A 144179-nucleotide genomic window follows, 5' to 3' on the forward strand; every position below is an offset into this window, starting at 1 on the left:
TATCTTGTTTTACCTTTCTCTTCTTTCTTTTCTGGCTTCCTGAAGCATAATTCCGCTCGGCCCTTCATGACTACCGAGGAGGTTTTGTATTTTGCCGGCAGCAGAGATCACGTGGTTAGCTGGCTGCTGTCAGCACTACTGAGGGGGGCCCCCTTGAGGAGGATCCCGATAACAGTGTCATTGCACTTTACTGCATTGACTATCAAAGGGGCGCTCACACAGTTTGTCGTTGCATTTTATTTTTAAGCAGTCGTTGTCTTGGGGCCCCAGGCCAGCTCGGGGCCCCAAGCAATTGCTTGGTTTGCTTGCCTTGTCGTGACCATAGACTGTAAAAAAATATGGACGTAGTGTCCGTGACTTTACCCGTAGGTTTCTGAAGAGCATTTTTGAAGCCTAAAGTGGGCGGAGCCGGCAGTCGCCATCTTGGCCTTGCGTCACTCCCGGATAACAGTAAATGCGCAAAGAGGCGGGGCGTGAGTAGAGCTGAGGAGCCTGGCTATCTGAAATCACGCCCACCTAGCTCGACGTGATCGAGTTAGCTCAGGCTGGGGAGGTAATGCTATAACGTTATGCTACTTACAGTACCAAGTCTGCGACTGCACAGGGCCTTTCGCTAAAGTGACAGTTGATGATGTAAAGCCAATTTAAATTTCCTATTTTTGCCCTTCGAAATATTATAATAGTTAAAAGACATGGCTACAAGTGAGACTGTGTATTGTGATTCTGTACTATTCTGCTAGTCGAAAATGTATTATGCAGTAATTTACTATTACTCAGAGAGTGTGTGTGACAGTGATTTATGTGCATAACGTTACATGTCAGTAGTGTAGTCTGCAGTAGTGTTTTTAGTGTATGGTCCGTCAGCGCGGCATCGCTCGTCAAGTTCGTAGAGAGCTTATTCAGTCCATTTTAAATTCTGATTTTGGCCGTCTCTCAAATGGGTTAAACCATAGATATATTGCCTATGAAGTTCAAGTTAATGCGCTAGAAAATCCACTCTCATTCATGGATCATGTGCATTTATTGCATGGACGGAGAAAGCGCCGACAGCTTCAGGATTTCACCTGACGGTACATAAGCATATTATAATCTGTTTCGTGAGAGCAGAATGAACAAGCCTTTATTGACGGTTTTAAATCGGAGAACTCCAAAAAGCAAGAAATTGTCAGACATCTATTAGTGCATTTTCACAGAGGAAAACAACTGAAATACAGCGCTGGTTGTTCTCTCGAACGATACTCGACGACAACGACGGAATCCTAAGCCGTGGCCGAAGTAATGGGTGTATTACAATTTATCTAACATTTGCTGAGGTGAAGTGACGGCTAGTAACAGCAGACAAACGGCTAGCATTGACATCAGCGGCAATCCATCTGTCACTCAAGTGGCTACACCCTTAATAATGCAGAACTTTAAATATTAATCAACTAAACGGTTGAGTTATAAATAAAAATTGCCGCTTGGTCGCGAAGGGCCTGGGTTAGTGTGTCCTATACAGAGCCATAACAGTATCTTCTCTTCCAAATACTGTTAGGAATTAAAATTGTCCCACACGAAGTGCCTTTTCTTTCCGTCCTTTATTTAGGTAGTGAATGAATAAAACAAAAGAAAGAAACCAGCGCTGGGAAGCTCAGGAAGACAGCTTAGGCTTTCCAAGAGTCTGGACAAATATATACTGAAAATGTATAGGGAGTATCACAATCTCAACCAATAAAATCATCCATGATATCATAGGTATCATATATGCTTATATAACAATCCTATAAATGGTAAATATCCGGTAAAGTTTTCCTTCTGAGCCTTGGTCCAAAAGGCTTCTGTAACACACAATGCATAGAAAACACACATCTCTCTCCCCCCTTCTATATTTGGGGGTGCTTCTCAATATGAAACAGATGTGGCATTACATACATACAAAGGAATTTGCAAGCAAGGCTTTCTTACTGTACAGGGCCTTTTGTTCTCTGGACAAAACTTATGCTCTGGACAAGACATAGTTATGAATAAAGCTATTGCATGGACAAAGCTGAGATAAAGGAAATACATTTCTGACAAATACCCTTCTTTCAATCCTCACATTAGGTTGAACGCTGAATAGGTGTCTCCCTTTCGACTTATTCATTCTTTGTTCTTGCTCTTTTTAACTCAAAAGAATTAAAATCTTCATCCATATTGCTATCTACTCCTTGTTTTTTCATACGGACATTCTTATTTCTTGCCTTCTTTTAAAAAATGTATCATCCAAGTTTTCAACGCTATGGATTTTAGCAAAGGTTGAAGCTAAGACTTCTGCATTTTCCTTATTTCTAATGGGCATTTTCCCGTTCTCTTCTCTTACAGGAATCTGCTCATAGTTATTAATACCTTTCATTTTCCTAATCATTCTCCACACCAAATTTTGCGTTCCCTCACAAAGATATTTGTCCTCCCTTGCAAAAATATTTTTGCGTTCCCTTGTAAAACTTCTTGTGAGCTCGGACAGGCACTCCCTGTTTAATGTCCCCCTGTCCGTGTTTCAGAGCTCCGTTCGATACGGAGCGGTTTATAGTGTTTGAACTTGAACTCAAATATAGGCCTAAATAAATGCAGTCAGTGAGTGCACTGAGTCCAATTTAAGTCCAATTTCAAACATTATGAAATGCTCCATTGTTAACGTACGTGTCTGAAACACAGCCAGTGGGACATTAAAGGAGAACTCCGGTCAATTTTAACATTGAGCTAATTTTTTTGTAAATTTGGAGTGCTGTCAATACAGAGAACAACGACAAAAATCGGTGTTGCCTACACCGTGTTATCCTCTTTTTAAAATTTGCACCCTGTTGACTTCAATGGGGCAAGTTTTAAACCTGCTTTTAGCCTCTTAACATCCTTGATGTGTCATTACAAGTGCACAGCCAATGTGAGTGATTACATCCTGTTTTCGGTCAAACTCCACAGTAATCGATTGTCGAGTTCATGTGCGTGATCATAGGTAACTAAACCTATGCGCATGAACTCGACAATCGACTACTGTGGACTTCGAACGAAAACAGGATGTAAATACAGGTATGAGCGCTGGCTGAAATAACATCACTTTTATTCATATCTTTCACATCTACTGCAGTCAGATTCACCTGTGTTCACTCTGAAGGAATCACTCACATTGGCTGTGCACTTGTAATGACACATCAAGGATGTTAAGAGGCTAAAAGCAGGTTTAAAACTTGCCCCATTGAAGTCAACAGGGTGCAAATTTTAAAAAGAGGATAACACAGTGTAGGCAACACTGATTTTTGTCGTTGTTCTCTGTATTGACAGCACTCCAAATTTACAAAAAAATGAGCTCAATGTTAAAAATGAAGTTCTCCTTTAAAGTTCTCCTTTAAAGGGGTGGTATAATGCCTTCTTCACAAGATGTAAAATAAGTCTCTGATGTCCCCAGAGTGTGTATGTGAAGTTTTAGCTCAAAATACCTCACAGATATTTTTATAGCATGTTAAAATTGTCACGGTTTGAGGGTGAGCAAAAAACACACTTTTTTTTTTGTGTGTCTGTCCTTTAAAAAGCTGTTTGCAGGACATGAAGAAACTTTTCACCTACAAGCTAAACACACCTGCTCTGAATACACACTCTCACCTACAAGATGTTTGTCCACCCAACAGATCAAACCACATCTCTGAAAACCGACCACAGCTACTTTCAGTTTGACTTGGAAGATGAACGTCAGTGCAGCCGGTACTGTGATATGCCAGTATGTTTTTAACTCTGTATTAACTCTGTATTTTTACAGGATTCACACAGACTGAGTGTTTTGGTGAACAGTGTTATTAGATCAAGCACTGAACAGTTAAAGTTAAAGATGTTTCACACGCTTGTTTTGTTCTGTTTCTGCTGCTGGAGTCTAACTGGTAAGTTATAAAAACATTTTAATGGTTTCATTTCTTTCCATTTCGAAGCAAAAAAGTTGCTGCTACTGTTCAGATTAGATTATTTTCATCTGCTGCTATCTTTACCAGATGAATAATTATGGTGAGATACTAACTTTGAAATCAGGTTCCTTAATTTATTTGTTTAATACTAATGCAGTTTTCATTTTTCTGTTTACTGGTCTAACCGTCTTATTTATTTAAAAATAATTTTTGAAAATATCCAGCATAATTAGACTTGTAGCTTCATGCTGAAGTTATCATGTATTTGTTTTCGGGACATTATGTAATTTTAAGTAATGATTTTGCTCAACTGTAGATAACTTTAAAACAGAGACCAAATTATTGGTTCATCTATAACAACATCTGTCTGTTCATATATCTCACATTACTGCTGTTGTGAATGTATTTCAGTTCATATGTAAATGACACAAACTACAGATGATTTCAGGCTTTGTAAACCAATGAGAGTCTTAATCTGTTTTAAACATGTTCATGTTCTTCAGGTGTGTTTGGTGCTGAGAAAATTAAAATACATTCAGTGTCAGTGATGGAGGGAGATTCTGTCCTTCTACACACTGATACTAAAATACATGAAGACGATGAAATACAGTGGAAATTTATAGATAAAAAGTCTCTTATAGCTAAACTCAGCGTTGAGAAGCAAATAATCTCCACATATGATGGTCCTGATGGGAGATTCAGAGACAGACTGAAGCTGGACAATCAAACTGGATCTCTGACCATCACAAACACCACAACTGAACATGCTGGAGTTTATTAACTAGAGATAACTGGAGTGAAACTGACAACAAAAATATTCAATGTTTCTGTCTATGGTGAGTAAGAGCATTTGTTCTGTCCTATTATTATTTTATAAACAGTACCTTGACCTTTAAACTATTTGCATATTGATTTAATTACTTTATAGTTTAATAATAATAATAATAATAATAAATTGTACTATATAGCACCTTTCCAACACCCAAGGTCACTTCACAAAGATAGGTTAAGGAACAGAACAAAATAAATATCAATATCAAAGCACAATATGCAAACCAAGAGATACAAACAAAGAGAGATTCAAACAAATAACATGAATAACAAGGTTCAATTTACAGACTGAGAGCTGAAGAGTGATATTCGGCGAAAGATTTTTTTTTTTAAATTCTCTGAATATTATTCAGTCTGTAAATCTCCCTCCATCACTGACACTGACTGCATTTCAAGAGTATAAGAAACAGGAACATAAGGCTGAAGTCAGATAAGTAAGGTTATGGAGAGCTTTATAAGAGAGGATTAGTGCCTTGAAGTTTAAATGCAAGGAAACCGGAAGCCAATGAAGGAGGCAATTGAAGTAATGTGCTCATTCTTTCTTGTGAGTGATCAAGTGGGCTGCAGAGTTTTGAACATATTGTAATTGTTTTATATTTTTAGCTGAAAGGTATTTCATTCATTGTAAATCACTAGTGATACTTCGAGGATAGTTTCATGTTGTGTCGAGCCACCTTAGTGTTTTAAAAATAGTGATTTTTGATGCTATCATAGTAGTGCCCCATGTACTCCCATTCAAAAGGCAATTTGACCGAAAACGAAAATACGGTCAAACTTAAAAGTGGCGTTTCCATTCTAATTATGCTTTTAAACGAGAGTTTGCCTCGGGTAGATTAACAAAAAGACCCTAGGTTGCATTTTGGCGAGAGTTACCCTTTAATGTAAGCGGAGGAAACACTGAGGCGGAAGGTGTGCTAAAAATAAATCTGAATGTCATCAGCATAACAGTTGAAGTTAAACCCATAGCATTTGAGAATTTATCCAGTTGGTAACATTTAAATAGTGAAAAGAAGAGGGCCAAAGACAGAACCCTGATGGACACCCGAACTGATGGATTTGTTGAATGGTTTGTGCTTCTGATAAATAACAAATCTTTGCCTCGCTGTCAGATAGGAGTCAAAGGCTGTGTCAGTAATTCCAATCTCATGACTAACAGTGTCAAAAGTCTAACAGAAGGAGAGTGCCAGAATCAGAAGCTTCGAGGAGATCATTAAGAACATTAACCAGGGCGGTTTCAGTAATGTGTAAAGGACGAAAGCCAGACTGGAAAGGCCCATAGAGGTTATGTGCTGTTAAATAGGCCTGTAACTGGGAGGCATTTAATTTTTTTCAATATTTCTCTTTATTGTCATGTTTTCCAGCTCGTCTGCCTGTTCCTGTCATCATCAGAGATTGCTCTTCATCATCATCCTCATCATCATGTTCATTGGTGTGTTCATCAGTGTTGAATGTGAGTGATGCGACTCTCTCCTGGTATGCAGGAATCAGTGTATTGTCCAGCATCAGTGTGTGTGATCTCAGCATCAGTCTCTCTCTACCTCTGGAGGTGGAATATCAGGATAAAAACACCTACAGCTGTGTGCTGAACAATCCCATCAGCAACCAGACCACACATCTGGACATCAACACACTCTGTCACACATGTGCAGGTACCACAGCACTGATGATATTACTGTTTAAGCACACATTCATTTAATGACTGTCTCTCTTAAAGGGGTCTTCGGATGCCCATTTTCCACAAGTTGGTATGATTCTTTAGGGTGTTCATGTAAAGTTTGTAACATACTTTGGTTAAAATTCCTCAGTGGTTGTGTAACAACACCCTTTTCACCTCCTCAAAAACAGCCTTGCTCACAGCGACCCATTTCGGTGCATGTCTCTTTAAATAATAATGAGCAACTGCTCACCCCACCCCTCTCTTCGGGTTGTCCACACTAGACACATAAAGTGCTGCCATAGGGGACAGTATACAAATGTCTGAGGGCGAAAATATGCTAACATGGGACAGTCCGTCAGTGGTCATGGGCAGAGCATGAGCCATATGACATCATATTGATCAGAAAATCCAAACAGCTTCATTATTGAGAGGTTTTAGACTTTTTGAGCATTAAAAAAATTTGTGAATGTTTTTTTTTCCATTGTATTGTGGTTGTGTCCACACACTGCAAAGACACATTTATATGCAAACACCATATAAAAGTGAATTTTGCATCCGATAACCTCTTTAACCACTAATCACACTCTCCTTCACTTCGTCCATCCTCCAGTGTCTCTGATAGTGTTGATCTCTGCTGCTGCTGCTGGATCTCTGATGATTGTCTCTACAGTCGTGATCTTCAGCATCTGCAGGAGACGCAGAAAAACTGATCAAGAAGGCAAGACTTACATACTGCTTTTCAGATTTTTATAAAGAATAACAATAAGTTTTATGTATAAATTATTATAATTATTATACAAACAAATAAGTTTTATAACAAATACTAATACATACTGTATTTTTTGTATTATTATTGTATTACAAATTATTCTTTGATATATATATATATATATGTACCTATATTATATATATATATATACCTATATTATATATATATATATATAAAACTAAATGTTACGTTTTTTTTGCAGTTTCGGTAGATTACATTATACATCTCTATATCTATATAATGACACTGAACTCAGCTCTTTACAAATCACACTGGAAATATGAACATAGATGCAAAACTACATTATTTCAATGATAAAACAACTTTTATGTAAAGATGCAACATTCTGCTTGTGTACAAATGAACATCGATATGAATAACGCTGTTTCACTTTGAGTTTTATGATGATTTAATTTCACCATACAAAGAATTCAGATGCTTTTAACTTTCTGTCTGCATTTGATTTATATTGTTGTTGTTGCTAAAACAGTTCAGATTCGTAAAGAAGAGATGACATACGCTGTTCCCACATTCCACAAAAGAAAAGCACATAAATTGGTAAGAGAATATATTCCTAATTTATGTTCTGTGTCTCTGTATACATTTAGCAGTTGGTCAGAATTAGATGTGTGACTGTGTTTTTGTATAATGATCCATCACACACAACAGCAGTTTAACAATATTTATAAAAGCCATAAGATCACCATTCAATGCCAGAAACACTCCAAACATGTGCTTTGAGTAAAAAATGACATAAAAAAAAACATTTTTAAAGCAACTCAGAAGCAAAGAGTGCATGATATTACAAACAAATGTATTTTTAGCAGAAATTTACTAGCCCCTGAGGTCGGCTATCGCGCCGGCGCGATAGGCACGTTTTTTTCCCTATCAGTGAAAAAAAATAATAAAATAAAAATATAACTTTTTATCTTATATGCTTGTGTTATACATCAATCGATCCTGTTAAGTGTGTATTATTTTTGTGTATACTCACAATAAAAACAAAGTGTTGTGCTTTTCGCCAAATAAAGAAAAATAAACACGAAGCGAGTTCTGCCTTCTCTCTCTCCGTGTAGTCCATTCTGAAACGCGTCCGAAAATGAACCATAACTCAGCGAATACTTCTCACACAGACACGTGAGATATGTCTTTATGAAGCTTGAAATCTCTTCTTGTAAATGAAGTAATTTATATAAAAAACAAATGTTTTCAACTCATGTAATCTGTCTGAAAGCAAGGAGAGGTACCGTTTTCCCTTCTGCCTCATTATCTTTATAATCAGCTGCTGCCGCCCCGCCCCCGGCGCGATTCACATGTAAATAGTTTACCTGATCTAGTATGCATCGCATACGCCCCCCCATCAATGCCATAAAAACACAGTTTCTTCATGAGACTTACTGATAGTTCATCGCGTTTTGAGTATGGCTCGTTTCTCCGGTGAAGACGCCCTTCAGATTATTCTGGACAGCGAGGAAGAATGCACGATACCGGGTTGTTTCCTCAGAGGAAGATTATAACAGACGACGAACGGCAGCATTTTGAAGAGCGAATTCCGCCGAGGACACAATTTCGGAGTAAGTTTTACTTAAAAGTCTTTGGTCTTTTATTTTTCGTGTTCGCATTTATGAGGAAAAAAACAATATTGTGACAGTTCTCCATGATGGACGCGAGCGCTCTAAGCACTAAAAGACTTTCAAACATTCACAGAGACCTCAAAACAGAAAGTACAAATCCTTTCTTTAAAACGAATTTCGTTTTGTATCAATTGTATCTTAATTTTAATAATTTTTTCATTAACAAATTTCCTGGATTTAAAGTAAATATAGGCAATCACAACATAAGGTCTGAACTGGAGATCATCATGAACCCGTAGCCTACTCGCCTCACATGTCTAAAAAAAATCGAAATATATTTACAGAAAGCTGGTTCTAAACAAAACCATCCAAAACAAAATATGTAGCCTAATAAATGTGCATTTCTCCGGTGCGTTCACTGCGAAGATCGCGAGTCAAAAGCCTATCATTAACTTCATCTTTGCCAGAAGTTAAATTTATATCGAGTTTGTGAATGAATGATGTTGTTTTAGCAAACTGTATTGCTAGACTGAGATGAGTAAAAATCGACTGAAATATGTTGAAATAAAATGTAGGCTATTTGTATAAGCAACGTATTAAACGGCAAATTAACAATATGCACTAATATTTCATGAAAACAACGTTACAGTCAGGCGAAATATGAAAGACAACATTTTGTTTAGTAGATTTGGGTACAGTTTTTACTGTAGAATATACTGCCTCGTCAAATAAGCTTTTGTTTAGCAATTTATATATATAAAATAGCCTACTATTTTTGTCAAAAATAAAGTCATCAACTAAGATGTTAGCCATTCCAATGTTGGCTATATTCAAAGTAATGAATACATAGATAAAATGTAGGCCTATAATCTTTTTTTTTTTACAAAGAAAGAGTACACTTGAAATATTGTTGAAATTGTAATTATTGTTGTAATTGTAACCTTTTTAATAAAATAGCAAAACATATTTACAAAATTGATGTAAGCAAAATCTTAAATGGTCAATATAAGTCTTCTTCTAAATATATCTTTTGTCCTTTCATTGTGGCTCAGTCAGTTTCACACCTGAATGAATGGCTCATTATGCAGAGTCATTATGCAGAGTGGGTGGGACAATGTAATCTAAGGTGAAAACCACTCCTCGTTCACGCCCCCCTCGCATATTGGCTTTCCAAGCAAAACCTGTTTTACATCAATTTAAATCAATGTATGGTTTTATGTGAACGATAAAGCAAGACTATTTTCACATAATTTTGAAGAAAAAACTATAGGCGACCACATCCATTAGTCAAAAGTCTTATTGCCACATATTTAGTATGTGTTTTATGGCCTTATTTCTGCAACTTTCATTTTATTTTTTTCCAATAAGCACGCATAAACATTATTTTCTTAAAAATTCAAACATATACATGCATGTTGATCAGATATTTTGGTAGCCCTGTTTGTGCTATATAGAGTGAATTTACACCTTTGCCATTAACATGTTTATAAATAACTGAAAAAAGCACAAATGTCAGAGCATGTCAGAACACCTCCAGGGCCCAGAAAACAGCTCAGACTCCAGAGGGTTAACCCCTTCACGCGCAAATTTAACTTTATACACCAAGTAGGCTACCACCTCAGAAAATATTTGGCTCTCCAAGTTCCAGCATAATGACCAATATTAAAATACAGTAGAGTAGTAGGCTCAAAACTGTGCTTCTGACGTTCCAGAACTTTGCGATGCTGTTTGAGAATGTTCGTTGTGCGTTTCCCAAAAGCATCGTTGTGATAGGCTATATGACAAAGCGCTGAGCACGTCCATCTCTTTTATTTATTTTTTCCATACTTCTGGGAGATTGAATATTGGTACAGCAAAATCTCATATCAGATATTTTTTTGTGTCCAATTTGGATTTACTTCCATACATTTGCGAATCATTGAGGTCAGAAAGTAAAATGCAACATCACAACAAAAATAATCTATCTATCTAAGATGTCTCTCTGTCTGCTATAAGGGTCACACTTCTGATGTTTGTTTTTTAGCATTATCACCTCTTGTGTGATGAAGAGGAAACTCATGTTGTGTATACGCCTATTGCCATAAGATGATGATCAAACTTCAATGATGAAGATGACAATGTTTCATCAGGAAATCACAGCGGACAGGATCATTCTTGGTACTAAAAGATGGATTCATGAAATGGTCTTCTAAAAACTTGGAAGCTTCTTTGACTTTAACTAAAAAATGATCTAAATCATATGGCACAGTGCAGCATTTTCATGTTTGACTCTTAAAGTTTTAGAGAGATCATGTGTGTAAATCTTTCCTTTTTTTAAGTAAAAAATGTAGATGCAAAATAATCACCATGAGGAGTGGAGACTGCTGTGGTCTCATGTATTCACATCTGTACAGAAATGTGGTTTGATCTGTTGGACAAACAGGTGTGAGCTTGTAACTGCTGTGTGTTTGTGTTAATGTCGGTGTGAGAGTGTGTATGAGGTGTCAATAGCGTGTGGTTGAAGGTTTTTTTCCATTCCTGCTCACATGAAACTGTTTGACTTGCTTTAGACAAAACCGCTTTACTACAAATCCAATCTAAATTCAACATAAAAAAATCTCAATCTCAAACCAAAGAGAGATGTTACTGTGTGAATGTGAATATGAAATATGGAAAATGCTCTTTGTATTTTAATTAATTAATTAATATTTAAATTTTATTTCTGATTATTCGCTTGTAGCATGACATCGAAGTAATAACTGATCACTCCTAAAACTCCTTCCAACAGATACTAACACCCAATGATAAACACTTTGATGACAAATCGAGGACGCCATGTCAATCTGTAGAGGTGTTTGTTGAAGTGAAATGTCTCACATCTCATGCTGCAGCAAAAATGGTTTTATACAAGGTGTGCATATAGTATGGGACCTCCCCTGTTTTGGCCGTTAATTTTTTTTAGGTATCTGTTGGCAGCTGGAGTGAAAAAATGCAGTGTGCGCAGTGCACAGAGCGTGGGAGATCCTTAACATGAAACAATGATCTTGTATCCTCAAACTCGTAGAATAATGCATTCACTTTCAGCACAGATGTTAAACCTCATCATATAACAATGCATGCAAGACTTACAACAATTCCAGTACAGTAAAACAAATGAGCAATGGAGATATTTAGAATGATTAATATATAATTTATTTGTTCTGCCCATGAAAATAATCCTTCTGTTAACACATTTACATTTACATTTATTCATTTAGCTGACGCTTTTATCCAAAGCGACTTACAATTGCTATACATGTCAGAGGTCGCACGCCTCTGGAGCAACTAGGGGTTAAGTGTCTTGCTCAGGGACACATTGGTGTCTCACAGTGGATTCGAACCCGGGTCTCTCACACCAAAGGCTTGTGTCTTATCCACTGCGCCATCACCACCAACACATCTACAAAGAATTAACAGTGATCTTAAAAAAAAAAAATCGAAGAAATACAACTATCAATTTAGGATTAAGTAAGATGTTATTATTTGTTTTTAAGGGCTTAAATGGGATGGCACCAAGTTACATTAGTGAACTTCTTAAGCAACATACATCCTCTTCAGCGAACCATTCCTAAGTCTCGACTAAAATCAAAAGGAGACAGGGCCTTCTCTGTTGCAGCTCCTTGTTTATGGAACAGTTTACCCCTCCATGTTAGATCTTGTGCCAACCTTAATGCATTTGAATCTCATTTAAAGACTCATCTCTTTGCATTTGATTTTTGATTTGATTTGATTTGTTTTTAAATGTGCAATATAAATAAATGTGATTAATTGATTCATTGATTGATTGATTGATCAAAGACACTGCGCCTATAGATAATAATTATAACAAAGTAGAAGAAAAAAAAAAACAGCAATCTAAAAACATTACTTTTTTTTCTCACAATTCGCTTTTCCTGAAACTACCTTAATCATAGTAATGCACACTCTCGTGTGTGTGTGTTTAATATTATATAATCTCAACTGGTTTGACCGTAATCTAAAACTAAATCTTCCACAAGCTTTTATTTTCACTCTGGGAATTTTGAATATTTTACCAGAACAGTCGGGGAAACCCTCATACTGAGTTCAGAATCACATACTAGTATTCAACTCAAACTACTTACACCATCGTTCTATGACAGAAAGTAAGAGTAGTATGTGGTTATGAATTTCTTTATGAGGCTTCAATTCCCCACCCCTACCTTACCTTATCACTAGAGCAGAGGTCTTCAGTCCTGCTCCTGGAGGTTTACTGTCCTTCTGAGTTCCAACCCTAATCAAACACTCCTGATTCTGCTGTTTATGATCACTTGAAAATACAAAGGCAGGAGTGCTGAAGCAGGTTAGAACTGAACTCTGCAGGACAGTGGTCCTCCAGGAGCAGGATTGAAGACCTCAGCATAGAGAATTCACTTCACTTTTAGTACTGCCCTCTACTGGACCAGATAAACATCCAGCTCATTCAGGTTCTCACTACATGATAACAAAACCTATTAATAAATGTGCATAGTGAGTCACACATGATGTTAATAACCATAGTACACTTTGTTGATAACCATAGCCTACTGAATGTATTTAATATCCCCACATCATTATGTGTGTTTATACCCGATGCTTCTGTATTGTTAACATATAAAGAATGGATTGCTCATCGTGTCACAAAAAAGTCAACTGATTTTAATGAGAAAACATTACCTATTGACTCATCGTGTTATGTCCACATTCTTACAATGCAATTTCCCATAAGGGCAGTGCTGAATGTAGCTATACAAGGAACCTTACATACTCCCAGAATAGACGTTTTCTGGAAAGAAACAGAATCCATTCAACATAGTGGAAATCATGGTACACTCATATTTCAATGTAAAAAATATACATAGCTGCTTTAATATGGTATCATCTTCAAAATGTAAAAGATATCAAATTATGTATACTTTATTAGAGCACCATCTAGTGTCCTAACCAGGATTTCACCTTCCCAAGATTAGCCTTACCCCCAATTTCCACCAGATGCGTAACGGCTGCGGAACGGCTCCGCTGCGTGACAGCTCCGTGTTCCGTCATCCGTCAATACCCACCAGGTCCGGATTTGTTGCGGAACGGCTGCGTCCATGACTGACAGCTGAAGTCACGAGGACCCACGAGATCTCGCTAATTCACGTATGATCGCGCGATATATAGTTTCTATAAACAGAACGTCATGAGGAATGGCATATTATGACTTTTTCAAGGTGTAGTGTAGGGAAATATGATCCGCCATGATCACGGTGTATTTTATTTAGAAAATTAACCGGATCTTTTATTTTGTTTTGGTTTGTTCTGTTTTTTTGCTCGACTTCCTGTCCTGCGCATTCTGCCCTGTAGTGCTGCGGAGCTCTCCGGCATCCGGCAAAAATAGAAGCTCTGCGTATCTGCTCCGGAGGGCTGCGGATCGCCGGAGTCGGAACGCAGCTGTACCGCATTCAGTGGAAACACACTCATTGACTTTAATGGAAACCTATTGCCTCCGCCGCCGTGCCGGAGCTGCAACGCAGCCGTAACGCAGCCGGTGGAAATTGGTTAAAAAATTAACCCTCATCCATTATTAATACATGAAGTAAAAGCTAAGTCGATTTGACTCATTTGTTTAAATGGCTAAGGATTCATTTGAACAGCTTGTGTGAATGTTAAAGGTTCAATGCTTAAATGTTAAAGATAAAAGTTCAGTCTATGTTGTGTTAAAGTCACAATGACACACAGTGATCACTCTATAAATGATTCACTGTTTGCATAGTTCAGTTATTTCTGATAACAAACTCAAAAATACTTGCAAACAAACATCCTTCCAGTTTATTTCCATTGTAAGAAAATAGATTTTATAAAAGCTCAAGTATACAGTTTTTTTTTTTTTTACAGGTACAGCTTTCTGAATACGTGATCCACATCGAACAGGATAAACCTGAGAAAGAAAGACAGATTTGAAAAATGAGAAGTCTTTTCCCATTGTTCTGTCACAATGGGTTGCAGAAAACTCATGACGATAGAGTAGCAAACAAAAACAGTCTTTAAAAATTAATCCAAACAATGCATCACTGGAGATCAGATCACTAGAATAGGTTTAGCAAAAAAAACTTGTAAAAAGTAAACAACACTGAACAAAGAACTGAGAGAAAAATACACGACTGTGTAAAGCTTAAATACTCCGGGAGTAATCAATGAAACAGTGAACAGGGGTGGAACTCAAATCAGATACCAATATAACTAACAATGACATGGAACATGGGAAAACAGGTACACAAATGAACTAACAGAACTAAACATAATCCTGACATGTTCAGACAAGCAGATTGTTTAAAACTGGGGTCAAACATACTTTTTATTTGATCATTTCCTGTTCTTTTTCCTGTCCAGTGGATGTGGATTGAGCATGCAGAAAACTCAAGTGAAGGTGCTCATTTCCATCACACAGTGACAATTTTCTAGAATGCAAACACATAAAAAACACAATAATTATGATATTACAAGCACTTTGAACAAATACAACACAGCCGAACATGCTTCATGAACAGAACTGAAAGGAATGGAGGTAAACAAACATCTATAATCGACAGATAATATAAAGTAGTGTATCTTTACCTTGAACGCTCCACAGGTCTCCATCTCCCTCACATGAAATGCAAGAACTTGGCAGTAAAGAAACAAATATACCATACAGAAAAAAAAAAATATTGAAATATATTTTAAATTGTCAAAAATATATGTGGCATATATTCCAAATACATTGAAATATATTTGCATTGTTGTTCACTTATTTATCATTTTGAAATATATTCTGAAATATAACAAAAATATATGATGTTAAGTGTGAAATATATTTACATTTATAACATGTAATGTAAAATATATGACAAAATATATGGTCATAAAATGTTTAGCTTGCTAAAGAAGCGTTGAAAATGTATTTTGATCATAGTAATTCCTCTACCTTTTCCCCCATACACAACAGTAGGCTACCATATTTCACTACTGTATTATGACACACAAGCTCACAAGCAGGGATCAATGGAACCAATTTCTAATAAAAGAATTGAGACTTCCACACCATTCCTCTGTAAGAAAACACACATTTACAGAAGGTTAAAACAAATGTTTGTTTTTTTTCCTCTGATGTTTGCTGAATGCTCTTTATTCTAAAGTAAAACATCACAAGAGAGAAGCACTCTCTTAAGTCAAGATAAATTATTTGTGTTTCTATGCAATGATTTCTGAATGCAAGAACACCACCCAAATATAAATATTCTGTCATCATTTACTCACCCTCAAGTTGTTCCAAACTGGTATGAATTTCTTTCTTCTGTTGAACAAAAGATATTTGAAGAGTGTTGGTAACCAGACAGCAGACACTGACTTCCATAGTAGGAAAAAAATACAATGTAAGTCAATGGCTGCAGACAATTGTGTGGTTACCAACATTCTTTAATATATTCTTTAGTTCAAAAGAAGAAAATCACACATGTTTGGTAACACTTGAGGGTGAGTAATTTTCATTTGGTTTAACTATCCCTTAAAGCCTCGTTCAGACTGTCAGATTTTTGTGCATATCCGATTGAAATCTGATCATATTTATTAAGTGTGAAAGGCAAAAATGTGATTTTTACAAATCCGTTATGAGCTACATGGGCAACGTTCACACTGTGGTTTGCAATAGAGACGTTGTCGTATTTACAACATGACAATGTGTATCCACTGCGCTGGACTACTGTGCCTTCTGAGGCAGCGGCAGAAAGTTTCCTAAAACAACGTCTGATGTTTACATTTTACGTGGTGTGGTAAAGTCATATAAACCATGAGGAATCGGATTTCCAGAAATTAGATTTTTTTTGTATTTCATTCAAACCACACATAAATGTAGCTCAAAACAGATTTAAAAAAAAAAAAAAAAAAAAAAAAAGAATCAGATTTGGACTGACAGTCTGAAATCCTATTCAAACCACATTTCTGGAAATCCGTTTCAGTCTGACCGCTCTGATCAGATTTCACACGGTTTATGTCACCTTTGCACGCCACATACTGTAAAACGTGAACGTCACACGTTGTTTTAGAAAACATGCTGAAAGTCGCTGCAGAAACAAAGTTGTGTTGTTGCAAAATGCCGTACAAGCAGAAAAAGACAAATCCAATACTTCTCTACTATATAATATGCGAAAAACAGTACGTCCGTATGTCCGTATTCATAGTAAAAATACTGTCAAAAAACAGTCGGCGTAAAGTACCCGGATGAACTACTACTTCCGGTGAGATTCTGAAGCGCGCATATCCCACTTTACTATGAGGCCACAGGAGCGGGTTTGGGATTTGGGGTGAAGGGACATAAAAGACACTGGTCACATGACAAATGACAACATGGCAGTACATCCGGAATGGTCGCAAAGTAAGTTTAAATTCAAATGAGGTACCTACTTAGTACGTGATTTTACACACAGTTATGCTCTAAAACCGACGGAGACGACAGCACGGAATAAATTCTGCGGAATAAATTCTGCGGAAATAAATAAAACAATTCTGCCACTGCCTTAGAAGATGCTGTTGCCCTGCCCGGCAGATACACATATAGACAGCATTTACCACTGACATTATGTAGCCACTGCACTGGACTACTGCGTCTATCTGTATTGCAATTTGCAACCCCTTCCATGTCGCGGTTGTTGTTTTTGGCGCATGCCTACCAATGCAATGTCATTGCAACAGAAACCAGTGCATATATTCTGGAACAAACAAAAAAACCGACACAGGACACACAAATCGGATCTGAACAGTTGCAATACTGGACAGTCAATAATTCATATTCCAATCGGATTTGAACTGACAGTGTTAACATACACTTGTGAGAATTGGAGATCTCACAAATCAGAATCGGTTGTAAATTCTGGGGTTTTTTTTCAGACAGACGGGGTGCACATCTTACCTTAACAGGATTGTTCTGACTTGTGACGCCTGTATAAACAACAACAACAAACTCGATTAACTCAGATTACTTGGTTAATTTGAATTAAAAAAAAAAAGATTTTTTTACTCAGTAAATATCATACCTCCCATCCTGTCAAATCAGCTGTATAAAATACTTGCCATATTGTGGTGTATGGTTGTGTAGATTTCCTGTGGCGAGAGTAAATCACAGCAGCAGTTACAGCTGCAGCCACAACCAGCAGAACAACAGCACATATTCCTCCTTTAGCAGCTGAAGACACACCTGAATCTGGAACAGATAAACACACAGTCATTATTATGACCGCTGCTAGCGTAGCTAGCGAAAGCGGTCATATAGGGATTGTCAAAGTTTTTTTTTTTTTTTTTTTTCGTCACCTTACTGAATTTTTCGTCAACGATACCAGGGACACCGAAGCACCGGGGAACATGAAATTTGGTGGGCATGTAGCCCCACTAGACTTCTAAGGAAAAATTTCGTTTGGTCCCCGGGGGCCACTCCCCCCCCCCCCCGCTGGGCCCCCCCAAACCCCAAAAAATGCTGTTTTTCCTAAATAACTACCTGAACCGTGGCACCGAGGATGAAGACATTTTTTATGGTATGTTGGTCTACTAGACTTTTACGGAAAAATTTTGTTTGGTCCCCAGGGGCCACTCCCCCCCCCCCCCCCGCGCTGGGACCCCCGTAAATTTTTCGTCAACGATACCAGGGACACCGAAGCACCGGGGAACATGAAATTTGGTGGGCATGTAGCCCCACTACACTTCTACGGAAAAATTTCGTTTGGTCCCCGGGGGCCACTCCCTCGCACGTGCTGGGCCCCCCCAATCCCCAAAAAATGCAGTTTTTCCTGAATAACTACCTGAGACGTGGCACCGAGGATGAAGACATTTTTATGGTATGTTGCTCTTAAGGGCCCACATCAACCTAGCCCATAATCACTCATTTGTGATTTGCGCCCCTCCCATAAAAAATGAAAATGCAATATTATTCTGCTTTAATCGCCCCTATCTTCAGTGGAGATGTTCAGAACTGCACCATATTTCATGTGTATGATTAACTTGACATCCTCTGGGGGTATAAAATGGGGGGGGGGGGGGGGGTATAAAATAAATTCATTTATGTGCACATTTAGTGACTGTACACTCATCGGCCTGTAGATGGTGCTGTTGAGCGAAGGGTTGCTGGTTTAGGATGATACTGTCACACACACACATGCAGGAATACAAACAAACGCAAGCATGCACACACACTGACATCCACACACACAGACACACACCCATACACACACATACAAATCCACATGCACAGACACACAAACACACACGCGCACACATGTACGCACACATACATACACGCACAGACACACACACAGACACACACATACACAAACACACACACATACACACACACACACACACACACACACACACAGACAGGCATGCACATACTATTACTTTTTTTAGGTATATACATAAACACGCAATACAGCCAAATTACTCCACGTCATTTATTTTTGTAGAAAGCCAGTGCAGGCCTGAGCGGCGGTCATATTTTGTACCGCGATGCGGTACATCTAGTTACCAGAGCTTGACTACAAATCAACTTTACCAACATACTTTTGACTGATATTTATACCCGTCTAATTTGGTCATCAGTGCCATCTAGTGATTCTTTTTTTTTTTTTTTTTCAAGAAACAGCGTTTTTACAGGAAAATTGACTTTCTTATTAACATTATTTAACAAATGCAAAATTCATAATGTAAACAAAACTCAATGTAACGAGAAGATAATAGAAATGGTCTCAGTTATATTTTAATATTGAGTCAAATCTCACTTTTTCTAACAGCCACCAATTAACATGTACAGGGTTGATTTACAGTATATATTTCAATCGGTTTCCTAAAACTCCAAAAGAAAATGCACTAAATAGCTACATTATACTCACCAGTGACATTAACACTGAAACTCTTAATGTTGACAGTCACATTGAAGCTCCTTCTGATGCTGATCCTGCTGCTGTTGATCTGTAGTTTATAAACTCCAGAGTCTGTGTTTGTGATGTTTGTGATGGTCAGAGATCCAGTCTGATGATCCAGCTTCAGTCTGGCTCTGAATCTCTCTTCACACTGAACATCTGCACAGGTTTTATTGGGATCTCTAGTGATTTCAGCGATGAGAGTGTCATTAAAATACCACGTTATCAAATCATTTGGGCTTTTTATTACATGTGTATCTAAAGTAACAGATTCTCCCTCCTTCACTGACTTTCTCTTTATTTCATCTACTTCAACAACAGGAAAATCTGAAACACAAACCAAACACAAACCACCTTTTTTAGGGGGAAACTACATATCATGAGAAAACTGTGGACTTTCTGTTACTTTTAGTCTAAAAAGCAACATTTATCCACATGTTGAGCTAATAAGCATACTTTTTATCAAATCAGAACTAAACTAACTGATACAACAAAAGTGTTAAATTATACAATACTGTATATTTAAATCTACAAATTCCACAGGAAATGTGTTTGTGTAGAAATTATCGAGGTGGATTAATATGCAGGTATAGATATTAAATACCTTTAAATGTCATAGAAAAAAAAAAATCACTAAGCTTAACTGTACACGACTTGCTCTTTAACATAATGACTCACCATATACAGCAAGAATGAAACCCTTTGTATTGATGTTGCTGCTGGTGATGATCCGTAGTTGATATTCTCCAGAGTCTGTGTTTGTGATGTTTGTGATGGTCAGAGATCCAGTCTGATGATCCAGCTTCAGTCTGTCTCTGAATCTCTCAGTGCCTTCATTACACTGAACATCTGTACAGATATTACTGAGATCTCCACTGATTTCAGCGATGCGAATGCCATTACAATACCATCTAATCTTTTCTTGTTGGCTTGATTCAGCATCAGTGTGAAGAATGACTGAATCTCCCTCCATCACAAAAGCTGACTCTTCATTTGTGTCAACGCTAAAAAAACCTGGATAAGAAATGAACGGATAAATATAAGCCAAACAAAATTAAACTACAGGAAAATACTGTGAAAATGCAGAGTGCTTCATCTTGAAAGTTGTGTAGCTGTTTATGGGTGATCATTTCTGCGCATATTATTCTCATCTCAAACAAGCCTATCGCTTCAATAGATAAACAGACCTGAATCTGTAACCGCTAAAAAGTCATTATTACTGATAATCGATTTTACCAATATCTTTGATTTACACCAGAACACAATTGAAACTTTTTATGAACCAAAACTAACTGCTGATACTAAATTAGTTCAGTATGATTTAAAGCTGATTTGTTTTAAAGCAAGAAGCCTGTTAGGCAGTGGTTTAAAACAAGCACACAGCAAAACGAATGTAATAAATTAATGATGAATTTATAGCAATAACAAATAATTTCTTTGCCAAGGGACTTAGTTCTTCAAGAACCAACAAATACGCAGCAACATTTTTTTTTATTATCTTTATACTGAATGTGAATTAGAATGCAAAGGGAAAAACACATCTGAATGTGTTCAAAAACATCACTAACATTAAAGATGTGACATGATGTACTTGCTTTTAAACATAATGACTCACTATGAACAGTAACTATGAAGATCTTTGTACTGCTTCTGCCGCTGTTGAGCTTTAGTTTATAAACTCCAGAGTCTGTTGGTCTGGGGTCTTTGATGGTCAGAGATCCAGTCTGAGGATCCAGCCTCAGTCTGTCTCTGAATCTCCTTTTACACTGAACATCTGAACAGATCTTACTCTGATCTCTATTGACTTCGGCGAGGAGAGTGTCATTCACCAATGTGAAATACCACCTAATATCTTCTTGTTGGTTTCTTTCAACATCAGTGTTTAGAGTGATTGATTCTCCCTCCATATCTGACAATCTCTCTGTACCAACACCAGACACACCTGGAAAATAAATGAACAGTTATTTTAAACAAAACAAAATGGCCACCAGATGACTTGAATAGCTGTATTTGGAAAGTGTGTGTATATATATATATATATATATATATATTTTTTTTTTTTTTTTTTTTTTTTTTTTTTATTATTATTATTATTATTATTTATTTTATGATCAGCCATATAATTTTATAATATGCCGTGATCAGACTGGCACTGGACACTCAATCCAGTCAGGCACTCCCTCTGTAAGGAAATACATTGTTTTCTTATTACGTATATAATCTCATGCATGTATTATTTAGTATGATTGATGTTTTGGGGCCAGTTATCCCAGTTAAAGGATTGAGCATACAGCAAAGCATCAGTAAGCAACCAGTCTGATAACAACATAATCATGCATAATAAATGAGCTAGAGAGGAAGGAACACAAAACACAAAAACTGCCAAAAATCAATGGTTTCTGAAACTTGCCAAAGGCAGACTGCCAGACAACTAGCCAGCCACTGACAGGGCACGTGATATGCCAGTGGCAGCTCCTGCCAGCCTGCTGAAGAATGAACTCCTACTGTTTACCTTTCAGAAGCTATGTAAGATATTTAGTTTTATATTTTCTAGAATCTGTATTTTTCCAACAACCATAAACATTTTTCTTTTTGGGAATAGTCAAAAGAATATGATTAGATTATCTTGTTGTGTACGTTCTGTCATTATTGCACTGAGCTTCGTGACACACTTTCGTTTTGAAATAGTACAAGCTTAGCCATCCATGGAACAATCAAAGCAAGCCCTGACAAGATTAGATGATTAGTTAATTACATTTGATAGATTTTACTTTCAAGAAAATATTTGCATTGGTTTTTGCAATTTGCAATTTTTTTTAAAGGTGTTTATAAATGCATGTTATGCATTTACACTGTAGGACCAGCAGAGCTCAACAGCGTGTTGCGTTTCGAACGCTTCAAAACAGTGAATCATTTTGCGAACTTCGTTTCTTCCATCATGTAGCTACATAAAAGTTCATCACAGTTCCGTGTTGATATGGGAACTGCCAGTGTTTTTCACTACTAGGCTATTTGAAGCTTCCTCATTTCGAACGCTTGTGAGATAAATGCCAAAATAATAGTTTTGTATTGGTTTGTAAACAGAACACCGTGGATTGACTTGATGGTCCGAAATGCGTGATCAGATCACGGTGATCGCATGTTCGCCAAGTGTAAAACCAGCCACATCATAAACAACAACAAAACACAACACTTTCGCTTTATCATGAGAGCTGTAAAAGAAACAGAAAGGTCGAAATGTCTTACCACGGTCACGTAAACACCAAAGCAATGAGGGCAACATAAGGAGAAGCATTTTGTCACTGGTGTTCCTTGTGTAGATTTTAATCCATTTAATTGTTCCGTTCATCTGCATTAACACTAGCGTCAAAGGACATTTAAAGTGTAGGCAGAGCAAGTCTACGGAGAGCCTGGCCAGTGGCCACACCTTTAGTATCGAATTTTTGTTGTAGTTCCACCAGAGTTCCACTGGGGGCGATCGCCCATGAGTGCAAAATGACTGGGAGTCTATGGGGATATACCCTTCTTATACTGTCTATGGGATAGACGGTTAAATGTGTCTCTTTCACCCGATTGCCGTTGAGAAATCTCAGATTCGATTGTAGGTTTTGCAAGTTCAACTGTAGCCTGATTGGTCCACATTACTTGTTAGTAACTAACAGTGTGTATTATATTATTTAAAAAAAAAATAAAAAAAAAAAAATTAAAGGCTACTGTTAAGATCCAGATGAATTTAAACCTTATTAAGCTTTCACATAATAACAAGACACAATCGCTTCTAGCACCTGCTTGTAGAATCAGAATTAGAATTAACTTTATTGCCAGGTATAGGCCTATATGTTGACCCTATGTTAGTCCACTAATACAGTTCACTTGAAGGAGTGAATGAAAACAAGTGAATTCGGACAGCCGAGCATACCCATACACAAAATAAATATATTTGAAATATATTTTGGAATATATACAAATTTTTGAAATTGGCCCAATAAATATATTTCTCACTTATCATCATATATTTTTGTTATATTTCAGAATATATTTCAATGTATTTGGAATATATGCCATATATATTTTTGACACTTTTGGGGACCCATACAGAAAAAAATACATTGAAATATATTCTGTATTCAGGCTTGGAGTTTTACCCTGCCCAGCTGGACTGAAAGTAAAACGTGCTCCATAGCCTACCATTTTGCTGACAGTTCAAGGTGTTAAATAGATCAGGATCAGGGGGGCAGGGTTTCATGTTATTTTGAAGCTTCCCCAGGTGCCGCCATTGATTAGCCGACCCCCACCTGCTGTTAGCATTCTATTGACTCCCATTCATTTTGGCGTCACTTTGACAGCGAATAACTTTACATGTGAGGCGTTTAAAGACTCCATTTGTCCATTATTTATTTCTAAAGAAACTTGACAATGTATAAAAGGCTCCATTACCTTGTATCTTATGTTATGGCCCCGCAGAAGCAGTTTTTGTAAAAATAGGCTAACGATTGTGTTATAACCACGCGACTCTGTCGCACAGTAGAGAGATTACCGTATGGACAGGAGGAGAAGCTTGCAGACAATCGGGGGGACGTGGAGGCAAAAAAATGACAAAATAATTAATCAGAATAAAAGTTTCTCCTGCTCATAGCTCATGGACACCTACTACTCATAATTTACTTGCTTTACTTACTTTACTTTATCTTTATTGTGCCCAGGGGGAAATTCTTTTCCACAGCACTGTACTTGTTTAACACACACAACAATATAATACATATACAGCTCAGTTTGAGTCTGCGCAGTATGCTCAGCCATCAGGAAGTGAGAGCTTGTCTCTGTTGAATCCAATGGGGTCGCTGTGTCCATACTCCATATAAGTCCATACTTATATACTGTCTATGATCAGGATCAACGATTTCACAACGTAGCTTAATCTTCAAAAGCATTAAATGCCTGTACTATAGCAAAGTTTAATATTGTCAATTAACATAATTATTCTCAAAACATCCTGTTTTCAGTTGAAGTCCAAAGTAGTCGATTGCCGAGTTCACGCGCATAGGTTAGTTACCTATGATCACGCACGTGAACTCGGCAATCGACTACTTTGGACTTCAACCGAAAACAGGATGTAAACACAGGTATTTGCGCTGGCTTAAATAACATCATTTTTATACATTTCTTTCACATCTACTGCAGTCAGATTCACTCGTGTTCACTCTGAAGGAATCACTCACATGACCTGTGCACTTGTAATGACACATGAAGGATGTTAAGAGGCTAAAAGCAGGTTTAAAACTTGCCCCACTGAAGTCAACAGGGTGCAAATTTTAAAAATAGAATAACACGGTGTAGGCAACACCGATTTTTGTCATTGTTCTCTGTATTGACAGCACTCCAAATGTACAAAAAAATTAGCTCAATGTTAAAATTGACCGGAGTTCTCCTTTAATAAACCATAATGCAATTCAGCATGGTAATATCCGTTGCCAAAATATCTACTATAGATATTCCTATAGGAATATTGACTGTAGGAATTTGACAGTATACTGTAAAATTGATCAGATCTTACAAGAGTGTAAAATTGGTTACACTAACAATAACAGTGGTGGCTGATACCACATTATTACAGTTTTTGTATGAACAGCTTCACTCAGTTTGCCCTTATTATATTATATTGCCCATTATTTCATTTAAACATTAAGTGTGTGCACTAATAGCAGTAACTATATATGCATGTACTACTGGAGCACAATCTAGTCTACCAACCAATAATTGCATTCACCTTTATCCGATTATGTCTGCATAAATCCTGTTCCTGGAGGGCCACTGTCCTGCAGAGTTTAACTCCAACCCCAATTAAACACACCTGAACCAGATATATTTAAGCTCTTACAGACATACCAGAAACTTCCAGGTGTGATGGACCTAAACTCTGCAGGACAGTGACCCTCCAGGACCCAGTTTGGACACTGGTATTTAAAAGTTACATTTTATTAGACATTATGCTCATATTGTTAATGATTGTGTTGAACAGCCAGTTAGCTTGAGTAAAGGTCAAAGGTTGAATCCTAAAACGTTGACATTTTTGAAAGTACAGAGACGCACAATGATCACTCTACACATGATTAGTATTTCTGTTAACAAACTCATTAACAAACATAACAGTCAAGTTAACGGATGAGTTAATCAGACCTGTTTTAATGGCACCTGTTACATGAACATTCAGATCTTTCAAGTTAATTTCCATTGTATGAAAATAGTGTTTGCCTCAATTTTTGCATTGGCTGATGCAATGTTAAAGACAAAGAAACAGTCTAAAGAGCTTCAGCTCAGAACACAAGGCACACAATTGTAGTCTCTTACTGAGGTTGTTTCACAGGATTTTGAGGAGTTTAGCCAGTTAAAGCACAATTAGGTCTGATACGAAAAATGTAATTAAAAAAAAAAAAAAAAAAAAATACAATAATTACAAAAATACAAAAAATAAAAATGACAAAAGTAGGCACCATGATGACATTTCTAAATCCCGTAGTTAAGGATTCAGAGATCAATGATAGGCAAATAATGACTGGCTTGGTAATCCACATCAGACATAAGAAACCTGGAAAGAGACAGATTTAAGACAATTAATTTTTCCATTGTTCAGATATTTAAAACTAGTATCAAATACAGGCTACTAATGAACAACTTCTGCAGCTCTCCAGGACTGACGTCACAGAAAATAAGTCTCAATCACACAGTGGCGGCTCATCAGGGGAGGCACAGCGTACCCAAAAATGTTTGAGGTGAAAATGGGAGAAGGACGAGGTTAATAAAATTCCCATGCTGAATCTGACAATGTAATGACAACCGTCCTGAAAACTGTGCAAATTTGAATCTGAGGAGATCGAGAAGGGGAGGGAGGCAAAATCTGTAGCCGGAGATCAAATTTGCCAATTGCCATTGAGTATTTCACTTTGAGCAGTTAGTGTTGAGAAAAAAAGTCCCCATGCCTAAGTGTGATGCAGGCTTCAGCAGTCAGCTTCACTAAACACTCTTTTAACAAGGACATTTAGAAGGACAGATTTTTGCTTCAAGTGATAGACTAAGGTGAGTGAAATATTTTTTATAATGTCTTGCTGTATATGTGTCATTTTCTTTCAATTTTCTGACTGAAAAAAGCAATTTTAAAGTAGTTAAGTAAATAAATAAATAAATAAATATTTTAATATCTTATGCAGAGGATGCCTAATTTAGTGCTACAATTAGTGTGCCTCCTCTATTTTAAACCCCACCAACCACCACATCATTCACACAATGATATTCTAGAATACACATCAAGAAAACACAGTAATGACAATATACATGATATAAAACCCCCAATATAAACACACAATAAGTACATGATTTAAAACCACACAGGAGAAATACAGCACAACTGCATGCTTCATGAACAGAACTGAGAGACACAAGATGAAGAACACCTAAAACAAAAAGATGATGTAAAGGATAAATGTTCACCTGTAATAACCCAGAAGGCTGCTTCTGTCTCCTTGCATGAAATGACTGCAAAAGATAAACTAAATTGCACACCTTGTTACTTAAAACTGTTGCGTTAAGTTTTTGCATACTATACATCCAGTAACAGGCACACTAAGGAATAAAAATACATACATTTCGTCAAGGTGAAACAATACCAGCAATGACACCTTCAGTATCAATAGTGCAGAGTACACTCAATTCAGTGCATGAATGTTGTTTGATTGACAGCTGCCTTCAAACACTCATTATTTGTGCATATGAGTGCTTATGTTTCAATGTATGTGAGCGGTAGAATATGCTCATCTTGGCAAGTTGTTTCTGTAAACGCAGGCAGTTCTATAGTTATAATATTATAAAGCAGCCGAATTAAACCATTATACTGCATAATGTAGAGCACTTATTGTTCTATTGCTGGTAATATATTGCTTCGTTCCTCATTTTAGATGAACCCCTCACACTCAACTCAAGCGCACTCAACTCTAACAGCAACAACTCAAACATATATATTGTGCAATGTGCATATATTGTATTGTGCCATCACAGGTATCCCTTTAGACTACTAAAAATGTAATGAAAGAATTCGTTTTTGTTGCTGTAATATTGAAACTGAAGTGAAATTTGACTGGTATTCAGTGTCAACTACTGAAATCTGGTTGTCATGATAAATACTGTGTAAGCAATGGTAGCTAACTTCAGATCATGACTTTTCTTCACTCTCTCTTTTAAAATAAATGATCAAAATAAAAATAAAAAACATTATTATAAAGTCTCTTTGGCCGGATCAGGAGTTTCCCCATTGGTCTTCATTAGAGGGTCAGTCGAATCAGGAGATGATCCATTCTGCTGTAAGAAAATACAGATTCACAGAAGATAAAAAAATAACAAGATTAATGATTCAGTTACACACACACACACACACACACACAAAAAAAAAAAAAATACAAGAGACTCTTTTTACTTATATTTTTGCTATTTTGGTTATCAATTTATGTAATCTTATTGCTTTGGCACTGTCTGTTCTGTGTCCATGGTGATAAAAATGAGAACAAAAAAGGGACAAATATTCACCTATTACAACTATTCATACATTTGTTACAGCCTGTTAATAGCACCCCATTTTTAATAAATAATGTAATAATAAAAAACTAAAATATATATATATTATATATGTATATATCTGAATCTTTTTGCAGGCTGACAGATTCAGTGCTCAAAGTATCTAACCTCTTTATGATTCTGCTGCATCCTGCTGTCTGTTTGAACAACGAGAAGATCAATTAAACACACATTACTCTGGTTAATTAGAATAAAAATACATATTTTTATATTCTTTTTACACAATAAACCTCATATTTCCATCTTGTTAAATCAGCTGTTTGTAATACTCACTTTTCCATCTTCCTTGATGCTTGCGATAGTAAATCACAGCTCCAGCAGCAGCAGCAACAAGCAGGAGAACAGCAGCACTTATTCCTGCAGCAGCAGCTGGAGACAGACCTGAACCTGGATCAGCTGAAGACAGACATCATTATTACTAGAGAGAGTATGATAATCTATCCAGTATTTTCCAATGTCTCTTAAGAACGTTCCACATTGGGCATCAGTTGTATGATATTGATAAATAGTGTCCTCTGGTGATTTTTTTAATGACCACAAGTTATAACAGCATTACAGCACTGGACTCAACTGGAAACATCAGTGTTTACTAGGAAAAATGTCTAATTTTATGTATTTTTCATGTAAATAACATTAGACTTGGAGGTGTTGGAGACCTAATATATATTTTATTATTCAAAGCTGCACTTTTTAAAACAGGCCACAATGAAAACAATAATACTGAACTGTATTTTAAAATTAGAGGGAAAAGGCATTGAATAACTAAATTATACTCACCGATGACAGTTAATACAGGCAATTTTCTGCTAATACTGAATCTGCTGCTGATAATCTCTAGTTGATATTCTCCAGAGTCAGTGTTTCTGGTGTTTGTGATGGTCAGAGATCCAGTCTGATGATCCAGCTTCAGTCTGTCTCTGAATCTCTCAGTATCATTATTACACTGAACATCTGTACAGGTTTTATTTGGATCTCCAGTGATTTCAGCGATGCGAGTGTCATTAAAATACCACGTCATCAAATCATTTGGGTGTTTTATTACACCAGGATCTAAAGTGACAGATTCTCCCTCCTTCACTGACTTTCTCTTCACTTCATCTCGTTCAGCAGCAGAAACACCTGAAACACAAACCAACAGCTGCTGGAGGATCTTTTGCTGAGAAAACTCAACAACAAGATAACTGATCATCATAATACAACAAAGACATGATGAAAAATTACTTCATGTTTTCTTGACTTTCAGTCAAAACACATACTACTGTACAACTAAAGCCCAATAATTATGATGATTAGATGCATTTAAACAGATCATATGAAAAGATGATCAGGGATTAAATGATGAGAAATTGTCTTCTTCACCAGAATAAAAGTAACAGATAACACTAATGGATCACCAACTAAAAGATATTAGTTTTAAATCATTCTGTTGTGTTTAATGATGCAGGTAAATGGAAAAATCAATAGGGTATATGTCGAACGTCGCATGACCGGAAACCTGGTCTCATCGCATCCGCTTGTCATAGAAAGTGTTAACAGCCGTATGAACTGATGCCGATATCTATGGAATTTTAAGGTAATCAGCTAACCTACCTATCTCACTTTGTTATTGGCTTTTTATTCTATTTAAATATCTAAACGTTAGTGTGAAGATTTTTTTTTTTTTTTTTACTTTTAAATATCGATCTTCACATGCGAGGGACATTGGTTATGATCATCTTTGCTCGCTCCTTTTAAGTTATCTTGAGTAAAACAGTAAAAAAATGCATGAAGCACATACAAAAGACCTGAACCGGAAGCGATGCGTTCTGTTTTCCGTTTTCGTAATGCGGCGTTCGACATATACACTATTCTGAATGTCACTGTTATAAGAAACACAGTGATGTGATTTAAACACATATAACCTGCTTTTAAACATTTATTATTGACTCACCACGGACAGAAACAATGAAGGACTTTTCAATGATGTTGCCACTGTTGATGATATGTAGTTCATATTCTCCAGAGTCTGTGTTTGTGATGTTCATGATGGTCAGAGATCCAGTCTGATGATCCAGCTTCAGTCTGTCTCTGAATCTCTCAGTGCCTTCATTACACTGAACACCTGTACAGATAAAACTGAGATCTCCAGTGATTTGAGCTATACGAGAGTCCTTAAAATACCATTTAATATCTTCTTTTTGGTTTGCTTTAACACCAGTGTATAAAGTGACTGAATCTCCCTCCATCACTGACACTGGCACTTCATCTGAACCAACACCAGACAAACCTGAAGAAGAAATAAAGAGTTAATTATTATAATTCAATCTGGAATAATGGGACAAAAATGAACCAATCGGAGGCAGGAGAGTCAATTTCACTGGGAGTTGTCAGTTTTCTTGTATAGATTGTTTACTTTGTTCCAAAACAGGGACTTAAATTGTTACAAATGTTTTATTTTCTTCCTGGACCATTTTGCTTTCACAAGGCAACATTTCAAAGCGTAGTAGCGTACCTCATAGCATCATCACCCACTGCATTTTATGCAACACATTTCTAATTATTAATTATACTATAGCTTGGTTCGTTGGTCAACCCAACCAGAGTTTGTTTTCGTTCAAGCAATCTCAGACTTTGCTGTGGATCCGAGCGCCACGGCTGAGTTCATATATGCCAATATCCACCAAAGCAATATATGGAATTAAAGGGATAGTTTACCCAAAAATCTAAATTAGCCCATGATTTACTCACCCTCAAGTCATCATGACATACTTCTTTCAGACGAATACAATCAAGAGTTATATTAAAAAATGTCCTGGCTCTTCCAAGCCTTATAATGCAGTGAATGGCCATTTTGGTCTCATTTTCATTTTGGGTGAAGTATCGCTTTAAGTATGGACTGTGTAAGGCTCGTCTGGAGCATTTGTTTTGGAACCTGGTGCGTTTTCATCCTTAGTTTGGTTTGTTTAGGCATGTAAAAGGTTTAAATATGGAAATTGAGCTTGGATGCACAATAAAACAATCGGTCCGAGATCACTTGTATGAGGAGTGTTCACGAGAACACAATCCGACCCAATAGACCAAGCTGCATCATAATTCATAATGGGAAATTATTCATTAGATTTTACTATAATTTATTAATAATAATTATTATGAGTTATTATAATTATCTATTCTAATGGATCGATTATTTTACATGATCCATGTTTTAGGGAGGTTTATCTTGATTTTAGTGGTCAAAGAACCAGGATCCCGACTGGTGGCTTAATGCCACTTGACTTCACTGGCCACTAAGTTCAACCAGCCACTATTGAGCTCTGAATATACCACTCTCGCTGCAAGTAAATACATTATTTTATTATTATGATGAATACACTCACCTAAAGGATTATTAGGAACACCTGTTCAATTTCTCATTAATGCAATTATCTAATCAACCAATCACATGGCAGTTGCTTCAATGCATTTAGGGGTGTGGTCCTGGTCAAGACAATCTCCTGAACTCCAAACTGAATGTCAGAATGGGAAAGAAAGGTGATTTAAGCAATTTTGAGCGTGGCATGGTTGTTGGTGCCAGACGGGCCGGTCTGAGTATTTCACAATCTGCTCAGTTACTGTGATTTTCATGCACAACCATTTCTAGGGTTTACAAAGAATGGTGTGAAAAGGGAAAAACATCCAGTATGCGGCAGTCCTGTGGGCGAAAATGCCTTGTTGATGCTAGAGGTCAGAGGAGAATGGGCCGACTGATTCAAGCTGATAGAAGAGCAACTTTGACTGAAATAACCACTCATTACAACCGAGGTATGCAGCAAAGCATTTGTGAAGCCACAACACGCACAACCTTGAAGCGGATGGGCTACAACAGCAGAAGACCCCACCGGGTACCACTCATCTCCACTACAAATAGGAAAAAGAGGCTACAATTTGCACGAGCTCACCAAAATTGGACAGTTGAAGACTGGAAAAATGTTGCCTGGTCTGATGAGTCTTGATTGCTGTTGAGACATTCAGATGGTAGAGTCAGAATTTGGCGTAAACAGAATGAGAACATGGATCCATCATGCCTTGTTACCACTGTGCAGGCTGGTAGTGGTGGTGTAATGGTGTGGAGGATGTTGTCTTGGCACACTTTAGGCCCCTTAGTGCCAATTGGGCATCGTTTAAATGCCACGGCCTACCTGAGCATTGTTTCTGACCATGTCCATCCCTTTATGACCACCATGTACCCATCCTCTGATGGCTACTTCCAGCAGGATAATGCACCATGTCACAAAGCTCGAATCATTTCAAATTGGTTTCTTGAACATGACAATGAGTTCACTGTACTAAAATGGCCCCCACAGTCACCAGATCTCAACCCAATAGAGCATCTTTGGGATGTGGTGGAACGGGAGCTTCGTGCCCTGGATGTGCATCCCACAAATCTCCATCAACTGCAAGATGCTATCCTATCAATATGGGCCAACATTTCTAAAGAATGCTTTCAGCACCTTGTTGAATCAATGCCACGTAGAATTAAGGCAGTTCTGAAGGCGAAAGGGGGTCAAACACAGTATTAGTATGGTGTTCCTAATAATCCTTTAGGTGAGTGTATATTCATAACAATAATGGTAATAGGTAATAGGGTGACCTGCCAGTGGATTGTGCTGCCAGGCAGAAACTGATTGAACCCCTACAGACATAGTATTAATCTCATTAACCGTCATAGTTTTCACTCTGAGTTTCATTGTAAACATTAGAAATGCTTTGGCAGTACACTGTATTGCCTGTCACGTCACTAAAGAACAGATCTGATTTTATTGTTTTTAACACAATCATGTTGCAGCATTTTACTTGGCACTATATTTTTTTAAATATTTAATTTTGGTATTTTGTTGGTGTAGCAGCATCATCCAGAAAAAAAAAATCATAACAATTTAAGTCACTGGAACAAAGCAAATGACTTATACAGTCCTGAAAACACCACATCTCTTCCTTTCATTTTCAAGGTTCAAGGTTCAATTTCTCAATTAATTTTACATAGTGGCAATAGTAATAATAATAAAAAAAATAAAAATAAAAATACTGTGATTTTTTAACTGTGCCATAATAAAAGTATTAGCAATAATAATAAAAGTAAAACGGAAATTAAAAATAAAACGCTGAAACACTTAAATGGGAAACAATAGCCTTTATTAACTGGCAGCCTGAACTATATTTATAGATTGTAAATAAATAGCATAGTAGGCCTACTGAAAACGTTATAAACCAGATTACAAAACTACCACAAATTAGCATAAGTCATCTGTTAGCCACTTATCTGCTCAAACATATTAAATGAAGGTGAATTAATTAATTGACTCGATTTCGTGTATCTGAATTGTGCCAGCAAATTAAGCTACATTTTCATGTCTTTTCAATTAATATTAAGTAGCGCTAGAATGCTTAATTTCATTTAATATGTGCGATCTCCTGGTCAATAACGTTACCCATACATAGCATTAGGCTACTGTTCCTACGGAAGTAGGGCCTAACCGTGCCTAATACTAACTCAGATTTTTTATAGTGGCCACTGTAAACTTTAATGTACAGCTGGCTCAGTGCAAAATACAACTTTGCATTAAGTTGAAGGAGGAAATTAAAGAAGAAGAAAAAAAAAACGGATATTGTCAGCAGCATTTTTTACAGTCTTGGTCTGCAGTGATCAATGTGATCTCCGTAATTTGCACATTAATAATTTATTAGTACATTGAGTCTCAGCTCGCTTTAAGACAACAGAAATTAAACTACGTTATAGGCCGCAGTCTGGATGAATGAATATTTATTCAAAAGCGATCTATGTCTAACAAATGTTGTTGTTGTTGTGCTAATGGCCATGTAGCCAATAGGCAAGGCTAAGTTAGTTGCTGTGCTTTCTGTCTCTTCCACCCTCAGAAACGTGTCTAAAACTTAAACAGATCTTCACTCCTCCTCACATAAAACAGCATCAGTAAAGAAATAGCCTAACAAATGGACTTCTGTCAAGTGTAACAAAAAACTGACAGAACGGAAATGAGATCGTAAATGCATGTCTTACCGAGTAACCTTAGGACAAAATACAAAACACATATCTTCCACGAGACTTCAGAATTCATTTTCACTGCTGTTCGACCAGTTCCACCAATTCTTCTTCTTCTTCTTTGGGCTTATTGGCGGTTCGCATTCTTAAAAAGAGCATTAATTCCTTTCCTAGTGATGTGACATTTGAACCGAGGCGTCGGAGCGTGTCTCGAGAAAAAGTGGGCGTGCCAGATGAAGCCGTGATTCGAGGCTTGTGTTGTTAACGTGAAAATCACGTGACTAATGACAAACGAGGCATCGGTTTGTGTGGCTACGTCATCGGTTCGGTCTGAGTGTCGCTTCCGTATTAAAGCCGGTTCGAAACTCGCGCCTCCTTGTGTGTGTTGTCAGCAGTTGTAGTAGTGTCAGAGAGTCAGAGTTAGAAAACTATCATCAGTGGCGGTCTTAACATAGAGGCATAGGTAGGCGGCTGCTTGGGGCCCCCGTAGTAGGGGGGGCCCCAACCAACCTCAAAAAAAAAAAAGAAAAAGAAAAGAAAAAGCCCCTTATCATCATGAACGCTTCAAAAGAATAGTAAATTGTATTAATATTCTTAAGAAATACGTTGAAAAGTAGTAGTTAAAATGTCCAGTTCATGGTTATCCGTTTCTACACACCCCCGACTTTCACAATGAGATGGACTAGTCCGTAACTGTGCGCGGCGCGAAAGATAAACACGCAGTGACAGCTGACAGGAGGAAGTAGGCTACACAAAAACAGAGATGAAGCAAGATGAGTCTAAACGCGAAAATGAAACCAAGTTACCCAAGCGGCTCAAATAAAAGAAAAAAGACGTTGATAAGTATTTGTCAACGCTGCCAAAGATGACAAACTTTTTTACATCTACTGTTGGGGATTCAGACAGGAACAACAACGTCCAAAGTGTTGAACATGCCGCTACAGCAGCAGCTGCTAGCTGTGAAGTGGCACTAGGTGAGGATAACGTTAACACACTCACATGGATATAGGTGGATTTGCTTAGAGCCAAATGCAACATCACCTCTCCCCAGTTCGCCCCTCTTACCCCCCTCTCAATTACTTACTATAAATACTGTTTTGGCGCTTGTAAATGTGACGTGAAAGATCCCTAGCGCATGTGAACTGATCATCTCTAACGTAACTAGCTAATAGTGAATAAACACGAATGACTATTGAAAGATACAGAACAACTTACCAAAATGTATATTCCTCATACATAATACCGATCAATCAGTGTTTTTTCAACAGCGGAAAGGGTCAATAAAACAGCTGGAGAACAATTATGTCACATAAAATTTACCTCAGGAAAGCCGTTTAATGACCATAATATATGTTAGGCTATAGCACGTTAGTTGGCTAGAAAAAAGAGCTATAGAGAGTATTTTGCTAAATATGTGTACTATATTACATATTTAGTATATTTTTGACTTATATTATTAAAGTTGTTATAATAAAAACGCATTATGTTTAATTTGAGTTATTTTTAACCTTATACAATTATACAATTTTATACCTAGTGCAATTCGGTTGCTAAATTTGCACAATTCTTTGACCTAGAATAGATGAGTAGTAGAGTAACAGTTTTTAATTAGTAGTTTGTGTTGTTTATTCGTATGTGTATGTGGTGTTTACCTGTTGTGTTACCTGTATGTTTACCTCGCTGTAAGACAAGTTTCCCTTAGGGGACAATAAACTGAAACTAACTAACTAACTAACAATGTTTACAGCATTATGTGAGTTTTTTTTTTCTTGAGAAAAATTAACCCTATCTTGTGTACCTAATATTTATCCAAATGAGTCAATATTGAATCAAATCACAAGAATTGAATTGAAATCGTGAAATTTGTCAAGCAATAATAAAAAACCGTAGCTTACCAGAAATTGTACCATGTAAACATTGTAACATGTTTCTGTTTAGTTACTAAATGTTTTGACAATCACAATACACTTATTGTGATGCAAGATTTTTCAGGTGTTATCTGAAACCTTATTCTCTGTTGGGTTCCATCGTGACTATTAGTTTGTGTAGTGCTACACTTTGTGTGTTCTCTGCTTTCCATCTTCATTTTGGAGTAAAGAAATGTATGCAGGGTTTAAAGGGAAAGTTGTTTTTTTCTCCTCTCCAACCTTTACTTCCCCGTAGATTAGCTTTACCTGGCTATCCATCATTCAGTCTGTAATTTTTTTTCGTTATCTTTTAAAAATCGGATGGGGGGGGGGCCCCATACATACTTTCGCCTTGGGCCCCCAATTTGCTAAATCCGCCACTGACTATCATTGTATTGTGTCATATGTGAGGGCTGTATATTATTACATTATCAGGTTAGAATAGTTATAGGCCTAGTATATTACTATTAGTGATGGCAAAATGAGGCTTCCTGAACCACTGAGACCTCGCAGGCCATTGCTTCAGCTAAAGGTTCATTACTCGAAGCTTCATTCAGCATTGCTCACTAGTGACACCTAGCTACTGTGCAAAGAAATAGCAGACCAATTAATTAATTCCAAACCAGTGTTCAGAGCCACGCCCCCCCCTCCCCCCTCCCTCCCTAATTTTATAAAAAAAATATATATTTTTATAAAAAATGTATATTTTATAAAATACTTTTAGAAATAAAAATATTTATTTGTAATGTAAATATACAAATAAATATTTATATTTATTTGTATAATTATATTTAAATGTATATTTTATAAAAATATTTTTATAAATAAAAATATTTATTTATTTATTTTGTACTCACTGTTGATGTCTGTAACCTTTCATTTGCAATAATAAAAAGACATGATCAGACATTTGTCCATTACTGTGTATAAAATAAAATATGTATCTTTCTCTGTCTGAATTTACTTGTGCAGAGTCACACACACAGTTTATTAATTATTCATAAATTGTTTGGATAGTGACAGTATGAACAACAATAGTGACACTGTGTTGAATGCAGTGCTTATGTTAGAGGGAGTGTAATAAAGTACATTTATTCATTTAGCAGATTATAGATAACAGATTAAAGTAAACTGCATCAGAATAGTCCGGAAGGAAGGATTACAATAGATTTTTTATTGAGAAACAGAATTATTTCAAGTGTGTTGGGGTTTAGACAATTCCTCTTCTTGGACAAAATCTCTCTAGCCTTGTAAAAGATCCTTTCACAAGGAACAGGGGATGCAGGGGAACGTAAAAATGCCAGTGTCATCTGGTAGCCTATAAATGAGGATACTGATGCTTCTGTTGAGCCCAGACAGGGGAGGATTCCCTCTTTCTTGCTGGCTCCATTACCAGGAAAAAGGAAGAGTCACAAAAAGCAAACAAATCCAAAAGGGCAATCCAAATAAAAAAGAAGTCCAGTCCAGATGCAAAAATCCAGAGCAATCCAAATAATCTTATCTAATTAATATAACAAGACTATAATATAGCGAGGCCTACTATAATAATAATAATATACTATAACTATTCTAACCTGATAATGTAATAATATACAGCCCTCACATATGACACAATAACGACACTGACAGTGATAGTTTTCTAACTCTCTGACTCTCTGACACTACTACAACTGCTTCTACTACTCCTGCAACACACACAAGGTGGCGCGAGTTTCGAACCGCATTTTATCCGGAAGCGACACTCAGACCGAACCGATGACGTATCCACACAAACCGAGGCCTCGTTTGTCATTAGTCACGTGATTTTCACGTTAACAACACAAGCCTCGAATCGCGGCTTCATCTGGCACGCCCACTTTTTCTCGACACACGCTCCGACGCCCCGCTTCAAATGTCACATCACTAATTACTATTATAGTAGGCCTATATTATAGTCTTGTTATATTAATTAGATAAGATTATTTGGATTGCTCTGGATTTTTGGATCTGGACTGGACTGCTTTTTGATTTAAATTGCCCTTTTGGATGTGTTTGCTTTTTGTGACTCTTCCTTTTTCCTGGTAATGGAGCCAGCAAGAAAGAGGGAATCCTCCCCTGTCTGGGCTCAACAGAAGCATCAGTGTCCTCATTTGTACCACTGCCATTTTTACGTTCCCCTGCATCCTCTGTTCCTTGTGAAAGGATCTTTTCCCAGGCTAGAGAGATTTTGTCCAAGAAGAGGAATCATCTAAACCCCAACACACTTGAAAAAATTCTGTTTCTCAAAAAAAAAAATCTATTTTTATTTTCCTTCCTTCCGGACTATTCTGTTGCAGTTAACTTTAATCTGTTATCTATAATCTGTTAAATTAATAAATGTACTTTATTACACTCCCTCTAACATAAGCACTGCACTCAACAGTGTCACTGTTGTTGTTCATACTGTCACTATCCAAACAATTTATGAATAATTGATGAACTGTGTGTGTTACTCTGGACAAGTAAATTCAGACAGAGAAAGATACATATTTTATATTATACACAGTAATGGACAAATGTCTGATCATGTATTTTTATTATTGCAAATGAAAGGTTACAAACATCAACTGTGAGGACAAAATAAATAAATAAATATTTTTTATTTATAGAAATATTTTTAGAAAATATACATTTAAATATAAATATATTTACATTACAAATAAATATTTTTATTTATATAAAAGCATTTTTATAAAATATTTTTTTATATATATATATATTTTTTTTAATAAAATTAGGGAGGGAGGGAGGGACACTGGTTCAGAATGAATTAATTTGTCTGCTATTTCTTTGCACAGTAGCTAGGTGTCACTAGTGAGCAATGATGAATGAAGCTTCGAGTAATGAACCTTTAGCTGAAGCAATGGCCTGCGAGGTCTCAGTGGTTCAGGAAGCCTCATTTTGCCATCACTAGACGTGCCAGATGAAGCATAGAGATGAAGCCGCTTCCGCTTGTGTTGTTAATGTGAAAATCACGTGACTAATGACAAACGAGGGTTTGTGTGGATACGTCATCGGTTCGGTCTTCTTCTTCTTCTTCTTCTTCAGTGAATTTTATTGGCAGCTTGCAATCTTTGTGCATTACCGCCATCTACAGGATTGAGGTGTGATCACATTGGGAAGTCATAAATAAAAAAAATAAAAAAATAAAAAAAAGGAGAAAGGAGAAAGGAGATCAGAGCCCAAGCTTCAGCTAGCGCTGCGTGTTCAGCTCCTCCAGCTTCAACCTCAGCTCAAACCTCCATAAAAAAAAAATAAAATAAATAAATAAATAAATAAATAAACTAAAGTCTTCTTGCTAGTTGTGTTTCTTTTAAAAACTCTATCACTGCTTTGGTTGTAGACTGTGTTCCAGGTAGACTCAACAAGTTGCTCAAAGTAACAGAGTTATTTGTTACCCTCTTAAGTATTTCTCTCTCTTCAGAGTACTGCCTACATGTCAGAAGTACATGCTTCACGGTTTCTGTTTCCGTACAATATGGGCACAATCCTGTCTCATGTTTCCCTATTGTGTGTAAGCCGCTGCAGTCCTGAATGTCCTAACCTTAGCCTGGAGAACCAGGTTTCCTCCTGTTGTGAAAGTGAACTGATCATTTTAACTGTTACATTCTGTTGAATACTATATAAATGCCTACCTTTTTCCCCCTTATCCCATTTGTCTTGCCAGAGTTTATGAATACCATCTTTAATTATTGTTTTCAATTCTGATTTGCTGAGTGGAACCTGCAGGCCTACTTCTACTTGTTCTGCTTTAAGTGCTTCTTTTGCCAACTCGTCTGCCTTCTCATTGCCCTCAATACCTGTGTGCGCTGGAACAAGTGAACTGTAATATTAGCTTCTGTTGAGTTATCCTGAAAATCATCTGATGAACTTCATCTAAAAGATCCTGTCTGCATGCAGATGTCCCAGTCTGGATGCTAGTTAGGGAGGACATAGAGTCCGAACAAATAACAGATTTATATGGCTTCACTTCTTCTACCCATGTAGTGCCATTATGATGGCCTGCATCATCTCTGCAGAGAAGATTGAGAGGTGGTTTGAGGTTCTTTTTTGTATTCTAACTTTATATTTAGGAATGTATACAGCCACCCCCGTTTTACCTGCTGGTTCTTTGGATGCATCTGTAAATATTTGTACTGTTACATCATACATTACTTCTAGATACTGCTGTACACTTTGATACAAACCTGTCTTCTTGATTATATTTTTAGCTTCTAGATTAACTACAGGATAGCAGAAAAACCTAGGTGGAATTGTGCTCAAGTTGACATTTTTGCTGCAAGGTATAGTACTGATTCCCATGTCATCTGCCTCTTTATTGCTGTTCCATCCAAAACTACTGTTCACAATGCGACCATATTCCCAGCATTCTTCTAACACCAGTTTTTGCTGCTGTTTTGTAATACTGTACATCCATAGTCAAACACTGATCGGATTAATGCAATATATATTCTTTTCAAAGATGAGCCTGACGCCCTCCAGTTATACCCTGAAAGACACTTTAACATATTGATTGCTTTCTTACATTTGTCTACCATTTTCTGAACATGATTTTTAAAAGTAAGTTTACTATCAAACCACACACCAAGATATCTTAATTCATTAACCTGTTTGAGAGATTGTCCATATATCTTAAGATCTATTGTGGGTTTTACCCTTTTCTTAGAAAAACAGATGAATTGTGTTTTTTCCACTGAAAGGTGGAACCCCCAGTCAAATGACCATTTTCCAACCTGACTACTTGCATTTTGCATCCTGTGCTGTAAATTGTCAATATTACGGCCCTTTACCCACAATGCTCCATCATCTGCATATAATGCCCTGTTTATCCTTTGGTTCACTCCATCAAACACATCATTAATCATTATATTAAACAGAATTGGACTGCATACACTACCTTGTGGGGTGCCATTTTCTATTGGGTATGTGCTTGATGACTCTGACCCTATCCTGACTTCTATGGTTCTACCCTTTAAAAAATCTTTGATCCAGTTGAACATTTTACCTCCTATTTCCATTTTATTCAACTTAATTAAAAGTCCTTCTTTCCACAGCATGTCATAAGCCTTCTCTATATCAAAAAGGTTGCCAAAACAGATTCTTTGTTAACTTGTGCTTTACGTATCTCATTCTCCAGGCAGACTACCGGATCCATAGTTGTTCTTCCATTACAGAATCCACTCTGATATGGTGTGATCAGTCCTCTGCTTTCTAATTTGTACACTAACCTTTTAGTAATCATCCTCTCCATGAGTTTACATAGGTTAGACGTTAATGCTATTGGTCTGTAGCTTTTGACATTCATTTGATCCTTTCCTGGTTTCCCTATAGGCACTATTACTGAGTCTTTCCACCCAGTAGGCAGTTTTCCTCGCTCCCAAATTTTGTTATATAAAACCAGTATCACATTTTTTTGCCACATCAGATATTTCTTCAATCATTTTATAGCATATCCCATCTCTCCCTGGTGAGGTATTTTTAACACCTATCAGTGCTCTTTTTAGTTCAAACAGTGTGAAATCTGCATCTAGTGAACTCTCCCCCACCATTTTCATCCCCAGCATATCTTTATTTTCTTCAATGATCCTCATTCTTATAGCTAGCTCTTCACTGGAGAGGTTCTGTGAGCTATGTATCCTTACAAAGGATTTTGCAAGCATCTCAGCTTTTTCTCTACTGGTTACTGCCTCAGTGCCATTATCTCTAGGGCTGTAGTCAACCAAAGAAATGCTTAGTCGACCAAAGTCATGTCCTGCGCAACAATTAGTCGACTAAAAAAAAAAAAAAAAAAAAAAAAAAAAAAACGATGTTTTGACATTTATTAAACATTAATTTAAAAAAAATAAACATTTATTAAACAATTGTCATAGAGCATTTATAAAACATCAACGAAAAAAAAATCAATAATACATAAAACTATAATAATAATACAATTCTTTGAAAATTAAGTGATTTTTTTTAACTGCAAAGTGAGGAGCTCTGTCCTAGGTCTATAGTGACAGTCACAATCGCGCACCTGACCACACCACACGCTACAAAAAATATAACTGCTAAAATTTCCAAATAATGAAAAAACCTAACAAAAGCTCTCGTTTATACAGGCTGTAACTTATATTCTTCTTTACTTTCAAAGCTAGGCCTATAGGTTAACGTTTGTCCAGCCGTTCTAGGCGTTTTAAAACAAACACACAAAAACCCCAAATAGCCTAAAAACAATCCTAATAATAGGCTGTATAGAAGGAAGGCCTATAGGTTTATTTTCGTTTTGTTTTGTAATAATTTTGTTTTGTATGGATTGTAAAATCCACCCTTCCTTTGCGCTCCGGGACCTCCCACTTTACAAATTAAGCACTGGTTCTAACTGAATGAATACAGCAAAACTACCTATATTCCTTACTGAGCGCAAAGCAGCAGTGCAGCCAGCCACAGGTGCGGTTCCCGAGTGTTCTACGTGATGCGCTAAACTGTGGCGCTGTTACAAAATAGCCTAAATTAAAGCATTTAAAGTTGGGGATAAAACATAGGCTAATTATATTTAGAATACAGTAATATATAACTGCTTATAAAGGAATAAATATAAAGGAATAAATATCAAGGAGTAAATCAATGAAAATTTCTTTATTGGTGAAAAAAAAAAAAAAATGCAACTGGTCGACCAATGAGAATGTCAGTCGACCAAGACGGCATCGACCGATTAGTCGACTAAACGACTAAAGTTGACAGCCCTAATTATCTCTTAATACTAGTAGTGAAAAGTCCCTTCTTATGCCACCCATCTTTCTGATCATTCCCCATATGTCATTAATTTTTATTCCTGTCCCAATATTACTACAAAATCTCTCCAATATTTCCTTTTAACTTCTCTTATAATTCTTTTGGCTTTAGCCTGTGCTCTTTTATACTCCAATAAATTATCAAATGAATGATTAGATTTAACAATTTTAAATGCTTTATTCCTGTTTTTAACAGCCTCTCTACACTCATCAGACCACCATGGTACCATTTTCTTCTTCTTTGCTCCAGATGTTTTACCTATTGTTTCCTCTGCTGACTCATATATTATGTTAATAATCATATTATTCAACTCCTCAATGTCGTCACTCAAATTTGGCATGACTTCAATTAATTTGCTGCTTGTTTTAAAATTATACGACCCCCAATTGACCCTTTTCATTCTCCATCTTGAAATCCAATTTTCTTCAAAACTAATGTTTTGACTATTTATTTTAACCCAGATAGGATAATGATCACTGCCCATTGCCTTGTCACTGCTCACATCCCATGTGCAAGTACCTGCTAGTTGTTGCGACACAAAAGTAAGATCAATTGCAGATTCTACACCATGAGCTACATCATACCTAGGGCCTCTTCCATCATTTATACAACCAAACACTGAGTAACTGCCATGCTTCGTTCGCTCGTTTGCAGGCCATGATGTCTCTCGAGGAAAAACAATATCGCGCTGGATCTAGATAACACAGTGTAAATTATCGTTAATAAAATCACTACTTACCGCTTGCGGGAATATAACGTTAGTTGAAATTGCCCTCTTCGTCCGTTAGAGACGCCGAAAGAAGCCTGGCTGCTTGATATTGTTGTAACAGTCCGTGGTGAAATGGGCAGAGCAAATAACTACTTCGAATTAAACTGTAGCGGTATCCGATTATAGATAGATTATAGATAGATCCGCCATTTTCCCTATGATCCTCCTCCTGCTTGTTTCTTCACCTGCAGAACTTCTGATGATTCGGCTGTGCAGTTTCGCCTGGCACTGAGCATGGGCTGGCAATGGCATATGCAAATTTTTGGAGGCGTACATATTAATGATCCTGACTGTTGCGTCACAGTCGGTGTTATGTGGAGATTCGCCTGTTTTTCAGGGGTGTTTTTCAAAAACGAGATTTAAATAAGAAAGAGACAACTATGGTGTTTGAGACTCACTGTATCTCATGTCCATGTACTGAACTCTTGTTATTTAACTATGCCAAGATAAATTCAATTTCACATTCTATGGCAGATAGCGATTGTCTCTTTTATTCAGAAGGCAGGAGTTATTCCACCATATTGCTGGTTACATGTTGCCCACTCTTACTTGAGTGAATAGAATGGTCTGTTTGTTTCAAGATTTGTGAGGCATCTTTAGTTGATGAACAACGGCCTATTCTATTTATGACATGCTGCTGACTGCATAGTTGTTGTTTTTTTAAACATACATGCATGAATTAATTGTTATGAATTGTAATAATTGTACATGTAAATGTACATGTGGTCTGTGGCCTACAATGTTAAATCATCTTTTTTAAACCATATGTGACCAGTTTTAACAATAAATAATTGGTTTATTATTCTAAAACAACCCATAGAAGTTCATGTTCATGTTCATTGAAAAGTCCATTTTCCCTGTGCTGAAGTCTGGCCTGACCGTTCTGAAGTGACATACAGCTTCACCGCTTTGAAGCAGATCAGATGTTGGTTGCTTTATAGACGTGGTTCAACAAGTATCGTTGGTGTGTAAACGGCCATCATTCTCAAAGCAGAAGCTGTTGTGACAAACCTTCAGATACATTGGCCTATTACTGCAGCTGCTGAATGATGATGAAAGTAATGAAATATACTTCTGTTTCTCTTACTAAAGCTTGAAATCTATTTCAAACCCTCACAACTGTGCATCAGTTTGATCATTCAACTGTTCAAAAAGTCATGTGATGTATATGAATTGGATGTATGATGTCATTTCCTCTAGCTGCTTTGTGTTAGCATATGTTCTAAACTGATTTTTCCTACTGACAATACAGCAAAATAAATACTTTTTTTTTACTGAAAATACTAACATGCCTAAGACTTTTGCACAGGGTATATGAAATAATATAATAAGTTAAATGATAAAAAAAATCTGCTGAACAAGTGGAAAAAGCCATTAGCTTTGTGTACTGAAGAGGAAAAAATAGCTTACAAGTTCAGATTTTGGAATAAAAATGATGGAGGGCAACACCTGAAATATGTAAAATGTGTTCAGGTCTAAGTTGCTAGTATTAGTTTATAGTTAAAGGTGCAGAAAGTGATTTATGAGAAACTGTGTTGAAAATGGACCAGACTGAGCAGCACAACACACTTGTAGGCAATTAGCAGTAGGGGGCGTGTCCACTCATGATGGTAGAAGAGAATGAGCCAATCAGCAGTTGTGGGTGTGTCCATTCACGATGAGATGAGCGAGTGAGCCAATCAGCAGTAGGGGACGTGTCCATTCAAGATTGGGAAGGATAGAGAGTGAGCAATAGGGAGATTTGAGGAAAGACTGTAGAAAGAGACATGGCTGAGAAATTATACAAAAGGTCAGAGGAATATCACTGTAAAAAAGAAGGGTTATGATCAGCCATGAGCTTTAGGATCCATGTCAATATTAGAAAATCTTTCATTATTTTGCTTTGATTCAGCTATGATAAAGAGACCTTAACTCTCAACCCAGTCTCACGGCAGTTCGTGATATGGTCACGTAATTTAATCTATTGATTCGTGCCACGGACACGTTTATTTCATTATTTTCGTAATACCAGCACGTTTTTTAAACTAATGTATTTTCAATGGGAAGCGTCTTTCGTGATCACAGCACGATTCTTTCTGCCTGTCGGCTGCTGCAGCTCAGCTGTTTAATCAACATTTATTCACGAGATCTTATGTATTTTTATGTATTTTTTTGTGTTATTATTTCGGTCTTATTGCCAGGGAAGCTGGATTGCTTCGCTGTTTATTGATATTTTTAAAATTATATTTTATCAGTAGGAAATCGCGCTGAAGAAGTCTCGTTCCGAACACATCGCGATATTTGGCATCAGTTCACGTACGTCAGATGTTGGTAAGTAAATACCTAAATACCTATGCTAAATACGCTGTCCTAATAATGTGTGATGTAATGTCTTTTCTGTTTGTCGATATTAATCTGCCATTATATCTGCCATCTCCAAGGAGACTTTGCGTTTCATTGCTATCTAATTCAAAACAGGGTGATTACTGCCTGTCACGTGACGTGCTATAGGCCTAGATATTCATATCAGATTAAAAATAGCACAATTAGTTCCAAAGTTGTATTTGTAGTAGAAGCACAGTAAAAACAACACTTACCATGCTTTTACCACAGTAACATTAGTTTTACTGTGATAAGTGTAGTAAAAAGACAGTAATCACAAAACTTGCCATGCTTTTACCACACTATTTGTAGTTTTAATGTGGTACTTAATGTAAATGCACAGTAATCACAAAACTTACCATGCTTTTACCTCAGTATTGATAGTTTTAAAGTGATATTTGTTGTCAATGCATATTAACCACAACACTTGCCATGCTTGTAAGGCTTTATAATGTAACATCCAATATTTGTAAGGTATATCAGTACTTTTTCCTTTAAATAATCCTATATATTATACATAATGATATTTTCTTTTCTCTTTTTTCAGCTGAAAAGACCAAAAGGGCCTTTCGGACTCAGTCAGCCCATTATTGTTTGAGGAGAAGTAAACGGAGGAGACGGACAGCTGCAAAGGCAAATATTTGCAATGGTATGTATGTGTTGGTTTTAACCCTAAATCAAACATTTTATCAAGCATAAACCTATAGCCCAATCAGTACAAACATAGACTGAAAGTCTTAATAATTCACAAGATTTAACAAGTTGTCAAATTTGTACGATACTCGTACATATTTGTATACTCGTACACAATCCTGCAGCTTTTACTCCTAGTGCTGTCATTGGCTACTGCCTCAATTCCTGTACATATTTATCGCGATATTTGTAAATCAGTTGTGCCCCTCACACACACTGTCAGAAAGTTTATATTAATAATAATTATCTGTTTATGTCTGTTTATGTTCAAGTGATACATGATGTCTCTCCACACCTCTCTGTTTGTAAGAGTGGAAAAGCTCATCTGACTTGTCACATGACATCAGATACTCGATTATTTAGTCATAATCAGATCAGTTACACTGCTGATAACTGTCCCGTTTGCATGTAAATCATTTTCATGAGTATTGATTGCTATTAAAGACATACTTTTATTCATAGAAATGCCCACATATCAGTGAACTTAATACATAAAAATGCTTTTAACATTTAATTATGCAACACTCTTTACAGAAAAATATCCCACAGTTATGGATAAACTCACAACGTCATCATCAAGTGCCGTGCTGGGCACATTGGGCAACAAGTGTCCTCCAACGTATTCAATCCGTGGCCAAGTTCTTCACCTCTTCCCATGGGACACTGACATTCTTCAGGTCTTCGTGAAACATCTGTCTCCGTGTCTTCCTTGGTCTTCCCTGTCGCCTGCATCCTCCTGGTGGTGTCCAGTGTCCACTTCATCACTGTGTTTGGGTGTTGTTGTTTGGGCATGCGTAGGATGTGTCCAGCGAGGTGCACCCTTTGCTCTGTCTCAGTTTCTGAAAGTCTTCATGTGGAGTCCCACTCCTCCTCAGGATCTCTTTGATATATGCAGAACCAATATTGAACATAGTGATTTATCTTTTTCCATATTGTTAAAGCATTTTGTTTTCTCTTTTCAGCTTCATAAACTGTACTTGATGTCTGCCTAATGCCTTTTTCAAAAAAAGTGTCAGTGCTCATCAGGTGTTTTGCTAAAGGACATATTCATTGCATAGTTACAATAAAAGTGTCCAATAATCACAAGGATATAGAATGAAAGTTGAGAATGTAAAATGTTGTGCTTATGTTTTTGCCGATTTGTTCTTTAAAGCAAAGAAACAAATGTATGTTCACATAACAAAGTTGAATCTCATCTCTTGGTTTGTAAATGTATAACTTCATCATAGCAATTTTTAACGTTAATGTATGTGTCACTATAATAGATTGCCCCTGTCTCTGGATATTTTTAATTAACTGATTTTTATACTTTTGTGCTGTAGTTTTGGCACTACATTTGTCTTTAAACAGTTTGACATTAAATATTGGAATAAGCTTTCAAAATGGTGTCCATTCATTGTGCTTTTGTTACATTTATTTGAATATAATTGATATACCTTTAATATACTATACATACACTGTAAATGTTAGAAGCACTTTAGTACATGTAATTATCTTTAATTAAAATACTGCAAAACTACCCTGCTAGCCATTGCTTAGAAAAAAGTTTATCTTTCAAATGTATTTATGCATCAGTCTAAGCAAATTTGTGTCATTGATCATGTGAACTCGTTTTTGGATGGTAACCACACAAAGGAGTCTTTTGTTTTTAAATATGAGTTTTATAATTTAATTAGAAGGAATACATGTTTAACAGCCAAGGTAAGGTATCTATCCCTGCAGCCGGAACCAGAAGAGATCTGGCATCGTTTACCATAAATGGGCATGTAAGTGTGACGCATCTGTTCAGCTGGGTTTGTATTGGCTGTGACTTTATCGCAGAACTCGCTGTGATTGGACAATCGTTTAACCCATATAAAACGGCGCTTCATGTTACAAAGTATGTTTTGGTGTTATTATTACGTTAGTTATACATTAAGCTAACTATAAAGTGTCTCTATGTTGTGAGAAATTACTCCTTTACCGAGATCCTAACCCTAACCCTAAGCATGTCTGCACATTTCAATGAACTACAATACAATGCTTCCTGTTCCACTGATAGAATGACAGAGATATGTGGGTAATGTAGTTTAAAACGTTTAGTAATAAAACAATAAATGTTAAATAAATAATATATTTAATGGACAACTGGATATCTAAATTTGTTCATTGTGCAAACCTTTATGACATATATGAGGGACAGGCTGAAATTTGATATTTTACTGTGAGCACTTTAAAAATAACCTTTATGCCAGCTTTCCATATATGTCTGAAAACTGTGGCCAACATTATTTATTAAACATAGTATAAGCAGTTGTTCAGCTGATTTTCTCTTTGATACATTAACCGGACTTTGAGTTACAGCCATTTGAAATGTGCATTTGTTTGCTCTTCTGGGGGCCATTGCTGGGGCCCTGGGGGTGGAAGGACAGTATAATCTACACAGATCTACACACACTATTACTATTACACAAGGATAATGCACCATTCAGTAAAACAACAAAAAAACAGTGCCAACATTTCCTTTTCACCCCCTCTTGCTGCTTATATTCCTGACATCAGTGATATATAGAGCATACTATATAGAGTATACTAGAATGATCAACATGGATCATCTTCAATTAATCTTTAAGCCCACTGCAGCCTCTTGTTATTCACATAGCTTCCTTTTATTTCACTGCAAACTGGCATACATGCAAGTATGTGCAAATTTTGTTGCATTGTTGTCCCAAATATCATTAACCAGATCTAAATTTTTATGTCCCAAGTAAAAGAATCATGGTCTTTAATTATATGTAATTATTTATAAGTTATTAATTATATGTAGTTATTTTTAAAAAGAAATAAGAAATTTTAATTTCTCAAATAAAAATTTCTATTTACTGTACCAAACACCACTTTCAATACACAATAGTCGTCACCATACTTTATTAAACAACACTTTATTGGAGAACAAAGCATAAAGTTGATAAAGTAGCATAAAGTGATGACAAATGAGATTCAAGATAAATAAAAATGTGTCTTCAAAAATACATTAACATCATAATAGTCCACTCACAGCTGCTGAAGCCACAAAACGAGTGCCAGATAATCATATTCAGTCACCTACAGAAAACAGATTTGATATTGTGTTGGAAAATAATGATTCATTATCACAGCTAAACTGGTTTCTTGCTCTTCCCTGTATGTCTCTATCGTGTTCTTCTTCCTCGTCTAAACAGTTTGTTCAGTTGAAGAACAGAAGATGTGATCACTGATGTGGTGTAGCTTTTTCTCAACCAGAAGAAGAAGTCTCAACATCCCATTGTCAGGCGTTCTCCAGTCCTGGTCTGAAAGTAAAACAAAAAACACAAACCATTCTCAAATGAAGTTGTTTAATGGGCAGTCGGGTCAGCTTATGTTCTGCGTTATTTAAAGCAGTGATGGTTTACTCTGGCCCTCAGCATCCACTGTCCTGCACATTTAGCTCCGACCTCAAACCCTCCTGCCTATTGTCTAGAAGTAAACCTGAAGACTTTGGTTAAAATTTTCAGATGTGCTTGATTAGGGTTGGAGGTTAACTCTTAACTAACCTCAAAAAGTAGAATGCAAAGGGCTAGAGTTGCCTGTTCCTTACATAAATTTACAAAGCAGCAGTCAGTACATTATATAATATACACATTGAAGTATTATATATATATATAATATTGCAGCACATAATATAAGCTAAGTACTGAACAAAACCAGTTTTACCCATATCAAGAGCAACATATTTTAAAAGATTTTTAAGAAAGGCATGGTCTCTTTTGAGCCTTTGCCAGTGATGCTTGATTTCTTTCCAGACAACATACTCTTCTGTCAATTGTTTCAAGAGCTTCACTTGGTCAAAAACCAAGTGATAACCTGTACAATGTAAAATTGTCAACATCAAATTATGTACTACATATTACAGCATTGTTTCAATACAAGACATACCAATGGACTCGCACACTTTTCTGTCGTCTTTGGGCACCAGATGTTCCTTCCTCACCCGAAACAAAGGACTTATTCGATTAGCTTGTGTTGATATAAGGACTGGTCTTCCTTCTCTGCTGTAAAACAAGAAAGTCTCGACTTACTCTATGCGCAATTACTATTGTTCTTGAAACACAAATTAAGACAGTTATAAATAGGTTAATTTACCATATGATTCAGGAGAGAACATTTGATGAGTAAATACTGATATATTTAGAAACTTCACCTGGGAAGGGCTGATAACGGCAAGATTCGCTGCGACTCACTAGTAGCTCTTGTGAGGGTTGAGTTTGATATTGGTAGAGCCTTTATAAAAAAAGGACTAAGTAATCCTGCAAAACAGAAAGGAAGGTACTTTTAATACATTACTTGCAAATAGTCAGTTTATAACTGTAGGATATGTTTTCTGTAAAGAGTGTTGCATAATTAAATGTTAAAAGCATTTTTATGTATTAAGTTCACTGATATGTGGGCATTTCTATGAATAAAAGTATGTCTTTAATAGCAATCAATAATCATGAAAATGATTTACATGCAAACGGGACAGTTATCAGCAGTGTAACTGATCTGATTATGACTAAATAATCGAGTATCTGATGTCATGTGACAAGTCAGATGAGCTTTTCCACTCTTACAAACAGAGAGGTGTGGAGAGACATCATGTATCACTTGAACATAAACAGACGGGGACCAATTTGCAATTAATATAAACTTTCTGACAGTGTGTGTGACATCCGACAACTTTCCAAGAAGGGGCACAACTGATTTACAAATATCGCGATAAATATGTACAGGAATTGAGGCAGTAGCCAATGACAGCACTAGGAGTAAAAGCTGCAGGATTGTGTACGAGTATACAAATATGTACGAGTATCGTACGAATTTGACAACTTGTTAAATCTTGTGAATTATTAAGACTTTCAGTCTATGTTTGTACTGATTGGGCTATAGGTTTATGCTTGATAAAATGTTTGATTTAGGGTTAAAACCAACACATACATACCATTGCAAATATTTGCCTTTGCAGCTGTCCGTCTCCTCCGTTTACTTCTCCTCAAACAATAATGGGCTGACTGAGTCCGAAAGGCCCTTTTGGTCTTTTCAGCTGAAAAAAGAGAAAAGAAAATATCATTATGTATAATATATAGGATTATTTAAAGGAAAAAGTACTGATATACCTTACAAATATTGGATGTTACATTATAAAGCCTTACAAGCATGGCAAGTGTTGTGGTTAATATGCATTGACAACAAATATCACTTTAAAACTATCAATACTGAGGTAAAAGCATGGTAAGTTTTGTGATTACTGTCCTTTACTAAACCAATCACAGTAAAACTATGGTTACTGTGGTAAAAGCATGGTAAGTGTTGTGGTTACTGTGCATTTACAATAAGTACCACATTAAAACTACAAATAGTGTGGTAAAAGCATGGCAAGTTTTGTGATTACTGTCTTTTTACTACACTTATCACAGTAAAACTAATGTTACTGTGGTAAAAGCATGGTAAGTGTTGTTTTTACTGTGCTTCTACTACAAATACAACTTTGGAACTAATTGTGCTATTTTTAATCTGATATGAATATCTAGGCCTATAGCACGTCACGTGACAGGCAGTAATCACCCTGTTTTGAATTAGATAGCAATGAGGCAGAGCAAATTAACCATGGCTTGTTAACAACAACAGGACAATACATTTCAGCAAAGATGTGTGTATTACTTCTCTTTATATATATATATATATATATATATATATAGACCCATTTTTTCCTAAATTGTTCTACAAAAGCAGAAAAGGGTACTTAACACAGAGGAGAAATCTTAAGTGCATTGTTAACAGTGCAAAATATGACACATCAAGACATGCATACAAAATACTTAAGAAATCATATTTCTGTATACTAAAATTTGGTTAAAACCACATACCTTGCATGACAGCACTACAAAAACATAAAAGTGAAACCCCATTGCCTTATCTACTGCTTTTCTTATTGTTTTGGGCTTTATTGGGTGAGTGATATTTCTTATAATACACAAGTGCAAATATTACAAATAGGGCGTTAAACTAATAACGTTACACAAGTTTTGCCTAAAACTACCTGATAAATGAAGCCACGCAATGGTGGCGAAGGAAGAAGTTTATAAGAAAATTTAATTCTGGTTTCGCTAGCTATTTGAGTAAATGAAAACATAATACTTACATTTAAATGTGAATGTACTGTCCACCACGGATCTCTAGTCTCGGCCGCCTTTAAAAATAAATAAATAAATGCTGCTATCGTCAACTGCGCGCAATGACTTATGGGGTAGAATAGGCCGCTAAGTGTCCATTTATGTATCCTTCTTTTCACGGGGAAACGAAGGGTGCATTTGGCGTCGCTTTTGAATCAGGGAAGCCTTCGTTGCGGCGCGATGACGCAACCGGCCTTCGAATACGGCCTTCGAAGGATGGAGAATTGATTTGGGACAGCCTTCATCGAGCCGCGGTGACGCAATCGGCCTTCAAATGCGACCTTCCAAGGATGCAGCCTTTGAATTGGGACGTCCTTGGTCGCGCCGCGGTGACGCAATCGGCCTTCAAATACGGCCATCCGGCCTTCAAATACGGCATTCGAAGGACGCAGCCTTCACTTTGGGACACAGCTCATATCACGAACTGCCGTGAGACTGGGTTGTAACTCTACAGCATTATGTGTTCATGCATTTTGGGGGCGGAGCAATGAGGTGAGGGTTTGTTTATTTGGGTTGATTTCAAATATCAACAGGGTTTCTCTGAAATCGCTTACCTTGTTAGATCCCAGTTCTGAAAAAAATAATTCAGAATTTACAGAATAATAAGGTATTGTTGTGAAGGTTGGTCTGCCATTAATATTCACTGATTAATAAAAAAAAAAAAAATGTCACATCCACGTGTTCCTGATTGAGTTTGTGTTTCCTTACAGAAATCAAAGGCGGATGTTGTGTATGAAAATGTTCCCAAAAAACGATGATCAAGTACTGTATTTACTGGAATTGGTGTTAAAGCTCATCTGGGACAAGACCTCACACATTGTTTTGTATTCCCATTTATTCTCAGACAGGATATATCTGTTTTGTTTTTACTTTTTTGTATCAGATCTTTTGGTGTCATTGTGATGTCTAAAATTGTTTAAATTTAGTGGTTCATCAGTAGCATAGCACACTGAAACTCAACTTAAAGGTGCTATATGTAACTTTTTCACTCTCCTAAAGCATAAAAACACCATGATATGTTTGCATATATTGAGGAAACATGCTAAGTTCACATACTCGTTGCTCTGAAAAACACTTCTACAGCCAGTTATTTTACTTTGAAATGTGCGTTTCCAGGCTGGAATGTATGTTTTTGTTTTGGTCTGTGATACTGCACGTTTCCAATTCGCCAATTTTCATTGTCCATTGCGCTTTCATCGCGTTCCTGTTGCGTGTGCTCAAACTGGCAACCCGTGTGAGCGCCGTTCAGTCCGAGGAGCAGGTGGTGGGAGAAACAATGATCTCCAATATTTTGAATTTGGACTGCAGTACCTATTTCGACCACTAGTTGTCATTCTTACAGACTGCACCTTTAAAAGTTCTATTTTTAGTTTATGACACAGAAATGTACCCAATATTCATTATTAAATATTAATCACCATTCAGTGTGCTGTCATGCCATTGTCTGTCATTTACTGTTCTTGTTTTATTTATTTAAAAAAAATATATGATTGAATATTGAGTGCATTGCATAGTTGTGTACAGTATCACACACAATAGCTTCTGCTGGATATTTTGTCAAATGTAACAAGCACATTATCGCTCTCTAGTGTCCAAAGCAGAAAATCACCTCTCTATAACAATAGTGCCACTTTTAAATAATATATACACACACACACACACACACACACACATACACACATTTTGAACATGAAATGAGAAAAACGTACTACAATAGCTTTAATGATATTGACTGATGTTATAGATTACATATTATTATAATTGTTGTTTACAACATGTTTTTGCTTGTTCTTATTGCATTTACACTTTTAAAATGAAAATTCTGTCATCATTTTCTGTATTGTTCTTTCCCACTTTTCCTTGAATACTATACAGGTGTCTCCCAGACTGTTTATTGTCCCTAAACTGCCATTTTTCATTACTTTTAGCTTTAACTATACTTTTGACTTAATCTTTGCTGTATTTAATATCCACCTCTATATCAGGCTTCTCTGCTACTTTCTTTGCACATTTGTCTGCCAATTCATTACACCTTTATGAGCTGGTACCCATATAAATGTAATACTAATACCAGACTTAATCAGATTGTTTGCTAATTGCATTATTTCAAACACTATGTCCTTTCTAGACTCAGAGTGAAGATGAAAAACTTATCAATGCTGAGCTGGAGTCTGAAGCAATCACAGCTTGCTTAGGTCTATTGCTCTCTACCCACATCAGTGCCATCCATATTGCTATCATTTCTGCTGTCTATACAGCTAAATCATCATTAATTCTTTTAGCAAATTCAATGTTTAATTGAGGGATAACATAAGCAATTCCTATTTTTTCTTATCAGTCTGCTTAGATGTATCAGTATATAAAATAATTCCTTCTTTATATTTGATTATGTAATTCTGAGCCCTGTAATGATCCATTTTATTAACCTACTTTTCCTCCAATAAGCCTTAGTCGACTGGAACCTCTCACAAATAGCCTATACAACTGGATATACCACTGTAGGGCTTATTTTCAGAGCACTGATTCCCATTGTTATTACCTTCTGCCTTACTGTAAGTCTTTTCTGCTCACCAAGGCTGCACTTATTTGATAAAATAAATAAATAAATAAAAATAACATTGTTAAATATTATGACAATATAAAATAACTGTTTTCTATGCTATATTTTACAATATAATTTATTCCTGTGATAAAAGCTGAATTTCGACATCATTACTCCAGTCTTCAGTGTCACATGATCCTTCAGAAATCATTCTAATATGATGATTTGGTGCTCAAAAAACATTCATTTGAAAACATTTTTTTAGCGCAATGTTCCACCGGACAAAATAGCGATTGTTAACTCCTGATTTTTGTTCTGTCTGTGCGCACCAATCTTGCACTTCTATCTACTCCTCAACCAGACCACCGGGCTGAAGCTGGTACCCGGGCGTGGCAGGGGGGCTCGACAGCGCCCCCTGTAATGGGGTCCGAAATCTTGGTCCATATATCACACACGCTTGCATGTAATAAGATGAAACTCAGTACACATATAGATCTCATCGGGCCGAACAACTTTCGTGCTCTAAGTTTTACGCCAGCCCAACAGGAAGTCGGTTATTATACGTTGTTTGGAAAACGCATGCAATGGAATGTGAAATACTCCTCCTAGGGAATTCATCCAATCGCCTCCAAACTCGGTCAGCATGAAGTCAAGACATTGAGGATGAAAAATTGCCAGGGGATTTTTGATATCTCGAACGGTCTGGCCGTGGCGAGGAAACGAATTTATGGCGAATAATGGAAACAGGAAGTGTGTTATAACTTCTGCATGCATTAACTGATCTTGATTAAACTTCAGCAGTGTGTTCGTTGTAAGAGGCCGATCAGATGGATGTAACTATTTTGAGTCAAAGTTATAGCGCCACCAACTGGCAGCAGGAACTGTGTCCTTTTCAACATGCTTTGAAATCACCGTCTTATTTTTAACCAATTTGCTTCAAACTTTATGTGTATAATTTAAACACATGGCAGATGTAGACCTGTGAAAGGATTATTAATATCTTAGATACTGTTGCCGTGGCAACGCATCAAACTTTAATATTCTTTTTGGATGCTTTTGAGACTCTTAGCATACTTGAAATTGGATGAAACTCAACAGATACATCACACTTATTAGCCAGTAGACATGTGAAAAGTTTCAGAAACGGGCGTGGCAGGGGGGCTCAACAGCGCCCCCTTGAACGGGGTCTGAAAACTTGGTCCATAGATCAAACACGCTTGCATGAATTAATATGAAATTCGGTACACTACAGTCAAGTAGTTTCCCTCAGTCAAGTTTTACGCCAGCCCAACAGGAAGTCGGCTATTATGGGTTGTTTGGAGAACGCTTCCTGTGGAATTTGAAACACTCCTCCTAGAGAATCAATTCAATCCCCATCAAACTCGGTGTGCATGAAGTCAAGACATTGAGGCTGCTAAATTGCGGACAGATTTTTGATATCTCGAACGGTTTGGCCGTGGCGAGGAAACAAATTTATGGCGAATAAGGGACACAGGAAGAGTATTATAACTTCAGCATACATTAACTGATCTTGATGAAACTTCCGCAGTGTGTTCGGTGTAAGAGGCCGATCACATGGATGTAACTATTGTGAGTCAAAGTGCTTCAGATCTGACCTGAATCTGAACTTGAGAAAATTGCGCTAACACACTCACTGAGTTTTTATTACTTGTTTAGGATTCTTTGATGAATAAAGATCAAAATCCAAATGAAAAGGCACGAGAACCGGCTGTTTTGTCCGTTTTAATTTAAAATGTTTGTGGATTTAATAAGAAAAGTATGTTAAAATGTTGTGTTTGTACGGCCGCGGATCTTTTGCGCACTGCAAGCATGGCATATGTGAAAGAGCCCGCAGAGAGTGTTGCAAGACCTGAGGGGTTACACATATAATCAATTAAACGTTCAAATATCATGGTTTGTTATGAATTGTATTTATTACACATGTAAAAACAGTTACACCTGAGGCTGATGTGGCATAGTAATTTAAATAATCCTTTGCTTCTAATCATATGTGAACAGTTAATAAATTGCTTTGTTACTCTAAAATCACACATACAAAGTTACAGAGTTGTTAGCCATGTTATCTGTGCTGAAGTGTGTCCTCGAGCTGAAGCTGCTCTGCGTTTCATCATTATTCTGAGCTGAGATGCAGATTCACATGGCCCTTGTTTGTTTTGTAGACGTGCTGAAAAATCAGGAATACTTGCTGTTGCTTTTGTGTGGAAGACAATCATTATCAGAGCAGAAGCTGTCATGACAAACCTTCAGAGTAATGTTTGATTATTTAACGGTTTAAAAAGACATTCAGTGAACTGGATTGATGTAATTTCCTCTTGCTGCGTATGTTAGCATCTGTTCTGTAATAGGCATAGTTCTTTGAAAAACAGAGTTCTTAGGCCTATTTGAAGATTCAGCTTTGCTTTAGCACCTTTTAGCACACACAATAGAAACATTAATAAGGTCTTTTAAAAGGTATTCATACTTAGACTTTTAATAAAATTAGACTTAGACTTAAAGTTGTTCTGCTATCGATTTACTGATTGAGTTTGTTTTCAGTTGCAGGAATCAAAGACGGATAAATGTCCCTAAAAGACGATGACTGCTGTATCTACCGGAATTGATATTCATACGGGACAATACCTTACACCTTTTTGTATCGATCACTTTTATTCACTGCCAGGATGGTTTACTTCTGTCTGTTTTGTTTTTTGCTCTTACTGTTACATATTTTGATTGTTTTAAAGTTTTTTTTTTTTTTTTTTTTGCTCTATGTTAGTTTAATTTAGTGGTTCTCCGATAGCATAGCAGAAACCAGATTATTAATTCAAATGTTCTATTTTAAAGGTATAGCGGAGGATTTTTTTTTACTTCCGGGTGGAATGCCTATACTATTGGTCCTCCTAATTGTCAATCATTCTGGTGAATCAATCAAACTTTTCAAAAAAGTGGAGAGAGCGGGTCTTATCTAAAATTCGGAAAGATCCTCCACTATACCTTTAAGTTTATCACATCCAAATGTGTCAATATTTCATTATTAAATACTGATCCCATATACTGCTTGTTTTTGTAAAGAAAAGAAATCACATCTCTATAAAACTAGCGCACATTTACCATTACAGTTCCTGTCTCTTATAGTAATTTTTTTTTTTGAAGACAGCATTACACAGTATCCCCTTTTTATAAAATGCCTGGTATTTCATTCATGAATAAAGCATTGTGCATACTGCACTACTAGATCATCCAGTGTCATGACTGTCATTTACCAAGAATAAAAAAGGTATTAAAAGTGAAGTGTTAAAATCACATTCCAGTAGAAAAAGAATTATTACTCAAATCACGACTTATTGTTAGCTAAGTTCACATTATTTATGATAATTTATTTTACAAACTCACAGGATCCAGCCATTTTTGCCCAAAGTGCTTTATATTAAAATAAAAAAGAATAAAATATACAGTATCAAACATACATAGTATCAAATCTCATGAAACACCACATACACCACATTGAAATGACCTATTATAAGCAGTCAATGATAAATGGGCCTTGATCAGGTTTATTTGTGGGTTCAACTTTAAGGCTTGTCCGTGGGCTAAACGTTTGTCAATGAATAACAGTATCACAGAAATATAAAACTGAAGTTAAACATAACCAGCAAAGCAAAAAATATATAAAAAAAAAAAAAGAAAGAAAAAAAACTGTGACATTTAAATCCAATGAAGATAAGAGTTACAAATAGTAATGTTGTTATCCAAAAGGGTTCAAGAACAATGTAACATGCATGGCACAAACATTATGGTACAATGAACAGAGACAAACTCAAATATAAACAGGTGTGCTAATTAATTATAATAATAATTAAAAAAAAACAGTAACCAACATAAAGCAGGTAAATTAAACAAATGAAACAGGTTACTAAGGGAAACAAACAAAGTCCATGAAAACAAAAAAGTTATTTTAACACACACATTTTAAAACATAGCTTTTGAAATATCCAGGCAGATAATCAGCTGCTGATATATATAAGTCCAAGTGCATACATATATATATATATATATATATATATATATATATATATATACACACACACACACACTTGGAGTTTATTTATCCCTTCACAACCCTTTTTTTTTCTTCAGAACACACACAAGAATGGCTTGAGTGAACATAAACAGTTGAGAAAGACAACGCATGTCACATCAGTGTGCTGACTCTGTATGTTATGTCTTAAAAGTGACAGCAGCCTAATAAATTATACTACATTTGAGCATGTTTTAACAATGAACATAGGTGTGATTGGCAAAGGACAAAAAAGCAGAACGTTCAACGTTCAATGGACCAAATATATGAAGACTATAAAAATTAATAATAGCAACTTCAGTTTTAGTGCAAACTCAATTCAGTGCTGTTGTTTGATTTAGTTTTTCAATTTTTAGAACTTTATTGCTGGTAAAGTACTTCTTTGTTCCTTATTTTTTTAGAATACTGTCAAATATTTAGGCTACATTTAAATTTATTAAAACAAATATAAGATTAATTATTGCAGATTAGTTTCTGCTGTAGTGTTGAATTTGGTGTAGAGTTGAAATTTGACTGGTATTGACGCACTTACTCTGAGCAAAGTGAGTTTCAACGTATCCCCTGTAATTCCCTTTACTTGTCATTTTGTCTTAACTCAACGGTAGCCCCATTCTCAATTCCATTATGGGATTTCCCATTACCAGCAGTCACTGATGGTTCGTCAGTATAATTATTGAATGAGGCAGTTCCACCATTCTTCTGTAATAAAACACAGATTCATAGAAATTAACTAGATTAATGTCACAAAAAAAACAAAAAAATACAAGAGACCGGGAATACTTTTTTTCCTCATATTTGAGGAATGTACAAATGCTTTTTCTGTAGAAAATTTTTCACTTCATGAATCTTCACTCTGATAAACTGCAACACAATGACATCTACTGCACTACAAGCAATACATTACTGATACAACAGTATTAATACTGTATTAATAATATTAATGGTACTCTTGCTCTTTTTAATAAGCTGTACTTTTTATTTTCAATATAATTTAGTTTATGTGGGAGTCATTGATACTGGCTCAACTGTGAAGATCTGCATCCATGGAGAAAATAATAACGGATAAGAAAATTAAACTGTCCACATGTACATTTATGTTACACTCAGACCAGGTTAATTATAGTTAATTATTTCGTTACTTGAAATAAAATAAAATTCTCATTTAGTTTAACTTGATGCACTAAAATAACTAAAACTGAAATAAAAAATAATAAAAAAAACGTATAAATATAAAAAATAAAATAAAAACTATTTAAAATGACAAAAACCCCAACGAAATTACTAAAATTTTAACTAAAATGAAAGCAGAAAATATAAACAAATATATAAAATATAATACAAAATATTAACGAAAACTGTAATAGTATCTCAGTAGTACTAAAACCATTTTGTTAATGGAAATTATTATTACAAAAAACTACTTTATATTACTTTTAAAAACTTATTTTATTTCAACTAGTTGCTAAGGAAATACTTGTCATTTTCATTTAGTTTAACTTTATACTTTAACTATTGATATAACTAAAACTAAAACAAATAATAATAAAAAACTTTGTAGATCAGGGATGGGCAACTGGCGGCCCAAATGTCTTTTAATACTGGAGCACTCGGATGGCCAATTCTAAAACAGTAAGTAATGGAAAGATTGTGTTCAGTTTATGATATTAATACTAAATCAAATCAGGAGAGTTCGCAATTTCCAGACGATCGCCATATTAATTACAGCGTTGGATGTGCATGTTAAAATTAAAATAATAAAAAATCTTGAAAAACAAATCTTGAAAAAAAACATTTCAATTTGACAATAAAATTTGTGTTTTTCAGTCATGATGGTAAACGGATTCTATTTTTTACCAAGTTCAAGATGCCACCCATATGTTTGGTTTGATGGGAGAACGAAAATCTGTGTTAAAGATTTCAATGTAAATTGTCATTACGCCACTGCACTGCTCACAAACGAGAAGTATGAAAGAGACACTGGCGACGCCAGACTTGCACTTGTCTTAGATTTCAAAGGTAAAATGCATAGTCCACAAAACATTTATGCCAAATGCATGACAGAACAATTATGTTCTTATAAATGTATAAAAAATAATATTTTTATTAATGGTAATATGTGGATATTATGGATTATGGTAATAACATTTGAATAAGCACTTTTTAACCATTCCCTGAGGTTGAGTTGAGAATGTTCTCAAGACTTGTAATCAAAAATAGGACTTCTGTACATTAGTTTGTTGCAAAATTACAGACAATGCAATTGAGAAGTTTACATTTGCTTGTTGGGGTTGACTAATATTGCTTGTCTGAAAACAAAGTTTACAATTTGTATTAGCATAATTGGACAAGTTTTATATAAAATCTTTAAAAACTAATTACATTAATTACACATTGATTCCCCTCAATAAAAAGTAAATTGAGTGAGATTGTGTAAAAGATGTGGGTGTGGATTAGTAATTTGGCCGTCGTCACTGTCGAAGTTGCCCATCCCTGATATAGACATTAAAAAAACTACAAAAACACAACTTAAATTAAAATGAAATATATTAAAATAAAAACAAATTCAAACTATTAATACAAATAATACAATCTCAATTATATTCAAATAACACTGCATAACACCTTACTAATATAAAACTGTATTCATCCCACTGTTCTCGTATTGAAACATTGAGCACTGAGAATGTGGTGTAAATTCAGTTTTAATGCAGGCGGTCAGATTCAGTGCTCATATCTCACCTGATGGCCATTGTGCGGCATGCTGGATCCTGTTTGAACAATTAATCACATATTACTTTGGTTAATTATATAGAATAGAAACAGAACAAGAATAGAAATACACATTTTTACATATTATAAAGTTGTTGTTTTTTTCCATACAATAAACCTAATATTTCCATCTTGCTAAAACAGCTGTTTGTAATACTCACTTTTCTTTCTTCCTTTACGCTTCCAACCAATCAAACCAGCAGCTGCAGCCACCAACAGAACAACAGCAGCACTTATTCCTGCAGCAGCAGCAGCTGAAGACACACCTGAAACTGGATCATCTAAAGACGGACATCATCATTACTAGAGAGAATGATAATCCATCCAGTATTTAACAACGTATCTTTATAACTTTCCACATTGGGCATCAGTTGTATATTGATAAATAGTGTCCTCTGGTAATTTTTTATGACCACAAGCTAAAACAGCATTACTGTGAGCTCAACTGGAAACATCAGTGTTCACTGGGAAAAATGTCTAATTTGAAGCCTTCTTCATGTAAATAACGGTAGACTTGGAGGTGATAGAGACCTAATAGTATATTTGATTATTATTCAAAGCAGCACTTTTTCAAACAGGCCACAGTGAAAACAATAATACTGAGCTGTATTTCAAAAGTAGAGGGAAAAGACATTGAATAACTAAATTATACTCACCGATGATAGTTACTTCAGGAAATGTTCTGCTAATACTGAATTTGCTGCTGCTGATCAGTAGTTTATATTCTCCAGTGTCTGTGTTTCTGGTGTTTGTGATGGTCAGAGATCCAGTCCGTTTGTCCAGCTTCAGTCTGTCACTGAATCTCTCTTTACACTGAACATCTGTACAGATCTTGCTCTGATCTCCAGTGATTTCAGCAATGAGAGTGCCATTATAATACCACGTCATCAAATCATTTGGGTTTCTTACACCTGCAGGATCTAAAGTGACAGATTCTCCCTCCTTCACTGTCTTTCTCTTAATTTCATCTCGTTCACCAGCAGAAACACCTGAAACACAAACCAACAGATGCTGGAGGATCTTTTGCTGAAAAAAACTCAACACAAGATAACTGATCTATTGATCATAATACAACAAAGACATGAAAAATTACTTCATATGTTTTCTCGACTTTAAGTCTAAAAAGCAAAATTGTATGTTCATTCACAAAATTTTGTGCTCATAAAACACATACTTACTGTATTTCATAATTATGAAATAATGATGCATTTAAACAGATCACAAGAAAGATGATCAGGGATTAGATGAGAAATTGACATATTCACCAGAACAACAACTGATAACACTAATGGATCACCAACTGAAAAAATACTGTTTTAAAACCATTCTGTTCTTTTTAACGATACAGGTAAAGAGAAAATAAACACAATTATGTGATTTAAACATACTGTATATAACCTGCTTTTAAACATTAATTAAATGACTCACCATGGACAGAAACATTGAAGGAGTCTTCAGTGATGCCGCCACTGTTGATGATCTGTAGATTATAAACTCCAGAGTGTGTGTTTGTGGTGTTTGTGATGGTCAGAGATCCAGTCTGATGATCCAGCTCCAGTCTGTCTCTGAATCTCTCAGTGCCTTCATTACACTGAACATCTGTACAGATATTACTCTGATCTTCATTGATTTCAGCTATTCGAGTGTCATTAAAATACCATTTAATCTTTTCTTGTATGGATTTTCTAACATTACTGTTTAGAGTGACTGAATCTCCCTCCATCAAAAGCACTCCATCTGAAACACTGGAAACACCTGGAGAAGAAATTAAGAGTTATTTATAATCAATTTATAATCAATCTGGGATAATGGGACAAAGATATACAGCAACAAAGCACTGTGAACATATATGTGTGTGCTTTAGACACCAATCATGTAGCAGTCTCTCTCATAAATGAACCAATAGGAGGCAGGATTTGGAGTCAATTTCAGGATTTGGAGTCACAGGGAGTTTTCAGGCTTGATTGTTTGCTTTGTCCATAACAGGGACTTAAATTGTTACAAATGTTTCAGTTTCTTCCTGGTTTGGTTAGCTTTTACAAGGCAACTTTTCAAAGCGTACATCATAGCATTATCCAAACTGGATTGCGATTAATAATGTTCAACTACTGCTTTTATGCAACACATTTCCCATGATGAATTATAATATAGCTTGGTTCGTTGGTCTGTTGGGTCAGACTGCTTTCTCACCACAACTGAAACTCGTTTTCGTTCAAGCAATCTCAGACTGAACGCCACTGCTGCGAACGCAAGGAGACAACGTGACCGGTTCTGAAACAAATGCTCCAAATCAGCCAGGTGTAAAAACCTTCTAAGATTTCGATACAACACCGGACACTGATTCATGTCAATACTACTATAGTACTGATATAGTACTTGTATTTTAATTTACACACACAGCAGCTGAATGTTTTTCCCCCCAAAGGAATATATGGAATTAAAGGGATAGTTTACCCAAAAATGAAAATTAGCCCATGATTTACTCACCCTCAGGTCATCATGACATACTTCTTTCAGACGAATACAATCAGAGTTATATAAAAAAAAATGCCATGGCTCTTCCAAGCTTTATAATGCAGTGAATGGCCATTTTGGACTAATTTTAATTTTGGGTGAAGTATCCTATGTCCTGTATCCTGGACTGTGTAAGGCTCGTCTGGAGCAGTTGTTTTGGAACCTGGTGCGTTTTCGTCCTTAGTTAGGCAAGTATAAAGTTTAAACATGGAAATTGAGCTCGGATGCACAATAAAACAAACAGCCCGGGATCACTTGTATGAGGAGTGTTCATGAGAATGCAATCTGACCCAATAGACCAAGCTGCATCATAATTCATAATGGGAAATTATTCATTAGAAATTATTTACTATAATTTATTAATATTAATTATTATAAGTTATTATAATTATATATTCTAATGGATCCAATTTTTTACATGATCCATGTTTTAGGGAGGTTTATCTTGTAATAATGGTAATAGGTAATAGGGTGACCTGCCAGTGGATTGTGCTGCCAGGCAGAAACTGACTGAACCCCTACAGACATAGTATTAATCTCATTAACTGTCATAGTTTTCACTCTGAGTTTCATTGTAAACATTAGAAATGCTTTGGCAATACACTGTGATTGTATTGCCTGTCATGTCACTAAAGAACAGATCTGATTTTATTGTTTTTAACACAATCATGTTGCAGCATTTTACTTGGCACTATATATTTTAAAATCTTTACTTTTGGTATTTTGTTGATGTAGCAGCATCACCCAGAAAAAAAAATCATAACAATTTAAGTCCCTGGAACAAAGCAAATGACCTAGAGGCCTGAAAACACCCCATTCTCTTACTTTTATTTTCAAGGTTCAAGGTTCAATTTCTCTATTAATTTTGCATAGTGGCAAAAGTAATAAAAATAAAAAATGCTGTGATTTTTCCACTGTGCCATGATAAAAGTATTAGTAATAATAATAAAAGTAAAACGGAAATTAAAATAAAACGTTGAAACACTTTAATGGGAAACAATAGCCTAGATTAACAGACACCCTGTACTATATTTATTGTAAATAAATAGCATAGTAGGCCTACTGAAATCGTTATAAACCATTTTACAAAACTACCACAGGTTAGCATAAGTTATCTATACACTCAGACGGTGTATCCAAAAATAGGAACGCCTGTTCCTGTTTCCTAGTCCACATAAAAGTCAGAGACAACGGATTACGCAACGCGATTAGATTAGCAAACAACCTCAGTGTACTAACAAAACAAAGAACATGTACAATAATACCATATAGATATTTACAAACAGCTTTAAATGCGTGTGTGGGTGTATGAGCGTTTCCGCAAAGTCTTATAGTCCAGCGTGTATATACAAAGTAGGATCAGCCTCACCGGTGACATTGTCAAGTCCGTGAGCATGGTGTCATATATTTTTTTCATGTATGGGATGGGAAGCATTTCAGAGTATGTTGCCTTGAAAGAAATCAAGCATCACTGGCAAAGGCTCAAAAGAGACAAAGATCTTTTAAAAACAGATTGTGTTTTTTGACTGGAGAACATCTGGCAATGGGATGTCATGACTTCTTTTCTGTTTGTTGAGAAAAAGCCACACTACATCAGTGATCACATCTTCTTTTCATCAGTTAGGGTACAACTGAACAAACTGTTCAGAAGAATAAGAACATGAAATATGATAGAGATATGTACACGGAAGAGCAAGTGGCGCTGTTATTTGTAGTTCATTGTACTGTGCACAAAAAGGAGTACCTTCTCACAACACAGCGACACTTCAAAGTTAACTTAATGAATTACTAACGCAATGATAGCAGTAGCACCAAAACCTACTTTGCAAGATTAAGCACTGTTTTATATGGATCAAAAGATAGTCCAACCACAGCTAGTTATATTTAGGCTGTAAAATATGTATTTCTTCTAATTAAATAGGTTACACTGATTCATAAATATATTTGACATAGTAATTTGCTTTCTAAACAATGTCTTACAGCAGAGATAAAGTGCTTCTACCATTTACAGTGTATGATTAGGTATAATTTTAATCACATCTTCATTCCATACTCCACCATTTGAATTATTGGCATCGTGGCGGCCATCTTTTCAGGTCCTATAGGTGGGACAGAATCTGGCTCTTCACAGAAATGATTTACACTGGGTAAATTCTATACAGGTTTTGTGCATTTCTTAATGAGTTTATGCTTATATAAAACCCTTAAAGTGATGAAAAAGAAGAATGCAAAGGAAGTATCTTAGACAGATTGGTTTGTAGCAGATAATCCGAATGTTGGCATGGACACACGGATAGCAGAGGTGACTGTACTACATGAAAAGGTGATTGTTTGTAGTATGAACTATAATTAAGTAATAATTTAAATTATTTCAGGAGATATTCTATTCAGTCTTTTTATTATACATTATTTTCATAAGGTGCGGGATTACATTGAAAAGGCACAGGGGAAGCAAAAGGTGGAGTACGAGTCCTGGAAAAGAAAAAATGTGAAATCATTTCACATCCACGAAGGAGAGGAGGTATTTAAAGCAAACAAAAGAAAAGAGGGACGCAAAGGTGGACGTTTAGAGGGGAACTGGACAGGCCCTTTTGTAGTCGAAGACATTACCGGAAAAGGGGTTGCTACACTTGCAGACAAATCAGGCAACATTCTCCGCCAGAAAACCAATGTGTCCTAACTCAAACCATTCCTGAGGCGTGACATTAACCTGGATGGTGAGAAAGGCAGTACTTTACAGTAGATGGTCCACTTTTTGAAGTAGATGTTTATGGCAAATTTTAAATATTACATACAACCTTTTTCAGTGAATATTCATGATGACCATGATTATTACTGCCTGAAGACAGACATGCCAGGAGTGCATCACACACAGGTAGCCTATGCTTGATTTGATTTTTATATTAGAGTTAAATTTGTGCATTTCTTATTTATATGTAAAAATGTACAATAAGTAACTTTGGGCAATAAGATTTGTGACTGATCCAAACGTGTTTACAGAAATTGTTCAGTTTTCAGTGAATCGCTTTCACACATCTTGGAGCTAGAAGTCAAATAAATGGAAGTCTGTTAAATATTATATAATACTGTATATGCAAGACAATTAAAAAGCATTATTTTTTCTAGGACAATGTATATGAGAATTTTGAGTGAGGAAACCGACAGAAAGCGGCCACGTTCAGTTTTCGAGATGCCAGGCCACAGTTGAAAATTTCGAGACAAAGAAGAAAAGTTTCCCATGGCTGAATGACGACGTTAAAATTTCAATTTGATCAAATGTTTGAGACATATTTGTTATATCTGTAGTTAGTCCCGGTTTTCAGAAAACGTCCAAACAAAAAGCTGCAAAAGGCAGGCCATGCTGGTTGACCACAATAAACATTAAATAGCCTACTAGAAGATTTTTATATTTTAAAAATAATATTGCTATAACTACATACACATACTGCATTCACATATTGTGTTGTAAATCAATTCATTTATTGACTACAAACTACCAAAAATCACAGTTTTTCTGTGGCGCCGAAGCACTGAACTAGCATCTTGAACTTCCGTCGCAACTCTGGCTCTGGCCTAACTACAACACCCAGGCATTAGGCCCTACTTATAAGGCCTAACCGTACCTATAACGCGTATCTCAGATTTTTATACTAGTGGCCACTGTACACTTAATGTGCAGCTGGCTCAGTGCAAAATAAATATTTGCATTAAGTTGAAGGGGGAAATTAAAGAAGAAGAAAAAACTGATATCGTCCCCATGGCTGTTTATTGTCTGCAAGGATCAATATGATCTCCGTAATTTGCACATTAATTTCTTACCACATTGAGTCTCAGCTCGCTTAAGACAACAGATATTAAACTGCGTTATAGCAGAGACCGCAGTCTGGACGAATGAATATTTATTCAAAAGCGATCTTTGTCTAACAAATGCTGTTGTTGTGCTAATGGCTATGGCCAACAGTTTTTAACAGTTTTAGCAGATTTCAGGCTAAATGCTGTGCTTTCTGTCCTTTCCACCCTCAGTAACGTGTCTAAAACTAAAACAGATCTTCACTCATCCTCACATAAAACAGCATCAGTTATGAAATAACAAATGGACTTCTTCTGTCAAGTGTAACACAAAAATAACAGACCGGAAATGATAAATGCATGTCTTACCGAGTAGGACAAAATAAAAAAAGCGCATCTTCCACGAGACTTCAGAATTTATGTTTTGTTCCCAATGCCAGAGTGCGAAAACGAAAGTAAACTCATTCATTTCTAGATGGTCCGGTCGTTGTACGTCCAACACTCCCCCTGACGCAAGTAGAGTATTACGTAACGAGGGGAGGGGACCGGGTCCGTGTACGTTTTGATAGTTTGTTTTTTCGTTTGAAGCACAAAACAAAATAACGAGAAACCACTTGTTTTTCGTTTGTCGTTTCAAACCAAAAACAAAGAAACGGTAAAAAAAAGAGCCGTTCTCCCGTTTTTGGTTCTGAATCCAAAAACGAAAAATGACAAGACCAAAATCAAATAACGGTCCGATTTTGGTTTTTTGAAATTCCTTTTTCCATTTTTCCGTTTGAAGATCTACATTAAAACATAGACAGGTTGGCCACGTGACCCGGAAGTAATAGTAAATATGTTATGGTAACGTTAGAAGAAAAATCAATTAATAAATAGGCTTATATAAACCTGGACCGGAATAAATATGTTAGCAGCTGTAGTTTATTACAGCTATTTAATATCGTGCCTATCCAGACATTACCAGTCACGTTTAATGAGCGCATTGTTTGGCTCAAAACAGTTGGTAATATAGATTAACCTAAGAACTTATTGTGTGTGCAGAGTTGTTACTGTTAGCGCTATATTATATAATTAAATTTATATTTAATGTGGTTTCCACCGTAATGGATAACTGTTCCCCCTTTCTACCAGCAGGTGGCAGTGGTTAAATGACTGACTGTGGTGTCTTTGGCAACTGTTTTAAATCAAGATTACTGATACAGATGTATTTATATTGCTGTTCATTTTATTTTGTTTTTGATTTTATTTGCCTAGTTATCATCATCATCATCATCATCATCATCATCATCATCATCATCATCATTCACCCAGCCCAGAGTTAAACCTGCTTCTGTTTTAACCTGATTATAACACTGCTATCAGCTTCTTCACTCAGACAACAAACTCACATCAGACATGTCCTAATCCTAATGTAGGCCATCTGGCCAAAAGAATGATTTACCAGTGTGCTATATACTGTGTGAATCTTTCTTCTCTATACACATTCCAGTTTGTATAACATACAAAACTCAGACTGTGTCATACAAGTGAAGAGAATCCATACAAGTGTTAAAACTTTATATAGCACATCCATGCTTTCAAAGGCATTGCATGTACAATCAATGGCTGCAGAACTTTTGTTAAGCCCTAAGGTAAGAACATTTCACAAGGTCCTCAAAAGAAAACCCCAAAACATAATTACATTAATAAAAACAGGCTGTTAATGCTGATTACATCAGCAATAACTGCAACAAAATGTTTCCAGTAACTTTTAAACAGTTCTGCTTATTGTACACAGCTTCAACTCTTGGATGTTGGTGGGTTTCCTCACATGAGCTGCTTGCTTCCTCATCTTTCCACAACATTTCAATCATTTTAAGGTCATAACTTTTGACTCTGCCTTTCCAAAACATTCACTTTATTCTTCTTTAAGGTAGGTGGGTATATTTTGTCACAATATAATATAATAGTAAAAAGTATAAATTGAGTTTGTAACTCCCTTCTGGTACATAGCAGACATTATTAGGCTAATATAGAAGCAATTATAAAAATGGTAAACAGAAATAAACTATAATCAGTCGTGCTGAGGATGAACTATAGTTTAAGAGTCTGATAGCTTGGGGGGGAAAGTTGCTCTGCAGTCTGGTGGTGCGGCAGCAGAAACTTCTATATCTCTTCCCAGAAGGCAGCAGGATGAACAGGCTGTGGCTGGGTGGGTACTGTCCTTTAGTATCCTTTTGGCTCTGCGTAGGCTCCTCACCTCAACGACATCACTGATGCTCCGGGGATGGGTAGCCTACCAGTGATCTTCTGAGCAGTTTTTATGTCCCGCTGCAGAGCCCTCCGGTCCTGGGCCGTGCACATCCCATGGCAGTTTGTGATGTTTCCAGTCAGGTGATCACCACCATTTGCTGATGTAACTTGTCACACTGATGATGTAGGCTATAATCCTCAAGGCTCTCCTTGGTGACCTCATCTGTCCGTATACTTTGAATGTCCTTACTTATGATCAGACTTGCAGCACTGTCTTTATATTTCAATGTTAACATAAAAATGTTTTAGAATGGCATAAAATTAAGAAATGAGAATGTGTCTGTACACCTAGCCTGTGTGTCTTAATCAGCATAAGCATTCAACTTTTGTTTGCTTTCAGTCCCTCTGACTGCAGCTCAATATATCATTTGGACAGATATCACAATAGATGATGGAGAAGTGAACTGTGCATCACTACGCTGACATGAACTTTATCTGAAAAATGTATGTAAAAGTAGAATTCCATAAATTATATTCCATAAATATTATCAAAACTTTAGGTGTTCTCATAGTGTGGTCTTGTATCAAATAATGATGGCAGTTGTTAAGTATATGCTATTCTGCTTATCATTACCAATATGCATAGTAATTGCTGACAACAACTAGCCTTTATAATCAATCTGGAATGTAAACAAAACATTTCAAGGTACACATTTCAAAGAAGACAGACTATTATACTTGAATGAATATGAGGTGCTAGAAAAACAAAATTCATCAGGCGGGATCCAATGATAGACCCACCATGGGCCCAGACTTTTCTGTAGCTTTTCCATAGAGAGCTTTTCAAAGCAGTATAATAGCCTACCGCTGTCATGCAATCTCTATGCGCAATCTATGCTTCGGAGAAGTGCGGTCGCGCCCATGGTCGCACCATCTACGCTTAAAAATATATTGCGCGTCTATGTCATCTTAAGCGCGAATGCATGTTTAAAATACCTAAATGTAAAGAATGATTTTCATGACAACTAAATATTTTTTTTGTGCAAAACAACACTATTTAATTATTATTTACCGCATATATTTTGTTTTGACAATATAGTCGATGTCCTACATTATCAGATACGGTCAGGAATTTACTCAATTTAAAAATTGAAATTATGATTTCATCTTTGTGGGGGTCTCTTTAAAATAAATAAATAAATAAATAAATAAACAAATAAATAAATAAATAAATAAATAAAGTAGCCTATGAGCAGGGGCGGTGTTAATAATGTAAATTAATGTAATTTAAATAGCAATTTTTTTTTTTACTATTTAAAGTAAAAAATACCGACAAGTTTAAACTAATTTTTTGTTTTTGTTTTTTGAAAAATTTCAAGCTTCAAAAAGTAAAGATTTAAAATATACTTTTAATAGTGGTAATAAAATCAGAAGATGCACAAAAAGGTCTGGAATGACATGAGTGAGTATGATTATGCTCAGAATCAATAGGGTGAACTATCCCAAGAATCAAACATAAAAAATACTTTTCAAATGATTTAGATCATTTATTAAACAAACCCCTGGTTTCACAGACTAGGCTTAAGCCCAGTCTCAGACTAAAATGCATGTTTGAGCTGTTTTAACTGAGAGCAACTTGCATTCTAAATCTTTTAAAATTAGTCATTGAGTAATTTTTTTGTCTCAAGATGCAAACCTGTAATGTTCTTTTTTTTTTTTCAACGGCATATTTATGAAAGCTACTTAATGTTCTATAACTAAGGCCTAGCCCTGTTAAATTCTAGCCTAGTCTCAGCCTCAGACGTCACGCCCAGGGAACGTTGGCTAAACGTCTGATGCATATGGTACACTTAAGGCGAGACACTACAGGTGAATAGGGTAAAAATTTTAACTAGCAGATATCATCATGAAACTTTTCCAGTTGATTACCAACATTAAGATGAGAAAAAAATGTATTACAAGTTTTCTGTAATTTGATGTTTAAATATGCAAATTAGGCAATATCTAATCAAATATGCACTAATTTGCATATATTTTAAAAAACGAAATCTGAGTATTGGATAAAGCCAGGTTAAAAATTATTTTTTCATTGTGTTCACATATTAGATGGGAAAAAAATTACAGAGGGATTTATGGATATCTACTTTTGTTATCCTGTAAATCAGAAAATACTGTCAATAGCCTTAAAAAAATGATTTTCGCCATGTTTTTTGGAATAAAATGTTATATAAATCAGGCTAGGAATAATTTATTTACAAATCCCTCAGTAAATGTCTTCATAATATAACTAGGTACAAGACTGGAAGGTTTGATGTATATAGGTGCTACTGAAGTGGAGATTTCGAACTTAGAGTATGAGAGAAAAGTCATTTTGAGAAAACGGGCTTTAAAGATTTTTCATCAGCCAATGAGATTGCGCATTCAGCCCTTTTACTTTCGCGATTGGTTGCTGATAAAAAGGAAATGACCATATTTGGATCCGACAGGATTGTACACAAGAGAGAGAGCTTCCTAACGGTGCTTCTGATGAAAGGGTGCCGGCAGAGATCGCGGAGCAGCATGTTGATTAAGAACGCAAACTTTTGTTGAATTTATGAGAAATCTACAGACGCAAACAGGCAAAGTGTAATAAAATAAAGACCTAAATGTGTATTTCGGACTTTTTTTCAACACAAGTCTGAAAGAACACATGTTATTGAAGACAAATATCCAAAAATCTCAAAATTGACCAGTAAAAAAAAAACGATGTTTTTGCCTGCCGTGTCTCGCCTTAACTGGAAACACTTCAGGAATGTCGAAGTCGTCATCTGATTGGTTGAATTTTATCGGATTTCCTGGGGGGCGCGAGTGTCGCGTTTATTTTCGGTCAGCCGGGAAACAAAGCGCAGACGTGTGATTGCGGAAGAAAAACTGTTGTGTTTACATGAGTGACAATGAGCATTTATCAAGATCAACTAAACGTAGGATTCTCAAAAGTATACGTGCACAAATAGATCAATGACTTACTGCTTGTTTTCTTCTCCTTCTTTGATTTTCTATGCTGACTGACTTGTTGCACGCCGGTCTGTTGTTGTGGGGACATTTCCACGCCACCGAAACGTGACGCTGAACGAAACGAACTGTAATTGGTTGTTTGACATGTCGGTCAAACGGCCTTATGGGCGGGCCTTGACCAAAGAAAGCTGCTATGAATTCCAGACCTTCAGCCGTCAGTCTGAAGGTCTGGCTACGCGAGACTACCCCTGGCCTAATGTATCATGTGCTGAGTCCCAATTCGCATACTATCCGTCCTAAATATGCGAAACTAGAATTAGTACGTCCCAAATCGTAGCATGTTGAAATGAGTATTCCAAAGATACCCGGATGGTCTACTATTTCCGGTTAGAATTCGAAGTGCAGATCAATGCACACTCTAACGGCTAATATTGCCCACAACCCATTGCGTGCGGGAGGGAGGAGCTTTGCGGTGATGATGGTGGTGATGTAAACCTGGCAGTCGGATGCAGCAACGGAGATGCGCCCTCAGTTTTTAAGTGTAAGAATTCAAATGTTTAACCCTAATTAAAGTTATATTTTATTGTCTCGTAATATTAATGGGTTTATGTTGTGCCAAAAAAGTACCGTGTTTATCTTGTAGGGTCCGATGAAGATACCGAGCGCCTCATTGCAGGCTACAAAACAATAAATAAAAGGCTCTAGTACAGTGTCATGCAAGTGTCTTTTTTTTTATGTATTTCTTTTGATGTTTCTGTCTGACTTATTTGTAGTAATACTGTGGCTGTACATATTTTAACTTTATCAGTCCAACCAAAGAAACATGTTTACTACACTTTTACTATAGTAAAAGCATGGTTCATTTTCATCGGGGTATTTTTAAGTATTATACATAAGTATAAGATTAAGTATAAAATACGTTAAACAATAGTTACACTATAAACTTTAAATAATTTAACTCAGAAAATAAGTAGCGCTAGCTTTTGTTACACACATTTGCACATGAACGTCAGAATCAGCCGCCTCACAAACGACCTGCGTTTGGCTGATCTACGACGACGCCCTGCTTCACTCCTCAATTTGGTAAACACATTGTTAATGTATTGTGGAAAAAAAGATGGGAATAGTAAGTACAATTATATTGGATATATAAGAATGAATGAAATGTTAAATGTTTTGTTAACAGTCGCGGTGTGCGTAACTAGGCAACCACGCTCAAGTTCACGTTGCATGACGTCATCGAAGTATGTCCCAGAACGTGCATACTTTTTTGCTACACACTCAAAAGTATGTACTTTTTCATCACAAAAAAAGTACATACTTTTAGGTCGTAGTATAAGTAGGCAAATTGGGACTCAGCCATGGTGTTTTTATAGTTAGGAGCCAAATGTGGTGATTGTTCAACCACTAGATGGCGGTGTTGGTGTAGTTCACCTGTTCATATCACATGATATTTAAACTTCCTTTGGGTTGTATGAAGGGACAGGTGGGGGGAACATATGGTTCTTACCATAGATCCACTGCTTTTAAACTCTGTGAGATATACATTTCATTAAATGGACAACAAAGCATTCTGGAACGGATATCGCTGGACATTGTTTATTCCAAAGTGAAGAACATCTTATCACCTCCCCCTGGCTTATAGGAAAGCCACTACAGTATTATATTCGGAAAACGATCTTTTAAATCAGTAACGATGGATTTAAATGGAAACATTATTAAATAAATTAATTACACTTTAATAAAGTGTATATTTCTTTTAAACAGTTGATCTAAACTTTCAGTGAATCACGTTTAATACAATCATTGCATTATTCCAGTTTTTCTTCCTGCCAAACAGTTTCTCGTGAGGTCTCAATGTTTCTGTAGTAGATTAAAGAGTAATGTATGTTCATAATGTAGTAGCATTTTACTGGTATAATATATATTTAGTGTTGAGAGATGATCAGCCGTCAATCTGTAGGCCTAGTTTATCAATGATTCATGATGGGTAGGAATACAGTTTGACCTCTGACTCCAATTTGACTGTTTTTGATGGAGTAAATTATTATTATTTTTTAGGGGTTCAAGCATGAAATGCTGAAACCCTATTGTAATTGTAAGGATTCGTAAAACGCATTGTGCAGGGCAAGCCGTAAGGCCTAGAGCAGGGGTGGAGAACGTCGGTCCTGGAGAGCCACTGTCCTGCAGAGTTTAGTTCCAACCCTAATCAAACACACCTGAACCAGCTAATCAATGTCTTTAGGATCATTAAGGCTACAATCAGATGAGTTAATAGGCTTGTTTGAGATGCGCCTTGCCTCGCCTGAAATGTAGTCGAGAGTAGGCGGCTGCAGTGAGAGGAGGAGTGAAAAAAGCGCAGGCAAGCCGGACAGTTCTCTCTTCTAGCAGTGGATCTGACACCTGCGAGATCAAAGATGGATATCGCGGGATTCACGCTCGTGCACAGTGTTGCTAATAAACTGGATGTAATTCAATTTATGTTGCTTTTATATGAAAATAAATAAAATGAACAAGACACCCAAAGTACTTGTTATTTAATTCCATTCCAAATACATGTTTATCAATATTTTTTTCTTTAATACAGACATACGTGTTTTTATTTATTTATTTTTTATAAAAATTAAATTGCATAACCCATAGAGATCGCACTGTTAGAGAGTTTGGGAATATTCACACATAACGTATACACATAAAACATGATATCAGAGTTTTAAAATCAAACATTTTAAAAGAGAACGATACATCACGGTTGTTTAAACCAATGAACATTAAGCTGTGTCGTCAGCAAGTCGTTTCCCATCATGCTTCTGATCAGCGCAGTCGGTGGAGAGCAACTGCGCTCGACTATGGCAAGCCGTTTTAACATTTAACAGCTAGACTGGATATGTGTTGCAGATATCTGTAATTCAGTTTTGCCTAGTCAAAAAGAACATTTCAGATATCCGCAACTACATTCTTCCTATCCATAATTGTCATTTCAGATATCCACAAAGACATTCTTCCTAGGACAAATGACATCACTTTTGCCATTCATTTGAATGGGGTTTATCATTACAGATATCTACAATTCAGTTGCAGATATCCACTATGTGAATTACGGATATCTGTAACTGAATTGTAGATATCTGTAATTCTAGTTTGAGATATCTTCAATTAGATTCTGACTAGTCATAACTCCAGTTCAAGATATCTTTAATTCACCTCAATTCAAGATATCTACATGTTCCTTTTCAGATATCTTAAATTAAGTTTTGACTAGGCGAAATTACGTTGTAGATATCTGTAACTGGAGTTATGTCTAGTCAAAATGGCGTTGTAGATATCTCAAACTGGAGTTAGGGATAGTCATAATTTAATTGTAGATATCTATTATCAAGTTAAAGATATCTTGAAATTAAGTTTGATTAGAGATATCTGAAATTTGAGATATCTGTAACTTTTATTCTGCCTAGTCAAAATGTAATTACAGATATCTTGAATTAGAGTTTTGACTAGGCCAAATTACGTTGCAGATATCTGTATGCATGCATCACACTTTAGGCGGGAGCAGAGCGTGTTGTTCAAATCATCAAATCACATAGCACCTGTTAACTGTTAACTTTAATTAGCACTGATTAGCACCATGTCGGAGCAACCAGAGTTTTTAATCGTCTTTTTTCATGCTGTTTCAAACTGAAAAAATAAAATAAAAAATAAGAACTAATCTGAACTAAGAACTTTGTTTCTCATCTAAGGAAGTTAATGTTATTGTACTTTCAAGAATAGCATGCATGTAAGCATCTTTATTAAAGTGAATTATTGTGAATCTTTTTCACGCATAAATCTTACGGCAACAACAACCTTTTAAGCATGAACATAAACATAGCATTGTAATTTTTTTTTTTTTTTTTTTTTTTTTTGTATATAAAAAACATTTTCTGGTGTTTTTTTTCGATTACAGCCAACACCATGCCTGCTTCTTTCTTCTTCCATTCATAGAAATAAAGAAATTAACCCACTTTTTCATTGATTATGGTGGGGAGGGGAAATGGATATGTAAAATAGAGCAACGTCATGCACAATAATTTGCACTAGTCATAATGACGTTTGAGATATCTTTAACATTCATTCTGCCTAGTCAAAACTGAATTACAGATATCTGCAATTGTCATTTAAGATGTGTGACGAGTTGAATGTCATTTTCAATGACGTCATTGCAGATATCTGTAATTCAGTTTTGCCTAGTCAAAACTGAATTACAGATATCTCTATCTGTCGTTTCGACTAGTCACAATTACGTTACAGATATCTTGAATGACAATTCCAACTATCCAAAATGTAATTACGACTAGTCAGAAAGACATTGTTGATATCTACAATGTTAATTCCGGATAGTCAAAATTTGCTTTTAAATGTTAAAATGGCTTGCCATACTCGACTGCAGAATCCGACAGGTGCGCCTTGCGCTCGCGAGAGATTTTTGACATACGTCAGCATGACATCAGAGCAAGGCGGACCGCACTCGGACACATTTCTAACCGGCATGCATCTCGCGCTGATCACCGGTGATCGGTTCTGCGCAGATTTTGCTCATCTCAAACAAGCCTTTTATCAGGGTTGGAGCTAAACTCTGCAGGACAGTGGCTCTCCAGGACCGATGTTCCCCAGCCCTGGCCTAGAGACTTGAAACCTGGCCAGATGGTAGGCCTCAATTTGGGGACAACCTATCAGAGTATGACCCCGATTGGCCCATAGGTGGCGCTACAGCAACCAAAAGTTCAAAATCGCTCATAACTCTTAGACCATTTGACCCAGACTGAAGTGCCTTACTCCACTGTGATTCGAGGCTCAAGGCGGACGAAATGGCTATCTCCAACTTCGATGTAGGCAGGAAAGATGTTCCACTATGTCGAGTTTTGTCCAAAACCTACTTTTGCGAACTAGTCCCTGATTTTTTGCCCGATCAGAACCAGACCAGTCTAGAGCAATTCTCTGGACTCTCTAGATCAATAATTATAAAATTTTTTTTAAACTTTACCCTTTGGGTAGCCGTAACAGGGTCATTTAGAAAATGGGTATGGCAAAAAACACTCAAAAGCCTGTAAATCCTAAACGAAAACTCAGACAACTCACTAAATTGCCTTATGTGCTTAAAGGCCTCAAATGCTTGAACCCCGCTAAATGCTGCTTGCAGCTTTAAATTTTTTTTTTTTACTGTAAAGCAGTTTTGTGAGGGCATAAACTGTGAGGTTCATAACAGCAGGACAGGAAGAAACTCTTCACCTACAAACTTAACAAAGATGAAACAAATGGCCACATAGAAGATGCTTGTCCACTAACAGATCAAAGCACATTTCTGAAGAAAAGCGACCGCAACAGTTTCAGTCTGACTCAATAGATGAGCTGCTAGTCACACCTCAGGACGACTGCGAGTGTGAGATGGCAGATGTTTTTAGGCTACTATTTTAACATTTGAATTATTATAAAACCAATTAAACATCCACAAGAATTAATGAATCGTGAAGGTTTGATCGGCTATTCATTCAATTTACTCTTCTTGTTTCACATATTTACCAGTCCTAAAAAAAATTACAATTATTATTTTATGCTTGATATATGTTAAATGATAAAACTCAAGAGTGTTTTCCACTATTAAAAACAATTTAAGTCTGAATAAGAATCAGAAGAGCATTTATACGTAACTATGTATCATTCATGTGTAAAGAGAGTGCTAGGAGGGTCAAACTCTGTCGTGGGAGGATTCACACACCAGATGAACAGGTCAAGTGTTTTTGCCGGATAGTCTTATTAGATTTCACTGAACTATAGAAAATGGTTTGCACACTTGTTTTGTTCTGTTTGTACTGGTGGAGTTTGACTGGTAAGTTATAAAATAATTTTTATGATTTAATGTATTCCCGTTTCAGAGTAATAAAGCTATTACTGTTCAAATTAGTCAGAAGATTTTCATTTGCTGTTCTTCCCATATAAATTAAACCGAGCGGAGATATTATTGTGGGATAGGCTTTACTCAGGTATTTTTCAGTGACTGTCTTTCAGTGAGACAGTTTTCTAAAAGTGTCCAGCAGAATTTCACTTGGCTGTAATTAACTTTTCATGTAACTTCACATATTTATTTTGCTCTAAGCAGATATCATATTAAAGATCAAATTATTAGTTCTCACAACCATCTGTCAATTTCCTTTTCTTTTGTTTGGGATGTCAGTTCACGTTTAATTACTAACTAGAACCGATTTCAGACTTTGTAAACCAACAAGAGCCGCAATTTATTCCTGAACCTTCCACAGGTGTGTTTGGTGATTCAGTGTCAGTGATGGAGGGAGATTCTGTTACTCTAAACACTGATCTTACTGAAATACATGAGAGGGACGACATACTGTGGAAATATGGATCTGAAAAGTCCCTGATAGCTCAAATCAAGAGTGAGAAACATATATTCCCTGATGTGAGATTCAGAGACAGACTGAAGCTGGACGATCAAACTGGATCTCTGACCATCACAAACACCACAACTGAACATACTGGAGTTTATCAACTACTGATAAGTGGAGCGAAACGTTCAACAAAAATATTTAATGTTTCCGTCTATGGTGAGTAAAAATATAATTTGCTCTGACCTTCAAATTTTCTTGTTTTAATAAAGGAATATATCGAGTTAAATACTCAGTTAAGCTCAATCAACAGCATTTGCGGTATAATGTTGATTGTATCAAAAAAATTACTCATCCCTTGTTTTGTTTTTGTCACAATTAAAACTTGTGCATTATTTGTGCTGTAAAACAGTTACAATTATTATTGTACTGTCGTTTTAGGGTGTGAAAAGCTTCAAAACTCTAACATTAGACACTATAGAAAAAGAGATATTTCACACTAAAATCATGTTAACACTCATATTATTTATGTTTTTAGCTGACTGAGTATTTTAATGTTTACATTACGGCTTCATTCACTTCCAATGCAAGTGGTAATATTTGTTTCTGGTAATCATTATAACTGATGCTAAATACTAAATTGAGCTTAACTTGTACTGAACCCTAATTTCTTTAACTAGTTACATAATGAGGTGATTTATCATTTTATAGTTAGAGATAACGAAACACTCCACTGCGAATATAAGATTGTGGTGTAGATTTAACCCTTTTTCTAATTTATTCTCTCGTGTTTTTTCAGCTCGTCTGCCCACTCCTAAGATCACCAGAGTACATTATTCTCAAAATCTTTCTTCGTCACACCAGAATTGTTCATTGGTGTGTTCATCGGTGTTGAAAGTGTGTGATGCGACTCTCTCCTGGTACGCAGGAATCAGTGTATTGTCCAGCATCAGTGTGTGTGATCTCAGCATCAGTCTCTCTCTACCTCTGGAGGTGGAATATCAGGATAAAAACACCTACAGCTGTGTGCTGAACAATCCCATCAGCAACCAGACCACACATCTGGACATCAACACACTCTGTCACACACGTGCAGGTACGATAATGGTGAATATTAGTGATTATTTACTGAACTGATCATTTTGATCAAAAATACTCCAGCATTATCTCTCAGTTTAGTTTGCGGTCAGACTAACAGACTCATTTTGTCCATTATAGATCAGGACCTGCCCTGGTTTTACATCGTCCTGATCTCTGCTGCTGGATCTCTGATGATTGTTGTTATAGTCGTGATCTTCTGCATCTGCAAGAAATGTAGAAAAACAGGTGAGGAATTCAGTTATTACCTACAAATATTAACTACAATTAGTGCTTTTGAAACATATATATGAACACACTCACATACAGCATATAGTACCTGTCAAAACATTACTATTTTTAATGTTTTTGGAAGAAGTCTCATATGCTCATTCAGCCTGCATTTATTTGATAAACATACATATTGTGAAATATTACAATTTAAAATAATGATTTTCTATTTTAATATACTTTAAAATATAATTTATTTCTGTTATGCAAAGCTGAATTTTCAGCATCATTACTCCAGTCTTCAGTGTCGCATGATCCTTCAGAAATCATAATGATTTATTATTATCAATATTGGAAACAGTCGTGCTGCTTAATATTTTTTTTATAACCTGCGATACTTGTTTTTAAGATTCTTTGGTTAATAAAATGTATCAGCATTTTATTCAAAATAGGTTTTTTTACGATATAAACTACTGTTCAAAAGTTGGGGGGTCAGTCATTTTTTTCTTTCTTTTTTGAAAGAAATTAATACTTTTATTCAGAAAGGATGAATTGCTATAAATATTTATATTGTTCGAAAAGATTTTTCTATTTTGAATAAATGCTGTTCTTTTTAAGTTTTTATTCATCAATGAATCCTGAAAAAGTATCACAGGTTCCATAGAAATATTAAGCAGCACAACTGTTTCCAACAGTGATAATAACTGAGTATCAAATCGGCATATTTGAATGATTTCTGGAACACTCAAAAAAGTATTTTAATTTCAGTCTAATTAATTAAAATGAGCAAAAGTAACATGATTTTTTACATTTTTGTTACAACTTCATTTAATTGTGTTCAATCAACCTAATATATTTAAAATATGATGTTTCCAGAAATACATACAAATATATTTCTGCAATAAAATAAATAAAAAAAAGAGTAAAAAACATAAAAACAATAATAATAATAAGTTTCCAAACGTTTGACCGGCACCACACACACACACACACACACACACACACACACACACACACATTAAACAAGTTTGTCATTTTAAAAAGCCTGTGATTATTGTTAATGCAGTCGAGACACGGGAGGAAGACGGAACTGATTCAGCTTTGTGTAAACCAACAACACGACAAAAGGTAAGATCATTATGGACTGTTGCAGTTAGTCTGATTGAAGTTTGCAGAGTGAACAGACGTGTCAGTAGATCAAAGCAAAGTTTTTATGCTATCTGTATGCATGCACTTTTTGCACCTTTGTGTCACTGCTAACGGTCAGTTTTTCCATTGTGCAGGGCTATTCTCATTTCAAATCAATAGCACAAAACTAAAAAATGGTAACACTTTAGTTTAGGGTCCAATTCTCACTGATAACTAGTTGCTTATTAGCATTGCTAGGATATTAGCCTAGGATATTCTACATGAATAATCCTTAATCCTACCCAATACCTACATTTAACAACTACCTTACTAACTATTAATAGGAAGTAATTAGGAGTTTACTTAGGACTCTCCCCCCAAAAAAAATATTAACACATAAAATGCATTTAAAGTGTATATATTTTTTTTCAAAAACTGTAATAGGTTACGCTTTATTTTACAGTGTACTTATTACATATGTTACATGTACTTACCATAATAACTAAATTACTATAATTACATGCAACTAACCCTCAACCAAATCCTAATGCTAGCCTAACTCTATAGTAAGTACATGTTGTTAATTATTATTACTCAGTACCTAAATATATAATTACACTGTAACAATGACACCTTAAAATAAAGTGTAACCCAGTGATATATTAACATTAATACATTATTATATATTATACATTCAGCTGTCCACATTCCCCCGTTCTGTTGCTGCGTCCCAATTCAGAGGCTGCACCCTTTAAAGGCCGCATTCGAAGGCCGGTTGCATCACTGCGGTACGACGGAGGCTGTCCCAATTGCCAGATTTCCAGTATATCCTACCTATAATTAATTTGGCCGGACAACTAAAAATTCTCAATCCCACACTCTATAGCGAGTTAAGGTCTTTTGCCTTATAGGACAGTATAGTGGCATGAAAGACGGATGGATAAACTGCAATAATCAGTGCTACAAACTATCTTTCTTTCTGTTGAAGAAAAGCACATGCTGAGAATCGGGTGAAGATTATAATGCGTTTTGACTAATTTCTGCATTTTATTAAAAGCTGTATTAAACTAATTTCAGAGATGTTATTCTGACAAATACAGATTGTTTATGAAAGATTACACATTTAAGCATTAGAATAGCCTCTGTATTGGTCATTGCACAATTAGTTTACATGGTTAAAAATAAAACCTAAAAAGAACCTTCCCAGAACTTTCCCTGAAAGTTATTTTTAGGTTTATACAACAACAACAACAAAAAAAATTCTCCCTGCTACGTTCTGTGAAGGTTAGTTTTTGGTTACAGAAAAAGAACCTACCTTATTTGGTTCCCAAAAACTGACGAAGTGGGAGTGTTGTGTGCTGGAACTGGGCTGTTCTGCGTGAAACTCAGAGTGTGACGTTTGGAAGTAAAGAGAAAAACAAAGCGAGTAGAAAGAAATTAAAAGTACAGTGAAAAAAGTGTCAGAGAGAGTAAAAAACAGATAATTATCCAACTAGAAAACATTATTTTGCTTGCAATTCTGATCATTTTGTTTTAAAATATTTTTGTAGGCTAAATATTTTCGTCATAAGTTGATTCATTACTTTTAATTCTGTGATCGCAATGTATTTGGCATCAAATTGACGCTATAGTGTATAATTTGACTGAACTAGATTGCACACGTTTGTTCTATTTTTGACTTAATTATTAATTAAGTTTTATGATTTTGATGCATTAGTTACATCAAAGCCAGCTTGTGATGTGTCTGTGGCCTACTAATTTAAACCATCATTTGTTTAAAATCATATCTGTAAACATTTTGAACTATAAATAATTCACACTCATTTTATACCATTAGAATTTCACTGGAAAGTAAAAAAAAGTTGTTCCTCATGTCACCTGTGTTGAAGTGTGTCCTCGATCTGCAGCGTCTCTGCGGTTCATCATTATCTGAGCTGAGATGCAGCTTTAGCAGACGTTGCTTTCTTTGTAGACGTTCTGCAAGTGTCTCTGCTGTTGCTTTAGTGTGAATGACAGTCATTCTCAGAGCAGAGACTGCAAACCTACAGAACTGTTTGATGATTTAACGGTTGAAAAGTCACTAAGTTCCTGATTGAGTTTGTGTTTCCTTGCAGAAATCAAAGGTGGAGGGTGTGTATGAAAATGTTCCCAAAAAGCGATGATCAAACACTGTATTTATCCACTGGAACTGATGTTAAAGCTCATACGACCCCTGACTCACAGCTTTTGGTTTTGTTCACATTTATTCTCTGCCAGGATGTTTCTTCTGTCTCTCTTTTGTTTTTGCTCTTATCACATCTTTTTATTTCATCTGTGTAAAATAAACCTCTCAGCCTGACTTTTCTGTCTTTTAAGATTCCTCTCTCCGGTCTGTGTAAACTAGCTGACCTTGTACAAGGGAGGAGTTGTTCTTGTTCCTTTACAAATATCTTTTTATCCAATGTACTGTCCATATATATGTTTGTGTGTGTGTGTGTGTGTGTGTGTGTGTGTGTGTGTGTGTGTGTGTGTGTGTGTGTGTGTGTGTGTGTGTGTGTGTGTGTGTGTGTGTGTGTGTGTGTGTGTTTCTTGGAAACCAGCCCAGATAGGAGATCTGGATTTGTCTAAGGAAATCTGCTTCCAAGATATCTGGACATTTGTAGATGCCTGGACTTGTTTTTCTCTTCGTCTTACATTCTATATGATGTAATGTATATTCTCATTGGACAATTGCTACATCACCCCTTGACAATGTATAAGCAAACGTGCAGAAAATAAAGCTGAAGAAGTTTTGTGAATGAAGAATCGTCTCCAAGTTCCTGACTCTTTTTAATGGGCCCATACATTCTTGAGTGAAAGAAGGGATGAGAATTTTGGTTCGAGGTCATGGTGCAAAGAACCCTAGGTTGAAATTACTCCGAACCATCCCTTTAATTTGGTGGTTCATAAACAGTAGCATCCGTCTCAATGTCCATACTATCCATCCAAAACAGTAGGCCTATGTGAGATTAAAATAAGTGCGTCCAAAAGCATAGTATGTTGAAAAGAGTATGCCAGAAGTCCCCAGATGGTCTACTATTCCCAGTGTATTTTTGAAGTGTGGATTCGTGCTCACTCTAAAGGCTAATATTACCCACAACCCACTGCGCTTTTGAGGAGGAACTACAAACAGGAGTAAAAAGTGTTAAAAAACTACAAAACATGTCGGATATGCGCGGTGGGAGGTTTAGATAAAGGTTTGAGTGACTAATCAAAGTTTACCTGATTAAAAAAATAAAATAATAATAATAATATATATATAATAATATATATATATATATATATATATATATATATATATATATATATTAGGGCTGTCAAATGATTAATCGCGATTAATCGCATCCAAAATAAAAGTTTGTTTTTACATAATATATGAGTGTGTACGGTGTATAATTATTTTCTATATATAAATACACACACATGCATGTATATATTTAAGAAATATTTGCATGTATATACTGTGTATATATATTTATATTATATATAATTTATATTATATATAAATATTTTATATATAAATAACACATTTTTCTTAAATATATATGCATGTGTGTGTATTTATATATAGAAAATAATTATACTCCATACACACACATATATTATGTAAACACAAACTTTTATTTTGGATGCGATTAATCGCGATTAATCGTTTGACAGCCCTAATATATATATTTTTTTTTATGTTATCCGTGTTATATTTCATCTGCAATAACAATGTGGACTTTTAGATCCGTTTAGCCATTAACTCAGCATCATAGGGTATATGTCGAACGTCGCATTACGAAACCGGAAAACAGAACGCATCGCTTCCGGTTCAGGTCTTTTGTATGTGCTTCTTGCATTTTTTTACTGTTTTACTCAAGATAACTTAAAAGGAGCGAGCAAAGATGATCATAACCAATGTCCCTCGCATGTGAAGATCGATATTTAAAAGTAAAAAAAACAAAAAACTTCACACTAACGTTTAAATATTTAAATAGAATAAAACGCCAATAACAAAGTGAGATAGGTAGGTTAGCTGATTACCTTAAAATTCCATAGATATCGGCGTCAGTTCATACGGCTGTTAACACTTTCTATGACAAGCGGATGCGATGAGACCAGGTTTCCGGTTTCGTCATGCGACGTTCGACATATACCCTATTAAAGGGTACATAACATACACAGTTTCACCTAATCTCATGTTAATCTTGAGTACCTATAGAGTAGTAGTGCATCCTTCATATCTCCAAAAAGTCTTTAGTTTTATCATATTTATAAAAGAAAAATACAGCTTTCCGATTCTCTCCGGAAAAAGCCGAGCTCCTGGAGGCGTGCCGTTGGCGGAGCAACATATATTCACTTATGTGCTGATTTCCAGCAAAACACAGAAATCTGATCCAGTTGTACTTACATGAATGGGGTCTTTTATCACTGGGAACGCTCCACGTTTTAATAGCAAACGATCTGCAAATCCAGCGTCGACCTGGGCCTTGTTAATAAAACGTTCGTCACTGAAATGACCACACACAACCGCACTTGCTACACTCCTCCCAATACCGGAAAAACAAACGGCATCCACTGTTCCTGTAACACTGGGTTCTTTCGGAAGCTGAACACGGTAAGCTTTCCCTCACATCCAAAAACACACTTTGAAGAGACATTTTAACAAATCCTATGCAGTGCTGCCGATGATTTCCTGTTGAAGCGCCTTGATGTGCGCGGTCTCGCTCTCCTCTGGTCGACGTGTGCGCGGGCGCGCTTTTCCGAGAGAAATGCTCATATAAGGAGTTCCACTCTGGTCTACGTCATTAGATCCACGATCGAAAAAAAAACAGGCGAAACTTGTACCAACCCGGAAGTAAGATTTTCGGCACATAAAATCTCCGTTATTCGTCCAAAATATTTTTTTAAAACTTTGGCCATGTTTAGCATGAGAATCCATCTCTTTAACACTGTAAACAACTCTGAATACATGAAACACCATTGTACCCCCCCTTTAAGTTAATAGCATTATTAATACTGCATTAATAAGGAGAGTTCTCTGCATGAAAGAAAGACCTGCGACTGCAGATCAAAGTGCTTATGCATTTCTCTCCGATACGATAGGAAATTAAATGTGGAGGATGTTATCTTTGACAAGATGAGGTCAGTTTGTGACAGGATGCGTGTAACTAAGCAACAGAGAGCAACCGTTAAAGACGCAATTGTATGATGTGATAGTATGTCCCAAAGCTTCTCTACTCTTCTGCTACACACTCAAAAGTATCTACTTTTTCTTCACAAAAATAGTAAATAGGCTACTTTTAGGGCGTGGTATAAGTAGGCGAATTGAAACGCATCACAAGTTCTTTTCACTATGCTCTGCTGGATATTTTGGCACATCATCTCTCTAGTGTTTAAAGCAGAAAATTGCCTATCTATGAATAGTGCTATTTATAGGCCTACACTGAGCTTTATAGATGCTTTGGATTTGATATGGTCCTTGTAGTCATCAAACTTTGTCTCTAATATCTGTTGCATTTAATAAATGTGTTTTGCAGTGGAGCTATCAGGCCACTTTACACATTAGCCAAAAGTTCACAGGTTGAACCTCTAAAATGTTTAAGGTGAACATGTAGGTGGATTGCCCTAATGTGGGACACCTAAGCTCCAGTGGGTGTGGCTCTTCCCCAAACTAATGAATGTCACTGAAATGGGAAAGCCAAAGCTGTAGTGTCATGTGAACAAAATCATATAACCTTTGAACTGTCCAGTCATAAATTGTCTTCACATCGTAATATTCTACAAAAGTCTGAAAAGCAAAAAATGTCCCACATTAGGGCAATCCACCCCTAGTGCAAGACACCATGAGTGAATGAAATCTGTATTCATGGCACTTACATGAACCAAGAAACTTTCCGTTTTCCAGAAACATGAAGAGAGAAAGATTTCAAATTCTCCGTTACCCCCTTCCCAGCGGGCACCTTGATGTCAATTTAACATCAATACGACATCAACATTGATGTCAAAATGACGTCACGAAATAGGTCAAAAATGAAAGTCATATTGACGTCAAAGTGTCGATGTCAATTTGATGTCGAGATTTTGACCTCTGCTGATGTCATTTTGCCAAACAAAAAGGTGAAATGCATGGCCGTACACTTATTCCCAGCTTCACTTAAAACTAACCAGATGTACTTTATTTAATTTGCGGTTTAATGAAATCATATTGTGACGATCCAGTATGAAACGCCCCGTTGATTTCCTGAGGGGTTCCACCTGGATGCTCTAATCAGTCTGTCCTTTAAAAGAAGCCCGTGCTTGTTCATCGGAGCTCCATGTTTATTTTTGCTTTGCTTTTATGGGTTTTTGTTGTTGTGACTTCTGGTGACATACATCACATTAGCTCACATTGCATTACGTCCCATGCCATTGTACTTTACACTACTGATCTGACTGATGCCATTTTACACTTGTTTGGTTTAGTTTCGGTTCTTTTGGTTGTTAATAAATTTCTTGTTAAAAGTAACCGCTCTGTGTGTCCCTTTCCTTTGTTACGGCCTTTTGGAGCCACAGGTCGTAACAAATGGGGGCTCGTCCATTTAGTATTTGTTCGTGCTAGCGTCTTTCGGAATTTGGCGTAATCAATGGTTAGCGTTTGGGAGAGGAAATCTCATTTGAACTTGTGACGTCATTTTAGCGGAACGGGACACACGTGTGGAGAATTGTTTGGTTGTTGCGTGGAAGCTCATCGACTGGTAAGTTGACAGTGCAATATGGTTCTTCTAGTTTGGAGTTTTCCCCGGTGAGGTATAGCAGCATGTTTCCTTTGAGACATGTTGGTTATTTTTTTGTTTTGATAGTGTTGCGGAGAAAGCGGGTAGTAGCAGTTGACTCGGGAGCACATCCAGGGTGTTGAAGGTGTTGCTGGTCTGACCGGTAGCATTTTTCACCCACTGGGTTGAAGTGCATAAATACCCCCCGCCTGTAACCGCATGAAGACCAGGGATAAGGATAGATAGGTTTTTTTTTTTTTTTTTTTCCTCTCTCTCTCGCGCTGAGGAAAGTTAGTGGGGAATGCTCCGAGTATTTGATTGCACTTCTGGCTTTTTTATTGGTCTGTTTGTTTTTCTGATGGCGGATATTAATGCATTTCTAGAATCTCCTTCGTATACATTGCTAGGAAAATGTACGAAGGAACAGCTGTTAAGAATTGCTGACCATTATGAAATAGATGTCGTTGATAAAAAACGCAAGGAAAGTATTAAAGCTGAGTTGAAGTTAAAATTGTGTGAAAGGGACATTCTGAGTTTGGATAAAGATTTGGTTATGTCGGCACAAATGCAGTCCGATTCACCATCTGTATTGACGTTTGAGCAGCAAAAAGAATTGTTGCTGTTGCAAATGGAACATGAAAGATTGAAACAACATTCTGAACATGATAGGTTGGAGTTAGAGAAGGCGAAAATTGAGGTTGAAGTTATGAAGTTAAGACTTCTGAAGGAAGGTAGGGAAGATCGAGTTACATTTGCAGTGAATTCAAATTTGAAACTTGTTCCTAAATTCAACGAGGAGGATCCTGATATATTTTTCACTCTCTTTGAGCGTATTGCTGAGCTACAGGACTGGTCAGAAGAAAATCGAGTGTTATTGTTGCAGTGTGTGTTGACCGGAAAAGCACAGTTAGTTTTTTCCGCGTTGAGTAAGGAAGATTGTCAGGATTATGATCAAATTAAATCAGCGGTCTTAAAGGCGTATGAATGTGTGCCTGAAGCATATCGTCAGCAGTTCAGGGCATGTAAGAGGGAACAAAAACAGTCTCATTTGGAGTTTGTGCAGGATTTGAGAAAATACTTTACTCGTTGGTATACTGCGCTTGATATTACATCTTTTGATGAGTTGGTTCAACTGATGATATTGGAACAATTTAAAGTGTCTGTCCCGGATATGATCGCCACTTATATTAATGAGCGTAAAGTTAGTTCACCGGAGGAAGCGGCAGCGTTGGCTGACGATTATGTACTCTCTCATAGAAGTAGCTTTGTTGACGGGCGCTCGCGGGGAGACGGTAATATGCTTCGATCTAGTACATCTCTAAATAGTTTTTCTCCTAGGTCTAGTTACCTTCCTACATGGAAGTTTGACCCGCTTAGGACATGTAATTATTGTCGTGAAAAAGGGCATTGGAAAGCTGATTGCCCTTTACTTGAGGAGAAGGCTAAACGTGACGTTAAGGTTCCTAAACCAGCTGCTTTTGTGGCTTTAGCTTCTAATACCGTTGAGACGTGTGTAAAGGAAAAAGTGGATGCGGACTGTTTATCTGTATTTTCTCCTTTCCTTACAGAGGGTTATGTGTCTCTTGTGGGCAGTAATGAGGAAGTTCCGGTCAAGATCTTGCGGGACACGGGAGCCATGGATTCATTCATTTTAGAGTCTATTTTGCCTTTTTCTTCGCGGTCTGACACGGGTGACAGCATGTTAGTCCGGGGGATGGGTATGAGTATACTAACCGTTCCTCTTCATAGGGTGAAACTGTCATCGAGTTTGGTGAATGGTGATATTGTTTTGGGGGTGCGTCCTGCTTTGCCGGTCGAGGGTGTTCATCTTATTTTGGGGAATGAGTTAGCAGGGGGGCGTGTATGGCCGGATGCTCCTGTGTCACCAATAGTTTCATCCAATGATGTGTTTCCGCAGATCCCTTCACATGTAGATCCGGTGGGTGTAACAACTCGTGCAATGACTCGAAGCACGACGAAGGAAGTAGTTGATAGTCCAAGAATGATGTTGAATCAACTGGGTAGTTCTCTGTCTATGCCTGATTTATCTGCTGTGTCCTTTCCTGTGTCTGCAGAGGAGATGGGAGAAGAGCAACGTTCGGATTTATCCTTGGCTGAACTGTTTAACAGTGCTGTTCGAGACGATCATGTGTCTAACATCGCTCGAGGTTATTTCGTACAAGATGGTATGTTATTGCGGAAGTGGGTTCCTCATGGGGACGATTTTGTTGGGGACCCTATTATTCAAGTAGTGGTTCCCACAAAATTTCGAATGGCATTGTTGGAAGTTGCGCATGATTTGTCTGGTCATTCTGGAGTACGAAAGACCTATGATCGTGTGTTGAGGTATTTTTTTTGGCCTCGAGCAAAAAGCGACATTTCATCTTATATAAAACAGTGTCACACTTGCCAGTTGATCGGTAAACCTAATCAGAAACTAAAACTGGCTCCATTACACCCTATTCCGGCAGTGGGTGACCCTTTTGAGCATCTTATTGTGGACTGTGTGGGCCCGTTGCCATCTTCCAAGTCAGGTAGTAAATACTTGTTGACTATAATGTGTTTGAATACTCGTTTTCCTGCTGCTTACCCACTGCGTACGATCACTTCCCGCTCAATCGTAAAGGCGTTATCTCAGTTTATGTCTATCTTTGGTGTTCCTAGGGTTATCCAGAGTGATCAGGGAACTAATCTTACTTCCCATTTGTTTCAGCAGGTTTTAAAACAGCTGCATGTAAAACATCACCTTGCGACTGCATACCATGCTCAAAGCCAAGGCGCACTGGAGAGGTTCCATCAGACTTTAAAGTCTCTTCTTCGGTCGTATTGTGTGCAGCTGGATCGAGACTGGGAAGAGGGATTGCCCTGGTTGATGCTGGCGTCACGAGAGGTTGTACAGGAGAGCACTGGCTTTAGTCCCAATGACCTTGTGTTTGGTCATAAGGTTCGTGGACTTTTGGCAGTGCTCCAAAATCCGGTTAAGATATCCGATTCTCCAAAAAATCTAGAGGCTTATGTTTACGGGTTTAAACAACGATTGGTTCAAGCGCGAGAGTTGGCTAAAGTGAAATTGGAAAAACAACAAAAAATTATGAAACGCTTATTTGATCGTACCGTTGAGCGTCGTGTTTTTGAGCCTGGAGATCAAGTTTTGGTTCTGCGTCCTTTGGTGTGCTCTCCGTTCGAAGCCAAATTCGATGGTCCGTACGTGGTGCAGCGGAAAGTGAGTGAAGAGAATTATGTGATCGGTACCCCAGGGCGGAGGAAATCCACTAAATTGTGTCATGTTAATCTGTTGAAACCTTTTTATGAAAATCAAATTGGCGAGACTCATGTAGTGGATTTAGATCCGGTTCATTCCATTCTTTCAGTGGGATCAATTTTTCGTGGTAGCTCTAACTTGGTGGGTGGGGGTGAGGAGAATATTGAGCCTGATGAGGGTAGGTTGCGCGGTCGGTTAAATAACTCTGAGTCCTGGAAGAGACTAAGCTCCGGTCTTGCTCATTTACCTCCGGTTCAACGTGCAGAGTTGGTTTCACTATTGCAGAATTTTCCTGATTTGTTTGGAGATACCCCCTCACGTACAGATTGGATAGAGCATGACATTGATGTTGGGGAGGCGAAACCCATTAAGCAACGTTTTTATCGGGTGTCTCCAGATAAACGAGAGCTTATGGAGGCAGAAATAAACTACATGCAGGAAAATGATATTGCGGTACAGTCGTTTTCAGATTGGGCATCCCCTTGTCTCCTTGTTAGGAAAGTTGATGGGTCAGTGAGGTTTTGCACGGATTTCCGGAAAGTCAATAGTTTGACTAAACCCGATTGTTTTCCACTTCCTCGGGTTGAGGACTGTGTGGATCAGGTGGGCTCGGCCAGATTTGTGAGCAAGTTTGACTTGCTTAAGGGTTACTGGCAGGTGCCTTTAAGTAAGCGGGCTCAGGATATTTCCTCATTCGTTACTCCCACGGGTTTATACTCCTACAAGGTTATGAGTTTTGGTTTAAGAAATGCCCCTGCGACGTTTCAGCGTCTTATGAACCGGGTAATTTCAGGACTGGAGGGTTGTGCAGTCTATTTGGACGATCTCGTTGTTTTTAGTGATAGCTGGGACACTCATATTAAACGAGTTTGTGCGGTGTTGAGGCGTTTGTCGGAGGCTAAGCTCACTGTTAACCTGGCAAAATGTGAGTTTGCTCGGGCTACCGTGATCTACCTTGGGAAAGTGGTAGGAAATGGGGAGGTTCGACCTGTACAAGCAAAAGTTCAGGCCATTCAAAAGTTTCCTGTACCTGTCACTAAAAAAGAATTGATGAGGTTTTTGGGTTTAATGGGCTACTATCGCTCTTTTTGTCGTAATTTTTCTACCGTGGTAGCTCCCCTTACCAACCTATTGAAAGGGCAGGTAAAGTTTGTCTGGTCTTCCCATTGTGCTGCGGCATTTGAAAATGTAAAAGCTTTGCTATGTTCTTCACCTGTGCTGGCTGCACCTGGCTTTGATAAGCCGTTTTCCCTGCAGGTGGATGCTAGTCAGGTGGGGGCGGGAGCTGTTTTACAGCAGTCTGACTCGGTAGGTGTGGTACACCCTGTTAGTTATTTCTCGTGGAAATTTACCACTTACCAACTCAACTACTCTGTGGTGGAGAAGGAGGCCCTGGCACTTGTTTGGGCTTTGATCCATTTTGCTGTCTATCTGAATTCAAGCAGACCAATTGTTGTCTATACGGATCATAACCCGTTGACCTTTCTGAACTCCCTCCAGTGCCCGAATCAAAGGCTTATTCGGTGGTCGTTGTTTCTGCAGTCGTACAGTCTTGACATCCGGCATATCCGAGGGGTAGAAAATGTGGTGGCGGATGCTTTGTCCCGTGCCCCTGTTGGTGATTAATCGTTTTGCTCTTTGTTTACAGGGATCTTGACAGAATCCCTGTCTTAAGGGGAGGGGTGTGACGATCCAGTATGAAACGCCCCGTTGATTTCCTGAGGGGTTCCACCTGGATGCTCTAATCAGTCTGTCCTTTAAAAGAAGCCCGTGCTTGTTCATCGGAGCTCCATGTTTATTTTTGCTTTGCTTTTATGGGTTTTTGTTGTTGTGACTTCTGGAGACATACATCACATTAGCTTACATTGCATTACGTCCCATGCCATTTCATGCATACATTGTACTTTACACTACTGATCTGACTGATGCCATTTTACACTTGTTTGGTTTAGTTTCGGTTCTTTTGGTTGTTAATAAATTTCGTGTTAAAAGTAACTGCTCTGTGTGTCCCTTTCCTTTGTTACGGCCTTTTGGAGCCACAGGTCGTAACAAAATTTTGTTTTTTTAAGTCACCATGATGGTGGTTAGCGTTTGCTTTAGTTGTGCATTTGACCCTTGACTCTTTAATATAAAATTTTCTCTGGCTGCTATAATTGTGTGTTTATGAAGCACATTTGGTGTAGCTAAAAAAGGCATGAGAAAATGAGATCAGGTGATGTTGGCTGTTTATTGACGATGGTCATGATATCATCATGTAGGCCTAATTTCCTGAATCCCTGATTTTATTCAGTGTCTAGTGCTTTGATTATATAGGACTTGTGGTTTGAATATCTATAAACAGCCAACATCACCTGATCTCATTTTCTCATGGCTTTTTTAGCCATTTTAAATTAAATAAAGTACATCTGGTTAGTTTTAAGTGAAGCTGGTAATAAGTGTACGGCCATGCATTGACCTTTTTGTTTGGCAAAATGACATCAGCAGCTCTAGGTCAAAATCTCAGTAGCACCTCAATGCAGTACACAAGATCCGAGGGGAGGAGTCGGATCTTATATAAGGGGTGGACATTGGTAGGTTTAGGGGTGGAGATGGGTAGGTTTAGGGGTGGGTTTAGGGATCAGGGGGTGGAGATTGGTAGGTTTAGGTATGTAAGGTGGGAGGAGTTGGATTTTATCCAACTCCTCCCCCCGGATTTTATGCTCTGCATTGAGGACCATCTCCAAAATCTTGACATCAAATTGAAACGTCAATATGACTTTCATTTTTGACCTATTTCGTGACGTCATTTTGACATCAAGGTGCCCGCTGGGTTGCCAGCTGGATTGCACTAGCAGCAGTTTTTACTTATGTTGGCTAATTTAATGCCAAGGAAATACTGCACAAAGTATAGTGTGTTATAAACGTACATTTTTTGTTAAATGTATGATGTTAATAACTGTAGAAGCGCGTCATCATCACTGTTTGTGAATTCCTGTGTTCAGTTTTCCCGCTTCTCATTTGTTTACATTGGTTTCAGCTGTTTAATTTATTAGTCTCGTTTGTGCTCCTCATTGTTGTACCCTTACATTCATTCTCTGTTCGGTCTCGTTCACGTTAGATGTGTGTCTCTACTCTGTGTTGGATTAAACTTAGTATTGCAGTTCTCTTCTTCTGAATCTTCGTCTGTCTGTTTGCTACACACACATCCTGGTGTTGTGACAGTGTTTCTCCTCTCGACGGTTCATCCAGCAGGAGGCGCTCGGACCTTCACTGAATTTGATGTCATGTTGGAGATGTCCATGCACTAAAAAGATGAATCATTTCAGTTTATTTTTTCCCCCAATTTTTGTTACCATTACAGGTACAATATTAGAATTAGCCTATTGTGTGTAAGCCCATCATAACTTAACATGGATTTGAGATAACTTTGATCCGGACCAGGGCCGGGTTTCCCGATAACGATGTATCTTAGCTCTTAAGAGCGCTTTCTATGTGCAAGGTTATGAACGCTCAAAAATGCACTTAACATGAATGCGCGAGAACGCGCTCTACGTGCTACTTAAGAGTCGCTGTCCATTCGCGAAGTGCTGAAACATAACCTTATATGGAATGGTATTCTGAACGTTTAACCTAATAATTGTCATCTGTTGTGGATTAGCAATCAAGACAAGTCTATATAAAGCACCTACAGGCGGGGGAGGAGTCGGATCTCATATAACGGGTGGAGATTGGTAGGTTTAGGGGTGGGTCTAGGGATCAGGGGGTGGAGTTGGGTAGGTTTAGGGGTGGGTGTAGGGATCAGGGGGTGGAGTTGGGTAGGTTTAGGGGTGGGTGTAGGGATCAGGGGGTGGAGTTGGGTAGGTTTAGGTATGTAAGGTGGGAGGAGTTGGATCTGGATCCGACTCCTCCCCCCGGATTTCTTGTTCTGCAGTGAGGACCATCTCGACAAAATGGCTGAAGGAAAAAAGAAAAGAAAAGAAAAGATACCTTTCAAAAAGATGAAATTAATGTCCTTTTAGAGGAGATAGAGCGAAACAAAGATGTATTTTTTTACAGATTTAAAGGATTTCTTTTATTTATTTTTTGTTCATTCATTTAATTTTGATTAAAATGATTAGATTCAATTATTTCTATTTTTTTGTTTTGTTTTCTGACCTTTTTAATTATTTAATTTGTACAATTAATTTAACCAACAACAAAAAACAGTAATAAAGTGTACAATAAAGTACAATCAAAATCTTATATTATAATCACATTGTATTTGAATAAAGTTAAAGGTGTAATCTGCCGGTTGTCCTGCAGGTGTCCGCATAAATCTGTCTTCTTACGATGCACTTGGGGATGTACGATTACTCCAGAGCACTCGTGGATCTACGAAGATTTTCAAGTGCTACTTAAGCTACGATGCTTTTGGGAAACAGACCGTAATATTAAGATCAGTCGTACGATCGTTTTTACGATCAATTTAGGCTTACGATGCTTTTGGGAAACGCAGCCCAGGCCTCTACGCTTCTCAGTTTCCCCAGAAGAAAAGACCGAGGTAAACTCACATGTGCTTTAACAGTTATTTTGCTCAGATTCACCAAGATAACAAAGTCTGCAATCAAAAGCCTGAGATCTCAAACACAAACTCAAACCTAGTTGGACACTGCAGTAGGTTTCCTCTTTGTTTTATCTGTACAGAAATGTGGTTTTATCTGTTGGGTGGATAAACAGCTTCTGCTGGATGTTTTTTCTCTCTCTCTCTGTGTGTTAGGGATGCACCGAAATGAAAATTCTTGGCCGAAACCGAAAACCGAAAAAGAGGAAACCAAGGCCGAAAACCGAAAACCGAAACACCGAAAGAAATTATGCCAATTATTGTTAGTACCATTGCATTTATGGCTATGACTGTGTACTAAGTTTACTAAAATCAAGGCATTGCAATTGCATAAATTAATATTAAAGTTTCAAAGAATAAATCCATTAAAATTTTATGCAAATATTTATTTAGCATTTGCAAAGTATAAAATTAAATGTTTAACTTGACCCCACTCATGTGTACATTAAATAATAATGTAAAAGCCTACTGGCCTGGAGAAAGGTTTAAAAATGAAATGTTCTCTCATAAAAACAAAGTGCATTTAGGTCAATACTGCCATAGCCCAAAATAATATCTGCAGTTATATGCTCATGGACGTGAGTTGCAAAAAACATAAACAGCTCAGGTAAACCTCTGAGAAATGACGGCTCTGCACACACACGCAAAGGTCTCTCGCTCCCTCTCTCTGCCGCGCGCGCTACGTATGCGCGCTCATGCTCGCTCGCGATTCCGGGAGATTTAAACTAATTTGCGGGCATTAAGGAGCCGGTATCAATACGCGGGAGACTCCCGGAACTTCCGGAAGACTTGGGATGTCTGTGTTTTGAAAATCGCTGTCCGTGGGTCCATAGGCGTAATTTGCGGTGGGGACGGGTGGGACATGTCCCCACCACTTTTTGCTAAGGTCGATATTGTCCCCACCACTTTTGAAACATCTCGCGGCACGAATGTACGTACCAATACAAATAAATAAAACATCTCCAGTTAACTAGCAGAGCATTCATTTAGTTCGTTTGTAAGAGGCAATCTACCGCTGAAATGTGTTGTTTTTGAAATCAAGTGGTCAAAGTGCTCGTTGCCGCTGCGATCAGTGGCGCTGATACTGTATTCTCTTGTGGCTCGCGCACAGTCTTCACTCGGACGCGCGCTTCAATCCGTTGTGGAGACTCTCTATTCGTTCCGGTGAAATTACCAAACAAAATGCATACAAACGTATGCTTGCCTGATATACAACCACTGATAAACATAATCGGTTTTAATGAGAAGAAAAAAAAAAAACCTATACGAGTGTGGATTAGAACCCACAACCTCTGACACGCTTGGCAAAAATGCTACCACTGGACCATTTCAATATACGCAACTTTGTTATGGATTTACTCACACCAACATATCAAACCTCATTAAACGACAAATTAAACCCATGCACTATTTCAATCGATTGCTGGACATCGTAATGTTATTGTACATACATCGATTTATGATTTAGCATTCATAACCCCCCCCCCCCCCCCCCGTTTAAAAAAAAAAAAAAAAAAAACCGTCCCACCCACTTTTTAAAACAAAGTTACGCCACTGCGTGGGTCACTCTTAGATATATTTAAATACGTCCACACCGCAGATATGTAATGTTGCTTCAGACAAGCACGTGCAGGTCGCGGTGTCTGCTGTTTGCGTCATCACAACATTTCGGCCGTATTGTTTCGGTGATAAAAGTCTTTCGGCCGAAAACCGAAAATGCACCTTTGGGCCATTTTCGGCCGAAAATTTTCGGTGGCCGAATATTCGGTGCATCCCTACTCTGTGTCACTAGTTTGTGAAGCATTTGTCCATCTTTTTTGCTGCATATGAACCTTTTAATCTTCTACTCAAAACATCTTTACACTGAATAAAGTGCTGCCAAATAAGGGTCAGAGGTCAAACAGAATTGATGCTCACAACATAAAATAAAACACCAGGGGCCGTATGCATAAAGCTACTCAGAGTAAAATTTAAGTCTCGAGTCTGTCAAAATTCTAATGATGTTTTTTTCCTCTTATTCCTAAACTTAAGAATAAGTGTGATTCATAAAGGTTCCTAAGTGTTAAGACTTGGTCTCAGCTTGTAAATTATTTAATAGAGCTGGAGAGGTCAAACCTAGTTAGGATGGCAGCAGAGAGGAGGTGGCCACACACTTTTCAATGAAAATATGATGTATTGGAGTTAAATTGATCAAATGATAAAAAAAAGTTTAATCATCAAGGTATTCTTTTTGTAACTTACCTTTAAGAAATTGTATAGCAATGACATTAAATGAAAGTAATAATTATATTTTTGGTGACTGGAAAAATGCAGCAGTGCACCTGTGATGACTCGGGCCCTTCAGTCCACAGTCCAGCAGGCTCTTGAATAGCACTATTGTGGCACTGACCACACCAAATATACAGTAGTGGCCAAAAGTGATGTTCAGAGGTTTTTTTTTTGTTTTTGTTTTATGACCCTACAAGTTTGCTTAAACCGTCAAATTATGAGGAAAATATTTTATATTTATATATTTTTTAATATTTAAAAATATGAGGGAAAAACAAAACACTAAACTTAGTGAAGGTATTTATCTAAAAAAATGATTTCAAGTCACCTTTATTTCTACAGTGCTTTGTACAATACAGATTGTTTCAAAGCAGCTTTACAGAGATAAGAGGAAAATAATGCAACAAAGTTAGCCTTGCCTGTACAGCAGCTCTAGAAGAAAATTGTGTCATTGTCTAGCTTAAGTAAGTTCAGTGTTGATTCATTTCTACCAGAAAGACTCGGGAGGCAAAATGACCTAACAAAGTATACATTTATTAACAGCCCTGCAAGCAAATATAAAGTTCTTTGGCGTAGGCCCTGTTGTATAATACAAATCATCATCATAAAATTGTGATGTCATCATACAGCTCAGTTCAATTCTCATATGGTTTCAATGCAGATATATCAATAATATTCTTGAATATTGAGTGACAAAAAAGGGTAAACTACAGCTACAGGTTTTAGAAAAACTAAAAAGCTCACAGGAGAAAAAAAAATCATACATTGTCTGCAACATAGTTGTTTCATGCGTTCATAATTTCTTTGTATGACAGCCTGGCTAAAAATGATGTCTGTACAATTTGGAATGTTTCATTGTGTTATCACAAATAAACAATTGACTCCAGGCACAACTACATAATACGCTTACAACATTTTTAACACATTTTGAATACTATTTGAATAAAGGGTAAATCTGACAATTTTCCTTTGCCCCACAGCATCAGTAATCACGTGATTACTTCTATAATGATGATTACGTGATAACTTTGCACAATGCAATTTAAAAATTTTTTTTTTAAATATTAAAGTTTCAGTGTCTTAGTTAAATTATTTTATTATAATTACATTAAATTATGTCATGTTGCAGTGAAATCACCGTTGCAGGTTCACTATTGGCTGATTCAGAGGTTGAGGGCGGCCATTTTGTAGTCCTTAGTTTGCAGCACTTCAGTCCCACTTCAGTCAGCACTTTACTGAAAGTTGCTTTTAGCTTCTTTATAAAAGTCTCCTACTCTTAGAGAAGTCCTACTTTTAACTCAGAATTTTTTGACTAGTCAAAGCTTAAGACTATTCTTAAGAGTAATTCTTAGAAGTTTTATACATGCGGGCCCAGATATGGATCTAAAACTCATGCAACGTTTCACTCAACTAATACAGGGCCAGAATCCAAAGAAAATATAAGATCAGCAACTTTATTTTCATGACTTCCTCTGATGAAGGAAACTGTGACAGGGGTTAAACATTTTTTTGAGAGACGATTAAACCAGTTAAATATCACAGTTCAGTCGTGTTTCCGATCAGTCCGAGTGTCATCAGACATTTTAAGGATCACTATCGTAGGGTTTTCAGTGAACCGGTGAAGAAAATGTTTTTCAAATTATTTTTGTTCTGTTTGTGGCGTCTGGATGGTGAGTTTCAAATGTGTTTTTAAGGCTTTAGTTGCTTCTGTTTTAATTTCTGGTGAAATTAGTCAGAGATGCTTAACATTGACTGTTATTCTCAAGTATAAGTTATTGATTTTTAAAGTTTTGATTCAGGTCTAAACTCATTCATTAGGGATATATTAAATAAGTATGAAGCTAAAATACCCAGCAGCATTCATTTAAGTGTGACATTACTCTTATCTAAGTAAAAGTGTCTCTTTTGATTTAGTTTCTGGTCCATGTAAAATTACACATTTCATTCAGCATGTTTTCTGTTTATACTGCTGCAGAATGTTATTCACTTCAGATTCAAAGAATTAAAGTATTTTAGTGAAGCTTCATCAAACCGAAATCAAGTTATTTAAAGCTTTAATCCGTGACAAACAAATCTGTGTTCTTCAGGTGTGTTTGGTTCTACAGGATATTCAAACGTGTTAAAGATGGAGGGAGATTCGGTCACTATAAACATTTGTACCCATTGCATGTATGAAATGAAGAATGGAAATCCAATTCGGTGGCTGTTTGGAAAATATTTACTAGCTGAAATAAATGTAAATAATGACAGCATCACTGTATATGATGATGTTGCTGATGGGAGATTCAGAGACAGACTGAAGGTGGACAATCAAACTGGATCTCTGACCATCATGAACATCACAACTGACCATGGTGGAGATTATAGAGTAAATACCAACGGACCAACGAGCCAACATTTCAGCCTCTTTATCAACTGTGAGTTAAATATTTGTTTCACCTTTTTATTTTTTGATCACTCCATATAATATCCACACACCATTTTACTCTATTCTGTTGTTTTATGATATTATTCATTTAAAATTTCAAACTATTTACTTTCTCAAACAATCATAAAGTTATTTAAAAGTTAATCTGTGACAAACCCTGTTCCTGTTTGTTCTCCGTGTGTTTGGTGATGCAGATAAGATGAAGTCAGTGTCAGTGTCGGAGGGAGATTCAGTCACTTTAAACCCTGGGCTCACTGAAATAGGCCTACGTGAAAATGACATAGTGTGGGAGTCTGAGACAGAAACACTAGCTTTCACTGATGGGAGATTCAGAGACAGACTGAAGCTGGACAATCAAACTGGATCTCTGACCATCACAAACATCGCAACTGAACAGGCTGGAATCTATAATCTTCATATAAGAGCAAAATCATTTTTACCATCACCATCATTATCAAAAACATTCAATGTTTCTGTGTATGGTGAGTAGAAATCATTTCCCAGACAGCAACATAGTGTCAGCCCAGATCCGGCCCACATCTGGTATATGTGGAATCCACGTGTATGTGGGCCGGATCTGAGTTGTCCTATCCTTCAAATATATTCTCATTTATTAACCTTTTCACACGTAAATTTTATTCACATTGTCAAGCTGAAATGATTATTATTGCCGCTTCCATCAAGATCAGTGTATTTTACAAACTACCGGTATGTTTTTTCTTGTAAAAACTACTAAATGTTTTTTTCTTGTAAAAATGTGTATTTAAATGTCTGAAACCTAAAATAAACATTATGTGGTTAAAAACACTGTGATATGACAAGTGCTGAGCACATCCGTCTCCAGTGCCAGTTGTAAAATAAGATTGTTGATTAGATTTGGTTATTTCTGCTGCTGCAGAGCAAACACACACGTGTCGTGTGCTGTGAGCAAGACATGCTGCTGCTGTATATAGCGTACATGAGTTACCTGCAGCAGATCTATACAGGTGGAGCTGGGGAAGGTGGAGGGTTTCTGAAAGAGCGCCGCACTGCTAAAGTAAATGATGACCAAGTATTTGAAGTTTGAGCAGATACAGCAGGAACCAATCATCTGTGCCCATAGAGAATCATTACAAACAGATTGAGTTAAGGACCAATCAGACTGCGCCATCTAGAGTTTCATAACAGAACTTTGTATTTGTTAATATTTCTCCTTATTCTCTCATGTTTCCCATGCAGCTCGTCTGCCTGTTCCTGTCATCATCAGTAACTCTTCACAATGTTCTTCGTCAAATTGTTCATTGGTGTGTTCATCAGTGTTGAATGTGAGTCATGTGACTCTCTCCTGGTACGCAGGAATCAGTGTATTGTCCAGCATCAGTGTGTGTGATCTCAGCATCAGTCTCTCTCTACCTCTGGAGGTGGAATATCAGGATAAAAACACCTACAGCTGTGTGCTGAACAATCCCATCAGCAACCAGACCACACATCTGGACATCAACACACTCTGTCACACATGTGCAGGTACCACAGCTCTGATGATCTTAGTTGAAGTCAGCGCTGATATTAGCGTTTAATGATTGATCTGATCTCAGTTTGATGTTTTTATTCCTCAGACTCTGTCCACTGTTGTGGTCCTACTGAAGCTGTGATCCGATTGGTCCTCGCTGCTCTGGTGGGCGTGGCTACTGTCATTGTTCTGGTTTATGAGATCATATCCAGAAGAGCTGAACGAGATCAAGCACATATTCACACATCAGGTCCCTAACTGATGATGTAATTTCTCACAAACTGTTTTGCATAAATATTTGTTCGATTTATAGCTTTATATGTTCATCTTTTTCAGGAAGTATTGAAATCTAAAGCAGCACGCTGAACATCAGATGTTCTTCAAATGTATTTCTTGTTTTTCTAGTGTTTTTGTCCTTATAAATGTAGTTTATTACTCAAGCTTGTGCTCTCCCTTTGCATTGTCAGTGTCTTGATATTTTTAAAAACAATTTGAAGGGCTTTATTGTTTATATTTCCCTCAGACATGTAAAACAAATGAATAAAGACACACAGATCTCACTTTACTACCGCTCTCCATGTGTCATATGTATTTTTCTTGCCTTTATCAATAAAGTTTTCTCACTCTGAGGTTCAAGAGTCTCTCCATGTTTTATTACATTTACAGTAACATTTATTACAGAATTCATTTGAAAATATCACAGGTCAGTCGTGTTTCAGATCAATCTGAGTGTTTTCTGACATTTTAAGCATCACTATCATGGGGTTTTCAGTGAACCGATGAAGAAAATGTTTCTTAACTATACACTATTCTCATGTGTAAATGATTAAACTGTGATTTTACTGTGAGATCAATTTTGAACTCTGATTTTTATATGGAACAAAAACTTAATATATAAATGCTATAAGAGTAATTACTACACTAATATTTTATTTGAACAATTTATTTTTGTAAAAAAATAATATATATATTGTATTTTTATTTTCTGCATTGGTCATTGTACAACTAGTTTACATGGTTATAAAAATAAAACCTAAAAATAACTTGCAGGGAAAGTTCTGGGATGGTTCTTTTTAGGTTGTTACAAAAAAAAAAAAAACCTTCCTCCAACATTCTGTGAAGGTTAGTATTTGGTTACAGAAAAATAACCTATTTGGTTCCCCAACAATAACCATATGGGAGTGTTGTGTGCTGGAACTGGGGTGCTCTATGTGAAACTCGGAGCGTAACGTTTGGAATCGCAAGTGAACTAGAAAAACAAAGTGAGTAGAGAGAAAATAAAAGTACAGTAAAAAAAAAAAAGTCAGAGTAAAAAACGAATTATTGTAGAACTAGAAAACATTATTTTGCTTGCAATTCTGATCATTTTGTTTTTATTTTTTGTAGGCTAAATGTTTTCGTCATAAGTTGATTCATTACTTTTAATTCTTTGATCGCAATGTATTTGGCATCAAATTGACACCAGTGTATAATTTGACTGAACTAGATCGCTCACGTTGTTGCATCATGATGCAATTTTAGTTTATTGATTTCTATTTTTGACTTGCTGCTTTCTGTCTTTGTTTAGCCTATACATATATCATGAAGTAGGTTTTATGATTTTTTTGATGCATTAGTTACGCCAAAGCCAGCTTGTGATGTGTCTGTGGCCTACTAATTTAAACCATAATTTCTTTCAAATCATACCTGTAAACATTTCAAACTATAAATAATTTGCTTTGTTATAAAAAAAAACACTCATTTTATACCATTAGAATTTCACTGGAAAGTAAAAAAAAAAAAAAGTTGTTACTCATGTTGTGCTGAAGTGTGTCCTCGATCTGCAGCGTCTCTGCGGTTCATCATTATCTGAGCTGAGATGCAGCTTTAGCAGACGTTGCTTTCTTTGTAGACGGTCTGCAACAAGTGTCTGCAGTTGCTTTAGTGTGAAAGACTTCAGTGCAGGCTTGTGAAAAAACCTTCAGTACTTCAACTGTTTGATGATTTAATGGTTTAAAAAGTCTTGTGATGAACTGTATGATTTATGTCATTTATCAGCAAGTTCCTGATTGAGTTTGTGTTTCCTTGCAGAAATCAAAGACGGACACTGCGAATGAAAATGTTCCCAAAAAACAATGATAAAACACTGTATTTATCCACTGGAACTGATGTTAAAGCTCATACAGCCCCTAATTCACACCTTTTGGTTTTGTTCACATTTATTCTCTGTTTCATTCTGTCTCTCTTTTGTTTTTGCTCTTATCACATCTTTTTATTTGATCTGTTGGAACAGACAGTTGCCTCTCAAAATAAGCCTCTCAGCCTGACTTTTCTGTCTGTCCCACCTTTTAAGATTCCTCTCTCCGGTCTGTGTAAACTAGCTGACCTTGTACAAGGGAGGAGTTGTTCTTGTTCCTTTACACATCACTTTTTATCCAATGTACTTTCCATGTATGTATGTGTGTGTTTGTGTGTGTGTGGTCCTTGAAAACCAGCCCATATAGGAGATCTGGATTTGTCCAAGGAAATCTGCTTCCAAGACATCTGGACACAAGATGGACTCGTTTTTCTTTTCGTCTTATATCCTATACGATGTAATGTATATTCTCATTGGACGATTGCTACATCACCCCTTGACATTGTATAAGCAAACGTGCAGAAAATAAAGCTGAAGAAGTTTTGTGAACTGAGAATCGTCTCCAAGTTCCTGACTCATTTTTAATGGGCCCATGCATTCTTGAGTGAAAGAAGGGATGAGAATATTGTGGTGGCATTATAATAGTGTCACAATCTAACAATCTGTTTATTATTATTATTATTATTATTATTATTATTTGCCTCTGTATTAATTTAATTTGGTGGTTCATAACATCCAGAGCATCCAGAATATAACCTCTTTTCAATATGTTCTGGTGGATATTTTGGCACATCATCGCTCTCTAGTGTTTAAAGCAGAAAATTGTTATAAATAGTGCTATTTTTCTCTTTTACCAGATTGAGTGCACTTTATGTGGTCCTTGTTAGTCATCAAACTTTGTCTCTAATATCTGTTGCATTTAATAAATGTGTTTTGCAGTGGAGCTTTCACTCCACTTTACAAACATTGGTCAAAGGTTCACAGGTTGAACCTCTAAAATGTTAAAGGTGAACATTTAGTGCAATACACCATGAGTGAATGAGGGAAATCTGTATTCATGGCACTTACAAGAAAAAAAAAAAAAACGTTCTGTTTTCCAGACACATGAAGAGAGAAAGATTTCAAATTCTCCGTTACTCCCTCACCAGCTGGATTGCACTAGCAGCAGTTTTTACTTATGTTGGCTAAGTTAATATTGCAAAAAGTATAGTGTTAAACATCTTTGATAAATGTATGATGTTAATAACTGTAGAAGCGCGTCATCATCACTGTCTGTGAATTCCTTTGTTAAGTTTTCCCGCTTCTCATTTGTTTACATAGGTTTCAGCTGTTTAATTTATTAGTCTCGTTTTTGCTCCTCGTTGTTGTACCCTCACATTCATTCTCTATTCGGTCTCGTTGACGTTAGATGTGTGTCTCTACTCTGTGTTGGATTAAACTTCGTATTGGAATTATCTTCTTCTGAATCGTGTTGGATTAAACTTCGTATTGCAATTATCTTCTTCTGAATCTTCGTCTGTCTGTTTGCTACACACTTATCCTGGTGTTGTGACAATGTTTCTCCTCTCGACGGTTCATCCAGCAGGAGGCGCTCGGAACTTCACAGATTTTGTTGTCATGTTGGATATGTCCGTGCACTAAAATGTTGAATCTTTTTAGTTTATTGTTTTCCAACCTTTGTTGCCATTACAGGTACAATATGAAAATGGTTTTGTATAAGCCCATCATAACTTAACATGAATTTAGGAAAACGTTGATCCAGGCCTCTACGCTTCTCCTTTTCTCCAGAAGAAAAGACCATGGTAAACTCACATGTGCATCAAGAGTTATTTTGCTCAGATTCACCAAGAAAACAAAGTCTGCAATCAAAAGCCTGAGATCTCAAACACAAACTCAAACCTAATTAAACCCTGCAATGGGTTTCCTCTTTGTTTTATCTGTACAGAAATGTGGTCTTGATGTGTGTCGTCTGTGTGTCAACTAGTTTGTGAAGCGTTTGTCCATCATCTCTGCTGCTAATATGAACCTTTTAATCTTCTACTCCACACAAAACATCTTTACACTGAAATAAAGTGCTGTCAAATAGGATTGACCCTCACAACACTCATGCAACGTTTCACTCAACTAATACAGGGCCAGAATTCATTTGAAAATATAAGATCAGCAACAGCTTTATTTTCATGACTTCCTCTGATAAAGGAATCTGTCACGGAGGTTGAAACCTGTTGAGATAAGATTCAACCAGATAAATATCACAGTTCAGTCGTGTTTCTGATCAGTCGGAGTGTTATCAGACATTTTAAGGATCACTAGGGTTTTCAGTGAACTGATGAAGAAAATGTTTCTCAAAGTAGTTTTGTTCTGTTTGTGGCGTCTGGATGGTGAGTTTGAAATGATTTTTAAGGCTTCAGTTGCTTCTGTTTTAGTACTATATGTAATACATTATTGGTGAAATTAGAGATGATTAACATTGACTGTTATTCTCAAGTATAAGTTATTGATTTTTAAAGTTTTGATTCAGGTCTAAACTAATTTTTTAGGGATATGTTAAATATGAAGCTCAATACCCGACAGCATTCGTTTAAGTGTGACATTACTCTTATCTAAGTAAACGTGTCTTTTTATTTAGTTTCTGGTCCATGTAAAATTGTTTTAAGTATTACACATTTCATTCAGCATTTTTTCTGTTTATACTGCTGCAGAATGTTATTCACTTAAGATTCAAAGAATTAAAGTATTTTAGTGAAGCTTCATCAAACCGAAATCAAGTTATTTAAATCTTTAATCTGTGACTAACTCTCTCTCTGTTCTTCAGGTGTGTTTGGTGGTATAGGAGTTTTACCAATGTCAGGGATGGAGGGAGATTCGGTCACTCTAAGCATTAATGTAATGAAGGATGGAAATCAAATTCAGTGGTGGTTTAGAAAATATTTACTAGCTGAAATAAATGTAAATAATGACAGCATCACTGTATATGATGATGTTGCTGATGGGAGATTCAGAGACAGACTGAAGGTGGACAATCAAACTGCATCTCTGATCATCACAAACATCAGAACTGAACATGGTGGAGATTATGAAGTAAATACCAACCGACAAATGAAATTAATTTTCATTCTCACTATCAGCTGTGAGTTAAATATTTGTTTCACCTTTTTATTTTTTAATCACTCCATATAATATCCACACACCATTTTACTCTATTCTGTTGTTTTATGGTATTATTCATTTTAAATTGCAAACTATTTACTTTCTCAAACAATTATAAAGTTATTTAAAAGTTAATCTGTGACAAACCCTGTTCCTGTTTGTTCTCCGTGTGTTTGGTGATGCAGATAAGATGAAGTCAGTGTCAGTGTCGGAGGGAGATTCAGTCACTTTAAACCCTGGGCTTACTGAAATAGGCCTACGTGAAAATGACATAGTGTGGGAGTCTGAGACAGAAACGCTAGCTTTCACTGATGGGAGATTCAGAGACAGACTGAAGCTGGACAATCAAACTGGATCTCTGACCATCACAAACATCACGACTGAACAGGCTGGAATCTATAAACTTCAAATAAGAGCAAAATCATTACCATCATCATCATCATCATCATCATCATCATCATCATCATCATCATCAAAAACATTCAATGTATCTGTGTATGGTGAGTAGAAATCATTTTCCAGACAGCAACATAGTGTAAGCCCAGATCCGGCCCACATCTGGTATATGTTGAATCCACGTGTATGTGGGCCGGATCTGGGATGTCCTTTCCTTCAAATATATTCTCATTTATTAACCTTTTCACATGTAAATTTTATTCACATTAGAATGTGAATAAAACATGTTGTCAAACTGAAATTATCATTATTGCCGCTTCCATCAACATCAGTGTATTTTACAAACTACCGTTTTTTTCTTGTAAAAACGACTTAATGTTTTTTCTTGTACCTATGTGTATTTAAATGTCTGAAACCTAAAAGAAACATTATGTGGTTGAAAACACTGTGATTTGACAAGTGTAGAGCGCATCCGTCTTTGGCTCAGCACCAGTCATATGTTTTCTTATTTTATAGTTTGAGATGACAGACCGTATAAACACTCACTCAACACATTGAACCGAAAATAAGATTGTTGATTAGATTTGGTTATTTCTGCTGCTGCAGAGCAAACACACACGTGTCGTGTGCTGTGAGCAAGACATGCTGCTGCTGTATATAGCGTACATGAGTTACCTGCAGCAGATCTATACAGGTGGAGCTGGGGAAGGTGACGGGTTTCTGAAAGAGCGCCGCACTGCTAAAGTAAATGATGACCAAGTATTTGAAGTTTGAGCAGATACAGCAGGAACCAATCATCTGTGCCCTATAGAGAATCATGTGGATTTAATTAAGGACCAATCAGACTGTGCCATCTAGAGTTTCATAACAGAACTTTGTATTTGTTCAGATTTCTCCTTATTCTCTCATGTTTTCCAGCTCGTCTGCCTGTTCCAGTCATATTTAGTCACACTTGTTCATCATCATCATCATCATCGTCGTCAAATTGTTCACTGCTGTGTTCATCAGTGTTGAATGTGCGTAATGTGACTCTCTCTTGGTACAAAGGAATCAGTGTATTGTCCAGCATCAGTGTGTGTGATCTCAGCATCAGTCTCTCTCTACCTCTGGAGGTGGAATATCAGGATAAAAACACCTACAGCTGTGTGCTGAACAATCCCATCAGCAACCAGACCACACATCTGGACATCAACACACTCTGTCACACATGTGCAGGTACCACAGCACTGATGATCTTAGTTGAAGTCAGCGCTGATATTAGCGTTTATTGACTGATCTGATCTCAGTTTGATGTTTTTATTCCTCAGACTCCGTCCACTGTTGTGGTACTACAGAAGCTGTGATCCGATTGGTCCTCTCTGCTCTGGTGGGCGTGGCTACTGTCATTGTTCTGGTTTATGAGATCAGATCCAGAAGAGCTGAACAAGATCAAGCACATATTTTTAAAGGTACCTATCTGATGATGTAATTTCTCACAAACTGTTTTTGCATAAATATTTGTTTGATTTATGGCTTTATATGTTCATCTTTTTCAGGAAGTGTTGAAATCTAAAGCAGCACGCTGAACATCAGATGTTCTTCAAATGTATTTCTTGTTTTTCTAGTGTTTTTGTCCTTAGAAATGTAGTTTATTACTCAAGCTTGTGCTCTCCCTTTGCATTGTCAGTGTCTTGATATTTTTAAAAACAATTTGAAGGGCTTTATTGTTTATATTTCGCTCAGACATGTAAAACAAATGAATAGAGACACACGGATCTCACTTTACTACTACCGCTCTCCATTTGTCATATGTATTTTTCTTGCCTTTATCAATAAAGTTTTCAAGTCTCTCCGTATTGTATTACATTTATTATGTCGAGCCGCGTCTCCTGGAGGAATACAATCGTTATACATATTTTAACAAGTTCAGCAGTGCACCACAAAAAGCTTTACATTAATAAAACGTTATTTATAAATTATTATGTTACTATTAAGCTTATTCTTCTCTAAAACAGTATTTTTATTAATTATATTTGTACCTCTGCAAGATTTTCTGGAGAAAACCATCATTTATACAGCTAAAACAGTATTTTATTTATTAATGTACTGAAAAATGTACATTAATATAATGAGTTTTCCCATAAGGACTCTTTTAACACAAGGCACAACAGAAACGGATATCTAATCCAACACTCATGCAACATCTCACTCTTCTGCTCTTAGTTTTCATACGGGGCCAGAATTCATTTGAAAATATCACAGGTCAGTCGTGTTTCAGATCAATCTGAGTGTTTTCTGACATTTTAAGCATCACTATCATGGGGTTTTCAGTGAACCGATGAAGAAAATGTTTCTTAACTATACACTATTCTCGTGTGTAAATGATAAAACTGTGATTTTACTGTGAGATCAATTTTGAATTCAGGTCTAAACTCTGATTTTTATATGGAACAAAAACTTAATATATAAATGCTATAAGAGTAAAGTAATGAAGTTATCAAACAGTCTGCGCTGCATTAATTATAAATTATATATAGACTAATCCTTATTAAAGTTACAAAAGTTCTTTAGTCAAGAGCAGTGAGTGTTTTTCTCTGTTCCCTTTGTTCTTTGATTAACTTTAACGACAGAGATAATTAGTGGCTATTGTGTACTGTCCCTTTAAGGCCAGCCGCTGCTGACAGAGACGCGGATCTCACACGCGCCTCATTCTCTCACGAGTCACAACTCTTCTTCACATTCATCATAAGACTGCTCTTATGTTATGAAGATACTCAACAAAAAGACATTTTGGCATAATTGTGTGTGTTATTGTTCGTTCAAGCGCGAAAGAGAACTCTATTCTGGGCTGTCTTGTGCGCTCGCACGATATCAGCGCGAGTCTTTCTGTGTGTCACAGTCAGGACATTCACAGGCATCAAGCTCTTTTTTGTCTTGTTGCGCATCAATGGTTTAAAAACATTTGCATGAATAAGAGCGGGATTATGTAACACTAGTGTTGGGAATTATTTGAATTTTGAAAGATATTATGAACCTACAAATACACTTCTAGATACATATACACGCACACACTTACACAGAGGCCCGAAGCGCACAAGACGGAAAGGACGAAGAATGCCCCGATATGGGAAACCGGAAGCCTCCTTGACTGAGGCAATAGAAGGTTGATGTCACATGATTTAGTTCCTCTGGGAAAACAAAACAAAACAAGAAATTGCATAGGAACAATGTAACCCAGTTCCGTATAAATATGACTGCTTCTTGATTTTTAGTTGTTGCATTTTTGATTTTGATGTCGTGTGCATCCCTGGGGAGAAATTAGCTCTCTTCCAGTTCAGTTTATTAAAGCTGCAGTCCGTAACTTTTTTATGTTAAAAATTATCCAAAATAATAATAATAATAAAAAAAACATAACCAGCCAGTGTTCAAAACTATCTGCTTGCCTTAGCTCGATTCAAATCGGTTAACTTTTAATAATGATTTTAATTCCAGTGGTACTGGTGGATTTCCGCGGGAAATTCGAGCATGTCTTTGCGTCATTACGTCACATCTGTCCACATAAAGAAGGAGTCCCGGCTAGTAGGCTATATTGCGTGTGAGGATGTTCGAGGTGTAGATTTAGCCTATAGCCTTTTCTCACTGCACTTGAAATAATTAAACTTACAGCGGATCCAGAATGTTTCAAATGACAATCACCAGTGACAACTGGAGATTCACCAGTTGTAAAACCCAAAAGACTTCGGACTTTGGAGTGGCTAGAGAAAAAAAGAGACTGCAAAGGCAAATGCAAAAACAAGGATAAACATCGGCAGGGCTTTTGAAAGATGGCGTGAACTCCGTGTTTTAAAGGGGTTCAAAACGGACGCAGAGACGGCTTTATGCTAGACAGGTAAGACAGTTCAATTATGTAAGAGTAGCGCACTTGTTCGCTTAATTTACACAGTTACGTTGTTTCCTTTGTTGTGCCTTTCTCGTTTTGCTATTATGGTAAATATGAATTATTTTGTGCTAGCTATGAGAGGGAGCAATTCACCTCTACTCCAAGAAAATCAAACCCGCCTCCTCCGTTGTCAAGTATTGGATCTGAATCAGATCGGTAAAGTGAACATTTTCCTGTTGTAAGATGTTTATATTATGTTATATTATAACACGTTTATGCATAACAGGGATTCCGTTCATACACCGTTTATTTCATAGCACTATGAATGTTATTTGTTTGTACAAAATAACTGCTCTTCTATGCAGTGGCGTAGCGCAAACTGCGTTGGCCCACCCGCAAGAGTGGAGGCGGGGCCCCTCACCGCATAATTAGATGGGGGATTCACCTTTTCATTCAAAATCGTGAATTAGTACTGTGGAATTTAATAGTATGTAATTATTTCGTATTTATTTATTAAGAACTTTTCACAAAAAAAAGAAAAGAATAAAAGAAACACCACCAACACCCTGCGGGCCCGTCCGCTACGCCACTGCTTCTATGATTTGCACGGTTTGAAAAGAGATGATAAGCGATCGATGGATTTAATCAGCATGATTTACTGCAATGCTTTTTTTCCCCTTAGTTGATCAGAACAAAAGTGGATGTTACTTACTTGTTCAGACGTCATTTTCCGTTGAAAATTCTAATATTGGTCATACTTCCAAAAAGTATAATCTGTGATTCTGAATGCCCGTATCCACACCGGCGCGGTGATTGACAGCCGCACACTCTCCTCAAAACATTGGATTCATCCGTGCTGTTTCGTGCAAAAAGTTGGGACACTGTACAAATTGTGAATAAAAACAGAATGCAATGATATGGAAGTTTCAAATTTCAATATTTTATTCAAAATACAACATAGATGACATATCAAATGTTTAAACTGAGAAATGTATAATTTTAAGGGAAACATAAGTTGTTTTAAATTTCATGGCATCAACACATCTCAAAAAAGTTGGGACAAGGCCATGTTTACCACTGTGTGGCATCCCCTCTTCTTTTTATAACAGTCTGCAAACGTCTGGGGACTGAGGAGACAAGTTGCTCAAGTTTAGGAATAGGAATGTTGTCCCATTCTTTTCTAATACAGGCTTCTAGTTGCTCAACTGTCTTAGGTCTTCTTTGTTGCATCTTCCTCTTTATGATGCACCAAATGTTTTCTATGGGTGAAAGATCTGGACTGCAGGCTGGCCATTTCAGTACCCGGATCCTTCTTCTATGCAGCCATGATATTGTAATTGATGCAGTATATGGTCTGGCATTGTCATATTGGAAAATGCAAGGTCTTCCCTGAAAGAGATGACATCTGGATGGGAGCATATGTTGTTCTAGAACTTGGATATACCTTTCAGCACTGATGGTGCATTTCCAGATGTGTAAGCTGCCAATGCCACACGCACTCATGCAACCCCATACCTTCAGAGATGCAGGCTTCTGAACTGAGCGCTGATAACAACTTGGGTTGTCCTTGTCCTCTTTAGTCTGGATGACATGGTGTCCCAGTTTTCCGAAAAGAACTGACCACAGAACAGTTTTCCACTTTGCCACAGTCCATTTTTAATGAGCCTGCGCTTCTAGATCCTGTTTAGATATGGCTTCTTTTTTGACCTATAGAGTTTTAGCTGGCAACGGCGAATGGCACGGTGGATTGTGTTCACCGACAATGTTTTCTGAAAGTATTCCTGAGCCCACGTTGTGATTTCCATTACAGTAGCATTCCTGAATGTGATGCAGTGCCGTCTAAGGGCCCGAAGATCACGGGCATCCAGTAGGTTTTCCGGCCTTGACCCTTACGCACAGAGATTGTTCCAGATTCTCTGAATCTTTGGATGATATTATGCACTGTAGATGATGATAACTTCAAACTCTTTGCAATTTTTCTCTGAGAAACTCCTTTCTGATATTGCTTCACTATTTTTCGCCGCAGCATTGGGGGAATTGGTGATCCTCTGCCCATCTTGACTTCTGAGAGACACTGCCACTCTGAGAGGCTCTTTTTATACCCAATCATGTTGCCAATTGACCAAATAAGTTGCAAATTGGTCCTCCAGCTGTTCCTTATATGTACATTTAACTTTTTCGGCCTCTTATTGCTACCTGTCCCAACTTTTTTGGAATGTGTAGCTCTCATGAAATCCAAAATGAGCCAATATTTGGCATGACATTTCAAAATGTCTCACTTTCAACATTTGATATGTTATCTATATTCTATTGTGAATAAAATATAAGTTTATGAGATTTGTAAATTATTCCATTCCTTTTTTACTCACAATTTGTACAGTGTCCCAACTTTTTCTAATTTGGGGTTGTACAACCCACGTAAAGTTGATAATTCCGCAAATAACTGCAATTGCAGATTTCAAACAGAGATGGTGACAAAGAGGAAAAACTACGGACTGCAGCTTTAACTGAAATTCTTTTTGCTCTATTTACTCTGCTGTATTATCTTAACTTGAATAGCTCAGATGAGGACAAGTTATTTTTTACATCTATTGCTTGAACTGCTTACAAGGTAAATAGCCTGTGTAATTTTCCACTTATACAGGACTGTCCTGTTGAGATTGGATAAGCTGAAGTATTATAAGCTGTAACCTTTTGATATTTTGCTACAAATATTAATCATTGTGTAACCAGTATGGTTATCTTTTTTTCCAATACATTTTTATTTTATAAAGACAAATACTGTTCAGTTTTACTTCAGCTTACAAAGACAGTTCTATAAGTAATAGAAAGAGCATTATAGTATATCTTGCAAGACCAAGGACATCGAAGGATCCAGGAAAGATTCTGCTGGAGGTTAAGCATGAATTTGATCAATAGGCCTAGTTGTCAATGATTGTTATTGTTTCACGAAGGTGTAGAGACACACCTAGATTTACTGGTATAGGCTAAACAAGCTAGTGAGGATTTAATCCTATTCTGACCTGACAGCAAACTAGGGGTTCTTCAGGAGATAAGATAAATACCAGATCTCACCACATGAAGGCTCATCCGGGATTATTATTATTAATTTAATAAGTAGAATGTCATGATTCTGCACTCGTGTCCTTGATTTTCTTTAGTCTTGAGGCAGAATCATGACAGACCCGTGTTTTATGTGCAAACACATGGCCTTTTGCTGGGCCATGTGCTTGCGTTGTCTCGTTCCTTGCCCCGCCCCCCTTGTTATCCTCGTTTTGTCATTATTGCTTCACCTGTGTCACCTGTTTCCCTCTTTAGTTTCTCCCTATTTAATCCCCTTGTGTTTGCTGTCCTGTGCCGGTTCATTGTTAATCAATGTGAAACCTACCGTGAGTACCTGTTGAAAGTCTTGTCTAGAAAGAAGCATTTGTTCCTGTCTTAGCTGTTAGTTAATATTTAGTTATCTGTCTAAGTCTTAGTCTAGTCTTGTTAGTCTTTTACAGTCAATCCTGTCTTGTTTTGCCCCCTCGTGGGTTTTGTTTTCCCTGTTTTTGTATATAATAAACCTTGTGTGTCCTGCAAACTGTCTGCTATTGGGTTCATCCTTCAACCTCATAACACAGAATCCTAGTAAACAATAACTATCAAAATCAATACCCCAGTACCATTCGAATGCTCACCACTGTCTCCAAAAGTGCATGGAAGAAGATAACTTGGGTAGTTACTTCCCTTCTAACCCTAAAGCTGTCTCAGGGATGCCTGAGAATAGTTTGATTTAGGGTTAAGCATGCTAAAGGTAATCATTCTTGAGGATGCGCTGAAGGACCGCAGAGTACCTAAACAAACCCTCAAAACCCAGAGATGATTACCTTAAATACTCCATTACATGGACTATTTTAAATTGTTCCCAGGTAGGAGCAGATCGATGCACAGTCATGGATAAAATAACTAATATCACTCTCCTCCCACAAGATCAACTAAATAGGCTACTAAACGAAGCAGGAAGATTCGAAGAAAGAGAATTCCTAATCGTTGACAGTACTATATATACATCCAATTCGGATGGATTAGGACCGCTGGTCAGGGGAGTTGCCGCAAAAAGACCAGGCGATAAGGTTACAGTAGAAATGGGTGACAACAATGTCACTGTGCCGCTTATTAGAGGAACTAACAGAGTGGTAGATAGAAACGGTATTCCATACCCAGACACTTTAGTCACGGCCGTATCACCCACGCCATCAGATCAGACCTATCAGGGAGCAACAGGGTGCGACTATGGCTATCCTGGCGAGGAATATTTAATCGCACCCCACTACCTGGGAGCTATTCCCAAACAAAGCAATCTCATGGCTGGATTCAGTCCCTTAACTAGAGAGAGAATCATGGAAAATGAGAGAGACAGGGTTTAAACCGTACCAAGCTTCAACAGGGAGAAAGTTAAACGATAATAAACCCAGAGTGCAGATAAATAAAGAGCCTAATCATAGTTCAGGCTCAGAAGATACCGAAGATGAGGAAATACCTTGCAGAAGTAGGGTTAATACAAAAAAATCCAGAAGTCAGTCCAATGAACATAAATGCAGCTCGCATAAAAGAGAAAATAATACCCTGGGAGGTAGAACATTTCTAACCTACCCTGGTCATGTGTTTAGTCCACTGAATTCACATTCAGCAGCACTCAGGGGACCAGGGCAGAAAATAATGCAGCTTGTTTGTGGACTTACCGCTGATGAGATCCTGGATATGCCGGGAACCAGCAAAAAAGCAAAATATTACATGTTAGCAGAACAGCTAGATCGCATACAAAAAGCACTGTGTTATATTTTATAAGAAGACTATACAAAAGATAAATATGAACCAACGATCAGAGACGTGTGGAAACTATGGGAGGCCACGCATAGCAAGCCCACCCCCCCAGGTTAAAGTTCCAAGAAAACTGTAGAAAGCTGCTTCACCTAAAAGAAAAAAGGAAGCATCAACTTCCCCTTTTAGTGAGGAAGACCTAGCAAGGGAAGAGTATAGACGAGAAGTAGAAAGGGGAGGAGAACCTTCTGATTCTCCCTCCAGCTCAGACAGCTCAGACTCTGATAAAGAGGAGGAAAGCAGGCGCCCTAAAAAGCCCTTGTCAGTTAAACCACAAATTTGTTCAGATTTGTTCATCCTAGCTGATATATTCAGGCAGGGTAGGAGAAGGACGCAAACAGAATCTGAATCAGAAGAAGAAGAAGTAGTCTCTAAACCTAGGCGAGGTCCAGCTAGACAGGCTAAGGGAGACAGTATCACTGCCATCCAGCTCCTACAGAATATGAAATTCCAAGGGGCAAAAGATAACAATATGCTTAAGGCAAAAATGGTTGATGATCTGGGGAAAACCCTAGGTGCCTCAACTAGCCTGGTAGAACAAATGATAAAATATCAAACAGGAATATCCATGAGACTAGAAATCCTTAATGCACACCACTCCCAAGGGATAGGTATAAATAAGGAAACTGAGTTCAGGAAAAAGATAGAAATAGTAAAAACCAGAGGCTTTTGGCCATACCTTTCAGAGAAAGCCACCCAAGGGTGGACAGATGGAAAAGTGTTAGCTAGACTAAAAAGGCTAGCCATAGAAACCGACTGGTCCTAAATGTCTAAATTCGCAGCCCTATATAACCCCTTTTCCACCAAGGCAGTGCTGGTGCCAGTTCGGAGCCGGTGCCTACTCGCAAACCAGTTCTTTGTGTTTCGACAGCCAAAGAACCAGTTCTCGGCCAGGAAAATTGGCTCCAAAGCGGCACCAACTCTTTGCTGGACTAGAACTGTTCTTTTACCACGTCATGCTTACGTCGGGGGCTGGGGCGGGGTTATTGTCGAACTTCTTCTCGAACGTAACCTCCGTCTATAGTATTCCAGGCGATCAGCACAAATGTGTTCTAAACGTCTTCTTCTAACCCCAATGTAGGATCGCAAAGCCAGGAGAAACATTTGCAGAAAGACGATGTAGTCCGCCATTGTAATTGTTATGCTTGAATTTGGTGCAAGCGTTTCTAGGAAAGCTAAGACGTAGCCTATGGCAACGTACACAGTGATATAACGATGTCGTTCGCTGGGCTCTCTAGTCAGTGGAAAAACAAACAGGTTCTGAGAAGGTTCGCAAGTTGAACCAACTTTGAACCAGCACCAGTTCCGAACCAGTTCTTTTTTGGTGGAAAAGGGGTATATGACAGGGAAACTGTGAGACGAATTAGGACCAGAGAAAGCTCAGTCCAAAACAAAGATAAACCAATTAGAGGGGGATAGAATCAAACGAAAAACTGTCTATCAGAAATCTAAAAGTAAATCAAAGGATAGAAATGAGGGTAGGACAGCTAGGAGTGAATATCCTAAAAATTTATATCAAAAGTTCAAACCTCAGGTTAGGCCAGCTAAGAAGACTAAAAAGGAACTATATATAGAACCTAATAAATGGGCAAAACTGACTGAAGAGCAGAAACAAGCCTACAAGAATAAACGAAACAAAAAAGCAGAACCGAAAACAGAATAGACTCTGACATAGTACAGCAAGACGAAGAGTAAGATTTATATGTCCAATATAAGGGAATAAAATTTATGTTAGATAACGTTGCAAATGTAACTAGTGTAACGGAAGTCTATAACGGACCTAAAACTGGAAGGTAAATATCGTGTTTATGGTTTCAGTAATGAAATGAAACCAGTGACCAGAGATAGATATATCTGGGAAGGAATAGGTTGCATAATAGATAGCTCCAATTTAATGTCTTTAAAAGATGTGACCTTAATTGGAGAAATGGTTGAAAAAGATCATAGTAGTAAAATCAGATGGATGACAACAGTCGACCTGAAAAGAAATTACTAGTGCACAGGAAGCTGAGGTTACAGCAGTGGAAAAGGCGATGTTGCACATGAAAAATAATAACCATGTAGACTGTGTGTTGGTGACTGATAGCGAATGGGTATCTGGGTATTGTAGAAAACCTGGACAGATGGGAACAGAATAATTTCTATAACGCTAAAAGTAATCCATTGGTGCAAGCTGAATTATGGAGAAGCATAAGTGAGAATAATAAGATTGTGAAACTGAATATTGCATCAGAGAATTGCATCAGTCAAGCCACACTGTTCAGAAAACGCCTGCAGCCATTGACCAATTGACCAATACATTCGGATACGTGCGGTTATCAAGAAAAGCGAGAGGAACTTGCTGCAGGAACTGCATGACAAACAGAATCATCCTTCAACAACGTATGTTGCGAAATACTGTCAGCAGATGGGCCTGCATGTTCAGAATCTAAAAACGAAATATCAGGCCATTAAACTAATTGCCCTGAATGTAGAAAGGTGATGTTAAAGGGGTAGTTCAGGATTTTGGACATCGGACCTCATTTCCAAGTTAGCCTGGGTGTTATTTATCAGTGGAGACAGTTTTCAACATTTTCAGTCCTTCCAGTTGCATAGTTCGCCGGTGCTAGGCAAGCGTGAGTCAACGGCATCTGCTAGCCTGCCATTAAAAAACAGTTTTACCCACTCCACAGTAAACCAAAAGCAAATAAATTATAACGCCAGACTATCGATGTAAATGTCTGTTTGAATTTGGCTCAGAAAAGGAAAGTGAACTGTGGCCGTTCAAAGTATATTTAACGACAACATCTGATTACCTTGGGATAGGAAAATCGATAGAAAGAGTCAAAGTGACCAGATCAATTCCTAAACCTAACTCACTGAGCAGAGTGACCAACTGGTTCATATTATTTGTGCTACAAAGGGGCCAGCTCTTTACAGAAATAAGGTTGTTAATAATAAAATGAGGTTAAGATGGAATATCCTTAAAGGATATAACCAGACGCATGTTAAGCTATAATCTTTCTGACATCACTAACCTGACATGTGTATAGAATATGGAATAGTCCAATTCTGCAAATATCACGAGTAGATGAATGGGATTGTTTGACAAAACAGGTTGTCCCTGTAGTCAAGAACTCATGGCTGGGAAAAACTAGTTTAGAGAATATAATATATAATTATGAATATAGATGTTAGGATAAATAGCAAGGGATGTAGGTCTGCTCCAGTGGGCGCAAAATACAGAATAAGCCAAAATAGATGGAATAATGAGGGTAACCAAAATCCGGTCCAAAATGTTTTTTGGCTTAAAGGTTTGAACCTGTATGCATTCATTTTAGGGATATTTAAAAATAAACCTAAACCAGCCTATGTAGAATTAAACTGGGTGACATGTGAAAACCTGGTCATGCCAATTGCACTGTGTGAAAGTCACAAAAAGTGCCCGTTTTTGACAAAAAATACGTTTTTAGGGACTAAACCTGAGAACCAGCTTTGGTATGATGTTATAGACAAACATTGTAGGGCTGATTATGACCAAACAACCACAAGGGTGTGTTATTTGAATAGCAGGAATTTGAAAACCATGGCATTAATATAATTAGGTTGTGGCACGATTGGATGGGATATCCAGACCCTAATCATGACATGGTAAAAGCTGAGAGTAAGCGCTCAACATGGTCATTTAACGCCACCTTGTGCAAGAATGGTGTAGGGGGAATGGTCCACATTTTATGATGGATATATTATCAGGGGCTCGATGGTGTTTTAAGCCCCCAATGGCTCCTTAGAGGCAGCTAACCCTACCCTCAACCTTAAACCTACCCATCCCCTCGCTGCCTGGAAGGCGCCATTGGGGGCTTAAAACACCAAACACCTTATCAGGGACCCCCAAGCTCCCAAAAAATGGGGTGAAAGATTTTTCTAAAGTCATGCCATACAGGGTTAGTATGTCATAATTTTGTTGTTGTTGTTTTTTGTGGTGACGAAAATTCTGGCGGCTATTTGCACTATGCAGGGGTAGGCAGTAGCTGAGCGATTAAAAATGTAGAGCTAAATTTGCCTCATTTTAAATTAACGCTAAAAACAGTGGAAAATTTTTAAAATCCTCTTTGAGATTTAATTTTTATATTTTCCTCAGATATGACACACATATCTTACTTTAATGCTGCTATACATTTGCCATTTAATTGTATCTGCCTGCCTTTGCTTTGACAAAGTTTTCTCACTCCGGTCAAGTCTCACCGTTTCATTCAATTTGACGTCGAGCGCCCTCTGGAGGAATACACACATAATTTCAGCAGTGCGCCTATGAGTGCGCCACTTTTTGTATTTTATTTATTTTTTAAACAAAAGTTATAAATCGTATTAAATTACCATTAAACTCATTCTTCGTTGTTTTATTGATACAGAATTTTGTTATTTTTTGATCCACTGCAAGATTTTCCAAAATATACAGCTAAAACATTAAAGCTAGCCTACTATTTTTACTAACGTACTGCCTAAATTATTTGCTATTAAGCTAATAAAATAATTTCAATTCAAATGAATGTTTCATTATGTTTAATTGTAGTGTGATATAATGATCAATAATAACACATTTTTAGCATCTAAGCACATCTAGGCACTTTTTTTACACCTGGGGTGGGCGATATGGCAATAATTTTTTTCAGGAAAATCACGATTTTATCACGATTCTTTTTTCATGTTGGTTTTACTGTTTTGCAAGTGACTGAGCATTACAGCCAAACTAATTTCCCTATTTTAAAAACAAAACCTTATAGGTAACAAAATATAAAATAAAAAAGAATGGCAGACATTTAAAGGCCAAAGTGGCGAAGATAAAAATCTTTGTCATTATTTTCTTTGTTATTAAAAATTAAGAACAGAGATACATATTACACATACACAACTTAATATACAAATGAAATAAACTGCTTTATTTTTTCAGCTATAGGTGTATTCAACAGTATGAGAAAGTAATTAGGACAAGCGGCAGCATGTTTATTACTAGGGCTACTGTCTCTTTAAGAACTGCACGCGACGCGTCTAATATACACGCATATGACAAGCAGATTTGAATTCATTTTCTCTGTTTGCTTTCACTTTAGACATAACCAACTTTGTTTATGTAAACAATGTCTGTATTTGACAGTATTAGGGTGGGTCTTCAACTACGGGCACTTTTGGCCTTGTGAACTTGAGGTAAAAAAAAGTGTTCAAATCAAAATTGTCACAGTCTAACAGTTAATTATAACTAGTCTAGTTTAATGATCCATAAGAGAACGCACTTACATTATATAACACAAATTGGTGTTTTTTGACATATTTTCCGATCCGCACTGAACAAATGTCATTTCCATCACATGCAAATATTTGATTATTATTTAAAATTATGATGATATACATAATTTCTTATCAGTGTAAAACCATTTCCACACATAGTTTTACCAATTTATACCTATATTGCAATTACCATAGATTTGTGGATTAAGTAAATTAATTGTCATGAGGCCCAAACACAAAGCTTACATCCACCACAACCTGAAATATAATATTGCATTGGTTAGATACATTTCAGAAAAATAACTACTTGTGTTATTACATTAAGTGGAACATTATCCCATAAACTATGCAGAATTTTTTAATGAGTGATTAGAATTTTGTACATATTTTTTAAAAAGTTATGAGGTGGTGGAAATGACTGGGTATTGTGGAAATGTCAATGAATGGACATCCATGTAGAGAAACAGAAAACATTTATTTGAAACCCATTTAACAAATCATTAGTCATTAGTCTGTTTGGTTCCATAACCAGATGAACAGTTACAGTTTTACTGTAAACAACTTTAACCACAAATAGTGAGACCTTTATCCAGCTGACCTCCGCAGCATCTTAAAAATAGATGAAAAGGCATTTAAACAAATATATATTTGAATAAATACATTAGCGCTGTACATTTCAATAAATAAAATATTCATATGTAGCCACTCAATCTAAGAATTCCACCTTGTAAGCATAAATGTCATTTCCACCTCACCTTTGTCATTTCCACCCAAGAAGGTAATGTGGTGGAAATGACGATGGTGGAAATGATAATCCTACAGTATTTTGTAAAAAAATCCAAGCTAGTATATTACATATTAGCTATAAATTGGTAATTAGCATTGCATGCATGCAAAATACATATATTTGTGTTAAAAAAAAAAATTTATTTACAAATAAAAAAACGTTATCACACAGAAAATACAGTTTATTTGAGCTAAATGCAAAAGCACATTTTCCTAGTCTGATGCAGCTGAGGTTGTGAGGTTTTCATGACAGGTTTGGCCTATAACAGGATTCACCAATCTCGGTCCTGGAGGGCCGCTGTCCCTGCAGAGTTTAGCTCCAACCAGCTCCAACACACCTGTTTGAAAGTTTCTAGTATGCCTAGTGAGACCTTGATTAGCTGGTTCAGGTGTGTTTAATTGGGGTTGGAGCTAAACTCTCCAGGACAGCGGCCCTCCAGGACCGAGATTGGTGAACCCTGGCCTATAACAATACTTAAGCCATGACTTTGAAATGACTTATCTGAAAACAATTACCAAAAATAACACACAAAAAAATTCACTTTTGCACATTTAACGAAGAAAAAAAATCTATACATTATACTACAAAATGCATATTGCTGTACATGTATATGCTTAATACCAGTAAAAGGCTTGAAAATGCAACGGTCAGTAACAGTTATGGAACATAATATAACACACAAAAACACATATTTGTCATTTTGTTGCTGCTTTTCTCCAGTGTTCAGTGCAGTTTTTACAGGTTCAGTTCCTGAGATTCAGAGTTTGATCAAGGACTCAATAGTGATATTTCATGGATTATCCCTTAATGGATTTGAAACTTTAAACGTTAAACAAACATATACAAAATACTTCATCAACTTTAACATAAAGTACAGACAAAGAGTCTGGAGATGCCGTGGGGAACGTTATGCTGCTTGCAACATCATCCAGCATGACCGGTTTGGCGGTGGGTCAGTAACGGTCTGGGAAGACCTCCACGTGTTTGCCAATGGTTCCCTTACTGGTGCTAGGTACTGGGATGAAATCCTCAAAGCCATTGTCACACCTCATGCTGGTGCACTGGGTTCCTCCTGGTGCATAATACCCAGTGTCATGTGGCTGGAGTGTGTAGGCAGTTTTTAGATGACGAAGGCACTGATGCCATTGACTGGCCCTCACGTTCCCAGTACCTCAATCCAATTGACCGTTTGCAAAGACCCGGCCCCTTTAGTTACTGTTGCTATGTCAAACAAGCCACGCCGCTCTCACGCCACACCATGTTCTCACGCAGTTAAAAGTGGTGTCAAGGTTAAGTCAAGTTGAATTTCACTATCATTGTTACCATTTACTGAAATCGTGGTATCATGACACTATTTCTGTGAGCGATGTCAGTTTTCCTTCTTCTCTTCAAGTTGTCTTTAAATGAAAAAAATATATAAATAATAATAAAATATAAAACATATATATATAAAAAAAATAAAAATAATGTTATGTTGGTGTCTCAGTCGGATTAGGTGACGAGTCACTGATAGTCTTCATCAGTGGAGAGTCATTTTGAACAGGGGACGGGTCTTCAACACCATTTGCCTGTATTTAAAAACAAAACAAAAAAACAACGATTCACAGAAGGTAAAAGAAATAAACAGGATTGATGTTTGATTTACACAAAGACTTGGAATTACGAAATATCAAATATTTTAAATGTAGGATGTTTCTCTTCACATTTCTTAAAATAATCCATCTTTCCAAAACAACCTGCAAATCTAAATGCTTGAAATATTGTACTGGCAAGTATTAATGAGATAGTATTGATATTCCTACATGCTCTTCTAAAGTTGTACTTTTTGTTTATGTATTATTTGTCATTTAGTTTATTTTGGAATAAACAGAAATTATAACTAGAAGAGCAAGTAAGAATATCAATACTAGCTCATTAACCTGTGAAGTTCTGTTGTAAGAAACCTGATCCTGATCCTAGACCAGTGTCATATCACCCAGGTGAAAAAGATGTACTATTAAATGTATTAAAAATGTACTTGAGAGTGTTTTTAATACAATACAAATATACTATACTGCATTTAATATATTTTACAGTACGTCTTTTTCACATGCAGCCTATGTAAATAAATATAATTATGAAAATACATAAATGATCCTAATTATATAAAATGTATTTACTATAAGTTAATAGAGTATGAGAGCAGCGCTGTCTAGATACATCATTTATTTTTGCAATGATTACATATTTCTATGCAATGATTTCTGAATCAAACCACGTCAAACACAAACATTAAATCAACTCTTAGATCTGAATCTGTTTTGTAGTCAGACACAGTCAGTGCTCATAGTATCTTACCTGATCATTGTGCTTCGTCCTGATACCTTTATGAAGAATAACAACAAACTCAATTAAACACACAAATCTTTGGTTAAAGAAAAAACATATTTCCATCTTATTTATGGCATATTGCAGGATAGAACCCCCAGTGAATCAATGTATAGAAAAATAATGCAGGGACTTGATTTTCTTTAAATATATTCTTATAAATACGCTATTTAGGGCTTCCGGAGTCGTATTTGTGAGAGAATTTTACTTCCGCATCTGAAAAATTTCCAGCCGGAAGTGACGAAACGGGAAGGGAGTGCGGTCAATTTAAACAATAGGAAAACAATGGATCGCAATTATAGTTCAGATGCTGAGGATAAATGTTTGCTGTAAACGTTTACTCGTATGACGGACCTCAGCCATATAAGGTAATTATTAACCCTCTATGTAGCCAAGAGAGCAGGAACAGGATTAGACAAAACAACGGTCAGAGGAGACAAATTGAGTTGTGCTGTGAGGACAACAGGACAGGTGTCTTAGTGAGAGACCAGTGTAAGGCAGGGTGGCCATACGTCTGGATTTTGGCCGGACAGTCCGGATTTTAAACCCCCTGTCCGGCGTCTGGCGCAGCCTCAAGTTGGACACTCATTTGTCCTCCTTTTTGGAGTTGCGCTGAATCGGCCAAAAAAAACCTGCTCTAAAATCTTTATAAGGACGCAGCAGCATAGCGTCTAATGCCGTAAGATCTCTGGTCAAACAAATGATTGGCTGAAAGCGGTGTCAAATAAATATCTGATATATCATTGGTTAAAAACGTAAACAAGCCTCCATGACGTGGAGTCCACGTTCTGGCTACATATCATAACGTTAACATGCCGAAGCGTCAGACCTCATTTAATCCGGAATGGACATAAGAGCACGAATTTGGCCATGATGACCCTAGAGGTGCTGTTGTAGCCTGAGCTGCTGCAGAGGGTGAACTTCTTTGTTAAGAATTGAAATGTGTATTTATTTATTTTTCGCATTCATTACTTGTTAATTTATGTATTTCTTTTATTTCCAGAAGTCCAGAAATGTTATGTTTTCTGGCACTGTGTACTTTTCAAGACAGGTTCATCTCAGTGGTCAGTTTTTGAAACAGAAATCACAATGTCTTGAATAAACACAAATACTGTGAACAAACACTTTTTTGCCTCTTCTGTTACACACAGGGCAACATCAAGATATATCGTAGATCAAATAGTCTGGCAATGAATAGAGTAGGCTATTTCAGAATCACTGTATCATGATACCATCGATGTGATGGACAAAATTGTATTGTAGTTGCGAGTACACCAGAGTCCTATGCAATTATTCTTGCCTCACTAAATGCCGCAAAGTGTCCGCCTTTCTGGTGTTATGGAAATGGCCACCCTAGTGTTAGGTTATAGATATATCCACGTTAGCTGACGATATGTAACAGTATTCTCAGATCACAATATTCACCTGCACAAAATGCACCAGGCACGGAAGTCCCTTTTCATGATCGGAAACCTGTGGACTCGATGTCCTGACAGGCTGGAGTTTGGCCAACCTCCACAAGCACAATCATTTGAGTATTTTAAATTTGATCAATTGAAATAGAATAACTACCAAAAACACATTGAATCTCGACTGCTCTTACTGAATACCAACCTACTATGCACTGAGCAAACGCAGAGCCGGCAAGCGACTCCCTCATGTGACGTAATACAACACGATGTTGAAAAAAAAAAAAAAAAAAATTTAAACCAACAAGGAAACGTCACTTTTTCTACCAAATGTGTGCCCTCATGTCTTGTAAATTTTTTTAAATCCTGCATTAACTTTTGATATGGTATTTTCATAAACAGTTAAATATTTATTTTGCAATATTGCCCTTTAAATCATCTTTGTTACACTCACCTTTTCTTCTTGCTAGGCAGTAATTTAAACCAGCAGCTGCAGCAACGATCAGCAAAACAACAGCAGCAACAGCAGCACATATTCCTGCTATAACAGCTGGACACAAACCTGAATCAGAAACAATAAAGAGACAGTCATTATTAACTTTACCAATATTTTTTACTTATATTTAAACTTTTTTTTACTTTTACTTACTGGTAAATACTAAATGAACTGATAAATGGCGGCATCTGGTGGTTTTTGAAGAACAGTAGCTAAAATAGTATCACATCACTGTGAGATCAACTGGAAACATCAGCACAGAACACTGACTATTTTATACATTTTTCATGTTAATAACATTGGAATTGCAAACAGCACTTGTTTGTTGTGACAATTGTCATTTGATGTGCATGTGAAGAAGACTTTGTCAAACAGACCTTCGATGAAAACATTTAGTGCGTCGATTGAAAACTTTCAAACTGTTTTCTAAAACTGCTCAAGCAGCATCAGTGCACTGAATGACTAAATGATACTCACCACCAGCGACAGAAACACTGAAGCTCCTAATGATGCTGTATGTGATGCTGCTGACTTTTAGTTTATAATCTCCAGAGTCTTTGCTTCTGGTGTCTGTGATGATCAGAGATCCAGTCTGATGATCCAGCTTCAGTCTGTCACTGAATCCCTTTTTACACCGAACATCTTCACAGATCTTACTCTGATCTCCAGTGATTTCAGCGATGACAATGTCATTATAATACCACGTCATTGAATCATTTGTGTTTTTTGTTACACCGGGATCTAAAGTAACAGATTCTCCCCTCTTCACTGACTTGCTTTTTATTTCATCTCGTTCAGCAGCAGTGGCGTTTTCTTGCGGAGGCCAAGGGAAGCCAGGCTTCCTCACTTTTTCAGAATATAATCGTCATTTAATAAACACTTTTGTTTTCACAGTTTACGTAATCCTTCTGTCATCTCCTCATCGTCTCTCTTCATTCATTACTGAGCGTTTTATGATGTGTAAAACAGCGCCCCTATAAAAGTGACATGGGGTGCGTTTCCCGAAAGCATCGTTAGCCAACTATGGTCGCAAGTTCCCTCGTTACCAATAGAGTTCAATGGACATTGCGATGAACTTGCGACCATAGTTGCCAACGATGCTTTCGGGAAACGCACCCATGGTGAATGAGCGTTGAAAACATGGTACTGCACCCTGTGTCTGTGAGGAGGCCAGGGGTGCGTTTCCCGAAAGCATCGTTGGCCAACTATGGTCGCAAGTTCCTCGCAATGTCCATTGAACTCTCTTGGTAACGACGGAACTTGCGACCATAGTTGGCCAACGATGCTTTCGGGAAACGCACCCCAGGCTGAGTTGGCGTCCCTTGATAGAAAAAAAAAGAATGATTAACCAATCAGGTGACGCTATTGTTACGACACTGCTCCCCTGTGATTGGTCAGGACAGTGTCAAGGGAAGCCATGAACTTGTTGGCATCAGGCCAATCACATCACGTTATCATCGTCAATGAATGAATGAATGAAATAGCGGAAGATTTGTGGATTTGTGTTGACATCTTGTTTAGCTAGTTAGCTAAAATTATTAATTGTAATTATGGAGGGTGGAGATTTGGAGTATTTGATCAAAAAAATCTTTTACTAAACTGCCTCTACAGCAGCAGTTTGTGAGAGAGAGCTAGAGAGAGAGAGCGCGTGTGGTCTAAACTGCCCATTTAGCAATGTGTTATTTTTTTAATGTGATTATAGTTCTTCTTACTGTTTCTTGCGTGCTTTGATTAAGCAGCATGTGAGTGCACTTTGTTGTTTATTGTTGTGATTGTTTGTGAATAACCGCTATTGTATATCCTTACATGAGCGTCACACCGATTTAAGGGTGTATTAAATGAAAAAGGTTATCTTCTTGTTGCTTACCGTTGGCGTTTCCTATCTGCGAATGTTTTAATAAAAAAACACCATGAAAGATATTTAAGAGGACTGACTGTGTATGTGTGTGAGTGAGAGAGAGAGAGAGAGAGAGAGAGAGAGAGAGAGAGAGAGAGAGAGAGAGAGAGAGAGAGAGAGAGAGAGAGAGCGAGAGAGCGAGAGCGCGTCCGTGCTCAAAGTGTTGGATTGTAACAAGCGTAAGTCCCGGTAAGATGATGCTGGGCGCTCTAATAGTTCATCCAAATAGCAACATATAAATGGTAACATGATTTTCTGCCCCCACCCCTTAAAACACACAGCTTAGAGGTTGTGTCTTAATTGGCTTCCTCAGAAATTTTCCCCACGCCACACCACTGTTCAGCAGCAGAAACACCTGTAACAAAAAAAAAAAAAAAAAAAAACAGCTGCTGGGGATCTTTTTACTGAAACAATAAACTACACAACCTGAAATATCTGTGGATATCTGTGGAATTTATTTTATAAATTATTTCATACATATAGCTTTTATATATATTGCTTATTTGCAACTCATAGTGTGAAATTCAATGTTTTGAATGATCGGTTTGATTTTTTTAGCTTAATTTGTGTGAATAACAAAGTATAGGCCTAAATAAAAAAAAAAATATATATATATATATATAAAGTGTACAAAGTAACTACATATCGTTGTGGTTGTAAATTTTTTTTTATTGTATAAAAATAAGAGTAATCATAAAAATATATATATATATATATATATATATATATATATATATATATATATATATATATATATATATATATATATATTTTTTTTGTTTGTTTTAAGTACCCTAAATAAACCCTTTTACATTGAAGTATACACATTTTCAACAAGACAGCGTGATTGAATTTACACAAATAAAAAACACTTCTAAATTATGTAGCAAACATTTCAAGAGTATAATACATATGCATGCATATTATAATACATATATGATTAAATGCATATTGCTGTTTTACCAGTAAACACACGTTAAAGGAAAAGTTCACCCAAAAAATGAAAATTTGCTTAAAATGTACTCCCCCGTCAGGTCAAGATGTAGTTTGTTTCTTCATCAGAATATTTTACTCTGGGGAATTTTATGAGTTATTATAGATAAGGAACATGTTTAAAGTAAACAATAATAAAAACCTAATTATTTGTAACATGTACCTGATTTTGTCCCTGGACTTTTATGTTGAAGTTTTGTTCCTGTTTCCTGTGCCATGTTTGTAGTACCTTGTAGTTTTTTCTCATTATATAACAATGATGGATTTGTTACTTACAAACAAGCAGATTTTTCACTTCAAATATGTTAATTTATGGACTGGAGTCGTGTTGTGTATTATTGTGATGTTTTTATCAGCTGTTTGGACCATTCGAGGGATGTAATGCTAAATTTCTTCAAATCTGTTCTGGTGAAGAAACAAACTCATCTACATCTTGGGTGTTTTAAAAAGCTTATTCAGCCGTCAGTAACACTTATGGATCCTAATATATATAAAATGTATTTGCCATTTTGTTGCTGCTTTTCTCCACAGTGTCTTTCAGTGCAGTTTTTACAGGTTCAGTTCCTGAGATTGAAAGTTAGATCAATGGCACAGCAGTAGCAATAGCATATTGTATCTTCATAAGGCATGTTCCTCTCTAATCTTGTCAAGATGCCAATATTAAATAGTAAATACTGTGGCAAGCAGGACGAGGAGCTTTGGAAGCATAAAAGGAGGAACGATTACAGTGAAGGACGAGAGAGGACCAGGCCTGGACTATAGTCTACCATGAGGGGCTGCCGCTTTTACTTTTGTTTTGTGCTTATTTATATATTAAAGTGTCAAACGCCCCTGAAGTTCAAGATATGAGACACAATGCCCCTGTTTTTGTCCCTTATTTACATCATGATATAGTTGAGTTTTATCACACAAGTAATCAGTTAATATGATACTGATTTTATACAACAGTTCTTTAAATAATAAGTTTATATTGTGTTATTTTAGACACAATAATTGTTTTATTCTACTGCAGGCGAGTTGTATCTTTGTATTGGTATTTTACTCTGTCTTTTGGGAAGTATTTGGTCTAATTTAGTATAAAGTATTTGGTCTAATTATTATTTTTTTATTTAAATTACTTCAAAATGAATTAGTTTGAGTTGGAATTAGTTGAAATTGGAGTTGAGGTGAAATTTAGGCTAATACTGATTACTGAAATCTTGGTATCACGACACTATTTCACTACACTGTAAAAAATAATTCTGTGGCTTAGTAAATATTACAGAAATTTTTAACTTTATTAACTTAATAAAATCTCTGTATATCGTTTACTTGATTGTTTGAGTTAAACATACCAAAATAATTGAGTAAAAATCCAACAGTTAATTTTATCTAAAATTTACAGATATATTTAAGTTTTTTTCAATAAAATAATTTAGTATTTGACTAACCAATTATTTCTTTATAATATACTTAATATATATGTGAAATTTCTATCAAAATATTTGAGAATGTTTAATTAAACTGATCTGTTTCAAGAAACAAAAAAATTACTTAATTCAAATCAATATTATTAATATATTTAACACGCTCTTAAAATTGAGTAAGTTTACTCAATTAAAACAATGCCCCCCTCCCCCACCCTCTGACGTGACGAAAACTCGACGGTTGGAGTGAGCGTGGCTGTTTGAACTCTCCAGTCTCCAGAACAACAGCTCTCTTCTCAGCGTCGCAGATTTGGTGCATTTTCACTGTGAAATTTAGGTTGGTGTATGTTTTATTTTATCTATAAAATCATTACTGTGCTTTAAATCATATTTAATGCAAAACAACATACAGAGGCGTAATTCGACACCTAAACGAGACGAGAGCCGCGTTTGTCTTTTTGCGTGATTGAAACGCTTTGCATAAACACATGACTTTCATAATGATAATGAATATAATTATTATCATTTGGATGATAAAATGTCCTCAGAACTATCACTTTTTGTTTATTGGCAGGTTATGTCAGTCGCTCGCAGTATATTTCGGCTGTGCCTCATATTTCAGACAGTGACTGAGAAGTTCAAAGTTCACCCGCAGAGCGCGAGTCTGTCTCCGGCACGAGGACCAGCGCAGATTCGGTGGATATTGGATAACAGAGTGGTTGATTACACTTGAATTAGGCTACCTGAATGTTTAAATATTTCATTTTTACTTGTTAAATAAGTTTAAATGCAGGCAATATTGTATACATGAAAAAACAGTCTAAAATGTGCTGTATTGCTGTACTCATTGAAAATAAAGGCCAATGTAATGTATAATGGTGGTTGTCTGGAGTACTATTTTACAAAGGTTTAGAGAAAATAAAAAAGTTAATATTACTCATTAATAAAAACAGTTAATATTACTCATAAATATTGTTTTTTAATGTTTAAATGTTAAATTATTTCTACTCAATTTTATTTGTTAATGTACCAGATGCAGTTACTCAGATTTACTTAATTTTTTTACTTGCATTTACTCAATTCATACAGTATATTTCATTGATTTCACAGCTTTAAAATTTACTCAATTTTTTTGAGTGTAAAAATGTTTCACCAATAAAATTGAGTAAATAATAGTTAAACTTTTTACAGTGTATAGTGAAGCGAGTAAGGGGTGTTTAACTAACTAAAAACGTAAAAAATGTATGCGTTTTGTCTGTTCGTTTACACAACAACAGGGGTTTGGGTGCCTGAAAACGCAAACTTTTGAAAACGGGTTTCAAAGTGCAAGTTTTTGAAAACAGTCTCCATGTACGTAGATGACGTACGATGACGTCATGCACACGCATACCACATAAAACAAATAAACATTTTGAAAACTCATTTCTTCTTTTTTTGCTTCGTAGTTTCTCACCTGATCACTGCACTTCATTCCACTGTCCTTTTGAACAATACCAAACTCAATTAAACACTTAATTAGAGTAAAAAATACACATTTTCAAACCTTTTAACGACTATTTTCCACACAATAATTCTCAAATTTTTCATCTCGTTAAATCATAAATGTAATGCTCACATTTTCTTCTTTCTTGGAGCTTCCAATAGCAGCAGCCGAAGCCTGCAGAACAGAAACAGCAACAACATATCCTACAATGAACTCTGAAGAAAGACCTGAATATGTAATATGAGTTATTATTAGAGATCATCAGATAACCGATTCAATTACCAATATGTCTAGCTGATATTTACATCGTTCTACTTTGATCATCATTTGCCTGATATTGATTTAATTGATAGATCTGAAAAGCATGTGTTTGTGGTGACAGATATCGGACACATGATGTGAACGTGAAGATGACAGAAATGATCTCAATCATATTTTATTTTATCTAATATCACAACAGGCGATTTAAACATTTTAAACTTCTCAAGGGAAACGCTGTAAGGCTGCTCTGTGCCTGCTCGCAGATGTAATGCAGCATTTAAATTGCCTGACTAAATGTCTGCTCTGACACACATCAGCCCCATATCAAAAAGTTATCAGTTATTTGATATGTAAATGCAAATTTATGCCACATGTGAGCAGCATTAAATGTCACTTCAGAAGTGCTTCTGTACCACCTCTGCAGAGTAAAGTGTTACTTAATGAATTTAACTGAATATTAAAGGTCAATGCATACATGTAGAGAAGCACATCATCGCTCTCTAGTGTCGAAAGCATAAAATTACCTTTACAAAAATAGCTCTAGTTTTACTGATAGCGTTCGCTATAAATAGATTCTGCTGTTCTAACAGAGGAACCGCTAGACTAGAGAACCAATAATAATGACACACTGCTGCCAAAACTAAGACTGACCTTTCACATGTGGAATATGAAACGATCGTTTTAAAAATGGACCTGATAAGTAGTAGGGAGGTTAAGCCCAAAAAATAGGCCTTTGACTTCAAGTCATGATGCAAAGGTCGTCTTTGGTATGGAAGTACCTTAGGGTCATACAAATAAATTTATCCTAAGACACAAGTGAGATCACACTTTGTATCAGAAATAAACAGGTTTTTTCAAAAATGGCCGCCAATGCGCCGAAAATACTCTAGAGCCCATATCTTTGCTTTTGTTATCACTATAATGACAAATTTGGTGTCAAAGTGTACATTTTTGGGGTCAAGGAATCCAATAAAATTGGTTTCAAGTTTAATAAAACTAAAATTTTCCCCATACCATGACAATTGGGGGTAAATATGCACATTTCACATAAAAATTGTGTCATCAGAGTGACTTTACTTATCTTTTCCTTCAAAAACTTTAATTTTGTATTTAAGCAGTGCAGCTACTTCTGTACATTACATTTGTCCTAAGTAGCATGAGATTTCGACCAGTCAGTTGTAGCCTATAGCAAATCAGTTCCTGCAACAACACATCCCATCTGCACCAGGAGCTGTGACAGCTGTTGAAGGTCAGAGGTGACAGGTTAACACTTTGAGGTTCGTATGACTTCCTCATTAAATAGAAAAATGCTTTTAATGTTAGATAACTAGTAACTAGCTAGCTAGTAACTAGTTAGCTTCATTATAACTAGGTCGCTAGTAACTAGTTAGCTTCATCATAACTAGCTAGTGACTAGTTAGTGTCATTTTTATTGAAGCAAGCACATAGCCTACATGTTGCTAGCTAGTTAGCTAGCTTCATTATTTGATATTTTTTTACTTTTGCGAATGCTTGTTAATGCTCATATTATCTCTCTTATGATGTTAAAGCAACTTCATTTCTTTTTTCAGATTAGCCATAATGGAATGCCGTGACTGGAGTTTATGCTTCCTATGTCAGTCCGCCCTAAAGATTGAAAAAAGATCCCTCTTAAACCGAGGACCGTGACGTCGCACGGTATGGCGCAGCCGGGGTTGGGGCTCGTATGCGAGCGCCTGGTGGCCGGGCCTCCCCCCACGGGGTCCGGCCGGGTTCAACCCGAAGGAGCGACGTGGGGCCGCCTTCCCATGGGCTCACCACCTGCAGGAGGGACCGTAAGGGGGTCAGTGCTGAGAGGATCGGGCGGCAGTCGAAGGCGGGGGCCTCGACAACCCGATCCCTGGACAAGGAAGCTAGCTCTAGGGACGTGGAACGTCACCTCACTGGCGGGGAAGGAGCCTGAGATTGTGCGTGAGGTTGAGAGGTTCCGACTAGAGATAGTCGGGATCACCTCAACGCACGGCTTGGGCTCTGGAACCACACTCCTCGAGAGAGGATGGACTCTTCACCACTCTGGAGTTGCCCATGGTGAGAGGTGGCGGGCTGGTGTAGGTTTGCTTATAGACCCCCAGCTCAGCCGCCATGTGTTGGAGTTCACCCCGGTGAACGAGAGGGTCGTTTCCCTGCGCATTCGGGTCGGGGATAGGTCTCTCACTGTCGTGTGTGCCTACGGGCCAAACGGCAGTGCAGAGTACCCGGCCTTCTTTGGGTCTCTGGGAGGGGTGCTGGAAAGTGCTCCAACTGGGGACTCCTTCGTTCTACTGGGGGACTTCAATGCCCACGTGGGCAGTGGCAGTGACACCTGGAGTGGCGTGATTGGGAGGAACGGCCCCCCTGATCTGAACCCGAGCAGTGTTCAGTTATTGGACTTCTGTGCTAGTTACAGTTTGTCCATAACGAACACCATGTTCAAGCATAAGGGTGTCCATCAGTGCACGTGGCACCAGGACACCCTAGGCCGTAGGTCGATGACCGACTTTGTGGTCGTTTCATCTGACCTGCGGCCGTATGTCTTGGACACTCCAAGAGAGGGTAAAGAGAGGGGTGGAGCTGTCAACTGATCACCACCTGGTGGTGAGTTGGATCCGATGGCGGGGGAGGAAGCTGGACAGACTCGACAGACCCAAGCGTACTGTGAGGGTCTGCTGGGAACGTTTGACCGAGTCTCCTGTCAGAGAGATCTTCAACTACCACCTCCGGTGGAGCTTCGACCGGATCCCGAGGGAGGCTGGAGATATTGAGTCCGAGTGGACCATGTTCTCCACCTCCATTGTCGAAGCGGCCGCTCGGAGCTGTGGCCGTAAGGTCTCAGGTGCCTGTCGAGGCGGCAATCCCCGAACCTGGTGGTGGACACCGGAAGTAAGGGATGCCGTCAAGCTGAAGAAGGAGTCCTATCGGGCCTGGTTGGCTTGCGGGACTCCCGGTGCATTTTGGACTCCGGCAGGGCTGCCCTTTGTCGCCGGTTCTGTTCATAATTTTTATGGACAGAATTTCTAGGCGCAGCCAGGGGCCGGAGGGTGTCAGGTTTGGTGACAACACGATTTCGTCTCTGCTCTTTGCAGATGATGTTGTCGTGTTGGCCTCATCAAACCAGGACCTTCAGCATGCACTGGGACGGTTTGCAGCCGAGTGTGAAGCGGCTGGGATGAGAATCAACACCTCCAAATCCGAGGCCAGAAAAGGGTGACTTGGTGGAGAGTTCCTGCCTCAAGTGGAGGAGTTTAAGTATCTTGGGGTTTTGTTCACGAGTGAGGGAAGGATGGAACGGGAGATTGACAGACGGATCGGTGCAGCTTTTGCAGTAATGCGGTCGATGTACTGGTCTGTCATGGTGAAGAAAGAGCTGAGCCGCAAGGCGAAGCTCTCGATTTACCGGTCAATCTACGTTCCTATTCTCACCTATGGTCATGAGCTTTTGGTCATGACCGAAAGGACAAGATCCTAGATACAGGCGGCCGAAATGAGCTTTCTCCGCAGGGTGGCTGGGCGATCCCTTAGAGATAGGGTGAGAAGCTCGGTCACTCGGGTGGAGCTCAGAGTAGAGCAGCTGCTCCTCCACATCGAGAGGGGTCAGCTGAGGTGGCTCGGGCATCTGTTCCGGATGCCTCCTGGACACCTTCCCGGGAAGGTGTTCCGGGCGCGTCCCACTGGGAGGAGACCCCCGGGAAGACCTAGGACAGACTATGGAGACACTATGTCTCCCGGCTGGCCTGGGAACGCCTCTGTGTCCCCCCGGAAGAGCTGGAGGAAGTGTCTAGGGAGAGGGAAGTCTGGGCATCTCTGCTTAGACTGCTGCCCCTGCGACCCGGCCCCGGATAAGCGGAAGAAGATGGATGGATGGATGGATAGATCCCTCTTCATCATTCAAACTGAGAAACAATCCTGAAAGATTGCAATCATGTTACAAAGAAGCTTTAGATAACATCCAGGAGCTGAAGGCATTAGGGGATCTGCCTGAGTTTATAGTGGACATTAGTGGTGGTTGTCAGGATGTAGTTCAGCTGATGATTCAAAATCCTATGGTGTGGCACAAAAGCTGCAGAAATGCGATTGATAAACAAAAAGTTGAGAGAGCAAGAAAAAGAAAAAAGCATGAAGAGTCTGTGAGTCCAGTAAAAACATGGCGCATGAGTGACAAGTCCACCACACTCGCTTTACCCAGACCTTCAACATCATCATGTGAACCATTTGATAAACTGTGTCTCTTCTGTGGTGAAGTGGGCAAAAAAAAGGAACTGAGGAGGGCTGCCACCCTTGGCTTGGATAGAAAAGTGAAAGAATGTGCTCAGGTGGTGGGTGACAGGCATCTATTGGCTGAACTAGCTGCTGGTGACATGGTTGTTTATCATCGTCCATGCCTGACTAGGCTCTATAGAAAAGCAGAAACTGTTGGATGTGACTCAACTGAAAGTAATGCAACTCAGGTCATCAGAGCACATGTCCTCAATGAGTTGCTCGAATACATCGAGGACTATCGTTGCTCAGGGGAATCACTGGCAATGTCTGACTTGACAGCCCTCTATGACGAGCGCATTGCTGATCTTGGATTTCCAAACATCAAATGCAACACCACACGCCTTCGGAAGGATATTGAACGCCTGATTCCTGACATCCGATCAGTACAAATAAATCGTGTCTGGTCCATTGTATTTGATGATGACCTGAGCAAAGCTGTTGCTAACATGAAAAACAACACTTCTACCGATGTCTCCATCATCTTCAAAGCAGCCAAAATACTTCGGCAAGAGTATCTCCCCATGAAGCATGCTTTTACAGGTGCCTTCTCAACTTCCTGTGAAGCTGATTCTATCCCTCCCATGCTGAGATCGTTCTTACACATGCTTCTTGATGGATCAGGTATTGATCAGCCACCTCCTGGACCTGAGAAGTTCCAGGCTGCAACATCCATTGGGCAGCAAATAATTTTCAACTCTGTAAGATGCAGATCCAAGAAACATGGCAGTGTTCCTCGTCACATAAGAGAGAGGGAAACACCAGCTTCGCTATATCTGGCAATGAAACTACACCAGCAAAGTGGTAGTAGATATCTGGTGGAGGCCATGCATAAAAGAGGAATGTGTGTCATATGACCACTTGAAAACATTTAGCATAGATATAGCGAATTCAGTGATCAGTCACTAGGAGCAGATTGGTGTCGTGGTCCCACCTCAGGCAGTCCACTGAATAAAACGGCCGATTTTGTCAAATAGGGTGTCAAATTTCGTTCAACCTACCCTCCATTAGATGGCAGACATGTCATACTTCATCCGCGACTCAAAAAAACGTCATGCTTCTATACAAAATCTTCGAGCTAGAGTGCATTGAATCAGTGCGAACAAAAGCGGAGCTAGTGTGCGAGTGAGCCATTTTATCAGAGCAATATTGTCAACGTCAGCGAGTATTTGCATTAGATTATTATAATAATAATAATAATAATATCTAATGGCATCCATAAAGCTTACCCACAATGAAGTGTTGGGTCTTCTATTTGTGGACCCTGATTATGAAGGGGAATATCTGCCTGATTCTGAAAGTGAAAGTATAGCTCTACACCAAGCACAAACGGTGAATCCTTTGCCCAATTTAGATGGTCCTTTACCCAATGTCAGTGGTGGGAACAATGTTTCTCGGGGTCGGAGTGTTCATCGCGAAGTTAGCAGGCGTGTTAGTGTTGTGGGGAACGAGGCGGGAGATTTTTACTGTGTGTGCCTCTCCACAATCGTGGCGACAGTATTGTGGTGGAGACTTTGTTTGTCTAATGCCACTGGGTATGTTAGACGAGGTCGAAGTATTCATAGGACAGTTAGGGGGCAACGTGGAGGCAGGGTGGGGAGTCGCAATGACAATGACAGTAGTCCGAGCTGTCCACACTCGGCGCGTGTGCGAGGCAGATCTGGCCGCGCTGCTCCCAGCAGGAGCAGAGACGGTGTGACACTGGGCAGAGGGGCTATTATGCATAGTCTATCGCAAGCTGATGGGAATGCCGGCTTTTGAGTACTTGGCCAATGAGGATGATTTACTATATGTAGTAAATAGAAAATCTCTACAGCAAAAGGCCAACCGCTACTTGCATTCGGTTTGTTTCTACCATTTATTAGTAATGATTTACACAGTTTGTTTACTACTTACTATTTACCTGAGCATTCAATATTGTGCAATATAGCATACAGAAGGTGAGGGACATTTTGGGGGGAAAGAAGTGCTGCATTTGATCATTCTATCATTTAAACGTGACTTTTCATGAAAATTCTATAATCCAAGATGGCCGCCACCATAATGACGTCATAATATGCAAATTAGATGGGGAAATGTAATCCCTACATAAACTTTGGGTCATCCTTAATATTTCTCTAATTTACAGAAAGTCTCTATCTTTTATCACTTTTAAGATATAGCCTTTTGAAATTAAGATGTCAAAATCGAACATTTTAGGAAAAAACCTCCCACCTCCCACGAAACACTGTGTGTTTGGCATGTGTTTTTTAATAAAAAATTGCATACTTCACCTCCAATTGTCATGGTAAGGACAACATTATTGTTTTTTAGTCTTGGAACCTATTTTATTGGACTCCTTGACCCCAAAAATGTACACAGTGATACCAAATTTGTCATTATAGCTATAACAGAAGCAAAGATATGGGCCTCTCAAGTATGGTCGGCGGCCATTTTTAAAAAATGTGCGTATATAAGATATAAAATGTGATCTCACGTGTGTCTTAGGATAAATTTATTTCTATGGCCCTAAGGTACTTCCATACCAAAGGGGACCTTTGCATCATGACTTGAAGTCAAAAGTCACTTAACCTCCCTACTAAAGGTTCTAACAGCAAATCAAAACAGCACAATCACGCAAGACATCATTTTCTTTAATATCTGTTGTGCAGTAAATATAAGATATGTTCTGCAGTGCAGTTTAGATCAGTCCAGTTTGAAAACATTAAAAATTAAAAGGCATCGTTCTGTGTTTCTGTAAGGAGTGGCTTGCTCTCAAGAAAAGGTCAAAGGTTGAACCCCTGAAATGTTAAAGGTGAACATGTTGTGCGTCAGAGAGAGAGTTTAGAAAGTAAAGGTCACATTCATCCGTGTGTGTTAGAAAGAGATATCAATGTACAGAGACACACTGGACTGAGGATTCGATGTTAGCTTCATCCCCAGACATTTCAGATAGCAAACTCAAATCATTTCTAACTTGCTTACAGATGCAAGACACAAAATGTGAATGAAATATGTTTTTATGGCACTTCTTACATGAACACATATTAAATGAAATTCTTTGTGTTTTCCAGAAAAGAAGATTTTTTTTTTGAGGGCTCAAGCATTTAAGGCACTTTTTCATTATTGGCTGCAAAATTACAGAATAAGAAATGTTAAAAAATACTTTGCGAGAGTGTAGGACTTTAAAACAGGACAAACTTCCTTTACAATGCTTTTTACCCAAAATAAAATGTTATCTACTGATAATTTACAACATTTAGACACTCTTATGGAGTTATTGAAACACAACTAAAACAGCCATAATGGACATTTACATGTGTTCTGGATGATTCTGTAGGCAGGTGATGAACTCTTTGACCGGATGACTATGGAAACAGATCTGATAAACCGCATTAAACAAGGGAAACCTGTAGAGAAACAGAACATCAACAATAAAAAAGAGACAGAAATGCTTTCTAGCCTATACTGTGAAAAACGTAAGTATAGTTACTTTTCCACAAGGTTTTTGTGTTTGAGGATCCGATGAACTTCTGCTGCGGTTGCCGGACCTTGAAGTTTCTGGCCGTTCAGCATTTCCTTCTCAAGCTCCTCGATAGACTGACAACGAACAGAAAGATTTAATGATGCAAATGAACAGTAAGGTAACATTTAAACATGAGGATCAAACATACTTTTCCCGTTTTAGCGAACGCTTCTCCGATTTTGCGGTTACGTCCTCCGTAGCAGGTGGTGATGAGGTCGGCGACGCCACAGCTCTCCAGAAACGTGGCGGGAGAAACCGGACTGGCTGTGCAGAATAACCGAGCGAAGGCGATCATCTCCATCAAACCCAGGCGGATCACAGCAGCCTTGGTGTTGTCACCGAAGTTTAGACCGTCACAGAAACCAGCGCCCACAGCGACAATGTTCTACAATTAACACACATCACTAAAACAATAATTTCTTGACTTCAACACTTCAAATGCTCCAGGAACAGTTAGTGATGGCCAAATGAAGCGTTTCGAAGCATTATTGCTTTCTGATACAATTGTGTCGAAAATGGTTCATTACTCGAAGCTTCATTCAGATAGAAATTGCAGCACCATCTCCTGGTGAAGTAAATGTAATGCAACAAAGCTGACAACCATAACGCCCCGTTTATTACGTGTTTACCGAGGTGATCAAAGCTGAAACAGTGTTTGCTGTGAAACTCATTTATGTAGGTGAATTTTACAGATACTAATGAATTTCATGTGTTCACCTTGATAATAAAAGATTAAGCAGGATGTGTCTGTGTAATTATTTCTTTAGACAAGGACAGAAGATCAAAAAGTTTGAAACCATCACAGAAATTCTAATGGTTTATATTAAAATAGTAACCATTGGCTTTTTACCATTTAAACCACTACATAATTCTTTTTTGTAGTGTGTTCGGGACATATTCCATCAGGGCCGGAGTGGGGCCACTTTTCAGCCCTGGAGTTCATGCCCAAGACCGGCCCACTTTTTCCACGGTGGAATTCCAAATTAGCACTTTTTCCAATTTGGATAAATGAAGCAACAGTTCAGTTGTTACTATTGTGTAGTTGGTATTAATACCATAGTTCAACAAATAATGTAAAGGTTAAATAATAATTCACTTAGACTTTATAAGAAGCAATTGCGATTTTATATCACACAATTCAGACTATGCTATATCTCGCAATTCTGTATTTCTGACTTTAAAAAGAAGCAATTGCAACTTTATATCCCGCAGTTCTGACTTTATATCTTGCAATTTCTGACTATAAGAAGCAATCGACTTTAATTCACACAATGCTGACTTTATAACACGCAATTGCGACTTTATATCTCACAATTTTGACCATCTCGCAATGCTGACTTTATAACACGCAATTGCAACTTTATTTCAGGCAATTCTGACAGTTATATCTCGCAATTCTGACTTTATAAAACGCAATTGAGACTTAATATCACGCAATTCTGACCATCTCGCAATGCTGACTTTATAACACGCAATTGCAACTTTATTTCAGGCAATTCTGACTTTATAACACGCAATTGAGACTTTATTTCACGCAATTCTGATGTATTCCGAAATGTAAACTCGCAAGTGTGAGATAAAAAGTCGCAATTATCTTTTAAAACGTTTTATTCTGTGACGCAAACAAGCTTCCATACCTCCTGGCCTCTTCCTCCCAGCCATCCTCCCTGACGCGTACCGTTAAGGTAGGGCCGGCCAGGCGCGGTAGGCGCCGGCGATGCCGCGGCCCCGCGGCCGCAGTAGCCTACCTAAAACGTTTTGGAAAAGACTGGCTGTGGACCCAACCAACTCTATAGTAGGGGAGGGGAGAACTCCCTCACATGGTACAACCCATGCAGAGGCTGCGCGCTGCAGTGTCAGAAGGCGGAACGTGTAATGTTACTAACGTGACATTGAAATGTGAAACAAAGAACAAACAAAAAAAAAATCCTCGACCGGCCCAAAAGTGAAGCGGCCCACCGGGAATTCTCCCGATTCTCCCGATTACCCAATCCGGGCCTGTATTCCATTAGGATTTAATGCCCCCACCAATACAACCCAACACATAGAGACCCACAGAGACCACTACAATTCCCATTACAACCAATAAATTCCCAT

At 37.2% G+C, this 144179-nt stretch overlaps 6 protein-coding genes across 13 annotated transcripts in view; 2 read left to right on the forward strand and 4 right to left on the reverse strand.

Annotated features, from left to right (window-relative positions):
- Positions 1-13389: 13389 nt before the first annotated feature.
- LOC308701677 (uncharacterized protein) lies at positions 13390-23174 on the reverse strand. Of its 5 annotated transcripts, XM_081384063.1 has the most exons (11): positions 22926-23123; positions 21295-21621; positions 20358-20693; positions 19970-20006; positions 19650-19861; positions 17842-17971; positions 17681-17709; positions 15701-15824; positions 15352-15398; positions 15089-15194; positions 13395-14674 (listed from the first exon to the last, which is right to left on the reverse strand). In XM_081384063.1, the coding sequence occupies exons 1-7, from the start codon at positions 23032-23034 to the stop codon at positions 17682-17684; spliced, it is 1179 nt and encodes a 392-aa protein (XP_081240189.1). In that variant the 5' UTR covers positions 23035-23123; the 3' UTR covers positions 13395-14674; positions 15089-15194; positions 15352-15398; positions 15701-15824; position 17681. The 5 variants fall into 5 exon arrangements, with proteins under 5 accessions (XP_081240188.1, XP_081240185.1, XP_081240186.1 ...); XM_081384062.1 differs by having other exon boundaries at positions 13390-14674; positions 15352-15824; XM_081384060.1 differs by having other exon boundaries at positions 13394-14674; positions 19650-20006; positions 22926-23174.
- A 2599-nt stretch (positions 23175-25773) lies between these two features.
- On the reverse strand, positions 25774-34545 carry LOC308701683 (uncharacterized protein). 4 transcript variants are annotated; one of them, XM_081384070.1, is made up of 8 exons: positions 34336-34545; positions 32219-32275; positions 30232-30567; positions 29079-29420; positions 28575-28697; positions 28410-28438; positions 27165-28028; positions 25774-26265 (listed from the first exon to the last, which is right to left on the reverse strand). In XM_081384070.1, exons 1-7 carry the CDS (start codon positions 34391-34393, stop codon positions 27945-27947), a joined length of 1029 nt encoding a protein of 342 aa, XP_081240196.1. In that variant the 5' UTR covers positions 34394-34545; the 3' UTR covers positions 25774-26265; positions 27165-27944. The 4 variants fall into 4 exon arrangements, with proteins under 4 accessions (XP_081240196.1, XP_081240198.1, XP_081240197.1 ...); XM_081384071.1 differs by having other exon boundaries at positions 25777-26265; positions 27165-28025; positions 34336-34524; XM_081384072.1 differs by lacking the exon at positions 32219-32275.
- Positions 34546-59721: 25176 nt separating this feature from the next.
- LOC308701682 (uncharacterized protein) lies at positions 59722-69228 on the reverse strand. Its single transcript, XM_081384069.1, has 6 exons — positions 69107-69228; positions 63863-64189; positions 63091-63423; positions 62596-62715; positions 62405-62433; positions 59722-60364 (listed from the first exon to the last, which is right to left on the reverse strand). The coding sequence occupies exons 1-6, from the start codon at positions 69204-69206 to the stop codon at positions 60239-60241; spliced, it is 1035 nt and encodes a 344-aa protein (XP_081240195.1). The 5' UTR covers positions 69207-69228; the 3' UTR covers positions 59722-60238.
- A 10377-nt stretch (positions 69229-79605) lies between these two features.
- LOC308701689 (SLAM family member 5-like) lies at positions 79606-85552 on the forward strand. Its single transcript, XM_081384090.1, has 6 exons — positions 79606-79826; positions 80254-80556; positions 81137-81433; positions 81556-81663; positions 82712-82773; positions 84888-85552. Exons 1-6 carry the CDS (start codon positions 79778-79780, stop codon positions 84933-84935), a joined length of 867 nt encoding a protein of 288 aa, XP_081240216.1. The 5' UTR covers positions 79606-79777; the 3' UTR covers positions 84936-85552.
- A 22353-nt stretch (positions 85553-107905) lies between these two features.
- LOC308701678 (uncharacterized protein) lies at positions 107906-111050 on the forward strand. Its single transcript, XM_081384064.1, has 6 exons — positions 107906-108054; positions 108489-108803; positions 109009-109323; positions 110138-110434; positions 110527-110667; positions 110755-111050. The coding sequence occupies exons 1-6, from the start codon at positions 108003-108005 to the stop codon at positions 110769-110771; spliced, it is 1137 nt and encodes a 378-aa protein (XP_081240190.1). The 5' UTR covers positions 107906-108002; the 3' UTR covers positions 110772-111050.
- A 30510-nt stretch (positions 111051-141560) lies between these two features.
- gpd1b (glycerol-3-phosphate dehydrogenase 1b) overlaps positions 141561-144179 on the reverse strand; it is a 6885-nt gene continuing 4266 nt past the window's right edge. The window contains exons 6-8 of the mRNA XM_081384068.1: positions 142231-142467; positions 142050-142156; positions 141561-141966 (exon numbers count right to left, since the gene is read on the reverse strand). Coding sequence (XP_081240194.1) covers positions 141870-141966; positions 142050-142156; positions 142231-142467 — 441 coding nt within the window. The 3' untranslated portion in view covers positions 141561-141869. The remainder of the gene's footprint in view (positions 141967-142049; positions 142157-142230; positions 142468-144179) is intronic.

The sequence above is a fragment of the Scardinius erythrophthalmus genome, assembly GCF_964197995.2.
Source record: "Scardinius erythrophthalmus genome assembly, chromosome: 14".
Lineage (NCBI taxonomy): Eukaryota > Metazoa > Chordata > Actinopteri > Cypriniformes > Leuciscidae > Scardinius > Scardinius erythrophthalmus.

Coding starts and splice junctions, on each gene's coding strand:
- LOC308701683 (XM_081384070.1), bottom strand. CDS start 34,393: ATGAATTCTGAAGTCTCGTGGAAGATATGTGTTTTGTATTTTGTCCTA. Junction 32,276..34,335: donor TTTTGTCCTAAGGTTACTCG/GTAAGACATGCA, acceptor ATGTCTCAACAG/CAATCAAGACTCATCAGACC. Junction 28,029..28,409: donor TGCAGCAGAATCATAAAGAG/GTTAGATACTTT, acceptor ATTTTCTTACAG/CAGAATGGATCATCTCCTGA.
- LOC308701677 (XM_081384059.1), bottom strand. CDS start 23,034: ATGCAGATGAACGGAACAATTAAATGGATTAAAATCTACACAAGGAAC. Junction 21,622..22,925: donor TTGGTGTTTACGTGACCGTG/GTAAGACATTTC, acceptor TTTATTTTCCAG/GTGTGTCTGGTGTTGGTACA. Junction 17,710..17,841: donor CAACCATACACCACAATATG/GCAAGTATTTTA, acceptor TTGTTTATACAG/GCGTCACAAGTCAGAACAAT.
- LOC308701689 (XM_081384090.1), top strand. CDS start 79,778: ATGGTTTGCACACTTGTTTTGTTCTGTTTGTACTGGTGGAGTTTGACT. Junction 81,434..81,555: donor ACTCTGTCACACACGTGCAG/GTACGATAATGG, acceptor TGTCCATTATAG/ATCAGGACCTGCCCTGGTTT. Junction 81,664..82,711: donor CAAGAAATGTAGAAAAACAG/GTGAGGAATTCA, acceptor TTGTTAATGCAG/TCGAGACACGGGAGGAAGAC.
- LOC308701682 (XM_081384069.1), bottom strand. CDS start 69,206: ATGAATGAGTTTACTTTCGTTTTCGCACTCTGGCATTGGGAACAAAAC. Junction 64,190..69,106: donor TTTTTATTTTGTCCTACTCG/GTAAGACATGCA, acceptor TTTCTTCTCCAG/GTGTTTCCAGTGTTTCAGAT. Junction 62,434..62,595: donor GCGTAAAGGAAGAAAGAAAA/GTGAGTATTACA, acceptor TTGTTCAAACAG/GATCCAGCATGCCGCACAAT.
- LOC308701678 (XM_081384064.1), top strand. CDS start 108,003: ATGAAGAAAATGTTTCTCAAAGTAGTTTTGTTCTGTTTGTGGCGTCTG. Junction 108,055..108,488: donor CTGTTTGTGGCGTCTGGATG/GTGAGTTTGAAA, acceptor TCTGTTCTTCAG/GTGTGTTTGGTGGTATAGGA. Junction 108,804..109,008: donor TTTCATTCTCACTATCAGCT/GTGAGTTAAATA, acceptor TTGGTGATGCAG/ATAAGATGAAGTCAGTGTCA.